The sequence below is a fragment of the Topomyia yanbarensis genome, unplaced genomic scaffold, assembly GCF_030247195.1.
Source record: "Topomyia yanbarensis strain Yona2022 unplaced genomic scaffold, ASM3024719v1 HiC_scaffold_37, whole genome shotgun sequence".
Lineage (NCBI taxonomy): Eukaryota > Metazoa > Arthropoda > Insecta > Diptera > Culicidae > Topomyia > Topomyia yanbarensis.
Genome location: NW_026683569.1, coordinates 49412 through 169541, shown reverse-complemented (window position 1 = coordinate 169541; position 120130 = coordinate 49412). Strand labels below are relative to the sequence as shown.

General features: G+C 37.7%; 2 protein-coding genes across 2 annotated transcripts; one reads left to right on the top strand and one right to left on the bottom strand.

The window, feature by feature from the left end:
- The first annotated feature begins 34977 nt into the window (after positions 1–34977).
- On the top strand, positions 34978–88733 carry LOC131695335 (uncharacterized). Its single transcript, XM_058983798.1, has 5 exons — positions 34978–36800; positions 87241–87426; positions 87492–87656; positions 87769–87927; positions 88023–88733. The coding sequence occupies exons 2-5, from the start codon at positions 87367–87369 to the stop codon at positions 88182–88184; spliced, it is 546 nt and encodes a 181-aa protein (XP_058839781.1). The 5' UTR covers positions 34978–36800; positions 87241–87366; the 3' UTR covers positions 88185–88733.
- Positions 64907–66369, bottom strand: LOC131695333 (protein mothers against dpp-like). Its single transcript, XM_058983796.1, has one exon. The coding sequence runs from the start codon at positions 66367–66369 to the stop codon at positions 64951–64953; it is 1419 nt and encodes a 472-aa protein (XP_058839779.1). The 3' UTR covers positions 64907–64950.
- Positions 88734–120130: the final 31397 nt, after the last annotated feature.

Sequence of the window (120130 nt, the reverse complement as noted above, 5' to 3'; positions counted from 1 at the left end):
TTAGTCGTTTGATTGAAACACATAGTGTGTTTTAGTTTTAAGGGATTTGCGTCAAGCCAGCGCTAATCTATTCCGACAATGTGTTAGTGTCGGTTTCTGATGAGGCGAAGTATGAATTTTTCATATTTATTCGTTATGTTGCAATATTACTGAAAATTGATAAATATTATGAATTTAGACTGTCTTTGGCTGCATTTTCCACGCAATTGGACTATTGTAAATGTTCTAGGAGAATTGTATTGAGCAGTGGATGGTAAAAATTGAACAGTTTCTAGCACTGCAATTGAAGCACCTATCTTTATGAAAAAAGGCTTTTCGCGTTTCTTGATCCCATCGTTTTCTAATAAGAATAGTTTTGAAACCTCACAAGTACTAGAAAAAAGTTGAGCATGACAGGGTTAAGTCTTTGGAAAAAATTTCGTAGTTTGTGAGGCCCTGCTTTGTGTTAAAACAACAGTTAGGGTGATTCTGACTATACCCAGATCAAAAATTAACTTTTTAATGATTCTAGATAAAGCCAAACAGCCTTCAGCGAAGTTTGCTGAGGACATGTAAGCTCTATCTATCATACTTTTCATTTTACAACAAATTTAAATCGAAGGTTATGGTGTTTCTTAGAAAAACTGTTTTATTCAAATAATTTTTGATTTAAAACTAAAGTAGTCTTCAGACAACTTTAAGATTGTCTTCAGGCAAATAATTTGTTTCATGGCACCACATATGTAACTGTTTTCGTAGAAAACTTATGAGCACTCACTAGAGTAAACAAAAAGTAAGTCTTTTTCAACTATAACTAAGGTAATGATTAGAGTTGTTTTGATGTGTTAGAAGAAAATGTGCGTCTTGAAAAACTCTGAAAGACATCTTAGGATTGGTTCGAAAAAAATTAAAACTCAAAAATTTATCTTAAACATTTAGTTTTTCGTTCATGGACTATTTGTTATATTTAAGTTACTTTCACGGTGAACAATATAAAAAATATAGCTTCGTTTTCATGATAAAATATTTCACTTTACGATACTTTTCTATCATTTTAAATAGTGAGTAGGGTGGTTCTAATTTTTTTAAACTCAGGAAATTATCTTTACAATGGTTTCGCGAAAAATTGAAGAAAATAATATTTTAAAAAACTTTGTCGAAGACACTGGAACTCGTCTACTTTTCAATCTACAAGAAATTTACCAAAAAAAATACTTTCTTAAAAAATGGTTATCTTTATATAACTATTGTAGTTTTGATTTTTCATTAATATCGCTTTAGAACTACTTTCAGCTATTTGATAAGTTGCTGGTATTCCAGCTGTGCGTTTTGATGAAAATGATTGATTTTTCGAAAAATGCAAAATTTAATATGAATTTGATAAATTATTGAAAATTCAGAAACACAAGTGGCCGAACAGATATCATTCCAGTCTACAAACAAGGAGAATTAACATGGAACAGTTTTCAAACCTCTATAGATTTTTTTTCTTGTATATTATGTCAATGAAGTCAAAGAATGCGATCTTTTGTTGTTGATGTTGCAGCTGTTCCTCGATGCACCTACGCCGAATGTAGTATCTTTCCCCACTGAACTTGATTCTGGGTCATTCGCTTCCAGTTGTACTGAACGTTGACCACCCTCAGGTCCTCCTCAACCGCACAGAGCCATCGTGTACGCGGCCTACCACAAAGTCGACAGCCTCTTTCAGGTTCCCTGTTGAATATTGTCTTCGCTTGATGCTCATTCGGCATTCCGAATGCCAGCCCGTGTCCAGCCCACCGCAGTCGGCCGTGTTGCATAAGCTTCACAATATCCGTCCCTTCATATACTTGGCATCACTCATGGTTCATGCGACGCCGCCAAATTCCATTCATGACCGTATAAGATCACCGGGAGAATCAGGGTCGTAAAGGGCAAACACGAAATTATTGCGACACATTCAAAAGGGCATAACTTTTTTACCATTGGGTAAAAATCAACCAAATTTTGCACACTTTCTCATTGATGTGTATTGTTTACATGCTGTCAAACTCGAAGTCGTGTTTTTCGATTCAACGAAAATGGAGGTGAACCAACGCGAGTCGAGAGAACAAATTCTTTCCAAACACCTGGAATTTCCTGATCTGTCGCACCGGCAGTTGGGAAAAATGTTGAACATTCACCATTCAACCGTCTCCAGAGTGTTGAAGCGGTTCCAGGAGCGGTTGACGTTGGACCACGGCAAAGGAGCTGGAAGAAACCCGGGACCGGAGAACAAAAAGACGGAGGGAAAGGTGAAGCAGATGATTAAAGCAAATTCCAACGTCTCAAGCCGTGATTTGGCTAAAAAGATCAGCATGTCGCAGAGCTACGTCCAGAATGCAAAGAAGAGAGCTGGACTACATACATACAAGGTACAGAACTTCCCAAACCGCGATGAGCGGCAACAATCGACGGCTAAAACTCGGGCACGGAAGCTCTACGAGAAGATGCTGACAAAATATGGCTGCTGTGTGATGGACGACGAAACGTATATAAAATCCGATTTTAAGCAAATTCCGGGGTTGGAGTTTTTCACCGGCAAGTGCAAGTTCTATGTGGACGACAAATTTAAGAAGAAGAAAATGTCCAAATATCTCATTTGGCAGGCCATCTGCTCTTGCGGACTGAGGAGTGAGCCTTTCGTGACAAAGGGCACAGTAAATGGCGAGATCTACAAATCTGAGTGCCTCGAGAAGCGCCTTTTGCCGTTCTTGCAGCAGCACGACAAAGCTCCGCTATTGTGGCCAGATTTGGCATCGTGCCACTATTCTAAAAGTGTCCTGGACTGGTATGAGGCCAATTCTGTCCATTTTGTTCCAAAGGACATGAATCCGCCAAACTATCCGGAGCTGCGCCCGGTGGAGCAGTGCTGGGCAATTATGTACAAAACAGCGTAAGGATGCCAGTCCATTCGAATCTCGACGGGAACTGAGACAAGGTAATGGACTCTCGTGTCTACTATTCAACATCGCTCTGGAAGGTATGATGCGACGAGCCGGACTCACGATCTTCACGAAATCCGGCCAATTTTTATGCTTCGCAGACGACATGGACATTATCGCCCGAACATTTGGAACGGTGGCAGACCTGTACACCCGCCTGCAACGCGAAGAAGCGAAGGTCGGACTGGTGGTAAATGCGTCAAAAACAAAGTATATGCTGGTAGGCGGAACCGAAAACGACAGAATCCGGCTAGGAAACAGCGTTACGATCGACGGGGATACCTTCGAGGTAGTGGAGGATTTTGGATCCTTATTAACGGCTGACAATAACGTGAGCCGTGAAATCCGAAGACGCATCATCAGTGAAAGTCGCTCCTACTATGGGCTCCAGAAGAAACAGCGGTCAAGAAAGATTCACCCCCGCACCAAATGCACCATCTACAAAACGCTTATAAAACCGGTGGTTCTCTACGGGCACGAGACTTGGACCATGCTCGAGGAGGACCTGCAAGCGCTAGGAGTTTTCGAGCGACAGGTGCTAAGGACGCTCTTCAGCGGTGTGCAGGAGAACGGTGTGTGGCGGCGAAGGATGAACCACGAGCTCGCTGCACTCTATGTCGAACCCAGTATCCAAAAGGTGGCCAAAGCTGGAAGGATACGGTGGGCAGGGCATGTTGCAAGAATGCCGGACAACAATCCTGCAAAGATGGTGTTCGCTAATGATCCGGTTGGTACAAGACGGCGAGGAGCGCAGAGAGCACGATGGGTGGACCAGGTGGAACGTGATTTGGCGAGTGCTGGGCGTAACCGACGTTGGAGAGCTGCAGCTACAAATCGAGTATTGTGGAGGCAAATTGTTGATTCAGTGTTATCATGAAATTGATGTTGAGCTAAATAAATTAAAATGTCGTTTAGTTGGTCTCTCGTGGCAATAATTCTAGAACGCTGAATTTTGTCTCCTACAAAGTTGGAATGCCCACGGATCTCAAAGATAAGGCTATGACGGTGTTTATATGACCAGTTGGAATTGCTTATCGTGAGTTCGAAGAGAAGTCGGATTCCAGAAAGGTTTTTTGGAAACCGAATGCGCCCGACTCAGCAACGATGACCTCCACTGCACAGTGGAAGAAATCCGACAAGAAAGGCAATTAATTGGAAGCCGCTGAAAAATATGACAATATATACACCAAAAGTTGCGGAATTTTTTAGGAAATAAAATGCAATCAAATTGTTCACCACACGCATTTGTGACCGAAAATTTAGGGCTTTGTAGATCCGGAACTTCACTGGTATTCATCAGATCTTAGGCCTAAGTCAGAAGCCGCTAAAAAGTTCAAAGAATTACAAATTGAACAAATTTGATTGCATCTTGATCGCTAGAGCTTTCCGCAACTTTAAAGACATAATTCGTTGTACTTTTACTGCGGCTTTTTTATTTAGACCTCAGACTTGATGAATACCGGTAATGTTCCGGATCTTCAAAGCCCCATAACTCCGGTCACAAGTGCGTGCGGTTAATAAATTTGATTGCATTTTGATCGCTAGAATTTTCCACAACTTTAAGGCTCAAGTTACCTCAAGGCTTGATAGTGTGCGTAAAAAAAATTGTGTTCAGCTTTGCCACCAGATTATCCATTTAACCCTTTTTAAAACTCTAAAAGAAGAATATCTGTCGATTTATTAGATCATCACGATTCAATTCATGCAAAATACCTGCAGGAAAAACCATCGGTTTCGCTAAATGGTGCTTTTGCAAAAGTGGCTGTGAGTTTTTCATTGCGCAGTTGTGTTGCGTACCCCAGCACGGTGTGTAGTGTGACAAAAAATCACTGCCACTTTTTTAAAAGCACCATTTAGCGAAACCGATGGTTTTTCCAGCAGGTATTTTGCATGAATTGAATTGTGATAATCTAATAAATCGACAGATTAAATGGAATAATCTGGTGGCAAAGCTGAACACAATTTTTCCTACCCATACTACCCAGCGTTCAAATCTAACACATGCTCAAAAAAGGTAACTTGAACCTTAAGAGAATAATTCCTTGAACTTTCTCAGCGGCTTCTGAATTAGGCCTCAGATTTGATGAATACCGGTAATGTTCCGGATTTTCAAAGCCCCATACCTCCGGTCACAGTTGCGTGCGGTGAACATTTTATGCATTTTATTACCTTGAAAACCTGTAACCTGATAGCTTACACTTCTAAGTTGTTTCCCGCCGTCGAAAATCGTCATCAGGTGGATGCAATTTATATCGATTTTTCAAAAGCTTTGGACAAAATACCGCACAACATCGCAATCCTGAAATTAAACGTTTAGGATTTTCCATCTGTCTGACTAACTGGTTGCAGTTCTATTTTTCCGATCGATCGACATTCGTGAGTATACAAACACGCCATCAAGCACATTCAGAATACCCACAGGAGTCCCGCAAAGCAGTCATCTGGATCCGCTTATTTTTATTTTGTTTATCAACGATATCTGAAGTCGGGTCAAGTCTGGGAAGTTTCTATACGCAGACGATTTGAAAATCTATCGTTTCGGCACTTGACGCCGTAGTGCTTCAAGAAAATATCTGTATTATTCAAGAATGGTGCACGTTTAACGGAACGGAAGTCAACGTATATAAATGCAAAGTAATTAATTTCGGACGCTTGCTTACTCTAGGACTTTATTAATGAGGAATTCCACGAAGGTCCGTCCGAAAATCTCTAAAATCGTTACCGACCATCTTTGATTCCGATAAAACTTTACATGTTCAACCGGCATGGAAGACTGAACATTTTCCACAGTCAATAAGATTATTTTGACTCAAGCGTAATTTTTTAAAAGGACGTAAACGTTTCTACGTGCATGAATTTCAATTTTTTTGTTCGATTACACTATTTATACAATAAAACTATCTGAGAACGAAATACAGGTAATGAATACTGCTGCAAAATATACACTGAACAAAATGTTGTGTAATTTTTCACAAAAGCAAAAATTTATGATAAAAATTTAAATTACAAAATACCCACTTTTTCTATTTTTTTTATATTTTGTCAACAAAAATCTAAAGAGAAAGGAAACATTTTAAATGTGGTTTCATGATGGGGAAATTATCAGCAAAAGAATTTTTCTAACAATAACTTTATACATGTTATTAAATTTCATAGTAATTGACATACAAAACTGTAATTTTATTGCAGAATATAATTCTAAGTATCATTTTAAATCAAAATGCATTTAACAAATATCATCCAAAATGCGACAGTTTTCGAGATATTTGGAATTTCGCTCCAACAAAAACATTTAATTTATGTAATTATGCCTTTTCAAAGTAATTCGCGCTACCCCATCATAAATTGTCAAAAGTCTAATGTTTATCGTTTTAAAGGCATAAAAGAAGCTTTTTCAGTTAATTTGGATTATGGAGGAACCTTTAATAAAAAAGTTTTCCTAACTACAACTTTTGACAAATTTTTATAATTCATACTATTTGCAGTCAAAAGTACAATTTTATTTTTGAATATGATTCAAAACGCCATTTCAAATCAAAAAGCTTATAACCAAAATTTTCGGGTATGTAGTAGTTCTCGAGATATTTAAAATTTTGTTTTAACAACGCAATTATTTTGTTTTACTACGACCTTTTCAGAAATTATTCGCGTTTCTCCATCGACAAAAATTAGTTTTTCTTAAGGCCCATAATATTTCCTATAACTTTCCCATTGACATCAAGGCGATATTGTAAACCATTTGAAAGCTATACAAAAAAACACCAAAATATAATTCAACTATATAGTTTAATCATCAGATCCTATGGTTGAATCATATTTTGATTGTTCTTGTATAGCTTTCAAACGGTTTACAACATCGCCTTAATAACAACGGGAAAGTTATAGGCAATGTTATGGGCCTTACTTAAAACTAATTTTTGTCGATGGAGAAACGTGAATAACTTCTGACAAAGGTCGAAATAAAACAAAATAATTGTGTTGTTAAAACAAAATTTAAAATATCTCGAAAACTACTACATTTCAGAATGTTTTTGTTATAAGCATTTTGTGGCGTTTAAAATCATATTTAAAAATAAAATTGTACTTTTGACTTTTGCATGAATTATAAAAAAAAGTTGTTTTATTAAAATGAAATTTTTATTAAAAGCTCCTCCATCATCCAAATACATTGAAAAAGCTTCTTTTATGTCTTTAAAACGAAAAACATTAGACTTTTGACAATTCATGCTGGGGTAACGCGAATAACTTTTAAAAAAGACATAATTTCATGAATTAATTGATTTTGTTGGAGCAATATTCCAAATATCTCGAAAACTATCGCATTTTGGAAGATATTTGTTAAATTCATTTTGATTTAAAATGATGCTTAGAATTAAATTCTGTAATAAAATTACAGTTTTGTATGTCAATTAGTATGAAATTTTAAAACATGTATAAAGTTATTGTTAGAAAAACTTTTTTGCTGATAATTTCTCCATCATGAAATTGCATTCAAAATGTTTCTTTTCTCTTTAAATTTTGTTTGGCATAACATAAAAAATTAGTAAAAATGGTTTTTTTGTAATTTGAATTTTTATCATAAATTTTTGTTTTTAAGAAAAATGACACAACATATTTTTCAGTGTATATTTTTTTTCGTGCAGAAGTATTCTTTACCTGTATTTCATTCTCAGATAGTTTTATTGTAAAAAATAGTGTAATAGAACAAAAAATTTTGAAATTATTGCACGTATAAACGTCTGCGCCCTTGTGAAAAATTGCTCTTGTGTCAGAATATTGAAATTGCCAGAAAAAATCATGGAGATTCATAAACCGAACACAAATGTAAAGTTTCATTCGAATCGACGATGGTCATATTTTGCGGTCGGCCGGTTTATCATGGAATCCCCCTACACGGAAGAACAATTAAATGTGTCGACTCGATCCGGAGTACTCTTCGATAGGAAGTTGAGCTTTTCCGATCATATCACCGCAACAACTGCCAAGGATTTCGGAGTGCTGGGCTTCTTAATCCCCCGGAAGTCGCGTTTATGGCCCACTGAACGAGCAGCCGCTGGTGTCCTAAGACGATTTCGCTATGTAACAAATTGTCACAAATTTCTCTATCCCCCTGCCCTATTATGTAACAGATTCAATTCAAATTCTTCAGCAAAAACGCTTTTAATCCACCTAACAGTGTGATGAGACATTTCTTATAACTCTTATCACTCTCTTCGGATATTATATCGTTTGAGAACATTTAGAACTTGATGCTTCGCGATGTTTTGCCTTTCTCATATAGAAAGGTTATGCAATCACTCTGAAAAACGTCAACCTAATCCCGGCCCGGAGGGCCGAGTGTCATATCCCATTCGACTCAGTTCGTCGAGATCGGAAAAAGTCTGTATGTGTGTATGTATGTGTGTGTATGTGTGTGTGTATGTATGTGCGTATGTGTCAAATAATGTCACTCATTTTTCTCAGAGATGGCTGGACCGATTTGCCCAAACTTAGTCTCAAATGAAAGGTGTAACCTTCCCATCGGCTGCTATTGAATTTTGGATCGATCGGAATTCTGGTTCCGGAATTACGGGTTTCAGAGTGCGGCCACACAGAAATTTCTCATAAAAACTATAGGAAAAATTAAAAATAGAATTTTTATTTTTGATGCTAAATGTATTCAAGGTGCATAAAACGTCGAGATTTGATGCAAACACGAAAAAAATTTGACGAAGATTCACTTTTTTGGATTTTGCACATTTTTGCCTTTCTCATATAGAAAGGTTATGCAATCCCTCTGAAAAACGTCAACCTAATCCCGGATGGTTTACGGAGAGGGGTTACACTCCCCCTCTACTGTTCACTCCCCTCCTTTAAAAATCTCCTTAAATCACCCCTCAGACCACCACCTCATACCTCTCCCTTTCAACCCCATCATCTTTAAACCACTACTATATTACAAAGCATACCAATTTAAGCTGGGGAGTCGTTCGTTCATGGGACTTTCGCCCTCCTCACATACCCATCCCCGCATGACAAAATGAGTTAGCAAGCAGATAACATTGATCTAATGCTGATTAGGCTAATGGAGTATGATATTTTTTTGTTTCAAGTGTTTCACCGTCGACACGTAGCTCATCAAGTTCGTGGCTGGCATGCCATTGTGTATAAGTGCAAAGTGTACTAAGAATGTAATGGACATTTCCACAATTATGTTGAACATGAAAAGCCTCCGTGCCATAGTTTAGAGAAATGAGAAAGGCATAATTGCACCGCTAGGTGGATTAAAACAGGTTTTGATAACACATACTACATGGGATTGTGGCAGGACACAGAGAATCGCTCAAATCAGCATAGGACAACATCAGTGCTAGAAATCTCAAACCAAATCAATGGGAAAGCGAAAAAGTGGCCCATAAAATAGACATACAAACGAATTATTGCTAATGCTCTGTTAATAAAATATCTAAATTCCTTAATCAATGCATTGTGGTGGGAAAACTGAATTTTCCTAAAGGGGTTATGTATATTGTACTAAGCCAAAAAATCGATTTTTTTTTTGAATCGGAATGAAGTTTATACTTTACTCAAATTTTCAACGCGACTGAGACCTAAATATCAACGCTTTTTCTGGAAAAAAGCGATACTAGCAGTGACACCATTCAAAGAAAATCAACAGTGAATATTTCCAGACTTGGTTTTATTTCCTATTTAAGAAATATTGTGTTTTTTACATCCTAGATTGCATGATTCAGTGATCGAAACCCAAAACTTCATGAAGTATTTGAAATTATTAAATTAAAATTTGTGTTTGCTATTGAAATTGACAAAATGATAGTATCGCCCCTTTGACGATTGTTTACTTTTTCGGTCCCACCTATCAGCATTGAAGTATCACCCTTACATTTTGTTTACAATACCAATTTTACAATTGGTGGGGGTTTGGTGAAAATCGATCTTACTGTCCAAACGGCATAATTCCGAAACCGTAATTTTTGAAGTTTTAAAATGATGCAGAAATAATTTTTCAAAAAATAGTAACAGAGTTCGTGTTTTTAGCGAATTTGTTGAGACTTTATTGTAGTCATGAATATTAACCTGAGAAAATTCACCATAAATACTTCTTGGACGATATACCGTCAAAATTATTTTATCAAATGATGCGCTGTTTAACGTTTGTAAAACTCATCGAAGATACTAACCCTCCGAAATTGGCGGTTTCAAAATGATGTTATCTTGACCTTAAATTACTGTTTTTGAACATTTGACCTATACATATAATTGGTCATACAACAAAAATCAAATTCTCATCAAAATCGATCAGAACCTGCTAGAGTCGAATGGAAATCGTTATTTTTCATAAATTTCTCTCTACATTCGGAAAGTGTTATCCTCGATATTAATCATATTACGTTTTCGTCTCAACTCGACGCATTCCCAAAATGAAAACCTGTTTTAATCCACCTAGTGGTGCAATTGTGCTTTTCTCATTTGTCCAGACTACGATTCCATGGCTGGTTATGTTCAATACAATGGTGGAATTAAATATTACATGTTCAGTTCGATTTGCACATACGTACAATGGATCGACAGCCACGATCTTGAGATACTGACCGCCGCTGGTTTCAAGCGATGTTTCAGTATCACATAGTAAGATCCGGGAGGTTCGGGTCCTGCCGAAAATTTTCAACTTGTAAAGAAATTTTAAACTAGTTTTAATTTTAAAGTAGCAACCACTTACTGCATACTCCCTCCGGGCCGGTATGATTGACGATTTTTAGAGTGATTGGATTACCTTTCTATATGAGAAAGGCAAAAATGTCCCAAAAAAATCAATTTTTGTCAAACATTATTTTTTTCGAGTTTACATCAAATCTCGATGTTTCATGCATTATAAAGTCATTTGGCATCAAAAATACAAAATTGATTTTGAAAATTTGTCATTTCAGTTTACATGGGAATTTGCTGTGTGATTGCACTCTTCAACTCGTAACTCCGGAACCGGAAGTCCAATCAATAAAAAAAATCAATTGCAGCCGATGGGAAGGTTGTACCTTTCATTTGAGACTAACTTTGTGCAAATCGATCCAGCCATCTCTGATTAACAGAGGTCACATTTTTTTCCACATACACACATACACACACATACATACATACACACACAGACATTTTCCGATCTCGACGAACTGAGTCGATTGGCATATGACACTCGGCCCTCCCGGTCGGGATCAGATTGACGAATTTTAGAGTGAATGAGAAAGGCAAAAACATTTTAGCAAATGTTGAAAGTTATGCATTTTTTTGGTGAGCTGTTCTATGTTTCATAGACATTAAATCAATTTTAACTTCGCTTCCTATTAAATAAAGACCCTTATTACAGTACATCTCTACAAAAACGAGCTCAATTTGAAAAGAAATCTGAGGATTATGATTGATTACAGAACTCTGGAATTTTCTATTGGAATGTTTTCAGGCAGGATTTTGATATTGATGCAATTAGACAACTGTGAAATCAAGACCAATAGATCAGTTACATATCAGGACCCCATTCCGACAATTTATCAAAAGTCCTCATGATGTTTACAACAACAGGATATCAATGTACGGATCAGATAATTGTTATTGTAATATTGAATTTAATCAGTCTGCATCAATAAATTTTCAACTTCAATCCAATATTTTTTTTGGGTGTGGTGGAGGGGGGAGGGGGGTTGTATGGTGTTAAACCCCAAAACCTTCTCTTGGCTACGCCGTTGCTTGGAGTTATTTATTTCGCTTTTCATTTTCCGATATGTTTCAGATCGATCCGATGGTCATGAGTTAGAAAAATTGCAGTCAGAAGGTTCGCACAAATGAACATTTTTGCACTGATAAGTTATCAAGTTCCTTCCAGACAACTTGGAAGTGTTCGGTGATTATTTCTACCGGTTGTAGATAGAAAAATGAAATACAAAATTCGTTTTATCGAAATAATGTTTGGCTTATTTCAATGGATTATTACTATATTGAACAATAAATAGGCGACAAAGAGTAATCCACAAACAACAAGCCATAACTTTTAAAGTATTCAAAATAGATATTTGAAGTCTTCAGTGAAGTTATTCGCAAAAGTAAGAGCTACAAATTTGCTGAAGGCATCATTTCGATATAATCACTTCCAAGAAAATTTGTGAAAATATCTCACTCATAGGGGGATTAATCAGCAAAAGCACAATACCAAAAGAAAGGGCATATTGCCTCCATTAAATTCTCCGAAGATACTATTGACCTAAAATAAGCCGTTTTGGCGTTAAAAATAGATTACTTGTTTTTGGTCATATTTCTGGCAATGGGAAATGATAAAAATCTTTCGTCCGCATTTAATGTTAAATATCTCTTTTGATAATAGTCTGATTTCAACAATCTATAGCTTGTTCGAAAGGTATTTGTTAAAGCTATCTAAAAACATATAAATTGTTAATCTATATTGTCAACTTCGGCAAATAATTCCAAGAAACTGCAAAAAACGCCATTTTTACACATTCAAACATTCATATCTTGGAAACTAAACATCAGAATAAAAAACAAATTAATAGCGTTCATACTGTTTTTTAGTTCTTTCATTTAAAATTGGTTTGGATAAGATCGGTTCAGCCATTGCTGAGAAACACGAATGAGAATTTGTCCGTTACATACACACACACACAGACATTGTCCCAAATCGTCGAGCTGAGTCGATTGGTATATAAGACTCGGCCCTCCGGGCCTCGGAAAAAATCTTGAAAGTTTGAGCGAATTCTATACATTTCTTTTATAAGAAATGTAAAACGTGTTACGTAATTTTCTAGCTTAGGGTAACCAACCTAATTTGGACCCCCACATATTTAGGACCCTGTTAATGTATTTGCCTCCTACACTGCCAAGTTTCTTTGCATTTGTTTGGTTTGATGCAGCAATTACATTCCTTGGGTTGTCTATTAAGTTTCAATATCATTAGTTCATCTCTAATTGTTTAAAAAAACAGAATGCACATCTTTCAAAAATATAAAAAAAACGTTTCATGTTTCAACGATAGCCAAGAGGAACCGGTGGAAATGATACATTTTCAAATTGGATTTAAATGTAAAATTATAATATTTTTTATCGATTTAATTAGTTTGTCTGATTTGGTATTATGCATGTTACGTGTTTGAAAAGGTTTTTTCATAATGTTTTACCTAAAAAATCTTAAATAAATGGTGTCCACAATATGTCTTAAAAAATGATATCAACTTATTTTGGACACCCCTCGATTTTCTTTCTTGACAGCTATTTGTTTACCGAGTTAGAATAATCAAAAAGTGAAAAATTTCGTAACGGTAGGTCGCCTGCTCTTTTTGGTCAAATTATTTAAAAATGTTCAAACCAATGGATGTTGAAAATCAAGCGATTGAGGAACATTTCATTGAAGATCATAATATGACCAGAAAGGAGATTTCTGAAATCCATGTTGAAAAACATTTGTAGTTCGAATTTGTTGAATTCGACGACCTATATGTTGAAAAATCTAAGAGACATATCACAGCTAAATAATGATAATGAGGCGAAATTGAAGAAAAGGAAAGTAAAGGAAGAGAAACAAAGAAAAACTGAGCTTAGAAAGAATAACAAGAAACCACCTCGTAAGCAAATGAATTGAAAATAATATTTAGTACAAGAAGATTCCTGACGAACTTTGAACCTTGATTTATCATCCACTTGATGATGTTACTCCATAATACTGCTACAGATGAATGGTTACACGAAATATATTATTGTTAACTCTATTGCATAACATTTAATGCTTCTTTGTTAAGGCTACAGTAACCTAATTGTACCGAAAGTTTTTCTATTTCTCAAAATGATAGAACTAAAAAAATACTTCATGCAGATAGCCTTCCATATAAAGATTAATGTACCATTTTTGGTTGGTTGTTCATGGAGGCCTGGTTGTCCGGTGAATGTTAGTAAATAAAAAAATAAATATATAAATAAATAAAAAACATTGCTTTGAAATACAGTACATAATTGAAATTAAACTATTTCCAGCTCTGATTAATCACTTAGAAAGTAGCATCGGCCTCAGGAACGATTTTTGCTCCACAATTTTCATAATACGGAAACGATACGTGCTATAACTTCAAATTAATTATATTGATCACAAACCCATCGCAATCTTTTCATGCGATTTCTACTGATTTTGTGGTTCACTTAGCAAATAGAAGAAAAAAAAGCTAGAATTCATTCAATTCAATCGCATTCGTATTCGAAACTACACGCAGGCAGTGGATTCGGACAGTCGGCATTATTCCCCATGCGGACCTTGTAAACCCAGTCGGCATTCCAGCAGGGAAACAAAAGACGTTTCGACCCCGGTTGGACTCGTAAGATTTGCCTTGGTTGCCGGTACTGTGGGACTTTGTGTTCGTCCAGCACAACGCTCCCGTTTGATGTATCGTTCTAGCCGTCCTAGCCTAGCCCAACGTACCAGGTTTGCAAAATGCTGATGTTGACTGTGGATCGGCCTGAAGGAAAAAGCAAAAGTCCACCTTTGTTTCGATGTTTCTTTGCCTCCTTCCCATATGGTGAACATCAAAAAGCGGGACGTTGTTCGTCCGAGGAAAAGAAACACCAGAGTCTGACCAGTGGGCCGGAATAAGTGAAAGCCGTTCGTTCAGTCCCGTACGGATCGGAACGGAACAGAACGGCGATGTCATTCATGGTGCTGGTCCTTTGTTCTATCGAGTATTGGAAAATGTTTTCGATGGCTTGGTACGAACGGAGCACCCGGGATGGCTTTTGAAGTATGAAGTTATATTGGATTAATTGATGTTTGAATTTGAAGCTTCTTTGCATTTTTTTTTGCGAAACATTCTGTCCACATCAAGTAATTTTTTCTCATTATTGTGTAAGCTACAGGAGATGATTTGGTTATTTATTGTTCCTTCGAACTTTTCAGGGTAAAATTTCCTTTTACTGGCTACAAATGTACAACCCGGTCGATGCCAAATGCCACCATTTAATCATTCAAATAACCTCCTCGCTTATACAAAGAACCATTCGTAGCTGAAGAAATCGCAATTCAACTACATATTTATTTCCTGGCAGGGTGGCTACTGCTATTCGCTAAGATGATTATTTCTCGTAACTCAAAAATCTCTGCTGTTTCACTAGTTTGCCCTATAATTAATTAACCTATTTCCACAGTAATGAATACATGTTAATTTCCGCTTCTACTAGGCTTTCCGCGGTCAATGTCTGACAACAATGCTTCACGACACAAAGAAATTTGGGATCATCAGTAGGGAGCTTTCTTTATTATTTCCGCTTAGCATATATTTCTATTTGGGGAATTTATTTCCATTTTGGTGGACAGAAAGAGAGAGAGAGAGAGAGAGAGAGAGAGAGAGAGAGAGAGAGAGAGAGAGAGAGAGAGTTTGATTAATGATGATTTATTCGCGAATGATGCGTCCATTTGACCACATATTGTTAGAGCCGTTTGATACAAAGGATGAAATACATAATAGAGCAGACGATATCCGTCTCATTGGTTAGGATGTCGCACTATTTCTTTGATAACTTGGTTTGCAGTGATTGGATTGCCCACAAATGGGGCGAAACATATTTGCGTGGTTTCTAAGAAGTAGTGCAATAAAACTCTTGCTTGGAGAATGTAATGAGAATGTTTAAGCGAATTGAAAAGTCGAGTCCAACCCGTTTTCATTCATCATACCATTTGAGCTAAGGGGACGTACACCGATGACGTAGCTTTTTTGACGATTTTCGACCCCTCCCTCCCCCCTCGCAGCATTTGGTCACAAAATTCTAACCTCCCCCTTGTAAATAACGTAGCATTTCCCTAACGCCTCCCCCCATCCGGAGCAAACGCGACCGGGAGATGAAAAAATAAAATGTTTTTCAATTCTTTTAAATACATGTCCTTACAAAATGTTTGACGACTTTTATCAACATTTTTTTTTGTAATAGCAAATTGCATACAAAACAAGCCCATTTCATGACAAATATAGTGTTAATAGTTTTGTTTAGAATTTTACATGTCATGGAGCATGAAGATAAGTTCACAGTCCTGCTGCTGCCAACGATTACAGGAAGCATAAGTTCAACTAAATTACTAAATTTGTTTGGTTAAAACCGAAAGAAAATTTAATTCAGCTACCAAACTAAGTCTACTAGTTAGCAATAATAGATAATTAATGTGACAATTTGAATCCACATGAAAAATCTTTCCTTTTTTGCGAGCCTGCAATAACTTGGGAATGGAGGAACATTAAATTGTTTTCTCTAATCGGGGGGTTTTGATGCCCGTCAAAAAATTTAAACTTAATGCTACGTCGCACAACTTCTGAGCCCCCAAAATGCTACGTTATTTATGCATGACCCCTAATACGTGGAATAGATAACAGTGCACTGCTCTAACTAATGTATTCGAAAGGGTGGCATGAATAGATGTGCTAAGATGAACAAAGGCACAGAAAACCCTATATTACATATTTTAATATAATAAAAATAATAACCTAGACCAAAGGATTTATTGAGATACTGCTGTTTTTTAGGCATGCTAATGTTGTCAAAATGTAGAACTGTATTAATTAATGTGTTTCTTTCCCATTATTTTTGCCTTTCTCATATAGAAATGTTATATGCCAACACACTGAAAATTTGCCAACCTCATAAATAAATTAATCTGTGAATGTGTGCATCTGGTGTCACTGTTAACTCTGTTTCTCAGAGATGGCAGTACCGTTTCACACAAACTTAATCTTAAATGAAAGGTGCAACCTTCCCATCAGCGCCGCAATAGAATTTTTTGTTGATCGGAGTTCCAACGGAATTATCTTGACCTTTTGACCCTCCGTGGAAAAGCGCGGATAATCCCTTTACCCCTTACCATCCCGGTGGACTTTTCTCATTTTTTTCTGACAATTTTATAGGAGAGTTTTGAATTCCAAGAAATTACGGATTATTCCAATGTGTTAGATTGCTTTGGTGTTGATTGTTAGCATATAAAAATATATTTCGATCAAACATTGTCCATACAATAATTTTTTTTATTTGTGTAAAAATATCCCACTTTTGAACAAAAAAAGTTTTTTAAATATAAATATAAAAATGTTTTTTAAATATTTTGTGTCTAAAAGACACATGCCATTCATCATAAAAAATGGAAATAACATATGAATTCTTGAATTGGGTCTTGTAACAAGTTATACAAAAAATAAAGGGAATTGACGAAATTACAGAATATTAGGTCAAATGTTTCTGAGAGCCAAATTATGCGAGGTTAATTACAAAATTGCTATTGCGATTTTCGACCATTGGGAAAAAAATTTAAAAGGAAAAAGCAAGCGTGTAAGGATGGTTCAAATTTGTTTTACATTCTAAAAACGGAAAAAAATATCGAGTCCACGTGTACAACTTTGATATCGCGTGAACTTTTGCTTAGCCTCCACCCTTCCACCCTAAACTGTCCACGTGGTACAATGGGGCAGAATGTTACTTTCGGCGCTTATAACCTCTAGCGCCCGAGGTATGTATCCTGAAGGATTAGTGTCTTCAGCAAGGTATCTTGCACGGTAGGGGAGAGTGGGTGCACTTGCCCCCCTTGTTTTTTCCCATAACTTTTCAATGAAATAAAAATTTTGTTTGCGAAATTCGCCATCTTGTAGTCAATTCGAATTGTGAGAGCTATGAACAATGTATATATCCGAATACTATGTCCTGTCAGTAATATGAACAGTTTTGAAAATCATGCCGAAACGCATGTTTTTGTAAAAACGTGTGGTAACTTGATCCCCCGCCTACTAGGGCTAAAGAAACAAAGTACACTCTGAACTATAGACACGAAAGTTCAACTAACCACCTATCCTGACAAATTAAGTAATAAGACTACCTTTTTAGATACACGACAAATTCCAACCATCAACAACTTATACGATGATTTTTCCACGGCATAAACATTTTAGATCAATTAATAGTGCCAGGTACTTTATGAAAATTATGTTTTTCTATTTCTATACATTTCGAATGCGTTTGAGAGAAATAATGATAGGGATCAAGAATACCCAGTGTTACAGAGATATGATACCCGTATGTAGATGGTACTAAATGATATTAGGGATCATCCATAAATGACGTAGCATTACATGGGAGAGGGGGAAGTTTTGTATTTTGTGATGATGTGTGACGACAGGGGAATAGGGGGTCATGTCATGCTACGTAGCTTTTTAAAGGGGAATAGGGGTTGACCCGATGTCACGACAATCTTTCCCATTTCATCTAACATCGTTTTTTATTTTTTACGGTGACAAGGGGAGGGGGAAAGTTACCGTCCAGCTACGTAATTAACAGGAGGTATTTGGAGGTTTGTGAAGAAATGATACGATGGGGGAGGGGGTGTTAAAAATCAGTCAAAAAATGCTACGTCATTTATGGATCGTCCCTTAGAAAAAATGAATTTCATTTTTTATCTTAATTCTATTTAGTTCAATCATCAGACGCAATGATTGAATAGTATTTTGCCTGTTCTCGTATAGCTTTCAAGTGGTTTACAATGTCGCCTTGATGTCAAAAAGAAAATTTCAGGAAATTTTATGGGCTTTTTGAAAAATTTACTTTTTTTTCGATTATAGAGGTTTTAACCTTAAGGTCATTCGCCTCTTCGGGCTAGAAAAATCTCTTATGAAAAATTTCTAACCCTATGTGCGGGGTCGGGAATCGAACCCAGGTGCGCTGCGTACAAGGCAATCGATTTACCAACTACGCTACGCCCACCCCCGAAAAATTTACTGTTGTTGATAGAGAAATGCGAATAACTTCTGATATGGTCATACTAAAGCAAAAGAATTGTGTTGTTAAAACGAAATTCAAAATATTTCGAGAAATACCACATCTTAGAAAATTTTGGTTATTAGCATTTTGATTTAAAATATTGTTGGGAAAACTTTTTCATTGAAAGCCTCTCCATGATCCAAATACACTGAAAAAATTTCTTTTTCGTCTTTAAAACGATAAACATTAGATTTTTGATATTTTATGATGGGGTAACAATTTAAATTTTTAACACAAATTTTTGTTTTTATGAAAAATGACAACATTTTTTTCAGTGTATATTTTTTTCGCTCAGAAATATTCATTCCCTTAAACCCGTTCTCAGAAAGCTTAGCAGTATAATATATAGTAATCTAAATAGTTTTTGAAATTAATGCACGTAAAAATGCCTACGCCCCTTTAAAAAATTGCTCTTCAATTAATACATTGCAATTGTCAAAGAAAATCAAGGAGATTCATAATCCGAACTCAACTGAAAAGTTTCGTTCGAATCGACGATGGTCATATTTTGTGGTCGGCCGGTTTCTCATGGCATCCTTCACTTGCGGCATCTCTCCCGCAATGACCTTTCTCTTTAAAAAATGTTCGTGAAAATTTGATGAATTTTCAATGTAGAATACATATAAGCTTTCAATATAGGGGTCCCGTGTCAAAATATCGGGTGTGGTACCGCGTCAGATTTTGAATGTCAATAACTTCCATCATACTTAACAGAATGACTTGATTTTAAGGCCAATTTGTCGAAAATAAGTTCCTCTATGTAGTATTAAAATTTGGAGTATGTATAACAGGCACTAATAAAGAAAAAAATGTGTTTTGAAAAATCTTTGGAAAACTACTCGGAAATGGTGAAAATTTTCAGAGCATTTGATCAGAGCCGTCAATATGGTGCACCAACCGAACACTTAAATGATGAAAAGTTTTAAATATAAGTCAGTTACAGATTTTTTTCTATTATCATTCGTATTTGGCTGCTTTTGGTGAACAGAGGACTGTACAATACCGAGAAGAAAATATGTGTGAGCTACACAAGGCTGATGGATGAATCAGTTTGGGTCATTACGTGCTACTTGCAGAGGCTATCATTTTGGAAGATAGCATACACTCACAGACACACGAAAGAACCGATTTTCAATCATCTGACCGAAGCTCGTTGGTGATTGGTTCCCGCTAATTTCATGTACCGAGGCGCAAATCTCAGAAAGAATTGTGATTTCATTCGGTTACAGCAAGTCTTGTCAAATGTCCGAAGACTGTATGTCAACAACGGGAGGGAAGGTCATTATTAAGATTCATCTTCGTGGATTAATTTGTGCAGCTCCATGCTAGTAATCAGAACCAATTGGAACAAAAATCTCCCACCTGGAGAACATTTACTTTGGGAAATAAATTAGCCCTTTTCAGCGCTATCAAACCACTCGAATGAATTAAATTTGAAAATCTTTCCTTTCGTCAACTATTATTGTGACTACGACTAACAGTTCAATATAGGTAACCCATTTTAATATTTCGAAAGAAATAGAAGGTCGGGTTTTGAAAGATTGTAACTTTCATTGTACTTAACCAAATTACACAATGTTTGCACTAATGATTCAGAAATATGACCAGGAATCTTCTATTAGATTTGTAAGTATGTATAATTTACATGAATAAAGAAAATTGATTTTCAGATATCAATTATTATCTGTTCTGTCATTGGCCAGTACTATGCCACTTGCACATGCTAACAATTCATTTCATCGTTAGCCACGCCTTTTTTTCGACGTTAAACAAAGCAATGATTATAAGACACAAGCAGTGATTCCACAAGTACAGATTTATCTAGAAAGGTACAGATTTTTGAAGCATTTTTGGTACAGATTTGGTTCGGTACAGATTACAGATTTTTGTAAAAAAGTAAAGATTGGTACAGATTTTTTACATGACAGCAAGGTAAAATAATTTAACCCTGCGATGCACCCAGTAAACAGCAGGTAAACGTTGAGTTAGGTAGCAGTTATGGCAAACATATGAAGTGGAGTTGGTACTGATTGAGCAAATAAAAGGGATGATGTCTAAGTGAAAGCCGAGCGAATCTTCTCGAAGTGCATACAGCAATGACCTGCTTCATTTGAATTCCTGCAAGCAGGTTTCTCGCATCCTATTGATATTACCAGCCCCATCTCAGCTTCTCGCCGCCACTCTGTTGGCCACCTTTGGTTACAAAGTGGCAGCGAGAATTTGAGCTGGAGCTGATATTGACATTTCCCATTCAAACTCATCCGGAATTCTAACTGGTTTCTTGCGGAATTCCAGCTCAAATAAAACAACCGAGTCAGAATGTCTGGTTTGATTTCCCCGACCGAATGAAAAATATTTACAGGTATATGTATAAGAAACATGATTTTTTTTAAAACAACCTTGTTATTGTTTAAGTACAGAACCCGGTACAGATTTTTCTATAGAAGAGGGCAGATTGAAAAGATTTTTCAACTCCCGGTACAGATTTAATTGTGGCAACACTGGATACAAGGCCTGTTTGAATTTTTCGTCATTCGTTTACTTGCGGCCGATAGCAGTAGTAGCAGGAAAGTAGAAGCAAAATAGGAGCAGCTTGAAAGTGCAGCGGCAGCAGAAAACTTACAGCTTGGAAAGTGCAGACAAGCCTAAAGTACACCCGCCGCTAACTATATGGGTAGGGTTCGTCGCGGTTGCGGTAATTACCGCAACCGCGCGGTATTTACCGCACCCGCACCGCAAAATCTGCGGTGCGGTGAGACACTTTTTCCCGCAGATGCGGTGCGGGGAAGAGCTTTTACCGCGCGGTTTTACCGCAACCGCACCGCAAAAAAATAATTGATGAAGTGATAATTTTGATTATTCTAAATTGATAAACAGACTGCTATAATGAAAGAAAATCTAGCTGTGTCCGAAATATTTTGACGCTATTATTTTTACGACATATTTTGGACTAGTTATTTTATACTTCTAAGTATAACTTCACAAACTAACCATTTCAAATACATAAAATGCAAGATCCAAATAGAGACAAAGTTATTAGATCATTTAAAAACAATAAATTTTTACTCTTAAATCCAATTTAAAAGTGCATCACTTCTCTCGATTTCTGTTGGAAATCGTGGAATTATGAATCGTTTTCGATATCAATTTTTCAACTGTGAATTTTGACCAATTTAAAGGAATTGGAGATGAACTAATTATGCTGGGACTTAAGCACAACACAAAGAATATAATTATCTTCATCAAACCAAACGAATTTGGAGTAGTTGGCAGTATAGGATACAAATGTATGAAAGCGTCCAAAATAAGGAGGTCCAAATTAGGATGACTACTCTATCATTCGTTTATCAACATTGTATTTCAATCTTCTTTGATTGCTGTGTAAATTCAATGTGAATTTTTCTGCAGTCAATTTTATTGGACTCTTTCTCAAAAAGTATGCTACATAACTTTTTTTTATTTCGATTATAGAGGTTTTAACTTTAGGGTCATTCGCCTCTTTGTCGGGTTAGAGAAACCTCTTTAGAAAAATCTCTAACCCTATGTGCGGGGTTGGGAATTGAACCCAGGTGAGCTGCGTACAAGGCAATCGATTACTACACTACACTATCTACACTATCTCCACCCCAGGTACATAACTTTTTTTCGCGTACTTCTATTCAAATTTACTATAATTTTCTACCAAATTAAGTCCTAATATTTGTAAGTTAAGACTATTTTGTAGCTTTTTTGATGCTTTTGATGCCAAATACCACATAGTTTGACTCCCGTTCATTTCAATTGAAGTTTTTGCCATTGACTCTTTGGGAAAATATTAGAGGAAAATATATTAAATGCTAGAACTTCAGAAAATTACACTTCATTCATTTTAAAAGGGAGCAATCTTAGTTTTTGAATGATAATACATCTGTTTCTTAAAGAGTGCGGAAGCTAGAGTTTTAGGATATTTTGTCCGTATTTTTAAAAATCATTTCTGTGCTACAAATCATACATTTCTTGCAGTTTTTCTAATGTTCAATAATTCTGTGCCAGTTGAGACCGGACTCCTGATTAGATGTAATGTATAGAGCATTTTTTTTCGTCAAATATGGCGTCGTTCTTATTAATGAAATACAATATGTTTTTATTTCACTGTATTGGAATATATGCGCTACTATATAGAAGTACTGGTATTTCGACTTTAATTTTTTTGTGAAATTCCTTTAAGAATGAAAGGTGGTTTACTACGTAAATGCGAAAATCATCCATTTTATTTTGATATGTCAAAAACATTGAAAATATGAAAATTTAAAGAAAAAAATATGCAACCTTATTTCTTATTACATTTTTATTCCACAATTTTCAATTAACTGAAGGGTTGCTAAAATAAAAGTTTTCCTTTTACTGCAGTAGAACGTTTTTGAATGTATAGTGTTTGCCTTAAAATGTACGGAATTTTATTAAAAGAAAACGCAAAAGTTGATTTTTTTCATAAACATTACATTTTGAGGAGTCTCTTAAAGTTAAATTTCGTGTGAATAAGAATAACATTTTATTATATATGGTTGCACAAATGTACAATTTTTCAACACTATTTTTAAAAATATAAAAATTTTACCGCATTAACCGCATTACCGCGCGGTGCGGTGCGGTAAATAAAGTGCGGTTGCGGTAAGCGGTGCGGTTTTATTATTTTATTGCGGTTGCGGTGCGGACAATCCATTTACCGCCCACATCCGCACCGCGACGAACCCTATATATGGGTGACATCGCCAGGCTGGCTTCGTTTCTCAGGCAGGAAGGATTTTAATGCGGTTACCAAAAAGGAAAAAAAATCACAGACCACGGGTACTAGCGCTTCCGGATCGTTGTAGATGACGGTCGAGGATAAGAAACCGACTGGCGATAAGAAAGCTGCAGTGAAAAAAGACCACCACGCACCTATCAATGCTGCCTCGCAGATCACCGCCAGCAAGAAGTAAATTCGCGCGTCCCAAATGTTGCCAAAACAGTCCTTTTCAGGACTAACAATATCGGGTGAAGAGTTATTAGTGCAAATTTTCTGTTAATACTATTTCTCATGTTTCTAGCAGTGTAAACCTATTAAAATTGTGATAAATACTAGAGTAAAATTTGAAATATTTCTCGCCCAAATATCCTTTTGTCCGAAAATTCCAATGATTATCAATATATTTGAAGTACGGGTTCCTTATGTATTCTACATCTCTCCGGTTATGTCGCAGACATAACCCACCCATCTTTTTTCATGACAGAAACCATTTCAAAGCATTTTAGAAACTTGTCGCAATTGATAAAAATAATTTCATCGAATATTGAATGGTTTACTTTGATGCCGGATCGATTTTTAGAAATGTGAGGCATCTCTCCCGAAACTACCCAATGCTTCAAGTTCATATTATTTTTAAAATAGAACTAGAGAGATTCCATCCTTTCAGCCCATTTGATCGATTCGGTTGATGCCCCAGAATCAGAACAACTCGAAAAGAACTCAATGGCAGTCGTCGGTGATGACTCCGTGTCACCTGGAAAGTGTGTGTGTGTGTGTGTGTGTTAAAAAGACAGTTGAGTACTTCATCTTTGTCAGGCCAAGATTCACAAATAGCAGTTTCCATTGAACTGACGTGGAAGTCTTCCGATTTCGAAAGTAACTTATTTAATCTACAAGCCTTGTTGAGACTTTTGACATTTGAGCAAACTTTTCCAGCCACTTCATTCAGAGCGGGCCAATTCAAATATCTCCGACCCGTCTTTGCGTCTGCTATTCCAAGCTCTTCTATATAACTGTTTAACTCTAGCAAAGCCGACATTCCATCAAGGTGTTCCTCTAGAAGCACACATAAATCGGAGCGGACAAGTTTCTTGGTATGCTTCTACCATGAGTGAGTTTCTTATATCCACGGCCTCATCTAAGTCACTTGGAGATTCAATCGTTAGAAAATACCCATTAGACCGGCAAATTTTTGAACTTTTTTCGGAACACTCCTAAATCAATTGGTATTTAGCTCTACAAACCATCGGCCAAATATGAGATTTTTCCTATAGCTCTAGTTCACTCACAAGATTTTAGAAGTTTCTATGGTGAAATATATGGAAAATCAGAAATTGAAAATCAAATTCCAATAAAAAAAATTCCACAGTAATTCTGCATACCTTAAAACTTACGGTGGCGTAGCTTATTTTATAACGAACAGCTTTGTTGAAGAATGCATAATGATTGGAATCCCCGACAAATTGATTTAATTTTGAAGACAAACGGAATTATTTGAAATTTCCTATTCTAAGCATGTGCGAGAAAGAGAGGCAATACATAACTTTATATGAGAATATCTTTTTACTGCAAAAAAGGGTCAATTGGCAGTCTTCGGCAATGTTGATCCTTACACCTTAAGCTATATATTTACAGATTTTGGGATGCACAAGATGATACTGTCATTTTTACTGAATTTATTGTTTCTATTGCCAATTTTTCATATATTTCCACATACAAACTTGAAAACTCTTATGAGTAAACTAGAGTTATCGGAAAAAGCTATTATTTGACAAATGGTATGTGAAGCCAATTACCGTTTGATTTAACAGTGACCGAAAAAAAAGTCAAAATTGTTGCCGGTCCAATACCCATAAAACCTAGTATCCAAGTCCATATCATAGATTTGAGATTACGATATGTGACAATAGCTAGCGAAACGATTGAAAGAACATAGACAATGTACTTATGAACAGATAATTACGCTTCGATCTCTTTAGGTTCAAACCAGTTCGCCATCTCATGTGTTATACCGTCAGAGCATAGAGTTGCATGGAACACCTTTTCCCTGCCAGATCGTGCCAATGTTGAACGATTTTCTACAGAAGTATATGGAGATTTGTACTACTTAAGAGGAGGTTTTCTTTCTTTTAAACGAAAATAATTTATTTTTTGTGGAGCTATTGAAAGGCGTAAAACGTTTCAGTTTTGATGGTTAAATACGTTTATTATTCAACACTTCGGAAAAAATAGTATCTGGGTTAAATTCAAATGGCACGAAATGTGGTCCGAAAACTGCATGCATGCAGTGTATTGTTGTAAAGTGACATAAAAATTTGTTATAACTAATTTCGTAAGGGGTTATATACCATTTTGCGAGAAAATTTTTAAGAAATTCTGGATTTATGTAAAGGTATCAAACAATTATTTTATTAGCTCACAGTTATGGTATTTCGATGGTACATTTTTCAGTAGTAAGAAACAAGCATCAGTTTATAAAAATATAATGATAAATGGCGAATTTATGGCTTTTCTAGTCTAGTCTAGTCTACACATACACAGCCAATACATGTAGGGATCCTGGAAACTTGCAGACGTTCGTCCACAATTTTTCTTGTCATTATTAATGTTTGTGGCATATATTGCATATGAAACAAGCATTAAAGCGGCCAGGCCAACTGTGCAGCGTACAAAATAAAGATGATTCAAAATTATACGGCAATCAAATTATTCATTCAATAAATAATTTAATCAACGGATTATTTTGAACCTTTAATAAGGAAGAAACGTGGACAACCGTACACAACCGTTTCAATTTGATGGGGGTTTGATAAATCGTTGGGAGTGACTTTGCTAAGAGGGTTAATGTCACTCCTTTGGTCCTAGGTTCCTGGGATGGGACAGAAGTATTTAGCCCTGCCCTGGCTAATGAGCCAGGGTTATAGCGCCCTTACTCGCTCTCTGAAACAATAGAGAAAATTGGCGAAATTGGTTAATTAGTAGTAATATAAAAAAAACATAAAAATACAAACCCACAGACAACTCATCTTTGACAAAAATCCATACAGGACTTCCATGTCCTAATTGGCAGTACAGAATCATGAAAACAGAAACCTTCCGCGTTCGTTGAGCATTGATGGAAAACACAAATAACTGTACCGTATATTTCGCAATAGACCAAACCGATACTAAAAATTGACTGAGAGGTCATTGCTATTTCCACTTGGCTCAAAACAACAAAAACACTCGCAATCAGCTAACTATAGCAATAAACTACGATTGTCAAGTTCAATTAATCGGGGCACATCGCAAAGCTACGGTACTCGAAACTAGGATCTGCTAGCTATGAACAAATAATTAACTGAGCTGAAAACTAAGTAAATATCAATTCGAACGATGCGGAGTCCAGTTGAGACACAAAACGTATACCTAGATAGCAAGGATTCTTAATTCTAGAAAATATGAAACGTTCTCACCAAAAACCGGAACGCCAAACCGGCCCAACATCCTGCGCTCCAAAAATACTTTCGATGTCACTTTTGGGGTATAGATTGAAGTTCTGTGACTTGAGTGTTGTTTCAAGGACAACCTAGTGGATTTCCTTCCTCGCTGTACAGCCGATCCGAACGCACACTTTCTGCTTGATTTTTTACTACGAATCCATCCGAGCGAAATGCGCAATTGACATTATTTTAGTATTATCGGAAACAAATACAAATATTATAAATATTTCAAATTCACTAAGGAAGCGCGAGGAAATTAAATTTTTTGACGGGAGCAAAAATTGTTTGCGTGCCATAAATGGCGAATTTATGGCTTTTTCCCCGAAACCTTTATTTTTATTTGAGAAACTTGAGGTGATCCGATAGAAGCCCAACAGAGCAACTAAATCCCAAAATTCAAAAAATTTCATTTAGTAAAGGAGTGTTCCTCGTATCCTTACGATTACTTGAACAATTACTAATTTTTTCATGCACGCGGAAGCGTTTTTCTAAAAAAAAATGATGTTTTGAGCTCTATAAATTATATTAAAAAAGAATTATTCATAAAACAAAAAGTTTTGAAAAAAATGAAGAAAATCGGTTTAATGGTTTTTCGGCAATCATGATCACAGAAAAGTCATTTTTGGAAAAACAACATTTCGAAAAAATCTAGCTTAAAATTTTGTGTTTCCATTGCTCTTGGTGTTCGTCACGCGCTTCGTAGCGCTGCAGCTTTCGATCTATTGCTCGGATCTTTATGAAAATCTGGGAAAATTCTTTCAAGAAGTTATACTATTAGATAAAGTGGTTTTTTTTTCTATTTTTTGAGAAATAGAATGGTATGTAACTGCTTAAAGGTAATGAAAACCTGTACGACTTATACCCAAAACTAGTCTCAACAATTATTTATTTATAATTTTTGAACGCGGTTCAAGAGAAAAAAAATGTGACTTACATTTAATATTATTATTCTATTGTTTATTATGTGATAAACTATTCCTCAAAATTCATTCCAGTTAGGTATAAGTCGGAAAGATTTTATAACCTTCATGAAATTATAATGATTTTTACTTTTAGTTCACTATAAGAGACTGTAGGCTCGTAGTTTTTGGAACATGTTTGACGTACAGATACTGATTTTTACAAAGTCTTGAATAATAAACGCATTTAACCTTCCGGCAGTCGCGCTAGTGCACTGAGTGCACGCTGCTTTGGAAAGGTAACGAAATCGTCTTAGAGCACCAGCGGGTGCTCGTTTAGTGAGCCATTTGCGTCACTTCCGGACGGTTAACCATAAAAACCGGCAGTTTTTACGCCTTTTAGTTGTTCCACAAAAAATTAACTAAGTTTTACTTATTTTCACCCAAAGGAAAAACTAACCTCTGTTTAGATTTCCCTAAAATCTGGTGCCTCTAAAATTGATATCTGCACTACCCAAAATTATGTGGCGGCCATTTGCATCACTGTCGATTTTAAATTAAATCAAATTCTGCCATAGTATGATCCAACACTTTTGAAATTATCAGATTATAAAGTATAAAGTAAATATGCCGAAAAATAGACGTATTTCGTGTTAGTGTTATCAACAGCGATATTGAGTGTGATAGCACAAATATCGCTAATCGGACTGTGATAGCACAAAGTTGTGAAGTCGGATATAAGACATGCATGCACGAGGCATTTGACGTGGATGTATCATGCCATTTTTATTGGAAGCTACGAAGACGGGGTCAAGTAGATTTCCAACATAGAAGATTCTTTTATGGAAATGCGGTTCTTTAACCAAATCTATGGAAGCTTTTCCTTCCTTCACAGTGTGGGAGAGATTCGCAGTTACTGTTCGTTTATGCTGAAGATTAATTTCTCTTACTATACCTATGGTCGATCACCGCCTTACACAATTCAACACTTGCAATTATTGTACAGAAACTAAAAGATACTAAATGCATTGACTTACTTTCGCCTATAGCGAACCCGGAAAAGGTTACTAGGAGCGTGACGATCATTTGAATTCCACGTTTTTCGAAGCAGTATGACACTCAGTGCGCGAGTGGCATATTCTAGTTCTGCCAGTCTTTTAGTCCTCTACTCGGAGAGTTATCTCGATTTGTATCTTGTTTTCTGTCGCCTATGACGAGATGGAGCAGAAATGGATCAATTCTTGGTTGAGTTATTTCAACCCGCCAGATGTCACACGACCTCTAGGCTGCTTATCATCCTTCTAGTGAAACACAGCCGGAGGTGACTGTTAAACTCATAATTGATATAATTTGATATTATTTGACAATGAACAGCGAAAAACTATTTTAAATTCGAAGCTTGGTTGCAAAATCATCTGAATTTTTTTCTGAAATTCGTTACATTTATTAATCAAAATTAAAAAAAAAAAAAATTTAAAAAATATTTATAAAATTTGTGTTTTGACTTCGTCTCATCAGAATTCGATACTAACTCAGTGACAGGGTTAAGCTAGAGCTGGATTGACGCTATTTTCAAAGACGAAAACACTATTTGTGTTTCTGAGTAAATCCCTAGTCTTGTATGATAATCCAAGAGAAATGGTGTTCTGATCATGTAAAACTGATGAGAATTAATGAAATCGAAATGGTTTTTCCTCCAATAAGGAGAAAACCAATTAGTTTATTAGGATTTTACATTTCGTCTCATCAGAATCCGACACTGACTCAGTGACAGAACTAAGCTTTAAAAAGTCTTTTGATAAAATAATATAACAAAAAGTATGCAGTCTGTCACAAGAGAACATCGGAAAACGTATAAAACTGTGCTATTAGTCGGCCGCCCCAAATAAAAACGAAAAGAACGACTTAAGGCCCAAGTTACCTTTTTTAAGTATGTGTTAGAATTGAACGCTTGGTAGTATGGGTAGGAAAAATTGTATTCAGCTTTGCCACCGGATTATCCATTTAAACCTTTTCAAACTCTAAAAGAAGAATATCAGTCGATTTATTAGATCACTACGATTCAAATCGTACAAAATAGATGCTGGAAAAACTATCCGCTTAGCTAAATGGTGCTTTTGGAAAAGTGGCTGTGATTTTTTGTCACACTACCACACCGTGCTGGGGTACGCAACACAAATGCGCTATGAAAAAATCACAGCTACTTTTTCAAAAGCACCATTCAGCAAAGCCGATGGTTTTTTCAGCAGCTATTTTGCATGACTTGAATCGTGGTAATCTAATTAATCGACTGATATTCTTCTTTTAGAGTTTTGAAAAGGTTTAAATGGATAATCCGGCGGCAAAGCTGAACACAATTTTTCCTACGCATAGTACCAAGCGTTCAATTCTAACACATCAAGGTAACTTGAGCCTTAAAATACACTGAAGTTTTTTTTATGCGGGGGATACGTACCGCATAAAAAAATTCGCATAAAAAACCGCATAACTTTGAAAATCCACATAAAAACCGCATAGCATTGAAAATCCGCATAAAATAAAACTTTTGAAAAAAAACTTTGAAAATCCGCATAATTTTGAAAATCCGCATAAAAAAACACATAAAGTGTGAAATATTTTTCAATATTAAGAGTCATAGGACTCAAGGAACAGCAAAGATTTGTAGTAAGAAAGTTTAGAAAAGCATGGAGTAGGGTCACATGAGCAAGCTTAGAGTTTCCCGGCTACTTAACTCGTTGTCTTCTGCAACGCAGGAGTCAGGATCTTTTGGCATTAAATGCGAACCACCTGAGTCTGCGGCATGTCCGGACAAGCGTAAAGTCAAAGTGACTCGACACCTAACCGACCAGCATCGAAATAACGATTTCGAGAGAAGTTTCAACGTCGGGAAATTTCTCCGTCGGAATAGACTATAGTCTATAAGCCCACCTCCTGGGGCTAGTTCGAGTAGATCGGGAAGTAGCACCGGCAAATAGTTGTCGGGGCGCCTGTTAACTGGAAGTCACCCGCCGCCCAGAATCGCTGGACCGACCTCGGCCTCTGCCCGGGTAGTATCGGTTTCGGAAAATCTTCCACTGCTGGGGAACTCTTCGTCGGAGTAGGAAAGATCCACCGTCGGGAACTATTCCGAGTAGTCCGTAGCGAATCGCCGGCTTGAATCGTCGGATCCGGTTGCGGGAGACATTTCTTCGTCGGGGAACTCTCCGCCGAGGTAGGTTAGCTCCACCATCGGGGACTACGCCGAGTAGCACCGAACGCGACAAACCACCAGTATAGGCTCGTAGGGGCACCAGTGAACCGGAAGCCACCTTCCAATCGGAATCGCTGGATCGACCACGGCATCTAACTGGTCAACGTAGAGAGGAGGGCATGTAGAATATCATGCCGTGCAGTACTGATATGGCGGTTATGAGACCAGAGAAATCTAGTACGACCAGCTAGACCTGGAATCAAATGAAGTGCATTAGCACGCCTCTCCCTGAAGTAGTCATTTCAAATGGAATCCGAGGGATCAGGTAAATGTCGGACTTATTGATGGAGCTTAGAGGAGTACGGTTCAGAGTTATCTGTTCAGAGTTCCTCACTCTGGCACACGATGGACGAAATGGGTAGTATGGTCTAACTACTGAACGTACACCAAGTAAAAAAATACACACTCAGAGACATTTTTTCCGATCTCGCCGAACTGAGTCGAATGGTATAAGAGATTCGGCTCTGCGGGCCTCGGTTACAAAGTCGGAATTCCGACCGATTGCATAAGTTTTATTATGAGAAAGGTAAAAAGGTATTCAGTCATTTTCTGTTTTTATTTTCACTGCATCAAGAATGCTTCTCATATCCTTAACCCAAAGACTAGTAATTTATAATCTAAAATAGAATTATGAACATTTTATGTATTTTGTTTAAGCATGTGCATTCACGAGGATCTATCTTTCGATAAAAGTCGCTTCAGGTGATGCTCTAAAAATTAAAAGGAAGCTGCATAAAAAGAATCGCATAACTTTGAAAATCCGCATAAAAAAATCGCATAAAGCATAAGCATAAGCATAAGCATAAGCATAAGCATAAGAGATCGCCCGTAGTTGCTACTCCGTTATTGACCAGAACCAAATTAGGTTGCAAAATGTTGATTGGAACAACATGCTTGGGAATAACATGATGAGCCACATTGTACAATCTATTCCGATCCCTGCATGCTGATCAATACCGACGCCGGCCACGTCCGAATGCAGATCTTCTGGGAAAGGAAGGAATGTTAGTCCGATACATGTTGCTACTAGAGACCGAGGAATCCTCTGCATCTCCACATGTATCACGGGAAGGGGAGAGTTGTTAGTAAGTGTGCCAATAGCGTTATCATGTAATAATTGCTCTGGGCAGCCGGCTGCCGAGAATTTGTGAAATTTATCATTTGTTGTATTAATACGATTAGCAAAATAAGCAACTTGAACTCCGGATAGCCGGCTATAGGAGCACTGCTTATATTTTTTAATAATATTCAATCACGCGACGAATTTATTCGTGGTTTCTATCGTGTCGGTGCTGATTTTACCCGGCGATCGTTTGAATAAAATGAGGAATCTTATACCGAAGGTTCATCAGACTCTTCCATTGGTGTCGCGGAGTTGGTGGTTTGGAAGGAAATAGGGTCTAGGATTCGCTCCAAGCAAGCGATGCGACCTATAAAGCATAGTTTATTATTAGGGATCATCTATAAATGGCGTAGCATTTTTTGAGTAATTTTTACCACCCCCTTCCCCCATCGTAGCATTTCGTCACAAACCTCTAAATACCCCCTGGTAATTACGTAGCTTGACGGTAACTCTCCCCCCCCCCCCTGTCAGCGTGATTTTTTTTAAATAAAAACCGATGTTAGTTATTCCCCTTTGAAAAAGCTACATAGCCTGACATGACCCCCCACCCCCCGTCACCACACATCATCACAAAATGCAAAACTCTCTTCTCCCCCATATAATGCTACGTCATTTATGGATGATCCCTTAGTTTGTAGTTGTTAGTTTTCGAAAACACGATCGCTCGAAAAAGATCTTGTTTAGTTTTTTTGTTCTTTTAAAATCTGGGTAGCCGGCTACCGAGAGTATTCTATGTTTTCTAAACAAAAGCAATTTCAACTCCACACAATCGATCGTGGGAGTATTGCCCAGAAAAACTAATCTTATCTGCTTAATGGGCCGGATCACTATTTATTGCGACATTATTTAGACTAACTTCGCTGTTCCTTCTCTACGATATATTTTTTGGGTTGCAAACTATCGAGTGATAACACGTGATACAGACAAAGAGTTATGATAGCTCTAGATGTTATAAATCAGCGAAAGTGTTTCCTATTTCTAATATCGGATTGTTTGTGAAATACATCTATACGAACGATTATATCGAACATTGAAGGGAAATACAAAGGATCGTTAACCTGATGGACGGGCTTGTTACCAAAAACGGAACTTGAAATTAGATTCATTAAAACAGACGCGGCGAATTTTCAGTACGTATTGATCCGCGTTCATCGATACTACTCAAATTAAAGTCTTATTAGAGCTGATTATTCACTTACCAATAGCTTTTTCAATATAATAAACTTTCCTCAAAAGTTGAACAAAATCTATTTTCACACATCGTCGAACCTCCTGTGTATTGAAAATGTCCAAAACTATTGATTGTTAACTGCCAATAACTTTCCCTTCAATATAAAACACTCCCGAAAAGTTGACAAAAAATTCGATTTTGACACATCATCGGACCCCCCCTGTGCTTAGAAAATGTCCAAACTATTGATTTTCAACTGCCAACAACATGTCCTTCAATAGTTATTTATTTCTAAACAATTGAAATTTAACCGCATCAACTTCAACTCCAATAAACGGGAAAGTAACGCAAAATGTATCGCGATAACCACCGATGAATTATCGACGATGACGATGAATCCGACGATACATTATCGTTAACGGAGTTTCAGATGACGTTGACGGGTGGTTAACGTTATCGATGATGACGATTAATTATCTATTAACAACCCTGAACCTTAAGGTCCGCCCAGGTTAACTCTTCGGTACGGAGCAATACCTCGACCTAGGAACTTCTAGCATGTTGTTAGTCGCCTCTTACGACATGGGAGCAGTTCCCAGAGGTTCTATTCTTGGCTGAAATAGTTCAAAAAGATTTCAGCCCGCCGGACACCACACGGCTTAAATCCGCATAAAAAAATCGCATAGCTTTGAAAATCCGCATAAAAAAGTCGCATAAAAAAGCGCATGAAAACGCATAAAAAAGTCTTCCGTGTATTTTCTTATGGCAGCGTGCTTTCAGTTTTGCTATAAAATTTTCAATTTAAAAGAGCTCGGAATTCAGTTATATTTTGGATAGCAACGAAATAAATTTAATTTGCCACCTAGTGACTACTAGCCAAACTATTACCATATTCTCTCTTTCGCCTGCTTTCTATCTCTGAAGCACTCATGTATTCGAAACGCAGGAAACCGTCGGCTCTCCGGTTAACTCTCCTGCTAAATGTCAACCTTCCACGCACACAGTCAGCCGGCAGTCAACACTAATCATCACGGGAATCCTGTCATGTCATGTAACATTTCCCGCTGAGAGCAGACTATCCGAGAGAAACCAAAACAACACACTTGTTGCACTCCCGCCAACCAGCCACAGTCGGTTTGCTTTCGGTACATGCTGTGACCTGATTTTCTTTTCTTCGTTCCTTCTCCTACAATATTGGACAAACGCTGAGAAATGTGACATTTTCTCTTCATGTTGCATACCACCCCACGCGACACGCCTCACGCGGGAGAGTGACACCAGGCTCTCACCCCGGAAGGGATACACGTTCGATGCTGCCGGCGCGGAGATGATTTTCGTCAGGCTCTCGCCGGAGTAAAAATTGGACTCCGGTTGCGAAACCGATCCGATTCCGTTGCTGGCACGAGGAAGTGTAGTAAGACTGTAAAAGTGTGTTACTTGTTTGCGTGCCTGATGGGTGCCCTCCTTTTGGGATGGGTCATCCACAGCAGCCGTTTAGTTCGCTGCCAGAGCATTCCGGACGTGGACGTTGTGTGCGCGGAAGACCCCAAAGCACCGGTTAGAGTTGCCTGTTGTGCGTTGTGACCATAGGTGTCAGCTTGCGGTTGTCGGTGTGGGCAGTGTTTTGACGATCTTGGGATACCCATAAAAAAGGGAATTGTGCGAGTAACCTGTCAAGCAGAATTAACACTGAGTTGGGTAAGGGCGTGCAAGTGCGGAAATAATTCGCAGCAACCGAGCAGTAGAAGGTTACGCCAGTAGCACCCTGCAGAGTGGTATCCGCCCAACAACAGTGAATCGAGGGGGCTGAAGCGTGGCTCGAATGGTTTGGGCAGGGCAGAGAGCAAAAGAGCCCTTCGGAAGCAAGACGCCGAAATAAGTCTTCGCGTCTGATGCAGTTCTGAATAATTTAGGCGACGGAAGGAGATAAACGTACATTCAAACTGACAAGTGGGTCAGAAGGAGTTCGAGGAGTGTGGGGTACGAATGTGTGGACGGCCGGACAAGGAACTGAACGTGACGCTCGCTTGGTGAAGCTGCTGTGGCTGCTACGATGGCAGTGCTACACTGATGGTGGGAAAATTTATGGAAAAAGCGTGCCCCAACTTCTGCTTTGCGGATTAGAGTGTTGCTTGTAGTCCAAATCCACACTTTGTAGTTTCATAAGCGTAGGAAAGCAAAAGTAACTTTCTTGATTAATGGTGGTAGTGGTGCAAATTTGCTCTAATTACTAATAATCGTACCGAGGTCAGAGCGCCGTGTTACATCGACCAACGTAGCAGATCCGCCCCAAAGATCATAAATCTCTAACAAAACTATTAATCATCGCTCCGGCTGGACTATCCCGTCGGAAGAAGGATTCCAATAAAATATAAATTTGCTGAAAACACCAGCCCAGTAGTGCACAAATAAAAACCCTAACACAAAACACATTGTTTGCTTTTGCTGTGCCTCCCACCCAGTGGATACCGAACTGATCCAAGAGCCAGCAAAAACAAAACAACAACAACATTCCTATAAATTCGCAAATATTCTCCAATTTCCACGTAGTTTTGCCTCCCGCCCCTCACGGGATTTGGCAGGAAAAGAGGATTATAGATTTTTTGCCGAAAACATCCAAGCTCGCTTCGAACTATGAAACAGTGAAAGCACTCTGGTGCGGGATTAAATCCTTGGTGGAAAATTTTTGCCAATATAGCAACAAATTCGGTCAAAGCAAACCTCTATCCCCAGGAGCGGTGTCACCACGAACCGAAAGGTGGTGGTGCCGGTTTTCGCGAGACCACTTTCACAGTCAGTCAGTAGTGACGGATGGAACAGTGAATGGTGGTACTGCCACCGAGCGTAGCCACACTTCTGGGGCATCCATCGGTGATTGTGTGTGAGTGTGGTGGTGGATGGTGGTGGTGTGCAGTCTGATGTGGGGTGGTGTGGTGTCGGGAATGCAGCATTCGCATGTGTGCCACTCGATAGTGTCATCCATCAAATGAAAAGTGCACCATCAATTGGAAGCTTTGTGCTCTGTCTGTGAAGTGTGCTAACCGGACACAGCTGACTGGTGGTGGGTTGTTTGCTGGTGCTGCAAATGCGAAATGACAGGTGCTTTGCTGGTTTGGGAGTGTGAAAATTGAAAATAGGCGAAAATAAAAACAACTAGTGGAGCGGATCAAGTGTTTTATTTTTAGTGCCGGGTTTTATTATCGCTGACGCGCTAACGGGGATTAAACATTTTAATACTTGATCGACAAAGTGTAAATACTGATAAAAAGTGTGGCTTGTGTGCGGTACAATTATTTTGGATTTTGATCCCCGGGTTGAGCCGGAAAGCGGTTTGAAGGTAGGTGCAAATATAGTAAACAATAGCGGATTAATTTGAGATTAGAGATCATTTTTTTGTTTACTGGGCTTAATTGACTCTAAAAGAGGTTTTGCTTACATTGAAGGTGGTGATGATAATGGTCTCACTCATATCATACTCATATAATTAAAAAACGAACTGGGTTTTTTGTGGCTGTAATCCAGTAGGAGTTTTATAGCAGTCTATTATCTTTCTCCGGACAAAACCAGCCTAGAAACCGAGTGGTATCCGGCAGTTTGAAGTATCTCAGTCAAGAATTGATTCACTGGGTTACTGCTCCCATGTCATACGAGGCGACTGAAAACATGAGTCCTCAAGTCGAAGTATTTCTCCGTGCCGGGGCTTAATGGCTGATACCGGGTCTTAACCTTGTTATGCTATGAGATTCAAATTATGGTCATGCTCCTAATACCCATTTAGCGGTTCTCTATAGGCGCTTGTAAGCCAACATGTTTGGTATCTTCCAGTTGCTGTACAATAAGTACTAATGATATAATATGTAGTACTGTGATCGAGTATGGTTAGAGTAGTACAAATTAACCGTTATGTGTCCAACAAAAAACACCTTTAACAGGCCAACGAAGGTACCCGGGTACCTACAAATTGAAATGCTCATAACTGTGGCTTCCTTTAACCGATTTGGACACTTTTAGATGTTTTGGATTCAGAAACTCATCCATTTTTTGAATCGAAACGGATGAATGGATCTGGTTCTTAGTAATCCAGATATTCCGGAGTAATGTTCCAGTACTAGGGTATGATTGGTAAACTTTAATAATTTCCTAGCAATATGAGTATCAAAACTCTTCAAAATGTCTCGGAAGTCTGTTATTTATTGTTGCGGAACCCTATGGCAATTTGAAAAATTGAATTGAAATGGAATGGCCACTCACGACCCCACGAGAACCTGCTCTGGAATGTCCGTTCCAGGGTTAAAGCACCAAATGGTTCCAAAACCACGAGATACAGCTTAATGATGCAATTCCAAGAATTCTGATACCCATATTGCAAGTATTCCATTGAAGTTCACAAATAGTATCCTATCACTGGAACATGCTTCCGAAAATCCGGATTCCCGGGAACCGAATTAAGTAACCCGATTTGTTTTTACCAAATCCAAAAGTGGATGAGTTCTTGAATCCAAAACACTAAAAAGTTTCAAAATCGGTTGGAAATTACCTTAGTTATTGGCATTTCAGTATTGTGGATACCCGGGTACCCTCGTCGGTATGTTACGTAGTAAAAAACATTCAGGAACCCCTCCCTGGTCCCCCCTTACTATATCCATAATATTATTAACCCGAAAGTTTTACTTATTGAAGTTCTAAGATGTCACAAAGTTTCAAATTTCAGCTATGGATAAACAATGGGAATTTCATCAATTGAAACCTAAAAAGGTACCCTGGTATCGCGTCGGACACATAACGGTTAATCTTCAGTATAAACGTACAGAAACTATCACGCCTTGTGCATGATGGAAAACCTTTCATAGCTTTGATTCAAGAACCATAATTCCATGAAGAAAACTTTTATGTCGGAAGGCTACTTAACCCCGTCTTTCTGGCTTTCAACAAAAATGACACGACAAATCCACCTTAACCCATTCATGCCCATTAGGGTGGGGCATTGTTATATGAAAAAATATAATCATAGCCACATCAACCGAGCACAGCACTTTTTTGGTTCCTTTTGGGGTCCCAAACAACTGTGCAAAATTTGGGGTCGATTGGTGTTGACCCGGCGTAGCGCATTGCGATTGAAATTTGTATGGAGATTAGTATGGGAAAACCTACATTTTTGCATTTTTAATTCTACAGACTACAATTCTTCCTGTAGTGTGCCAACAAATAGATAGAAGTATAGTCCAGGATATGCTGAACAACTTTGCCGAAGGATGTATGGTGTTAGAATGTCTCTAAGCGAAGTTATAGCTGTTCAAAGTGCGATACATCGAATTAAATGCCAAAACATCATTTTTATTGCCAACACTGCCGGTGTACCAATGGTATTTCATATAGCATTCCAAAATAACATTATATATTTTAGTTTTACCACATTGATATGTTTGGATGAATTATTCAAAAGCCTTAGCTCAATTTCATGAGCGTAGGTAGTTGAGCAATGTGGCGTAGTGAGGGGGGGGGGGGGGATTTTAATATGTAGAAATTCGAACTGAAATGTTGTCGAGTTGGAATGTTCAGATGGATTATTTCAAAACAATTACACAATGTCCTACGCATAATAGTAACGATGAAATAAAACATACTGTATCCCTTTGCCTTGACTTTTATCAATAGAAGTTACGTTACAGACTGAATCAATTGATGTCGAGTTGATATGTCAGAGGATTGCATTGATTATGTTTCAGTTTAATAGGCACTATGATTGATGGGATGCTCATTTCTATGCTGTTCGATCACGAGGCGTGAAGCTAATTTCTGGATTTCAACATGAAATCCACCAGATCCCTACAACAATTTTTGCTTCAGGTGATCTAACAGCATCGAAATGAGCATCCCATCAATCATAGTGCCTATTAAACTGAAACATAATCAATGCAATCCTCTGACATATCAACTCGACATCAATTGATTCAGTCTGTAACGTAACTTCTATTGATAAAAGTCAAGGCAAAGGGATACAGTATGTTTTATTTCATCGTTACTATTATGCGTAGGACATTGTGTAATTGTTTTGAAATAATCCATCTGAACATTCCAACTCGACAACATTTCAGTTCGAATTTCTACATATTAAAATCCCCCCCCCCTCACTACGCCACATTGCTCAACTACCTACGCTCATGAAATTGAGCTAAGGCTTTTGAATAATTCATCCAAACATATCAATGTGGTAAAACTAAAATATATAATGTTATTTTGGAATGCTATATGAAATACCATTGGTACACCGGCAGTGTTGGCAATAAAAATGATGTTTTGGCATTTAATTCGATGTATCGCACTTTGAACAGCTATAACTTGGCTTAGAGACATTCTAACACCATACATCCTTCGGCAAAGTTGTTCAGCATATCCTGGACTATACTTCTATCTATTTGTTGGCACACTACAGGAAGAATTGTAGTCTGTAGAATTAAAAATGCCAAAATGTAGGTTTTCTCATACTAATCTCCATACAAATTTCAATCGCAATGCGCTACGCCGGGTCAACACCAATCGACCCCAAATTTTGCACAGTTGTTTAGGACCCCAAAAGGAACCAAAAAAGTGCTGTGCTGAAAAAACGATCATTTTGCCCCACCCTAATGCCCATGTTGTTTGTGGACAACAACGTTTTTAAACAGCTATAACTTTTGATTGGGGCGAAGATTTGCTCGCAAAAATAAGTAAGGCTCATTAATGTGATTATTGCCTTTAATTTGAGTATTAATAATTACAAGGATCAGCTCTAGAACTGAAGTTATTGCAATTAGTCTGATTGGATTCCGATGGAGCAGTGCTACCAGGAACAGTTTACGTTGACGACGGAAAATGATTTTTTCATATATCTTCGTTATGGTGCAATATTATTGACAACTGATAAAACTTATCAATGTAGACTGTCGTTGGCTACGTTTTCCACGTAATTGGACTATTTTAATTATTCTAAGAGAATTGTATTGAGCATTAGAAGGTAAAAATTGACCAGCTTCTAGCACTGCCATGGCAGCACCTATCTTTATGAAAAAAGGCTTTTCGTGTTTCTTGAACCCACCGTTTTCAAGGAAAAATAGTTTTGAAACCCTACATGCACTAGAAAAAAGTTGGGCATGAAAGGGTTAAATGCACCGTTCTATTGACGCATGTCTTATATCTGACCTCACAACTCACGATATTTTCATGTCTCAGTTAATATGAATGTTGATAACGTAAACAGAAAATACGTCTGTTGTTCGGCATATTTGCCGCAAAATGATTCATCCCCTTCTGATAATTTCAATACGGTTGTATCATACTGCGGCTGAAATGGGTTTCCCTTCATAATCGGCAGTGATGCCAATACCCACAACATAATTTGCAGCAGCTAAAATATCAATTTGAGAGACACCGAATTGATAGAATACATAAGTAACACAAATCTGCATATACTTAATGTAGGAAACCACCCAACACTTGCACAAGTTAGCAGCGAAAACTTGTTCGGTGTAACTTTCTGCTCTGACGGTATTACGCATGAGTTGGCGTACTGGCTCGTACTCAACGAGCTCGATCCGTCATTATTTGATCACAGTGGCATAGCCAGATGGGGGGGGGGAGGTTTTGGGGGTTTAACCCCACCCCCTCCCCCCAAACCAAAATTAATTAGATTGAAAAAAACATTGTTGATGCTGATTAATTTAATTAAATATTCTACAAAATATTTTTGGAAGAATATCCTCTGATCATTACATTGTGTGAATCGTGTTTTACGCATCATGAGGACTATTGTAAAATTGTGGGAAGGGGATCATGCAACTTATCTCTTAGCCGAAATCCTATAGTTGTCAATTCACTTGAATGTAAAATAAAATAACTGCCTGAATTACCATGAGCTCATTTTTGGAATGATGCTGCAAAATATGGATCAGAGAAAATTTTTCGAATGGGAAGCTAAGTTTGTCTATGGAACATATAAACTTGCTCAACGAAAACTTGTATACATTACAACATTTGCTGAAAATGTGTTTTTTTACATTGCGTAGAGTTCAGACAAAAATTTAATATAGTTAATAACAAGAATAATATTTCGGAAACTAGTTGAAAGATGCTGATCAAATGACGTTTACAGTTTGTCTCTGCCAGGTTATGCTCGGTTTTTATAAGCATTTGTTTTTTGTTGTATTATCAATTATATGAATAGTCTCTAAGTAGGCTTGGTGTATTAGTGGTGTATATTTGAGTGCTGAATTGAATGGCGTACTAAAATTTCGTGTATTAGGTACTGGGACTCATTGTCAAGTTGTGAGCTTGAATAATGAAGAAAAGTAAAATAAATGCTCGATAAATTTTTAATGATCACGATCACATCCATTCGAAACTGACAAATTTCGATGTTAAGTTACATTGAAGAACTTCAAAACGTAAAACTGCCCATTTTCTAATAAAATAATTTTGGCGGGTTATCCTACAAGAAATAATTAAAGAGAATGTACTCTTCAAGGAAATTTAGGTCAAGTTTTAATGTTAAGTAAAGTTTTCGAAAATGCTATTTCAAACAACTTTGTTGAAGACATGAATATCCCATACATTCAGAGTAACGAAATATATTGGTACAAAACCTTTACAACAAGGTATTCTGATATTACTGTATTTCAAAAATCTCTTCTGTGTTTTATAAACAATAAAATTCACATTACATTGAAGGTATGACCACAGACAAACAGACGTAACAGCTCGAAGAAAATTTAAAAAAAATCATCACCCACGGTATACTAGCGACATCTGTTGAACACATTGCAGAAAATGTGATTCTTGCAACCAGGGGACAATTTTTTTTTCAACCGAAGTACTGGCAACAATGTCCACACCGCTTGTCAACTGCAAGATAGTAGATGAAAGGTAGGGGCATTGTTGCAGTTGCTAAATTTGAAAAGCGAAATAAAAAAATCGCCTGTCACGTACTTCAATTTTCCATGGCATAATTATTGCAATTGACAAATTTAAAGAATGCAGACTGCAGAGCTACGACTGCATTTTTAAAACCCAACAGAACCATTTTTTGTTACGGGAAATTAAGCAACGCCAAAATTGTTTTTCTTTTCGTGTGAAGAAATCAATTTGTGTCGTCGATTGGTCGTATGACTGATTTCTGTCTCTATTTACTCTTCTTTGTCGTCGCTCTTTTGGAATCCCGGAGACATTAGGTACTCTTAATTTTATTTAGTCTATTTTTAAAGAGTCGGCTCTATCGAGGTCATCATCGGATCAAGATCACGGAGACACAACCCCTAAAATTTCCTTGCCAATATCAGGATCAATTCGCATCAACGATTTCATTTTTAACGTTTTCCGTAAGGGAAAACTCATCATGTAGGCTATGGGAGAATTTAATTTTATAAAATTCCAAACGGATGGTTCACCACGATGATTCTGCATACGAGTACATGGCACTACTTTCCCTTTCAACGAAATCTTTGCTTCTGTCTTGAGTGCAAAGTATGTTCGATGTGTTGGTCTTCTACGGAACTGTAGCCTGACGCAATCTAAATATGTTGTGATTGTCAATCATAATAATCCAACGACTTGATAGTTTACCTCCTGTTGGGTTACGACGGATCATTAAATTAAATAAATTAAATAAATATATCTAGATTGAATATGGTCTAAGCGTATCTTCAATTTTCGTAAGTCCTGCATGCCGCCAAAGTTGAATTTCTCCGTCAGTCTCCGGGGACCAGCAAATTCGAATCCATTGCATACATCCGGTTAGATTTGTTACACCGAACCAGTTAAATTGGCAAGATCCTAAAATGTATCTGCTCACCGATCAGCATCGTGCAGGAAACTACGAAATGATTTTGAACAATTCTTACCTTGAACACTTCGACAGGAATGCATTTCACATTTCTGGACCATTTTGTTTGTTTTGGTTTGCATAAAATGAAAATGGCGGTTATGTTTTCGGGCAAGATGGTACAGGATGTCACATTGTTCCAACTATACGTACTGTTGCCATATTTCTTCGATAAAACCGATAAAACAAACGGATATGAAGAAGAAAAACATAAACAAATAACGTAGTGGGCAAAGGTTTTGATTCGGTTCAGTCATAGTTATTTTTATCGCTAGTTTCGAGATTAAAAAGTGTTCCTAAGTGTTCGAATCGGAAGATTCATGGTGAAGTTCAGCCTTTTCTCTCCTTTCATCGTACGCCAAAGAATCAGGATGCTCGTTCCGATCTTTATGTTTACTTGTTTTATGGGTCGTGGAAGCCTTGTTCAATTTGACTATAAAACTAATACACTCAAAAGTCACGAATGTTCCCACCTTTCTTTCCCTTCATCTTAGTTTTCGGGTGCTTGTTGTAACGAAGTGATACATTAGGCCATGTGTCAAAATCGCTTCACAAGCGCCACGCTCGGTGAGATGGCGCATTTTACATAATTTAAATCGACCGTTTTTTCTGTGGGCAATGAAAATTCTTCTCGTGTTACGTCTGTTTGTCTGTGGTATGAATCTCTGAACCTAACAAAAATGATATATTTAAGCGAACTAGCTTCAAAAAAAATCCCAAATTTTTAAAAGATTAAGAGTTTTTCTAGAAACACAAAGAGTGTTTCCGTTTTTTGGAGATAGCATCAATTCGGCACTAGCTTAGTCCTGTCACTAAGTTAGTATTTTGATGAGAAGCCTGTCGAAATGCAAAATCTAATAATAACTAATTTAGTTTTCAACCCGCAATGGTTTGAAACAATTTTCTTCTAAGTTCATCAAAATTAGTTTTTGCCTAAATTGTTCTCCACTAAGTATAAATATAGCATGTTGTTTATGTCTCGATATGCTGTATTCATGTAGCCTTCATATTTTCAACAAAATTGTTTAAAATGACATTATCAATAACTTTACTGAACGCGTCAAGTCTGTTGCTATTTTTGAAGAGTAACTTCTCCATAACTACCTCTATGCGAATTAATCACTAAAATGTTAATATCAAAGTGTGCGCTATTTTATGTTGGAAAACTTCTACCACGTGTCAAACCTTCATTGTTAAGGATTTTTAAACTAGGTGATCTTGAACGTTAAAATTTTTTTCGAAGATTTATCCCACTTTAAAAGATCGCATTCTTTGACATCATTGATATATTATGCAAGAAAATAATCAATAGAGGTTTGAAAACTGTTCCATGTTAATTCTCCTTGTTTGTAGCCTCGAACGACATCTGTTAGACTGCTCATGTTTCTGAATTTTCAAAAATTTATCAAACTCGTATTAAATTTTAGCATATTCCAAAAAAAATCGATTTTCATCAACCACTCCCCCCCCCCCCAAACCAAATTTCTGGCTACGCCACTGTTTGATCATAAGTACATCGTCTTTAATAATTTAAACGTCTAGATGTAGACCCTCTTGCGGTTCTCCTGTGTTCAATTTTGTATGTAGTGCAAAATTGGATTTGATTGTGCGGGCTTTGCTAGAATATAAATTCCCACTTTTTAATATCAAACCGTTGATGCGTGCAGATCATTCCCTCTTTTCCCATTTTCGACGAATCGAAAATTGAGTAAACATAACATCAGGTGTGAATACTTGCAGTTGTGGAAATCGCGCTCTTTCTAATCCCTTAAAATGCGGTTATTTGCTGAACTATAGCTTCCAAAAAATCACGGCGAATGTGAATAACCTAAATCGGTTTAAACTGAATGAAAATATATCTTCGGGAGTGTGTCTATTATACCTTTGGAAGTGAAGAATACTTCCATATTATCCATGTTCTCTGTGTCGTTATTTTCCTCATTCATAACCTTACCACTTCCTTAATCCTTCCCATAGGAGAAATAATGAAAATACATATCAAGACAAAACACACATTTCCAATCAATATGGGAAAGTGCCATTTGAGCCATTCGCTACTGATTCCTAGCACTTGGCCAAACTAGTGAACCAAGTAAAAACGAGCTGAGTATACTTGTAGAATTTGATTTTCCTGATTTGATATTGATTATTGATTGATTTGATATTTGTATTTGTATATATTTACACCAACAGGCTCCTTGGCCCCAATGATGACTCCTTATATACTAATTACATCAAATTAATTTCAACAGAATACTTCATGGTAAAACAGTTAATTTACAATCACAGTGGCAACATTACAGAAGAAATAATCATGATAATATCCACAGAAACATATTTCACATATTGCATAAATTAAACAAACAAAACATTTTTCATATTTTAATTTCACGTTGTCCGAAGCCGCAATCCATCCGAAATGTGCGGTGAAGTTTATCGTCCAGGTTTCCATGTTGTGTTAATTCGATTTTCAAATTTCCTACATCGGATGTTACGAGGCCAAGTTGTGGCTTGCAAAGCAAACGATTCCCATTTGCTGTTGAGCCTAACTCTGAATGACGCATAGTCATTGGTGTCACACGATTTCCAGATGGGCACAAGTTTTTTTACCTCAACTGTGTCACTCGCACTAAGGCCAAGACATTGTGAGACTAAAGCACTAATTTCGCCTTCACTTACATGGGGTTCAATGTTTGACAGGTACAGAGAGAATTCTATATTTTTCTCCCAAGAACGGCTCCGCGGCGTTATACATACTGAAGCTATCCGACCTCCATCGCTTGATGTGTTTTGCAAATTGACGGATGAGACTGGAGTTGAGTGATGATCACACATTTGCTTATTAGGAACTATTTGAGATAAGGATTGTCGAATCTCCTCAATTTTTGTTTTCATGAGAGATATATCCTTCTCCAAGCATGTTGATGGAAATTCCAATTCCGGTGAATCCAGCAGTGAAGCAGTTAAAGTTTTGTTAAAATATTCCAAGCAGTCATCACATAACCAAATTATATTTTTTGAAAGAGCATCGATTTTTGCCTCGTTTAATCCAACGCATTTGGCATGGAACCGTTTACTACACCTACATACATACTACATTTGATTTCGAAGCATGGAGAAATGAAATCCATCTATAACGAAACATGGAGAAACTTTTTTCACGACATTCTCAACGGTGTTCGGTGGTGCAAATGTGGCTAAACCAACTTATACCGTCTTACTTAACTGTGCATATCATCCCAATGTATTAACTACATATAAAGAATTCTTTGTATTAGACCTCTCCACATTTTGAAAAAGTTTTGAAATACACATGAGTCAGCTAAAACTTTTGTTCCAGGTGTGAATGAAAAAACTTTCTCCAAAAATGACTTAATTTGGACATGATTTAGAGGTGTCTCCAATCAAAAATCGTGTTTTTGCTATGTTTCTATAGGAAGATCACTGACGCTCTGATTTAATAGGCCCTACATGCCCAAATATTATCAAAGGCTGTTCCTTAGACCTATCTTGACATGTTTAACAGGTGAACATAGCTCTAATCGCAATAGAAAATTTGTGAACTGGGTTTTTATATAGAAAAGAATATCAAAACCAAGAAAAAATACCACTAGATTAGAGCTATGTTCACCTGTTAAAACATGTTAGGATGTGTCTAAGAAACAACCTTTGATGATTTGTGGGCATGTAGGGCCTATTAAATCAGAGCGTAAGTGATCTTCCTATGGAAATATAGCAAAAACACGATTTTTGATTGGAGACACCTCTAAATCATGTCCAAATTAAGTCATTTTTGACGAAAGTTTTTTCATTCACACCTAGAACAAAAATTTGACCTGACCCATGTGTATTCCAAAACTTTTTCAAAATATGGAGAGGTCTAATGTACATACTCTGACCAGACACGTGGGCACCAGTTCTGTAACCAGACAACACACTACGGTAAGCCATGCGCCAAAACAACCAAAAAAAAAACTCATCCGCAACCAACACTACCAAACAGTCTTCAACATCTGCTGATACACAACAGACAACTGGTCAAAAAATAAATGCCAGACAAACAATGTTCCACGGTATCCCCAAGCCAATAGTTAACCATACCTAGGGATGAAATAAACAGGAAAGAAGACGGTTATACCAAAGTCACTCGAAAACACAAAAAGCATCAAGTGTCTAACATCACCAAAGCTCCAGCAATAAAAACATGGACGCAAACACGAGCGAAGGAGAGGGCAGGTGGAATGATCAGCAAGCGACAGAAACGGTAAACGTGGCCAGTGGCGTAGCCAGAAATTTGGTTGGGAGGTAGTTTTGATGAAAATTGTTGATTTTTTGAAAATGCTGAAATTTATTAGGAGTTTCATCAGTTATTGAAAATTCAGGAACATAGATAGTCTAACAGATGCCATTCCGGTCTACAAACAAGGTGAATCAATATGGAATGTTGATCAAAGCTTTATAGAATCAGTTTGATTATTTTTGTGTTTCGAATTCATCTCGTCAGTAACTAGCATCAATTGGGTGTCTAGTTAGACGATGTATGTGAACTAAAACACAGGTAAGCACTAGTTTAACACAAAAAAAAATCCAAGCAGTTCACGCGATATATCCCGATTAGAAACACATAACAAAAAAAATTCAAAACCATATCTCACTTTGTTACTTGTTATAATTTCCTGTTATTTTAACTACTAACGAGACCAAAATTATAACGCAATATGTTACGAAAAATGCATTCTGTTATAATCTTATTTCATTCTGATCAGGATGTGAACGTCTATGCAACTGACTTATCCTGGATGGTGTCCTTGGAAGCAAAAACAGATGATCTGGGCTGCTGACGAGAAAGCGAAAACGAACTCCTGTCTTATGGCTAGGCTAGCTAGAAAATTTTAGACAATGTCAATGAAGTCAAAGAATATAAATTTCCAAAGTGAGACAAATTTTCGAAAACTTTCTCAACATAATTTCGAAGTCATCAACTTTAAACGTTTAAAAACTTCGAAGAAGTTTTCCAACATAAAACAGCGCATCTTTTGACACACAAATTCTAGTTATTAATTCTCCTAGAAGTAATTGTGGAAAATGGTAAGTGACTTTGTGCCTTCAGCAAAGTTGTTGATAGTATTATTTTAAACAATTTTGTCGAACATATGAAGGCTACCTGAATGCAGCATAAGGAGATATAAAACAATATTTAGGAAAAAATTAAGGCCAGTTCTCTTCAATATAACTTTTGTTGTAAACTGCAGAGATTCATGCCTTGAATGCAATGTGAATTTAATGGTTTGTAAACCGCAGAAGAGATTTATCAAATATAGTAATATTATAATAACTTGTTTAAAAGGTTTTCTTTTACATATAATCTACTAATTTTCGATACTCTGAATATACAAAGTATTCATGTCTTTAAAAAAGTTGTTGGAAATAGCATTTTCGAAAACTTTGTTGAAGACATTATGTCACAAGCTGAGTTTTCTTGAAGATCAAATTCTCTCTAATTGCTTCTAGAAGGATTAACCACCAAACCTATTATATCAGAAGATGTGCTGTTTTACGATGTAAAATTCTTCAATGATATTTAACATCGAAATTTGACAGTTTCGAATATAATCCGATCGCGGCCGTAAAAAGTTATCGAGCATTTATTTTACTTTTCTTCACTGTTCAAGCAAATCACCGAAGGAAGGCGTGACCTATAAGCAAACAACGCTAATCACATATCCCGGGCAGACCCTAACATGCCAATTTTGTAACCATACAGCTCACTACGGAAAAACATGCGCAAAACATGTAACTAGTCAAAAGTCGTCTACTACAGCCAATTATAACAAGCAGCCACCGACACCTTCAGATAAACCAAAAACTACAAGTGGCAGCCCTATGGCGTTGCACGAACTGTAGACGTAGGACTATACTACTTAATCTAAAAATTTTTTTCTTAGTACATTTAGAGTAATAATAAATCAAATATATTTCTTACGAATAGTTTAAGCACAACCAATCAACATCGAATGTTATATATTGAACCAAACCTTCTTGGTTATCAAGTTATTTCATTTGTTATAGGCTATCGAATCCATTTAAACTTATTTGAGATGATTTGAATGGAGACAGAAAACCGTGACCGAACTAATATCTGAAACTAAATCTTTATAGCACAAGCAGGGCCGGCGGAAAGCGTGGGTAGTATGGGTAGTACTAGCCACTCGAAAATAACCGAGTGGGTAATTACCCACTCGAAATTTTGAACTATTTAAAAAAATTTAGATGTGCAACGCATTTATCTCGCACTACACACATTTGAAAACAATTCCATTTGCATAAACGAACGTGATTTAATGTGAATGTAATGTAAGCGTGTGCATTGCGAAAAGAGAAAAAATCCGTACCAATGGGCCCCTCACCCTATGCTTTCTACCCACTCGAGCGTAAAGTGTTTCGCCGCCCCTGAGCACAAGATCAGCTTTAAAAAATTGTAAAACTTTTCGATTGTGTGTGGTAAAAAAATCCATTTGTACGTATAGAAATGTAGCGAATGCAATGGTCTTAATGATATATCTGTTCTCTCCATCGATCTGCGTAAATTTGTTGCTAAGAAAGTTTTCGTCTTTGCGCAATTAAAGCACAGATTGCTATCATGCAGGTTACGCATGTATCCGTTAACAAACAGGGATGCCACATTGAAATCTGTATTTCAGTCAAAAATATGATTTTACCAAAAAATTTGTGATAAATTTCCGAAAAATATGTGAAAAATCACAATATTTCCAAAAATCTATCAAATTTTCATCAAAATGCCAAAAATCTACCATCTATGAAAAAGAATATGTGATCAAAAATTGTGAAAAAAATCTCTGACATTACAGAAAAATCTGTGAATATAGTAACCCTGTCAACAAATTAGATATACCTACATTCGCCTCAAACATTGAACCCAAGCGCACAAAGCAAAATGAGTCAACGCTGATGATGATTGGTAGAGCGAAAGAGACAACTAGTACCACTACGCTATGTTAACCGTGTTTGCAAATGGAGCTCGAATGTACAAGCGATTTTGTGTAGGAATAACTGTGTTCGAGATTGTACATAAAAGTGTGCTGGAAACAAGCACAAAGAAAGCATAGCACTGAATAGCGTACCTCCACAAGCAGTGTAACGGACTTCTCACTCAGCTACACTGCACACCAAAAAAATATGAATTTTGTCGTTGATGTAATTTCAAACATGATACAATTTACCAAACCGTAATGCACGAAATGACGAAATATAACCCCGTTCCGTTTAATTTTACATGAAAGATGTACTTTACATGCGCAGTGCTATAAAAATATGCGTATCAACATTTAAAACAAATGCCATATGTGGAGTAAAATTGCGTGATTTACGAAATTCAATGTCATTTAAAATTAGAATCGAACGTGAAACTGTGCGATTTTCGACGCTCGTATATGTCAGGGTCAGAAGACGTAATTTTACACGATTTTTTCTAGGTGTGTGGCTGTGAAAAGACACAGCGCAGTGCACCGCCTTCCGTTCAACAGGCAACTGAGCTTGTCTTGCCAAATCCATTCTTTAAATGGTCGATGATGACGTCATTCATAGAAGCGTAGCGCGATAGGTACACAGATCTGTCGTACCGGGCTTGGGAAGCGCTATCTTCTGTGTGTAAATGTGCGATATTTTGACAAGGTTGTATATTATTTAAATTTTTATTGCCATGATATCAAAAATCTTTGGGTTTATCTATTGGAATCTATTCTTAGAAGTATTTTGGGGCGACATGCGCAAAAAAATTGAAAATTTATCGTGAGATGGCTGAATTATACGCGTTTAAAATTGGACCACTTTTAGTTACATACCATGTTTGTAGAATTTGCAAAGTGCACCCCCATATCGAAAACAAAGACGTAGTCCTACGTCAAAACAACGATCCAATCAACCAATAATGCAGGTACAACGACCACGACAACCACTCCCAAACCAATAACTAGCATCGCCAATAATGAAGCAAATACCGATGAAGACGGATTTACAACAGCGACCCGTAAGCACAAGAAACAAATAAGAACCTCTGATCGTGCACAGCAAGAAAGCAGTACCGATGATGACATGAACGGGAACGATAACGCGAGAGAAGGCAGACTGAATGACCCTCAAGCGGTTTCACCGCCAAGGAAAATGATCTCAACTCGCAGCAGCAAACTGCGTCAACAAGACATTCTTAGCATTTTTTTAAACTTATTGTCAAAAAGTCAAAAAACCCACGGCTCAGTTATGCTAACGCATTGAGCCGTTTCAAATAAAGCTTCAGATTAAAAAAAACTGAATTATAACCTAATTAAACCACGGCTAGGTTAGGTAGCTAAATCACAGATCCATCTGCTCCAGATCCGTACCTATAGTGGAAGATCATGTGAATATAGGCGAAGGAAAATTGAGAAGAGAAAGGTGACCGAGGATTACTAAACGTAAGTGTATACATGGATGAACAACACTGAACTCATAGCTGTCTTATTTCTGGAGATTTTTATTTCTTTAACCCTAGAACGTTGCACTTGCGTTTTCCACCCTAGAACGTTGCACTGGGGTACAAATCTCGATAAACATATGATTACGGCTTAAAAGCCATCTGTCAAAATTATCTTTAAAGGGGAATTCCGGACAAACCGTTACTGTCCAAACACAGTTCACTGTACTAAATGTTAGGGAAAACTTTTCTCATTTGTTTACTATCAACATCTGTGACTGGTGTGCGACCGTTTGTTCGAAATTTTCGTTCAAAGTGAATTTTGACAGTTGGCTTTTAAGCCGTAATCATATGTTTGTCGAGAAATATACCCCACGCGTTTGATCGCAATTTTCGCAGGTAAAAATGCAAACAAAAGAAATGTATAATACATCATTTTCTTCGTTTTTTATTTGTGAAAACAGCTGTGTGAGTGAAAGTACGGAATTTATTGAATCAAGGATACAAAAATTGGTTTGAACAAAAAAATAAAAATAATGTTGCTTTTTCAACAAAGATTAGTATAACTTTGCGAAATTTTAACCGATTTGAAAAAAAAATCAAATGATTCTAACGATCGAAATGGTCTAGAAACGGTTTAAATTTGAATTTCGAAATATTTGAAAAATTATTTGGAAGAGTGAAAGTTTAAAAATCGGGTTTTGGAAAATACCACGAAATGGGGTGGAAATTGATGTGAAAAAATATTTCTGATCAGTAATACATTGATAACAGGCAACGTTACTGTTACAGCAGTTTCTGTGCACAAATCATACTTGCGGGTCATTATTTAATTATTAAAAAAAAAAAAAAAACAAAACAATGAAAATAAGCAAAAATGAAAACGATTTTTTTCTATTTCAAAATTAAATTAATTTACTTTAATAAATGATTAAAAACGATTATATAATACTTATTGTAACTTACGTAGTAAAACAACCAGTATTTAAACTGATATTGTCACGAATCACATTTCAACTGACAGCACGAAACACTAACGGCAACCGTATACTGGGTACAAATGTACCCCACGCCAGCTTTGACACCTGCTTCCACGATGGCTATTAGTAAACTGACTATACTACCTTTTCCTACTCTTACTAGGAACTCTAAATTGGATTATGGTTAGTGACCTGCCCAATGCCGAATTCTCGTCTTCACACGACTCCAAAGAAGGCGTGGGGTACATTTGTACCCCAGTGCAACGTTCTAGGGTTAATAAAGTTATACGCACACAAAAAATTCTCGGTCTATTTTTTGTTAGAGCGTCAACACTTACACAATAACGACCCGGATGAACAAACTAGAAACAAACATGATTGTCCAACCGTGAACAGCAATAAAACAAGGCACCGATAACACGCAGCATGAAATTGCGTCCACAGGATGCATCAAACAAAAACAAATTTTTCATGACTTTTTTTATGTTTTGAATTATCTTATCTTTGAATCAATGAATCTAACGCAATAAGCAGTATCATAGGGCAACTGTTCGCTAATTCATCTTAACATCCGACAATCAAACATACCATATGCTTTTTATTGTTAATTTACTGAACTTTAACAAACGACTCATTGAGGCGCATAGAATTAATGAAATAAACAAAAAGCAACTAATACAGCATTCAATACATGCCAATCAGTACTTTTCTTCCTACATCTTCTATCTAAATTTCCTTGATAGTGAACGCCATCTTCAGGCACTCGGTAACTTTTTCGTCCCCTCTCGAGGTGGTGACCTCGAGGTACATTTGCCACTCGCCGGAAAATGCGTCCGGTATGTCCATTCCCAAGTCTCCCATCAGGATATTGTCGAATGTTTCAATGTGCTGTAAACAAATAGATCGATAAATGATTCAAGATCCAGCCGCTATCGTCAATTGGTGTGCCGTCTGCTACTCCAAGGACATCGAAAACGAAACAAACTTAGCACGACCCAACTTACCCCCGCCTGGTAGGGACATTCTATCCGCTGCATATTACTTGAAACCACATACCCCGTTATTCATCAGCAGGGGGCACAAGTAGGGTATATCGCGGGAGATTTCGCCATTGGTTCAAGTTCCTTGCTACAGACGCTTGGAATATACTTTCAGCTGTGGGTGAAAAAAGATTGTGAGCCTAATACTACGTTCACACTACGAGTTAAAACATGTTTTAACGCTATCTTGATGACATTTTTCTTGTTGCTAACTATTATAACGTGTTTTAACTCTGTAGTGGGAACGTAGTATAATTCGTTAAAACTTTGCCCTACTTTGATTTGAGCCATTTATTGCAGGGGGGGGGGGGGGGGGGCAAGTAATTCATTTAACAATGCCACTAGGCTCACCTCAATCGGGTCATTATATTCGGCTTCGATTTTTAATTTGCCGTTCAGCGTAGGATTTCCGTTTTCATCTTCCAGTGATGCAAGCTCACTAACATCCACAGCCGGAACCGGTTTTCCATTTTCGCAATCATGGAAGTAGTCGGTCACGTCAACCACGTTCTTTCCCTGTGATAGATACGAACAAAAAAAATGTTGTAATGCAGCAGTTAAATTATAGGCTAGCAGTTTTTCAGTAACCAGCGCACATCCCAGCAGCACCAAAAACACGACTAAATTTAGATGACGACCATGCTGCAATTCCATGATGCTTGTGACGTCCAATGCGTCCGGAGTAAGTTGACACCGTTGGATTTATATGTTTGAATTACATAAGCATTTCGTGTTTGTGATTCGAGCAGCGAGCGTGGTCATGTCAAACGGTCGTGCAGATTATCTGAAATAGAAATGTTTTCCCTCCGAACCGGTACTTGTTGGCTGGGTTCGATCTGAATTGTATTGCTACGGCATGATTTGGTGTTCATTTTTCAGATAATTTAGATACAATTACCAAGTCTCATTTTGTTGTGGAAGTCATATGTATGTCATGAATATTATTGTTGAAACATCCTTTTTGCAACTAAAAAAGCACATGTTGACTCAATTGAACACATCTGTCGGTACAAAAACATTTGTCACACCAGATGTTTTCACGTGTATGTAGATGGTTAGCTTTTTGTTTTCCCACGGTGTTATATCATAACATAAATTACTCCGGTGCAGAGTAATGTCGGAAAACAAATGCCATTAATTTCATCCGGTGGAGAAACTTCAAAGGAGAGTAGATAGAAACAGTCTTTGTATCTAAATTACAGATTCTAATCACACAATAAAGGCTGGAAGATTAAATATTCGACGACTTAAATAAAACATTTTTAACAGTGCAATTAAAAACCATCCCTTCTTTTGTGGGTATCTGCGTACGGAATGTTATCTTTATTTTTTTGCCATTTCTTATTCAGTTATTAAAATGGCATCGAAGTAAGAGAAACAGCGTGTCAATTTCTTTTTACGAGAAGCATGAGCAGCTATCCATTCTCAATGTGCGCGTTTCGACAGTTCTATACTTTAAAATGCCAATTAAATGTAATTTTCGACAATTTACACGTTATTAAAATTTTTATGAAAAGATGTCTGAGTCAGTTTCACATAGAATCTAACAGCACACGGGGGTTAATCAGTAGTCGATTTCAGCGAACTTTATTTTTCAGCTAAATAATGGCTAGGTTTAACTGAATAGTATCTGGATCATCTCTTGCCCACAACGTATGGTATTTTACTTCATAGAGGGCGCCAACACTACCTTTTATAGGAAAGGAGATAAAATAGGGACATGCTCACTCATAGAATGTACTCAAATTCTTTCAAACATTCTATTCGGCTAAACTCAATCATTATCTCGCAAAAAAATAGATTTCGTGAGAACCATGATTCTCCACCATGTGTTGTTAGGCCCTATGCACAATTGACTTAGACATCACTTCATTAAAAATTTCATAACTTCTCTCAAGGAAGTTGGGTTGATTTGCTGTCTTTGACAATGTTGTAGACAATAAATAAAAAAATCATCTTATTTTTCCTTGCAATAATTAACTGATGCATATAGTACCAGCTATCAATGAAAATGTAAGTTAGTGGACTTTGTCCGTGTAATTTTTCAAGGAATCCCGTACAAACTTCTAACGCGTTGGTCCGGTCACTAGATTTGTCCGATTTGGCTCAAAGCTGGCAGCAACTCGTGGCGGAACTATACCCAATACATTTCCGTTATGTAATCAATGCATAACATCGTTTCGTGTAGATTCCGAATTGGAATCATGCCTTCTTTGGATTTAATACCAAATATAGCTTCGGCATTATACCAACACACTTATAATTCACGATGAAACAAATTGAATGTGAATGTACCCTACGGTATAGACGAATTTCGCGCTAAATCGTATTCAGAGTTGGCAGCACCATCTCAGATTTTAGTGAAACTTTCTGTACATGACGACTTTCTCACAAAAAGCCACTTTGCAGACTTTGTTTTTCCAAAAATGATCTGACCCTTTGAAAAGGGTCAAACTTTTTTCCCATTTTTTTTTTCAAGTGGCTAAGGTCTAAAAATGACAATCCTTCAAAAAAAAAAAGTTGTAGGAGTGATTTTCGCCAAATTAGTCAAATTTTTGAATAAAAATATTCGACTCCTACACTGAGTAAAACGATTTTAAAAATTTAATGTCGATTTATTAAAAAACCCCATCTTTGATTTGTATGAAATTTTGTTCCAAGTTATGTTCCCCATCTTCCGTCAAAAATTCAAGGAAAAAAAAAATATTTCCAATAACTTTTCCTTGTCCAAACTGTGTTGTTTTTTGCAGTGTATTTTTATTGAAAACTAAGCCAATGAAATGAGTTATCCCAGTAAAGCTCAGCCGGAAATGAACTGAAATTCTGGCTGGTTCCAGCACGTATTCCGGCTCCAGTGACACAACCGATTCAAACTAGAATCGGTTGTGTCACTGGAGCCGGAATACGAACTGGAACCAGCCAGAATTCCGGTTCATATCCGGCTGAGCTTAACTGGGATGTTCCATCAATGACCATGCGGTAGACTTGGGTGCAACGCCCAACTGCTACTTAGCAGAAGGCAAAGGAGGGATTCCATGAGAAACCGACCGACCGCAAAATATGACCATCGTCGATTCGAACGAAACTTTGCAGGTGTGTTCGCTGTATGAATCTCCATGATATTCTCTGGCAATTGGAATATTTTGATACAAGAGTAATTTTTCAAAAGGGCGTAAACGTTTCTACGTGTATGAATTTCAATTTTTTTTTGTTCGATTACTGTATTTCATACAGCAAAACTATCTGAGAACAAGTTACAGGGAATGAATATTTCTGTCCGAAAAAAATATACACTGAAAAAAATGTTGTGTCACTTTTCAAAAAAACAAAAATTTATGATAAAAATTTAAATTGCGAAAAAACCCATTTTTTAATTAATTTTTTATATTTTGTTTTTTCCTTTCTTTTATTTCGACTATGTTAGTCACATTTTCTTTTTTTTACGTTTTAACGACATTTAATTAGCTAGAGATTACTGGGTAAGGAAAGTTATGAAACTTAGAGCCATAGTACTCAAGTGAGAGCAAGGATGTGAAGTAAGCAGATCGGAAAACTAGAAGTGGCAGGGTCATTAGAACAGGCTTAATATCGTACGGGCTTAATTTTTGCCTTCTGTTAATGAGGGTCGAGCTTAGGCAGAATAACTACAATATATTTTGGTTGCTTTCATGTAACTTTAAAATGTTTCACAATATCGCCTTGATGTCAAAGAGAAAGTTGCAGGAAAGTTTACGGGCCTTTTGAAAAACCTATTATTGTTGATGAAGAAACGCGACTAACTTATGAAAAGGTCGCAATAAAACAAAATAATTGTGTTGTTAAAACAAAATATCTCGAAAACTACTACATTTTAGAAAATTTTTGTTAAGAGCATTTCGATTTAAAATGGCGTTTAGAAAACTTTTTAATTGAAAGCTTCTCCAAGATCCAACTACACTAAGAAAGTTGCTTTTACGTCTTTAAAACGATAAACATTAAATTTTTTACATTTTTTGATGGGGTAACGCGAATAACTTTTAAAAAGAGCATAATTACACGAATTAATTGTTTTTGAAGGAACAAAATTTCAAATATCTCGAAAACTATCGCATTTTAAAAGATTTTTGTTAAATGCATTTTGATTTTAAATGGTGCTTAGAATTATATTCTGTAATTGTTTGGGCCTAGGGGTGGCCCTTGGTGTAGGAAATTTGCAGCTTGCTGTTGGTGGCTGGCTATGTTTACACTTGTCCGCAGACAAATAAAACTCTTGGATGGACCACTCAAAACAAACCGTAAACAACTTATGTGGACTGTATTTAGGAAAACCACTTGCAACTGGATGTGATTTATTGGAAGGAAAAACACTTTTTGCACTTCACACTTTACTCTTTTATTTTCACTCTTCACTTGTACTTCACACTTTACTTGTTGGAATAATACTGACTGCTGCGATGCGCAGAACGCGCGTATTTATATTACAAGCCACACGTTCTAGAAACGCGTGGCTCATCCGCGATGCTTGTCGATGCCATGCCACACATCAATTGTTCTTCGTCTCCTTTCCGCATCGGGCGATTGTATATTTGGCTCATTCACGCTTGTTGAGAATGATGCATTGCCGCGCGTATCGCTGCTGTTGCTATTGTTGTTGCTACTGCTGTGTGTGAGATGATCGTGCGCGAAAGGAATATTTGGCGTTCATTCGAGAATGTTCTTGCTAGTTAAAGATGTTTCTCGATAATAATGAAATGGTGTGGACAATTTTATTTGGCAGTGATTAGCGCTGAACAGAGGCGCGAACATACTCCCCCGGGCTGGGATGGATTCCCAGAATTATTAGGATGTTCATACTTAGAAAACCGGTTGTCCTCAATCGGAAGGATTGATAGCTTCGAGCTGGGGTGTCTCAAATATGAATTTCCTATATCTCCAGCGACTACCCATCCGAAATGAGTCTCTCGAAGATCCGGAAGGTCATTAGCCATTTGGAAGAATCCCGATTTTAGCAAACGGAAGAACTTGGATACACCGATGAGTATGTCAACATGGTTGGGCGTATGGAACTGCGGATCCGCCATTTTAAAACCTGCTGGTATCGGCCAATTGGATATATCGATCTTTGTTGTGGGAATCACTTCCGTTACTTTGGAAACGACCAAGCATTCTATCTCCATGCTAAAATTGCTGATTCTGGATCGAACTTCTGCGAGGATGATGTCTTTAGCATACGTTTTTGATTCTCCTATGCCAGTAATAGGGATGCATACTGGTTTTCTTTCCAGACCTAAACGGTTCGCCATTGATTCAGAAATTAGGTTTACTGTGGAACCGTTGTCCAGCAAGGCGCGGCAAGAAATAACTCCTCCTTTGCAATCTCGCACATTGACGACGGCCGTAAGAAGCATAGGAGTTTTCTGTAACTGGGAGCGGTTGTGCGAAGATGGCTCATTACCAAATCGTTCACTGCTGATCGATTCACGTGCTATCGACGAGTTTGTTGGTTGACTCACAAAACTTCCCTGTGACGCAACATTCTGCAACGGAGTTTCATAGTGCAACATGGTATGATGTTTCTTTTTGCATTTGAAGCATGCCTTAGTGGAGTGGCATTGTATCGATCGGTGTCCAACTCGGAGGCAGTTAAAACAAATATGTTTCCTCCTCACCATTGCGAAACGCTGGCTGATCGATAAGTTTCTGAATGACGGACACTTGAAATTAAAGTGATTGCACCCACAGAAGTCACACTGAGGTCCTTGTTTTGGCTGTGTTGTAGCTGCGTAGGCTCTATGGAATGATGTCTTGGTGGTTTGTGGTACGGGATTGACATGCTGTGGCTTGATGGAAAATTCGTTGCGTTGTGGTTGGTTTTGGCATCGCTCTAGTACGTAGACACGGTTTTTCAGGAAAGGAATGGTTTCGTCATAGGTAGGCAGTTCCCCACGCTTGATTGTTGACTCCCAGTGTATCTTGGTTTCGTCATCCAGCGCTCTAGCCAGTATATAAATGAGCATCTGCTCTGAAACTCCAGTGAAATCCTGGCCAAGAAATTTGAGATTCTCCACATGGCTGACAAAAGACTCGACGAGAGTTCGTAATTCATCGTAGCTCCCCTTGGACAACTTCTTCGTGTTAATGAGACCTCCAATGTGTAGATGAACTATGCGTCTTTTATCTTCGAAGCGTTCCTCGAGCAGCTGCCATGCCCGCTCATAATTTCCATCGCTGATAGTTTTTGCGTCTATTATACCTGCAGCGTCTCCGATGAGTGATTTTTCAAGATGATACAGTTTGATGCGGTTGGATTCGTTGGATTGATCCACCACATCCCGGAACATCACTTTAAATTTTTCCCAGTGCTCATACCTGCCATCAAATGTAGGAATTGCACGAGGAAGAGACTGTTGGACTAGCAACGGTGGTTGGGTTGCTGGTGCATCCAACTGGTGCTGAGTTGTTGGTGGGGCGAAATTCTGGAGCCAGGATTCCAGAAAAATTGAAACTTCTTCATGAAGATCGACGAACTGCATGAAACACTCATCTTGTTCATCACGTTCACTTGTTGGGATTTGGGCTACGATCTCTTGGTGATGCTTAGTGAACTCGACATATGCACCTTCAACACTTTTCTGGTACACTTTTATCTGAGCTGGTGTTAGCTCTGTTTGCTCGGTTTCAGCTTTCTGCAGGATGTTTCTGATTCTGCTGATGATCCGTTGCGCCATTCCACGGTTGTGGATCAACGCATTCACAGGTTGCTCTTCGGCTTTTTCACCTTCCGATGGGGTAGCCTTCTTTGCTGGCGTTCTTTTCGTCATTTTGCACTTTTTTCACTCACTAATCACACCAGAAGTCACGGTGGCAATAGGAACGATGGACCTAATATCCGGCTCGAAGGACCAATGTTTGGGCCTAGGGGTGGCCCTTGGTGTAGGAAATTTGCAGCTTGCTGTTGGTGGCTGGCTATGTTTACACTTGTCCGCAGACAAATAAAACTCTTGGATGGACCACTCAAAACAAACCGCAAACAACTTATGTGGACTGTATTTAGGAAAACCACTTGCAACTGGATGTGATTTATTGGAAGGAAAAACACTTTTTGCACTTCACACTTTACTCTTTTATTTTCACTCTTCACTTGTACTTCACACTTTACTTGTTGGAATAATACTGACTGCTGCGATGCGCAGAACGCGCGTATTTATATTACAAGCCACACGTTCTAGAAACGCGTGGCTCATCCGCGATGCTTGTCGATGCCATACCACACATCAATTGTTCTTCGTCTCCTTTCCGCATCGGGCGATTGTATATTTGGCTCATTCACGCTTGTTGAGAATGATGCATTGCCGCGCGTATCGCTGCTGTTGCTATTGTTGTTGCTACTGCTGTGTGTGAGATGATCGTGCGCGAAAGGAATATTTGGCGTTCATTCGAGAATGTTCTTGCTAGTTAAAGATGTTTCTCGATAATAATGAAATGGTGTGGACAATTTTATTTGGCAGTGATTAGCGCTGAACAGAGGCGCGAACAGTAATAGAATTATAATTTTGTACGTCTATTAGTATGAAATTTAAAAACATGTGCGAAGTTATTGTTAGGAAATCTTTTTTACCGATTTTTTCTCCATCATGCAATCACATTCAAAATGTTTCTTTTCTCTTTATGTTTTTGGTAACAAAATATGAAAAATTTTAAAAATGGGTTTTTTCGCAATTTAAATTTTTATCATAAATTTTTGTTTTTTTTTTTTGAAAAATGATACAACATTTTTTTCAGTGTATATTTTTTTCAGACAGAAGTATTCATTCCCTGTAACTTGTTCTCAGATAGTTTTGCTGTATAAAATACAGTAATCGAACAAAAAAAATGAAATTCATACACGTAGAAACGTTTACGCCCTTTTGAAAAGTCGCTCTTGAGTCAAAATAATCTTATTACCTGTGGAAAATATTTAGTCTTGCATGACGGTGAAACGTGTAAAGTTTCTTTGGAATCTAAGATGGTCGGTCACGATTTTAAAGATTTTCGGACGGATCTTCGTGGAATTCCCCAAAGGACTCTTCACATTTCCTTTCGATCATGTCTATATGAGCCTGCCTAGTTCTAGTTTTCCGTTCTAAGTTTATAACTGATTCACTCTAGAATACCTATCCGTCTTTCAATTTCTTTGCTTTCGTTGTCTCTTAGTCTTAAATTTGCCGAAAATAACCAACAAAATCGATACAGTAGAACCTTGCGGCAATTGAAACATAGTAACATAAGCCAATGAAAGTCATAATCATCTCAGAATCCAATAAAACTCAGTTTTTGAGAAGATATTGTCTAAATTAGCAACTGAGTATATTTTTATACCAATATTCCTACACTGGTCAAGTTACGGTTGAGATATTGATCATGTAAAAAACTGTAGCAACGTGTCATGGTTTGAAAGCTTTTACTAAAAATGGTAAATCTCAGCCCCCGACCGAATTTTCACAATATTGGTTCATAAAAATTTTTGTAATAAATTCTACTTTTTAAGCAATGGTTTAATGAAAGAATATTATTGATATTTGTTTTGTTTGAATTTTCTTCAAAATCGACCAAAAAAATTTTTTTTGTCATGATTAAGAGGTTCTATCATTGTTATAAGCACTTTTTGCAAATAACTACTTTTAAATGGAATTTGATCTTTAAGGTCCACAGAAAAATAATAAAATGTTCTAAAAATAATTGGGCTTTGAAAAAGTTGCGAAAACACCTTATATGCGACAATTTCTCTCAAAAATGACCGTTTTTCATAAATCGTATTTGCGGGACTTCTAGATGATTTTTAGAAAACTGATTTGTTGTACAAACGTGCTTAAAATATGATAATCTTTCATTATAGGATTGAGCAGCATGATTTTTCGAGCATCGATTTTTTTTGGGCAGCCTAATATACATGGCGTTACGTTAGAATGTTTGGTTAGGGTACTGTTGTTGTTTAGTTTTTGTTGTGATTCTAGCTCATGATTCGTGATTTCTCATTACGTTTTTGTGCTATCTTATTGATGAGTTTACTATCGTTTTTCTGTCAGACTAGCGGGATTAAAATTCATGATTTCAGGATCTTAGTCACGATTTTTGTAACTTCTATTCACGTTATCTAGATATTTTAGTTATGAGTAGAGTGATTCATGTTCATGATTTCAGAATCTTAGTCACGATTTTAGATATTTTTGTCACGAGTTGTGTGATTTGTGCTCATGATCTCGGGATCTAAGTCACGTCTTTTGTAACTACTGTTCAGGTTATCTTAATATATTAATCATAAATAGAGTAATTCATGTTCGTAACTTCTGGATCTTAGTCATGATTTTCGTAATTTCTGTTCATGTTATCGTAACATTTTATTTTATAACTTACTTCCAACTTTGACACGAAGAGTAATATGACTAATGCTCATGATATCAGCAGTTTTATCGTGGTATTCGGAATTTCTCTTCGCCTAATTGTGATCTATTATTTTTTGGTCACTATAGGTTTTTTTTTATTCGGAATAACGTGACAATATGAACTGAATCATGAAAATGTGACTGATTCGCGATATCTTGTATTGTGAATTATATCAAGCACACTATTTGGGATTCTCGGCGCAGTTTTCGTTTTTTATCCAGAACCATGAACCTTATCAAACGATGTTCGAGGTCCTAATAGATTTTTTATATCTATTACTATGGTCGCTTGCTGCTTGGCATTTCACAAAACAGTTCATGGAATAAAAAATGATTCCATGAATAATTCTCCAAATTTTGTGAGAGTTCCCGAAAAAATGTCGTTATCATGTTGCATGTAAATGATTGTAAATGATTAGCGATGTCTTTTGAATATCACCAGCACGCAAACTAGATTGTAAATCTTGTACTAGCAATCATGAACCAGTTCACAAACACATGAATAATATTTTATTTTTTCGTGAACTCTTTCACAGAAATGAACGCGAGTTGTGACTTGTACTAGGTATCATGAGTTCACGAATACACGAATACGATTTCGTGAACTATTTCACGAGCTCGGACTTTGGATCGTGACATATCATAGGAATCATGAACCAGTTCACGAATACATGAATAATATTTGATGATTTTGTAAACTATTTCACGAGTACCACGGATATTGGATCGTACCTAATATATTAGGGATCATGAATTAGCTCACGAGAATTGAATGGATTCATGAATAAAATTTTGAATTTGGTGAAATAGTTCACGAGAACATATCCAGAATATTTTGATTTTGTGAACTAAGGCTCCTATATCTATGAAAATCATTATGAGTCAACCTTTGGTTTTATGAATAATGTTCAAGTTGTAAACTAGTTCACGTACTGAAAATCGCACTAGAAATGACTTGGCGGAAACCGCGACTGAAGTACACAAAACAAAAACAAATTGTTCTACTAAAATAAGCGTTATGTGGGCATTACTGAAGGGAAATTGAGCATAATTATAAATCACATGATTTTTGTTCATGGTCCTGTTTCCATAACGTAAAAACGTGATTGTTCCAGGATTAATGGTACTTTCTTCACGATTTTTTAAATAGTTTTTTTGTGTAGTTTGGATAAATGAGAAAGGCACAATTACACCAGTAGGTGGATTAAAACAGGTTTTTTTTTATAATGAAATGTTTATTTCTGTACTAGTAATACATTTTATTTCTTCTCCAAATTAATTTTACTTTTTCTCTAAAAGATATGATACATCAAATTTCTAACCATATTATCAACATAATTCAAATATAAAAGGTATGTTTTGAGTATACCACCACAATGATAATAATATGCTACATATCTCTCTAACAGCTCTTTTCTCCCAATAAAAGTTGATTTAAAAGAACTGAGTAATTTATATAACACAAGGGAATTCGTAATCAATAAGAGCTTTCTGAAACATTAGTAAAGAAATTGTTCTGCTTGATTTTTATAACAAGTCTTCCATCTGTAGACTTCATATGTCAGTAAAATACGAATCGATCTCAGACAAGAAATAAATTAATGAGTATAATGCTGTAGATTTGAAGGTGTATTAAACAATGTTGTAATAGGTACCATACCCCCTCATGCTAAAACCTCACTCACTGCCTTGGCCATGATCTAGCAAATTATAGCCCAGTAGGGACTCGTCCCAACCCCTTCATTACGACACCGAACTGATTGCATTGTGGGGTGAACCCATCTGAATGAGCACCTTGTCCAGCCACTGCAGCGGTCCGTGCAGATGGATCTCGATCCAGCAGGGCGTCGAAGTGACATCCTGCCGGTGATACTCCGCACCCCAGCCCTTCACAAAGCTCATCCGTATCGTACACATCTTGGTCAGCTCATACACGGCCTCGAACCCGTGATTTACCGACTGCGAAAGCAGCTGAGCAAATTCCTGATTGTTGAAGATCTTCAGCGAGCAACCGGGTGGAATTTTACACACCGTACTCGGATGGAATCCGTGGTGATGGTTGCAGTTACGGCTCTGCACGAAAATAGCTGAATCCGATAGGCATTCGGCGTACACCTCGCCACCGACGTAATAAAGATGCACTCCCTTGCCGATGTGACGGCGTGTGTTTTCGATTGTACTATTCCGGTTGACGTTACTCAGCTGCCCGAGACAGAAGCGATCCGAGTTATTGGATGGATTGGTAAAACCGTCCACGATGATGGAGGTAGCGTTGCAATGGAACACTTCGCCAACACGACAGTTCAGCTCGTAGTAGGCTATGCTGGCCCAGTATGGAGGTTCCTGATAGCTGACTGGAGCCACTTCGCCATGCATTTGATTGGTATCCATTTGATTGCTATCCGGTCCGGTGGCGTTGCTTCCATCCTCCGATGGACTATAGGCAGGCGGAGGTGTTTCTGGCAATGAACCGTAGGGGCTTTGCGGGTTCGAGTTGATTGGTCCGGGGCTAGACACCGTCGAGATGGGACTGTTTGGACTCATGTGAGAGGAAACGGGTGAGTTTGGTCCACCACTTCCAATGTGTGGGTTGTTGAAACCTGAATTGGTATAGCTCACGTTATGTGGCATGTTAGACTCGCTCATCTGATGGAATGGCAACAACGAATGGCCGGGTGCAAATTCGGAGTGACGAGGGACCAGTACCGGAGGTAGAATCGGACTTTCAACTCGCTTGTAATGGTATGGGTTAATACAAACTTCTTTCTGCTTGGCGGTGAATGGAAACTGGCACGATTCGATCGGCTTTAGCTCGTGGTGACTCTGCAGATCCGGCCAACGCCACACCCGACAGTAGATGACGTGTGGAAGACCTTTGCGATGGGAAACCTGCAATCGTCCGTCCAGTGATCTTGGAATTGTAACACACTTGGACGGCTGACCGGGACAGGACAGGGCACGTTCCAGATCCTCGATGGCACCTTTCTGCTTTTTGAGTTTCTTCACCAAACTGTCGACGGCTTTCTCGGCCCATTTCTCCTCCTCGTCACCCTGCTTCCAGCCGAGTAGTTTCTTCACCGCCGGACTGGTGAACGAGAAAAAACTGTTCAAGGTAGCCAGCGTACTGCTACTGCTCGAAGATTCCACATCGTCTGTATCCATGCTAGCATCTACTGATGTTCCGTCTTTAAATCAATTTTGTGAAACTGATCTTTTGAACACAATATTCACTTTCAATGTATTTCTCACTAGTTTAGTTTGACATTATTAAGTGAAAGCGCTTTCTCGTCTTCATTTCGTCGCACCGCGACCGATACTAAATAACGAATTAGAACGCGTTGTAGTGGAACCTTCCGAAATACTGAAATTGTTTGCATTTCAAAAATGTTGACCGAGAGATGGAGATCCGTTGGAAATAACGGGTAAGTGTGAGCGAGATGGCATTTGACATTAGCAAAGAGCACCTGTAAGCACAGATGGATTCGCCCTAGCGTCAGTATGTCTGGAATTTTTTTTTTGGGAATGCCCAATTAGAAGCAATACAAGCTAAGGTGACGAAATTTTTCTACCTCGAAATACAAATAACGCATCACGTATAAGTCTCACTGAACTTCCCATAAAGGTTAGTTTGGGGCGTATCACAAAAAACCAGTTAGCTTCGCTTACCTGTAACAATAGCCAATTGAAAAGGAATATAATATAAGGATAAAACATAATATTTGGTAAATGCTATAGAATGCCTGATTCCTTAGTTACCTGCCAAACTTGACAATAAAGACGTAAATGTTTTGGGGCGTTTTCGTTTTTGAATACACTAAGTAGTAGTTAGGCAAATACTTCAAGCAAAAAAAATATTTTTTCCCAATCAGTTCCAACCAACCAATCCCCTGAGCATGTTTGTATTAGAAATAGATCTCTAAGGGCAAGACGGAGTAAGAACAAGCAACAGATTAAGATATAAATGATCAGGCTTTCAGGAAAAATGGAATTTCCAAATCTGTTGACACGATTCAGTTCTATAGCTCATAAACTCTCACTAGGTCTGAATTGAACCAGTTCTTCCTATTTTTTCTGAAATAACTTGTATTCATATAGAGTGAGAGATAACATTTCGCAGAAGATCAGTTAGAATACTGCCTAGATTCCTTCAAGTTCTTCTCAAATCATCATGGAAGTCAGTAGCGGCGCTATGCTTTTTGCCGCTCGGGGCAAAAAGTTAAATTTGCCGCCTCTTACTTATTTCTGACTAACCAAACTATCTCATCAATACAGTTTTCCGCGCATGTTGATGAAAATTGTTACAAAATAGTTAACAACAAGGATTACTTTGCAATATATCTAGTTTTTTTTTACACTGAATGTATTCGTTTTATAAAAACTAGTTAAACAAAAACGAGATTTGCTCGAAACATTACTTGATGCTAGGATTCTTTGAAACTTGGTAGCGTCGCACAGAGGAGTAACTAGAACAAATTCTTGGCCAATAACCAAAATATTTTTTTTTTCGATTTTTAAATTAGTTATATTTTTTTTACATACCTAAAAGCATACTGCATAATGTGGCAAAATAAAGAGTATGTCAAAAATTGTTAAAGAATTTTTGCATGGATGCAAAATAGTGATATTTTAAGGGGTTTTTAATCATTTTTACATTTCTTACAAAAGAAATGTATAGGATTCGCTCAAACTTTGACAACTTTTTCCGAGGCCCGGAGGGCCGAGTCTCATATACCAATCGACTCAGCTCGACAAATTGAGACAATGTCTGTATGTGTGTGTGTGTGTGTGTGTATGTGTGTATGTACATGTACAAAATGTCATGTAATTATCTCAGCAATGGCTGCACCGATCTTAATGAAATTAGTTTCAAATGAAAGGCCTAACGTTGCCATTTGACACTATTATTTTTGATTTTCGATATGTTGTTTACTTTTTGAGATATGGGCGATTTTGTCAAAACACAGTAGGTTTTTTGCAAATAACTTTCGAACAATACAATATTGTCCAACAAACTGCACACAAATAGAAAGCTTGTAAAAATACCTTTCTAACAAGCTATAGATTGTCTAAATCCGGGCACGAGCGGCGGAGATATTAGACATTTTGTATTTTTAGTCCTCGCTTACCAATTTCCACTAACTAAAAACGAGATTGTTTCATACAGAGTATTGCTTTACTGGTGTTTTAGAGGCAAAACTAAACCGATTTTGAATATCGGGGTATGAAAACACATCTACGTGATTCAAGGAATTCGATGTTGAGAACATTTTGTGAATTACCTTTATAATAAATGAACTATTTCTCAAAAATTAATATATAAGTTCACTTCAAAGACAAAATAATGCGTAATAAAGAAACAGTGAGTTCCAGTATTTATTCCTTGGATTAGGCATTGCGTTCAATCATGAGGTAAATGTTGGATGGTATATCAATACACAGATCAACAAGTAATTCACCTAGTAGTGAAATAAAAGATTTCTAATATAGTTATACTTGTGGCGTCACCGAAAGCAACTGTATGTTTGAAGCCCAAAAATCTAGCGAAAATTTAGCTCTTTTGCAAGATTTAGATTATACTGGTTATGGAGCAAAAATTACTACTTACATTATTTATGATAAGAATGTAATAATCAATATATCATAATAATATACCTATAAAAATAATGTCACTGCATTAACCATCATTTGCCATTCCTCACACGCCCCCCCCATCTCTCTCTCTCTCTCTCTCGCTTTCTCTCTGTCTCTCTTCTATCGCATCTATCTAGCTATTTCTGTTTGCATTTCTAAGTTGTGTGATAAGATCTTCTGCCAATCTGAAATATTTATTAATTGTAATTGCGAAGGTTTGAGAAAACAAAACTATTTTTGTCTGCTGCTACATCAACTCAACTTTAATTCAATTGTATTCAAAGCCTGTATCTACACAATAATTCGACATAGATTTTTCATTAGGGCTTAAATCGCAAATGTAAACAAACTGCGTTTTCGCTATTCCGACATTATGCAACAAAAATACTACAAGATTGAGGTGAAAATTAGTTAAAATGGTTTTTAGTTCGATGTATAATTAAAGAAAACAAAACGGCGAAACATGCATTTTCTTCGAGATTTCGACTTAGGCCCTTCTTCTCATATGGAATATAAAGGCCAAACTTACATTTTTAGACAGAAGCGGGCGTACGGTTATTATTCACAAATAAAAGAATAAACGGCGGTTCTGTTATATAAATGATAAGCAATATCTACTATGATCATGTCTACTCGATAGTTGTTGCACATAAACATTCGAATATTTCGATATTTTCATGAAATTTGAAGAAAAGATTCACGCGCCCTTTCTTTTACATTGGGTTTCTATGCGCCCATTTACTGAGCCCTATTAAAAAGTATACTGTCAAGCTCGCCCATTTACCCAGCCCTACCCAGCAAGACAGAGTCAGTTTAGCCCATTTACCGCGCCCTTCTGAAAATTATGTACACGGTTTTGCCCTTCCGCAAATGGTGGTTGCTCAAGGGCGCAATCACGACTGGGATGCAAATTGGGCGTAAGCATTTTTTTAGTTTCTACCCACTAAAAGCACATAGGAATTAAATTCTTTGTTATATTGTCATAAGGTTTAACGAAAAATGCTTCCGGAAAAACACGGTCATAAAGTAATTTATACCTACAATAAAAACTACATTTAGAAAACCTTCGCCGAATACTGAAACTGATTTTTCTCCATTTGAGTACATTACGACTTAGGCCCTAATGAAAGATCTGTGTCGAATTAAGGAAATTCATGGCTATATCAAAAAAATATTTGGCTTAACTGGGTAATATGAAAGTTTGACGATGGAAATTTTCAAAAGAGACATTCCACGTGCGATATTTAAACTATTCGTATCTCTATTGAATTTTGAATTAAATATATGCTCAAAGACTGAAAGCTGAAGCCAGGATTTTGCAGACAAAATACATGAGAGGAAGAGGTTCTAGAGACGACAATGTGAACCTCCCACCCGAGTTCGGATTGACGGTGACGAAATCGAGATGATCGACGAATTCATGTATTTGGGCTCACTGGTAACCGACGACAATGATAACAGCAGAGAAATTCAGAGACGGATCATAGCGGGAAATCGTACCTACTTTGGACTCCAGAGGACGCTTCGGTCGAACAAAATTCGCCGCCGCACGAAGTTGATTATCTTCAAGACGCTGATTAGATCGGTGGTCCTCTACGGCCACGAGACCTGGACTATGCTCGTGGAGGACCTACGCGCCCTTGGAGTTTTCGAACGAAAAGTGTTGCGTACCATCTATGGTGGCGGGCAGATGGAAGACGGAACGTGGCGCAGGCGAATGAACCATGAGTTGTATCAGCTGCACATTCGTTGTATTGGTACGAACTTTCATGAAAAATAACGGATCAAAGACCAAAAATATCCACAAATTAGATCCAGGAAAAGAAGTCCCCAAAGTACCCACTCTCGATGGGGGATGCAACTACAATGTGTTTTCTAACTTATCGTCGTCCATATTTGGATATACTGAGTAGTTTGAACCATTTCTTTTTCACTATATTGGTCTGTATAGGACTTATTTATCCATATTTCCTGCACGAGAATTCCGAACGAAACAATACAACCGCGGCTTTTATGCAATCGATCGGGATGCAACTACAATGTGTCTTCTAACTTATCGTCGTCCATATTTGGATATACTGAGTAGTTTGAACCATTTCTTTTTCACTATATTGGTCTGTATAGGACTTATTTATCCATATTTCCTGCACGAGAATTCCGAACGAAACAATACAACCGCGGCTTTTATGCAATCGACATAGCCTAGACATTTCACACTATTTACTTCAATGCAAATAAAAACTTTGAAATATCTACCTGTCTCATTCACGAATCGCATTCTCCCTCTGTCGTTCTCTATTCAAGGGGCTTGAAAGCACATGTGACCTTGTCTCGATTTACTATATTCAATTGCGCGTTAAAATACTGGACCAGTAAATTCTGTTCTGCACATAAATCTTTTTTCGGGAATATGTGACCAAAAAGTAAACTTTGAATTCGTCAAGTAAAGAAGCATGAAAACAAAAAGAATAAAACCAAAAAAAGATGGAAGCCCTAGAAAGTCCATTGCATATTTATTAGCCTTTTCTCAGAAGATGGGATTTTCAAAAACATTTCAAAACTTTCTGATGCAATGGTTTTCAAATTCGTACAATCCGGTTTATTCATTTTCTTTATTCAAAAATGTGTTTGGCTTCAAATATATGACCATTTCATTTTAATTAATTATTTCATTCCGCATCTTTTTATTCGTTTTGTTCATCTGCGTTCATTTTACTTATTTTATTCGTTTCATTCTTTGGATTCACTCTGATCAGTTTATTCTTTTTGTGCATTTTACTCATATCATTCATTGTTTTCATTGTATGCATTTTATTAATTTTTTCCAGTTTATTCATTTTGTTCATTTTCTTCATTTTAATAATCTGACTACTTTTTCAGTTTTAATCATTTCATCCAAATAATTTATTTGATTCAATTTATTTCTTTATATTATTATATAACCTTTTACTGTTGTTCAATTTTTCATTTTAATCAATGCATTTAATTCTGCTCATTTTCATCTATTTATTCATTTTATCACTTCAGCTCATTTTGTTTATTTGATTCGTTTGTTTTATTTATGCATTTCATTTATTTTTTACTTTATTCATTTTGTTCATTCAATTCATTTGATCCATTTCATTAATTTGATTCATTGTATTCACTGGATGAATTAAATCAATTTGATTCATTTAATTCATTTCATTCATGTGATTCATGTGATTCATTTGATTCATTTGATTCATTTGATTCATTTGATTCATTTGATTTATTTGATTGATTTAATTCATTTGATTCATTGGATTCATTTGATTTATTTGATTCATTTGATTCATTTGATTCATTTGATTCATTTGATTCATTTGATTCATTTGATTCATTTGATTCATTTGATTCATTTGATTCATTTGATTCATTTGATTCATTTGATTCATTTGATTCATTTGATTCATTTGATTCATTTGATTCATTTGATTCATTTGATTCATTTGATTCATTTGATTTATTTGATTGATTTAATTCATTTGATTCATTGGATTCATTTGATTTATTTGATTCATTTGATTCATTTGATTCATTTGATTCATTTGATTCATTTGATTCATTTGATTCATTTGATTCATTTGATTCATTTGATTCATTTGATTCATTTGATTCATTTGATTCATTTGATTCATTTGATTCATTTGATTCATTTGATTCATTTGATTCATTTGATTCATTTGATTTATTTGATTCATTTGATTCCTTTGGTTCATTTGATTCATTTGATTCATTTGATTCATTTGATTCATTTGATTCATTTGATTCATTTGATTCATTTGATTCATTTGATTCATTTGATTCATTTGATTCATTTGATTCATTTGATTCATTTGAATCATTTGAATCATTTGAATCATTTGAATCATTTGAATCATTTGATTCATTTGATTCATTTGATTCATTTGATTCATTTGATTCATTTGATTCATTTGATTCATTTGATTCATTTGATTCATTTGATTCATTTGATTCATTTGATTCATTTGATTCATTTGATTCATTTGATTCATTTGATTCATTTGATTCATTTGATTCATTTGATTCATTTGATTCATTTGATTCATTTGATTCATTTGATTCATTTGATTTATTTGATTGATTTAATTCATTTGATTCATTGGATTCATTTGATTTATTTGATTCATTTGATTCAATTGATTCAATTGATTCATTTGATTCATTTGAATCATTTGAATCATTTGAATCATTTGAATCATTTGATTCATTTGATTCATTTGATTCATTTGATTCATTTGATTCATTTGATTCATTTGATTCATTTGATTCATTTGATTCATTTGATTTATCTGATTCATTTTATTCGTATCTTTAATTTTATGCATTTCATGTTCAGTCATTCGTTTTATTTCAATCAATTTGTTAGTATGAGTCAATTTATTCTATTAATCTTATAACTATTTCTAAATATAATCTTAATTTTTATGTAATAACCTAATCTAATTTGATTCGTGTATTTGGATCAAAATTATAATGATTTCCATTAATTTTTCTACTCATTTTATAAATTTAAAAACCTATTGTTTCATTTTTTGCTTTACTTTTTTATTTCGGTCGTTTTGTTGATTTCTATAATTTATTTAGTTTATTCGAGATTTTATTCGTGCAAGACTAGAAACTGTTTTCATCCCACCTCTAATTGGGTGCCTACTTTTCGTGAGCTCTGCAAACTAATCCAATGGTGAAATGTGTAAGAAATGTCTCATCTCACTGCTAGGTGGATTAAATAGGTTTTTGTTATGTATCCAGCAAAATCGCTTTCATATGATGATGACTGTGTTAAATAAGACAATATTATAACAAACATAGTTGAACATAACTATTTGTATAACCTCAGCTTAAAAATAACTGAAAAAAACAGTGTTGCTGTATATTGGACCAGCTTGAAAAAAACCCATTTTTTAACATTTTATTCCAAATTTGAATGTGAAAAAAGTTACATGATACGGCACGATCCGGCAATGTTGCTGAAACAATATTACAAAACAAGATTCTGGCTATCTAAAAACATTAAATCTCTTCCGATCTTGTCCGATCCACAAATTCCAAGCGATTTGAAAATATTGATATTTATACTAATTTGAGGTACGCCGAAATGCTGTATGGCCAAATACTATGTTTGGCAAAATGTATCTCTATGAATATGTGCACAGGCATCCCTTTTCTTCTTGCTTTTCCACTGACCAATTGCTCATGCAACGGGAAAACAAATGTATTCACAAGGATCACCTCAAAAATACTAGTATTCGGAAGGATATAGAAAATTTAGCCCTGCACTGGTAGGTGAATATATGCCAAATTCTCCCAAAAACTAGTTATTGTCTATTTTTAGTTCATATTAAGGTAAAATAACAGCAATAGCCGCAATAAATAGTTTTGGCCAGGATTCGACCCCTGTTGCTCCTCTGTGCGTCGCTATGAATTTCATTTTTGGCAGATTTTTCATAAACATATAATCTTGCCATTTTCTCGATAAAACGTATATTGCACCTAAAAATAATTTATTGGATTTTTTTTATTGAAAAAGAAATGGATATATAGTATAAAAGCCCGGACCAAATTAAAAGGGCGGAATTCCTTTTGATTTTTATCGATTTGGAATCAATAGAATAAAACACATTCAAACATGACCAAGAAGCCTCGCATCAGCGCACAGGAGGAGGAGTAATTGGGGTCGAATCCTGGCCAAAATTATTTGCTGCTGAAATTGTTGTTATTATGCCTTAATATGAACTAAAAATAGACAATTACTAGTTTTTGGAACAATTTGGCATCTACCCACCTACCAGTGCAGAGGCCAATTTTCTATATCCTTTCAAATACTAGTAATTTCTAGGTGATCTTTGTGAATACATTTATTTTTCCAGTTGCATAAGCATTTGATCAGTGGGTAAGGGAGAAGAAAAGGGACGCCTGTGCATATTTTCATAGATATACATGTTGGCAAACATAATATTTGGCCCTACAGCATTTCGGTGTACCTCAAATTAGCAAAAATTTCAATATTTTCAAATCGCTTGGGATTGGTGGATCGGACAAGATCGGAAGAGTTCGAATATTTTTTGTATAGCTGAAATCTTGTATTGTAATACTGCTTCAGCAAGTTTGCCGGATCTAGCCGTATAATGTAACTTTTTTATAATTCAAATTTGGAATAAAATGTTAAAACAAGGTATTTTTTAAAGTTGGTGCAATACACAGCAAGTTTACTTTTTTTATTTAGTTTTAAGCTGAAGTTAAACAAACGGTTGTGTTGAACTACGTTTGTCATAATATTATCTTATTTAATACAGTCATCATCACTAGAAAGCGATTTTGCTGAATATAGAACGAAAACGATTAAAATATCCCTTAATATATCACCATTGGGCATACATGCAAAAATTCTTTCACAATTTTTGATATACTCCTAATTTTGCCACGTTATACAGTAGGTTCTTAGGTATGTCAAAAAATATAACGAAACAAAAAAATCGAAAAAAAAAAATATTTTGGTTTTTGGCCAAGAATTTGTTCTAGTTACTCCTCTGTGCGACGGTTCTCTCGCTCGATTTTGGGCACTTCAGTGTTGTCCACGTAAAATTGGTGGATGAGATTAGCGGTAGGGTTTTGCTGGATTTGGGGAGGGATTTGGGATATGCTCTGTTGTATTAGTTTCAAACAGGAGCAATCTGCGGGAGGGATATCGGATTGGGGTTATTTTGACGGATAAACGACTTGTAAAACGGCATAGAGTCTATCTCTGTCAAATGTCTGTTTATCAGCAGTGATTTGCATTTCAAAGCTGGTAAGTGCAGTTTTAATCCACCTTGTGCAAAATTTCGTGATAGCTGTTGGATAGGTACACGGGCTGGAATGCCATGCCAGAGAAAGTTTCCCATCGTTGTGGTCAGTTTTGCGGTATGCATGTTGGACGGCGGGAGGATAGAGGCAAGGTACCAGATTTTGGCCGTCGCAAAAGTATTCAATAGCGTCACTTTTTGTAGAACGGTTAGCGATCGCATCGAGTGTAGCCATATCAACCGACTAAATTTTCCCAGTATCTCATCCCAATTCTGCTTGCACATTAAGCGAATAGAATTGCTAAAGATTATACCCAAAAATTTTACAGTCTTTTCCATGCGCAGCCATGGTACGTTGAGAGGATTTCCATTGATGAAACCACTATCGAATGCTGTTGTTTTACTCAGATTTAGTTTCGCTCCCGAAACACGAGAGAAACGGATAAACAGTTCGTGCATTGCCATGATTCTGGGTACGGTTGTTGCTATCACACTTATATCATCGGCGTATGCAACGACGAGATCATTGTCGCATTCTTGCTCGATCTTCGTTAGGAGTGGTTGTAAGTAGATGCTAAACAGACAGTTTGAAATCGGACTCCCTTGCGGTACCGATCGTTGTATGGGAAAGGCGGCGGAAAGATGCCCGTTAATGAGTAAGCGAGACGACGACATCTCGGCGAGTCGAGAGAGTAAAGAGACTAACCAGCGGTTGAATCCCAGCGAGCACATGTTGCCGAACAGGAATCTTTGGTCGACACGATCGAAAGCATGGTCCAGATCGAATGATATCAGCTTGGCTCTCTGTTTACGGTGGATTAGTTGAGCAATTCTATCTTTTAGCAATAGGGTGGCCTAAAATATGTTGCGTTCGTTTTTTTTTTTTTTTTCCTTCGACTTTATTTGGTTGGCTCGGGAGCCTTTCGGTGTTAATGAGCCGGAGTATCATTACAATATATTATGAAATATAAGAAATAATATAGTTGCTGGTCTGTGGGTCATGACGTGTATCTAGGTGGCGCGTCCGCTTATCGAATCGTCCGCTTTTCTTCCTGGCAGGTGTGGCAGCAACCGGTGGTCCATTACGCTGATTGGTGGTCCTTGGGATGGATCGCTCGTTGGGTGGTATGGCGCAACTCCCTCGTGCGCGCCGACGTCGAATCTCGTGACGGATGGTGTATCTGCAACAAGGAAATCCCAGTTCTCGTTACAGTCAAAATGTCTGTAACGAGAACTGGGGAGAAGGGGTACTTGATGTAGATATCTGCTGATGAATTGTGATGCATTGCTAAGTATAACTAGTATAAGAAAAACAAAACATTATAGATTCACATTAATCGACTTGAGGAAGAGATATATGGGTAAAAGGGTTTGGGGGTCTCGAGTTGCCAGGGCGTCCCGAATTGGCATATCGGGCGGCCTTCCTTGCGCTTGTAGAACTCTATTGAGTTTTTCTCTGGCTTCACGATGGTCGGAGCCAGGCTCTGAGCACGACCAGACGATATGGTCAATATCTTGGTAGCCTTTACCACAATCACAAAGGGCGCTCTCGGCAAGTCCTATACGTGAGTGGTGAGTATTACTATTGTAGTGATTTGACATTAGTCTTGACGCGAAACGAATAAAGTCTCTTGGTAGATCGAAACTTTTAAACCAAGGTTTAGTTGAAACCTTTGGGACAATAGAATACAACCACCGCCCTTTATCGCCCATTGTCCATCTCGTTTGCCAGGCAGCAAGGGCCTTTTGCCGAGGGAAGTTGAGGTATTCGCTGTACGTGATAGGCCTTTCGAGGACATTGCCTTCGGTTGCACCTTTTTTGGCGAGTTCGTCTGCTTTTTCATTGCCCTGTATTGAGCAATGGGCCGGGACCCACACAAATGTCACGTGGAATGACTGGTCGACCAAAGCACGAAGACTCCTTCGTATTTCCAACAGAAAATGCGAAGGGTACTTGGTCGGTTTCATTGATTGGAGAGCTTCAATAGAGCTGAGGCTGTCCGAAAAAATAAAGTATTTGGCAGAAGGCAGAACCTCTACTAGGCCAAGAGCACAATGTATTGCTGCCAGCTCTGCAACATACACACTACATGGCTCTTCCAATTTGCGAAAAACACTATGATTCACGTTGAATACTCCGAAACCTGTTGATCCATCAATACTTGATCCATCGGTGAAGAATTGTTTGTCTTGATCGATATGATTATAGTTAGCCGAAAAAATAGCTGGTATAATCGACGGTCGCAGGTGATCAGGGATACCTTGTGTGAAATGTTTCATGGTTAGATCAAAAGTAATCTGTGGGTTGTTAAAATGCAGTGGGATATTTTCAGCAGGATTTATTTTTGATGGACTAGGTAGCGTTAAGTAGTCGTAATAAGGGAACATGCGCTTTGTATGCACTTCTAAACTGTGCAGCGCTTCGAAATTGTTGATTACGAGCGGATTCATTACTTCACTGCGTATCAGAAGTCGAAGTGAGAGCTCATAGAACCGTTCGGCAAGAGGTAGCACTCCAGCTATTACCTCAAGGCTCATCGTATGAGTAGAATGCATGCAGCCCAAAGCTACACGTAAACACCGATACTGAATTCTTTCTAACTGAAGGATGTGTGTTTTGGCAGCGGATCTGAAACAAAAGCTTCCGTACTCAATCACCGATAAGATAGTTGTTTTATACAATCTGATCAAATCGAGAGGATGAGCACCCCACCAAGTTCCAGTAATCGAGCGAAGAAAATTTACTCGCTGCTGGCACTTTTGTTTCAGGTAACCAATATGTTTACCCCATGTGCCTTTGGAATCGAAAAAGATCCCTAGGTATTTGAAAAACATCGAATGGGTAATTGGTTTGCCATCTAGCAGAAGCTGGAATTTAGCGGGATCGCGTTTTTTCGAGAAAATAACCATCTCTGTCTTTTCCACCGAAAATTCAATGCCCAGGTCGTTAGCCCAGACAGATAAATTGTCTAGGGTGTCTTGCAGAGGCTTTTGCATATCTTTGCCGTTCGTGCCTACTACCGACACTACGCCATCGTCTGCAAGCTGCCTCAATGTGCAATTACATGTCAGGCAATCATCAATACTGCTGACATAAATATTGTACAGAAGTGGGCTAAGGCATGAACCCTGGGGGAGACCCGAGTAGCTAAATCTCAACGTCGACGAAGAACCGTGCGCAAAACTCATGTGTTTTTCACGTAGCAAGTTGGTTAAGAAATTGTTCAGCTTGGGTGAAAGACCACTACGGTGAAGTTTCTCTGACAGGACATCGATGGAAACTGAATCAAACGCTCCTTTAATGTCCAGAAAAACCGAGGTCATCTGTTGACGTTTGGCGAAAGCGATGTCCACCTCCGTTGTGAGCAGCGCTAGACAGTCGTTTGTTCCTTTGCCTCGGCGAAAACCGAACTGTGTTTCTGAGAGCAACTGGTTTGCTTCGGCCCAGTTATCAAGATGACGAAGGATCATTTTCTCGAGCAACTTTCGTATGCAGGACAACATAGAAATTGGTCGATACGAATGATGGTCTGAAGCTGGTTTACCAGGCTTCTGGATAGCGACGACTTTAACTTGTCTCCACTCGCGCGGAACAATGTTTTGTTCGAGGAAACAGTTGAATAAATTCAACAAGCGTTTCTTAGCCGAGTCAGGCAAGTTTTTGAGCAGGGCAAACTTGATGTTATCCGGCCCCGGGGCATTATTGTTACACGATAGTAGAGCTATTGAAAAGTCCACCATCGAGAAAGAAAGCTCGGTGTGATTTGAAGTATCTCGGGAGAATTCTTGTGCGGGGACCGAATCTGGACATACCTTTTTAGCAAAGTCAAAGATCCAGCGGTCTGAATATCCAACATCCTCATTTGTCGTTGACCGATTACGCATGTTTCTGGCTGTCTTCCAAAGAGTACTCATTGAAGTCTCTTTTGATAAGCCTTCCACAAAATGACGCCAAAAACCTCTCTTTTTTGCTTTAATAAGGTTTTTCAGCCTACGCTCAAGTGAGGTATATTCGGCACGAAGCTCTTGCTTGCCTTCTCGACGCCATTTGTAGTATGCATTAGATTTTTTTTCATACAATTCCGAGCATTCTTTGTCCCACCATCGGTTTGGGGGGCGTGTATGAAAGGTGTTTTCACGGAAGTGCTTAGTTTGAGCTTTAACTGCACTGTCGTAAAATAGGCTGACGAGGAAGTTATATTCGTCCAATGGTGACATAACTGCAGTAGACTCAATTGTCCTTGCTACCGATTCCGCATATTTCTTCCAGTCAATATTACGTGTAAGGTCATACGAAATACCTACTGGCTCCGCTGGATTGGGTCCATTGGAAATATAAATAGCGATCGGCAAATGGTCGCTGCCGTGAGGGTCTTGAATAACTTTCCAAGTACAATCAAGCGACAGTGAGTTCGAGCATAGAGAGAGGTCCAACCTACTTGCTCGAGCTGGAGGGGCTGGGACTCTTGTGGCTTCCTTAGTATTCAGGATGGCCATGCTGAACTCATCACAAAGGTCAGAGATGAGAGGGGCACGATTATCATCGTAAGACTCCCCCCAAGCGAGACCATGTGAATTGAAGTCCCCTAAGATTAAGCGGGGCGCAGGGAGAGCTTCAGTTATAGCTTTGAGCTGCTGGAAGTTTATCGGGGCTCTAGGTGGGATATAAACTGATGCAACGCATAGGTCTCTTCCGTTGATCTGTATTTGACAGGCCACCACTTCAATACCTGTGAAGGCAGGAGGGTTGACTCTATAAAAGGAGTAACATTTTCGTATTCCCAAAAGTACTCCTCCATGATGATCGTCCCTATCTAGTCTAATAATATTGAAGTCACGAAAGTTTAAAGTATAATCGGGCCGAAGCCATGTTTCAGAAATTGCAAAAATGTCACAATGTGTGTGGTGCAGAAGTTGCTTGAATGTGTCTAATTTTGGGATGAGGCTTCTACTGTTCCATTGTATTATGACGGTATTCTTAATACTGTTCGACGTATTAGCCATCGAAACTGATTAGTGAAGACAGGAGGGGCCATTTAGCGACTAGTTGCTTAGCAAAATCACTAATAGTTGGAAGCCAGGCAGAAATAATACTCTTGAATTGCGTCGGAATATCAAAAACATTGAAAATCCATTCTACAATTGTTTTGAAGGAGATGAGACCTGTGTCAGTCTTTTTCTCCTGCTGTGGTCGAGCGCTGCGATTTTTATTTTCAGTTGGAAGACTCGGAAAGTCCTTGCCTTGAATTTGGAAACCAGGGGCTGCTAGTTTATTTGTCGATGGCTTTTTTGAGGTAGATGACTTGGCCGGTGTCCGCCCTTTTTTGCGTGGGAGCTTCTGGGAGAAGGCAGCACTTCTCTTCCTTTTGGCACCGACAGTAGGTACATAATCGGTGTCCCCTTCCGAGCTACATCCATCATCGTCAGATAAATCTGAGAATGTGTTTTGCAACGGTATGGGGTTCGGATTCGATGCTTTTAGAATTTCCGCAAAAGTGCGTTTGGATCGCTCTTTCGTGGAACGCTTAAGCTTATCAGAACGTAGTTTGTATGTCGGACAATCATGTGTAGAGTGAGGGATGCCACCACAAAGAAGGCATTTTTCAGCCTCCTTTGTACATGTGTCATCGTTGTGTGCTTCTCCGCACTTTGAACACTTCACTTTGTTGCAACAGTAGGTATTTGTGTGTCCCAGCTGTTTACAATTAGTGCAGCTCATTATTTTGGGTACATACATGCGGACTGGAAGTCGTAGCTTGTCCAAAAGTACGTAGTTTGGTAGTGCAGCCCCTTCAAATGTCAGTCGAAATGATCTCGAAGGAGTGTAAACTTTTGTATCGCCTGTGCCTGATACTGAGTACAACTGTTTAACTTCTAGTATCTTAACCTGCAGAAGGGTTTGGGCTCTAAAAATTCCCACACCATTCATTAGGTCGGCGCAAGTTAATGATTCTTCCGTTACAACGCCATCTATTTCGACTACGTTGGCCGGAATGTACACGCGATATTCAATATTAAAGCGTGGATCATTAACTATTGTGTTGGCCTGTTTCCGATCTGAGAGCACGACACGAAGTTTATTCGCGTTGACTTTAATAATTTCGCGCACGCTAGAGAAATTGGCAGTCAAGCTCTTACTAATTTGGGAGACCCTCAGAGGTTTTCCTTTTGGCCGGAAATAGACCACGAATCGATCGCCTGGACGGTCATTATATTGTCGAACGCGCGGAGCATGGTTAGGGACGATGTTATTGTAACTGGTACCACCAGTACCACTACCCGAACCCGTACCTAAACCCGTTCCAGAACCAGTACCCAAACCCAAGGGAATCAGGGGAGGTAGGGGGAAAGAAGAGTTTTGGTTAGAGTTTTGGATTTTCGGTATTGCACCGGTTGGGTTAATCAGGAGAGCGACGCCCATGTCGTCCTCGTCAGACATTGGGACGGCAGGTGTTACCGTCACAAAGAAAATTTATTAAGAAAATCAGATACAAGCAAAGATGAGGAGATAATAAAATAAAAGATAAAAACTTAACTTTTCTGCTGCTCAATGAAGCGCCTGCTGAATGGCGCGAAAAGTCAAGACGCCCAACGCAGTCCAATCAGCCTACGCTGCAACACCGCTGCTGACTTCTACTGCTTTGCTTACTGGCTCCCGCCAGAAATGTGTAGCGTCACCACCACAAGCAAAATAACGCCGCGCCGCCTATCGATGTCTCCACAGCACAACCAAGCTGCCGCCGAAACACTATCGCTGACGGAAAGCGAAGACGCCGTCTCCACCCACCGCCCGCCACAAAACTCACACAACCAGCACTGTGCACTAACGGTCTTGCCGAACCGACGCGTTACAACCACGCAAACGAATTGCGCGGGAGAAAACCAACGCGATGCCAACACCACTACCGCTCAAAACTGTCCCGAAAGGGCAACGTACCACGAACCAAACTCACAACGAGCAGACGATAGCAGAAAACACGTCTATCTCTCTCGAAGGTAGCCGAAGCAATGATGTTGCGTTCGTTGTTAGAGCATGTTTGCACGTCGCTCAGGATTCGGTGGATTCGCATAACATTCTCTATTCTTGCTTTGATGATTCGTGAGAGGAGCTTGAAGTCGTAGTTTAGAAGCGATATTGGTCTGTAGGAGCGAGTAGTGTCATCTGTCCCCTTCTTTTTCACGAGAACGATCACACTCTCAACGTACTCGGCAGGGAAATTTGACGCCAGAGTCTCGTTCATAACGAGGTTGAGTTCTCGGTGGATAACGTCGAAAGCTCGGAGATAAAATTCCTTCGTGATTCCGTCGGGTCCTGGAGATTTTCTAGATGCGCTTGTTTTGATTGCCGCGTGTATTTCGGCGGTTGTTATTTCACTCATGCAGGCCTCGTTCGCTTCGTCGTTTTCGGGAATTACTCTCTCGCAGCTGAAATCGTCATTTGTAGCATCGACCGTTTCATCCCTCGCGTATAGGGTCTGGTAGTATTGTAGAAAATGTTGCTCGATGTCTTCGGAACGGTCAAGACTTTCATTCCGCTCGTTTTGCAGATGTGTTATCGTAGTTCTTTTTCTCCTTCTCTCTCCCAACTGGAACGTCGACAGTGGCTCGCCGGCGATGCGTGTTTCGTTGATGCGCACAAACATGTGCGTGAATTCTCGTTGTTGTGTCAACATCTCTTGAGCGTTTTTTCAAAACGTCATATCTGCAATCTTTGTTTACTTTCCCTTCTGTTAATAATTCGGTCACTTTAACATTTATCCCTCAGCTCTTTGCATAATATGCTAGTTAAAACCACCGTCTTTCGATCTGTACTGTAAAATAAGTGAAAAGTGTTATAGTGACGCCGTAAAAATCGAAAGAGAAAGTATAAACAGAGAGTAACTCATTGCAGATATGACGTTTTGAAAAAACGCTCAAGATCTCTGCTTTCAAGCGGTTGATAGTCGACAACATTATTGGGTCGTGAAAGTAGCTATCGTACGCCTGTCGCAATTGTGAATATAGTTGTTGGTATTTGCGATGGAAATCGTTGTAGGCCAAACTTGATTTCCACCGGAAGAATGATTTTATTTTGGGTTTGGCGCACGATAGCCACCAGCGTATCCATGACGGGAAGTTGCGTCGTTGGCGAGTCCAATACTGCCAACTGGTTCGTAGTTGGTCAATGTTCTCTGCAGTAAGGAGATGTGGACGGAGAGACCAAAACCCCCTGCCGGGTTCTCTTCCAAGGTAGGGAAGGCATATTCGGACGGTGACGGCTTTGTGGTTCGTGAAGGGGCAGACGTGAGTGTTCGCATTTCGTAGTTGGTCGCAAAGGCCTGGGCTCACATAGATGCGATCCAGTCTAGACATCGAGTTGTGCGTTATGTATGTGTGGCCGGGTGTCTGAGGGTTCAGTTTAGGCCACACATCACGGAGTTGCATTTGTTGGGTGATTGCTTGAAGAGACGGACTCGAGTTATTTCCTGTTGCATCGCACTGTCGTAGCACGCAGTTAAAATCACCTACCAAAATAACATTCTCGGTTCTGTGGCGGAGGTAGTATGGCAGTGTATTTTTGTAAAACCTCTCCCGCTCGGCTCTCATTGCGGTGCCGGAAGAGGCATACACATTACACAGAGTGGTGTTAGATATTCGTAGGGCGACAAGCCGACCATCCAGGCTTTTTTCTACGTGTGAAAAGCAAATGTGTTCTTTTAGTGCGATTGCCGTGCCCCTTCTCGTGTGATCCACATTGCAAATCACGTTATAGCCGGGAAAAGACAGCTGTTCGTTCTCTACTTCTTGCATGAAAACGATATCCAGCTCCATTGTACGAACGAAGGTTCGGAGGGCGTTCAACTTTGTTGTGTTCGTGATGTTGTTAATATTGATGGTTGCAATGTTATAGCTGGCGTACTCCATTACAAGGCGAGATTTTCCTCCTGCGAATCGTTGCCGTCCCATTGACGTTGTTTTTCGCCCGGTGGACGGCGTAAAGATCGTCGGCTGTTCGTTGAAGTTGAGGATCGGTCTGTATCGTCCCCATCGTTTTTCATTTGGCACAGGCCTGCGAGTTGCGTCTCCTACGCTGGTGAATTTGGAAGGCATTTTGAAGATGTCGTCGGTGGGTTGCCGAACTAGAGGTTCGGGTTCGGGATTTCGTTGTGATGGATTATTTGTGCTCGGTGATGGTACAGGGAACGTCTCAGTTTGCTGAGAGGGTACAACAGGCTTTGTTGCCGACGACGGTTTAGAACCCGAAGGCTTGTTGGTCGGTTGTTTTCCTTGTGTTGGTTTTTGCTGAGCTGTCTTAGGTCGAGCCGATTTTTTTACGACCTTTGCGTACGACGTGTTTGCCTGGTCCGCGGCAAGCTTCTGGACCAGAAGTTTTTTGTTTTGGATGCATGAGATCCCGCTATGAACAAATTCGTTGCAATGTCGGCACGTTTGGTGTTGGCCGTAATACGATACGGCTGTCATTTCGCCGTCGGTGGTGACAAATGATGGAATATTTGCTTTTACCATCATCTTTACCACTCGAACACCAGTGGGGATGCCACCGAAAGCGTATTTCTCGTCCCACATGATCTCATGGATTGAGAGTACGTCCCCGTACTCTTCGAGAAAGCCGATGATATCATCATTCGTTACGTCTTCAGAGAGATCGTAAAGTTTAACTTCCACAGCTCCGTCCTCCAACGTGATCCGAAGTTTGTAGGTCTTACCGTCTATCTCTGTCTCGTGTACATTGTCATGGTTTTCGACGATTGCTTGTGCCACAGCGAGTTCGTTGACTTTCACATACGCACAACCAAGGCTTCGGCTTGGTCGAATTCGCACCACTTGATTTTTCTGCAACTCGAGAACGCTATTAACGAAATAGTGAAGCTCTTCATAGGACGGCTTCCTTGGTAGATGCGCATAATCAATGCGAAACGTGTTTTTGCGACGTCTCATTTTGACACTGATCGCGATTAATTCTCTCGAGAAACGGGCCGGCGATGCCCTATTGCCGGTGAGTGAAGACAAGCTCAAAAATAATAGCTCGTGCACGGCTTCCGATGACCAGCGATACTAAACGCGTCTGCTCGACTCGGAGGTTGAGCGCTAACTGTGACCACTTCACCACACGCATCACCTAATCGAAACGGTAACAACACCTCCGATCTCAACTATGTAAACCGACATGCTGTCAGTCCGTCTTAAAGTTTCCTGAAAAAATGCTCCAGCACTCAACAACAAGCACCTAACCTCAAAAAACAAATCTGCAGTGAAATTATTTTTAAAATGGCTTCAAACTTTAGTGATCTATTGGTATTCTATATTGATGGTTTCGATTTTCCACGTTACTTTCAAAGGATTTTCTAAAAAATAGTTATCATTCTTTTTTTAAAAGTCTGCATACTTCGATATCATAATTTACTTTATAAACTAAGTGCAGATAAGTCATAAAGTAAGTCACGATAAGTGTGCCATTTTCAATTACACCCTTAATTATTGTTCGAAATTCGAACAGAAAAGGGTGCCAGAAGAACGCGACGTATCCTTGGTGTTTTCGAACGTAAGGTGTTGCGAACAATCCAAGGTCCGGTTCAGTTCGAAGCCAGCATGTAGAGACGACGTATAAAATACGAATTGCAACAGCAAAATATGCGAGGCTGTGGTGAGTTGGGCACGTCGTGGCGGACGACAACCCGGTAAAAATGGTACAAAATATTTAAAGGAATTAGTGCCAAGATTCGCCTAAAACCAATTGCAATTGTAAGTGTTGGAAATTCCCAAAAGTTTGAAAAGGTTTGTGAGACATAAACTGAACTTTTACCTTTATTTTTCCTTTTGTTAACTTAGGGCCATTACAGAGTTTTTTTTCTCAAAACTAGTTAATTTATTAATAAACGATTTTTTAAACAATTTCCGTTTGCATTTGCTAAGATCGTTACGTTTGCGGTTCAGGTTCAGATATATATTGTTTTGTTCCGTTAGATGCGTCGTACTTATGATCATTAATTCTCTTTCTTCTACACACGCCACACGCGCCTAACGTTTATCGCGATTAATGAACAATGATAATCTTTAATAAATAATTAAATTATGTTGAGCAGCGTATGCCGCTCCCAAATTTTGCCGCTCGGGGTGGCTGCCCTCTTCGCCACCCCTTAGCGCCGCCATGAATTGGCTTACATGAATTTTAAAATGAATAAGCCGGAATCGAAAAACAATAAAGTTTAGGATTTTCGCTTAATTTTTTTTCTTTTGCTCTTCCTTTGGAACAAGTTCTAATTTTTTGTTCATCCTACTAGTAGTGCATCAGAGATACATCCATTCCATGCTGGACGAGCTAGATAATATTTAGAAGAGCACAGCGAAATAATCGCCATGAGTCGGATTTTTGAAGTGTAAGGGTAGGTGTGTAAGTAGTCCAAGTTCAAACGAATACATTATTTTAGTGGCTTTCATAACCAGTATGAGACTTTGTAATAGAATTAAAATTATCTGAAAAATAAAGACCGAATCATGTTGCAGCAATAGATTTCAGTTCTAAGCGTCAGCCTTTATCTACTGACCATTCGGAGAGAAAACATTTCTATTTCAGATAATCTGCACGACCGTTTTGACATGACAACGCTACTCAAATCACGAACACCAAGTGCTTATATAATTCAAACGTATAAATCCAACAGTTTTGCTCACTCCGAACGCATTGGAGGTCACAACCATCATGCAACGTGGTCGTCATTTAAATTTAGTTCTGTTGTTGGCGGTGTTGGGATGTGCACAGGTTACTTCAAAACGGCAAGCCCATAATTTAACTGCATTACAGCGTTTTTTCCGCATCTATCGCAGGGAAAGAACGTGGTTGACATCACCGACTACTTCCAGGATTGTGAAAATGGGAAGCCACTACCGGCTATTGATGTGAGTGAGCTTGAATCACTGGAGGATGACAACGGAAATCCAACGCTGAACGGCAAATTTAAAATCGAAGGCAACTATAACGATCCAATTAAGGTGAGCCAAGTGGCATTGTTGGATTGCAGGGTTGGTCCTGCGATAATTGGTTCAAATTATAGTAGAACAAGGTTTTAAACGAATTAGCCTCACAATCTCTCTCCACCAACAGCTGAAAGTATATTCCAAACGTTTGAAGCAAGGAACTTGGACCAATGGCGAGATCTCCCGCGATATACCCAACTTGTGTCTCCTGCTGACGAGTAACTGGGAGCCCTGGTATCCGATGTCTAGTAAGATGCAGCGGAAAAAATGTCCCTACAAGGCGGGGGTAAGTTGTTTCGTTTTCGAGGTGCTCGGAGTAGCACTCGCCAATTAATGATAGCGGCTGGATTTTGAATTGTTTACCGATCTGTTTGTTTACAGCACGTTGAAACGTTCGACAATATCCTGATGGGAGACATGGGAATGGACATACCGGATGCATTTTCCGGCGAGTGGCAGATGTATATCGAGGCAACCACCTCGAGAGGAGGCGAGAAGGTTACCGAGTGCGTGAGGCTGGCGTTCACCATCAAGGAAATTTAGGAATGTTCAAGAAGCAGAAAGAAGAGTACCAGTTGATATGTATTTCAAGTTGCTTATTCTTTAGTAGGGGAGAGGGGGTAACAATGAAACACATTTTTTATACGATTTAATTTTGATGATAATACATGTTATTTGTGTACCCAAAAGTGATACATAGTTTCACTCTGTTGTTAACTAATACATATATTTTTTCCAGCTGGTAAAATTCACGGAAAATAACTTTTTTTGGGTAATACACAGTCGGTGGTAAAATGTACCAGTGAGCCCCATGGGTAGGAACTATGAAACACGACGTCGTCTACAGTGAAATATTCTACTTGCAAATTTCATTCTTTTGTTTTGACGAATAAAGATCCTAAAGCTTCCTATTAAAGTTATTTTGAGACGCAAATCGTTTGTTTACGCAAGATATCACTATATCATCGCGTAATATCGGACCACCATATATGCATATAAGATGCAATTCTGAAAGAAGCGATAATTTCTACAAAACTTGCCTAAATTGACAAACTTTCCATTTAATGAGTTGTATTTATTGTGGAAAATCGGAACCCATTCACATTTTAATATGAATCACAAAAACAAAAAAAAATCACTGTTACCCATATATCATCGTTTCACAGTTAACCAATGGGTCTATTTATAAAGATTGTCAAACTACACAGAACCATGACAAGTTACCAAAAAACTTTGTTCGCGGCAAATGTTGAGCATAAAATTTGCTACAAATAACAGTAGAATAAACATTTATCTGGTGAACGGTAACTCATTAAAATGGAATAATGATTTTTATTGCAAATTTACTCTGACTGTTATAAAACAAACAAATATCCATTAAAAGAGATAGAGTTATCTGAAGTCTTCCAAAATATAGTAACACGTGTAAAGAATTAGAAACCATGAAATATGAGGGAATGAGACGATTATGTTCATGCATTATGATTTTATTGCGATTGTTTCATAGTTCCTGCTGATCCACCGTTACCCTCTCTCCCCTACATTAATTTTATACATCGTACTGCGCGAGTTTAACGAGTAAATGGTTCTATTATGGATGTTTAGTGAATTAACAATAAAAATAAATGGGTATAAGAAATTGGCAGATTCGGCTTGGAAATTTGTTTGACACGGCTCAATGCGCTGGCTTCACTTAACCATGGGTATTTTATGTTTTTATAAAACGTTAAAAAATTATTTCTGTCCGTTGAATCCTGTGGACGCAGTTTGCTGCTGCGTGTTGGGATTCTTGACGACACAGTTTCCATACAATAATGCAATATTAAAATAACGTTTTCTCCAATTTTCACTGCGAAATGTTAAAAATTGGACGAGTTGCAGAGCATTTCCGGAAACACCTCGATGAAACGTGGTGTATATCATAACTCAAATCTAATGGACAAATCGTTTTGAATTTTGGCAAAGCTTTTTTATATTGTTTCCCAGGTGAAGCTATTTTCAAAATTATTACTGTTTTTATTTTGACAATAACGTTTTGGCTGACTTTTTTTTGGCGAAAATCGGATTTTTGACGTCCTAGTGAGAAATTTTGGTGTTTACCCAATTTTTCTCCTTAGGGTGAAATATAGCGTAGTGCTTTCGCATAGGCCTGCTAGCCAAAACAAGTTTCGGCTTCACTGTGTCTTATCGGCATAAACAGAACTTCTGCTCGGACGGGACATCACGTTTGACCAGTCGTTCGATTGAAACACAAAGTGTGTTCTAGTTTTTGGGATTTGTGTCAAATCGGCGCTAATCTATTCCGACAAAAAGTTAGTATCGGTTTAAGAGACGAAGTCGAAACGCACCCGTGTAGCTTAAATTTACCCCGCATAATTCACCCTCATCATTAGTCAAATTTACCCCTAGGGTTGAAAATCACTGGTCTAACTAGTGCCAGCTTTGGTGCTAGTTTAGATTTATTATCTAACTAGCCCAAAGTCTGGTGCTGGTTACTGATGCTAAGAATCCGAAACGCAAAACATTTCAACCATAACCAAAGTCGCTTTGACCACATTAGCCACCTACGACGGTTCTTGATTCCATATAAGCAGGAACTGAAAAATGCTCAAATGATGAAAAATCAAACTTGTATTTTTGATGCCAAAGGCTCGGTTTTAGGTCAGACCGGACTAAGTCGCAAAACTTAAATGAGAAAATGATAGCACTAGATAAAACATTTCTTCGGCTCCATTTGACTTTTACCAGATTTGAAGTATGTTACAATAAGCACAAATCTTTGGAAAAATTTATTTAAAATTATAACGTAGAGGATGCTGCGATTCAAACTTTAAACTCGTTTTTTTCAAAATCAATATAACGTCTGACTTAACACTGACCAAATGCATAAAACGTCGAGATTTGAAATAATGTTAAAAAAGTTGACGAGAATTAAGGGATTATATATGTTGAGGTCGGCCAAAAAATAAAATTATCCTATCATAAATTTCAGGCTGTTAAGAATGTTATCTAAAATTTTTATAGAGGTCGGAGCAGTAGACGCAAAGTTATAGCGTTTTTCATTTTGCTCCCTTACAGAAGTGTGACATATACTTGAAACTTTAAACGCGATTATTTCGAAATCATATTTTCCCAAAAACGTTTCGCGGTGACTACGATTACCGAAATAGTTTTCAACCGATTTCAAAACTTTTTTTTTGGTTTGCCGTGTCCTTGAACTATTCCATTTTTTCGTTAATTTTTTTATATTAATGTTATGAATTTTTTGATAATTTTTTTCGGGTGAAAATAGTTTTTTTTTTTGGAAAAATCGTCCCCGTTTCCAAAAAGAAGAATTTTTTTTAATCAATCTTTCAAGGACACCTCAGGTGCATATACTAATGATTTTTTTTAGTTTGATGCTTTCAGTTGAGCTGTTGGACTGGAATCGTAGTCATGACAAACCTCTGAAAAAATTACGGAAATTGCTATAATTTCGACAATTATTGATAATTTTTTTATGTTCTCAAGTGGATTTTGCAAATTGAACATTGTACTACGCTAGACGTATAACAAGTATTTCATAAAAATATGGCTACATACCTTTACAAAAATTCAAACTTTTCCATTTTTTCCATATATAAACCCTTAACTTTTTTGGACTTTGGGACATTTTTGCCTTTCTCATAAAGAAAGGTTATCCAATCACTCTGAACATGTCCTACTTAATCCCGGTCCTTTTTTGACTAAGATAAGTTTTCTGTATTTAACACCCACATTACACACAATCCTTTCCCCACCAAGTAGATTCACCGATGGGGACTACTGGAGTAGATTGCCGCAAGACAAGGAGCTAAATGGCTCAGAGGAACAAACCGAGGTGGATGCTGAATCGCTTAACGATTGTAAAGGAGTCTAGGGGCCAAAGAAAGAAGGGGTGCGTGTACACAATTTCTCACAAAGTAATACCCAAAAGTAGTCCCATGAGGACGAGAATAGGGAGGGTTCAAGAGTTCACCCTGCTCTGAAAATCTAGCGAAATCGTCTTAGCGCACCAGCGGCTGCTCGTTCAGTGGGCCATTTGCGCGACTTCCGGAGGATTAAGGTTTAGTCGGTAGGCGTACTGGAGAAAGAATAGTATGAATCCGATAGTACCACGTGCCAAGTCGGCACATTTGAAGATCGCCCCTCGATAAAAAAAAACATGCTCAAATATGGGTCGCGAAGTGATCAAGGAACGTGTAATCGACCTTCACGGATTTAAACCAAATTTGGAGGAATTATTCATCTAGGGCCAATATATAAAAACCCAAATTTTTGTGTCAATTGGAGCACCCCCCGTTTTGACACATTGCTAAAACCCTTGACTTTCTTTTAATCATATCTCCGGTTCGAATTGCTCTAAAATCAAACCGCAAGATGATTTTTAAATAGGAGTCTAGAAAAAATATACGGCGGCAGTGCTGCCACAAATGCGATTTTTTCAGTTAAATATTTAAAATTAATTTTTCTTTCAATATGTTAATTTTAATTTTGAAAATTGCAATGCCATCGAGTTCTTCAGACATTTTTACCTAAAGACGCTTATAATCTCAATATAATTTGACCCTATCCTGAGATACTCTGTTTTGAAGAAAATAAATCGCAATTTCCCGTATAATATCGGAAGGTCACAACGATAAAAAAAACAACTTAAGTATTCTAAATTTACACATAATTTATAGTGAAGTAGACAAGAAATGATGGAAAACTACATTTTTTGTATGTTTCTAGCAGATCAGGGTCAATTTTCATGACCGTTTGAAGTTTTTCAATAAAAATGGATTTTTGAATGATAAAACTTCAAAACAGTGTATCTCAGGATGCGCTCAAATTATATTGAGATTATAAGTGATTTTGGTGTAAAAATGTGTGAGGAACACGTTGGCATTAAAAATTTTAAAACTGAAATATATGTATTGAGAAAAATATTAATTTTTAATATTTAACTGAAAAAATCGCATAGTTGGCAGTTCCGCCAAAAGTTAATATTTTTTCAAGACTCCTTGGGCAATTTTCTTCAACAGTCATCTTGCGGCTTAATTCCAGAATAGAACGGCTTAATTCCAAAATAGAACCAGAGATATAATCAAAAGAAAATCAAGGGTTTTGACAATTTGTCAAAACGGAGGGTGCTCCCATGATCCGAGGGATGGTTTTTGGGTTTTTGTATGTTGGCCATAGATGAAAAATTCCTCCAAATTTGGTTCTAATCCGTGAAGTTTGCGTCTTTTTTTGATCACTTCGCGCGGAATAACCCATATATTTTCCGATCTCGACGATCTGAGTCGACGGGTATGTGGCGCCGGTAGCCTTTCTTTTTATGAGTTAGACGAAAATAACAAAATACACTGTAGCCAGTTTTATGCGGTTTCTTTGTGCTGATTTTTTTGACGCGTATCCCCCACGTAAAAAACCTAAATTTAAAACAATGTTATATGTATTGGGATTTTAAACATATCGGTCTAGCTTATACGATTCTTTTTCGAATTTCCCCAAATTACTAAAAAGCAACTATTTAAAACGTGCCTCATAATCAAAATTTTCTCTAAACGGGATGTTAAGATCTATGGTAGGTAGATTTGAGAAATTTGAAAACATAAAATGACAAATATTGCTACACAAGGCGATGATTAGGGCCTCAATCAAAAAAATCCACGAACTCTTCTAAGCATTGAAATTGCCGTATATAGGCATAGAAAGCTGTAGATTATGTTTACTTTTAATCACTGGTACTAAACGGCTACAGATCTGTTCTATTAATACTAAGCTACCTTGAACATTATTACCTTGTATCATCAGATTTAAGTATTCGCCTTGTTCATGTGTGAAATTAACACTCCACCCTCCCCATCAGCGGCTCATTCCATCGCAACCGAAACCATTACAAAACCCGGCTAACCCCGGATGGGACGGCCATGGGAACCCATTACCATCAAAATCAACGACATCACCCCTCGAGAAAGACGGATTAATATAATCCGACGTAGCTTTCGCTTTGAAAAGGGTTTGATTCCGGCTCGAAATCAGTCCTTTCAGAGGTGTTTTTCTCGTTTTTTTTTTCTCCCGCTTCCTTCCTTTCAATACATCCTAAGCTGTCTTTTATTGCAAAGCGGAGTTAGCCGACAAATAAAAACAGGATTATTCCGGCTTCTTGAAGTGGAATGAAGGCGGTCGGATGGCGTAATGTCGTGGGTACGTGCACTGGTAGGAGTAATTGAAACCGCTTTTCTTCAACCCCTTCTGCGGGATCTGCACGCCCAACCTTCAGTAAGTCCCTCTTCAACCATTCAACCAGCGAATGCTGCCTGCTGGTGTTACCTGTCGCTGTTGGTTGTCACAACACCGGAATGACATGCTCTGCTGCGAACGGAGGTGAACCATCCGGACAACAAATGAATTTGTTTTTCTTCACGCTTCCCCTGTGTGTGATGACACAACAATGGGGCGCGCTCTGAACGAGGGGGTTGGGGATTCACTTTTTTTATTGCCGAGACATCTGGTGAGGTAGTCGTGCATTGCGATTTTGAATCAACACGGTGGGGGTGTGTGTGTATAGGTGGTGAATTCATTCGAATGCTACGAAACCACAAATTAGTGTTCTTCGTTTTCGCTCGATTCGTTGGATCTGTTTGCGTTGTGCCTTGGTAAAGTTGTTTGGTGGGAATTGCACATGTTCTGAAATATAGCAGAGCCTACTGAAGGGGAAATAGATTGTTTAATCTTCTCAAAGGCACGTAGTCAGAGGGGGGCTAAGAGGCTAACACTTTTAACACATATGTATCCTGTTTGTTTTAGCAAATTGACGAGGAAATTGTACAGAAGATTGCCATTTCAAACCACCAAATACAGTGGTCACGATACTCATTGCGTCTTTTGCTTCTACCGGAGCTAGTGTAAGGCGAGTGACAAAACAATTAGTTTTATATTGTGTATCAAGTCTGAGGAACAAAAGTAACATCTTGTCGTGGTGATCTGTAAAATTCAGTGAGACGCAGAAATAAGACGCGTTGCTCTGGGCAAATACGGTGGCTATTGACTTCCGGTATTTTCGCATACGACCGAACATCAGCGATGTGAAACATTTGTTGAAAGTGAAAATGTAGCTTAGGCTTACCGAAGTCTCTTAATCGAGTTCCACCATGTTGGGCATTCAGTGCTGATGTCGTTCGACAAGTTGGCCCAAGCAAAAAAAAACAATTTCGCATTACAACCGTAAAACACGTGGTTGTTTGTGATAACGCTATAATAAAGATGTCAATATGGGAAAATCGAGGATCGGCTACTTACTTGCACTGTGACCATTGAATTATTCTTGTTACTTTTTTACATTTCAACGACATTCAATTAACTAGAGTAGGGAATGTTATGAAAATTTAGAGCCAAGTGAGAGCAAGGATGTGAAGTATACAGGTCGGAAAACTGGAAGTGGCAGGGTCACTGGAAACAGACTGAATATCGTACAGGCTTAACTTTTGTCTTCTGTGGGTGGGGGTCGAGCTCAGGCAGAATAACTGCGAACCACTCAGGTTCACCAACATGGTTCCTGATAAAAACAGACTTGTCCCTCTTTACCGTGAGAACCGGAAGGCCTGGCTGAACTTATAAGTTACTAAGGTGGATTAACGTTTCGATTTGATGCCTTTAGTATGGGACAGTGTCTCGTTTTTATTCGTTATGGAGAACAAGATATCAGATCAGAAATCGGACAGATAAGAGATGACCAAAGAATCAACCAATTGAAATCGGCTCAACTGTGTTTCTTTTCATTTTTTATACACTCAACCCGAGTGCCTAAGGAATTGCGCTTTAATCCTCTCATTTTGTTGTGTATAAAACGACATTTTCGAAGGCACCTTACGTCTTCGCTGTTTGAACGACATTGGAGAATTAGGTGCAATAACTTTAACTGAAACTGTTTCCCAAATTATTATAAATCAGTTTTAATGAATTTGTAAATATTTTCATTTCTATTAAATATTTTTGGGTTTTTAATTCCCTCACTGAAAAGCGATAAAAAGAGACTTATTTTCACTGGGTCTTGAAGTCGATGCTTCTTGAAGTCACAATTTTAACTTACCTTCATCGAGCGTTTATTGAATATTAAAACTACTTGATCGAGAAACTCTCCTGAACTGTAAAAATTAGTTTAGTCATATGAAAAGTATATCAATTTCATTAAAAATTAAGAATCTATGGAAAGATCTGAATATTTAAAAACCAACTTTTAACTTAAAGGATGATGTAACAGAACTTGTAAGAGTGGCTAGACGCCAGATCAAGAAAGTACGAGTTGAACAGTTTCTCCACATCTACAAATTGCCTGCCACAACACATTCTCTTCTCACGAATATTCTCAGGGACGGTTAACTTGGACGTGTCGCTGATATAGTCCTATCCATAGATATATCCTCAACGCATCCTCCATCACAGTGGAACATGATTTGGTGGACAACTACGGGTGAAATTTCATAAGACAGGTTTTTTTGCATTGAGTGCACGCTCCTCTGAAAATGTAGCTAAATCGTCTAAGGGCACCAGCGGCTGCTCCTTCAGTGAAGCATATGCGCGACTTCTGGAAGATTGAATAGTTTTGGGCCTTCTTAGGTTCCGCTTGACGATGAACCAATATTCCTCGATTGGGCCGAGCTATAGTGTGTTGGGGGTTTTTGTCCTTGGGCGCCACTTGGTTGCGCGACGTTAGGCATAAATACGTTAGGCATAAGTACGTTAGGCATAATGGATGTTAGGCATAATGGACGGTTGGCATAATGTACGTTAGGCATAATGGACGGTAGGCATAATTCACAAAAATATAAGAGTAATCGCAAACCTTCCATTATTGAAGGATTCTCAACCTTACACTCGTTTCTGTCGGCTTAGAAAACACTACGCTTGCTATACCATTCCTTTTACGAGAGACAGCAAAATACCGGCGGTTTTCATGGTAAAGAGAGAAAGTCTGCATTTGCAAGAGATATGTTGGTAGACTTGAGCGATTTGTAGTAATGCTGCCTAAGCTCGACTCCTGCCAGCAGAAGACAAAAGATTAGTCCGTAAGATTTTAAGCCACTTCTAATTTTCCGATCTGTATATTTCACATCCTTGCTCTCACTTGAGTACTATGGCTCTAAATTTTCATAACTCTCCCTACTTAGTAATCTGTAGCTAATTGAAGGTCGTTCAAGGTCGAAAAAAAGAAACTGTGACTACATATTAGTCGAAATAAAAAGGCTATTAATACAATTGTATCAAAATATTGAAATTTTGAGAAAAACAAATGACTGTTGGCGGGGTTATGTTCAGCTTCCAGTCTTTTAAGTATTTAACAAACGAAATATTTACTTTTCATCCGACATTTCGGCGGCATGTATTGCGCCTTTTTCAAGGATTTATGCTAGTTACCGTGTTATCGTCAAGCACACCTTCGTATATTGGTGCAATAGTCATATTCAGCTATTTTTGCGTATTGCCACTGACTCACCAACGTTGCGGTTTAGTGATTATTTAAAAACGGTCCGTAACGAAAAAAGCTATTTTATGTTCTTTGATGGCTTCTGAAATATAATCATTGATCTGAATAATATAGGAGATAATCAATATAGAAGTTGTAATATTCGTATATTAGTTTAATAAATAATAAAATTCATCATTCTTTCTTTCATGAGCTGTTCTTCAAGGCATATTTTTTTCGTTGACTTTTGCGCTATTCATGTATGTAAGAGCTATTCCAAGTTAATGTACGTTATTCATACCTTACCTGTTTATGCTCATGTTGTATATAAACATTGCGTATTGAAATTAATCTGAATGGATTCCAATGAATCATTGCTGCCAGGGACAGTTTAAGTTGACGACGAAAAATTAAATTTTAATATATCTTCGTTATTTTGCTATATTATTAAAACCTAATAAAATCTGTCAATTTAGACTATCTTCAATTACGTTTTACATGTACTTTGACTATTGTATTTATTCTAGCAGAATGGTATTGAGCAGAAGGTAAAATTTGAACGGCTTCCAGCAATGCGAGGGAAGCAACTATCATTATGAAAAAAGGTTTTTCGTGTTTCTTGATCCCTCCCTTTTCAAAGTAAAATAATTTTGGAGCAAGCATTCGGTATGCTTTAATTTGAGCAAAGATTTCTTCAAGTATATACAGCAGAATAAAATGTTGACCGAGGTTGATCAGTTTCCAGTTTAATTCTTCAACATCAAAAAAGTTCAAATATTAATACTCTTACCACCCGAGGCCATCATCGCAAAAAAAAATCCTTTAAATGAGACTTCAACATGATAATTTATGCCTAACGTCCATTATGCCTAACGTCTTTATGCATTATGTCCATTATGCCTAACGTACGTATGCCAAACGACCGTATGCCTAACGTATTTATGCCTAATGGGGCACACCCGCGCCACTTGAACCTTGTAGGCGTTCCGAAATGGCAGAATTCAAAATCCGGTCAGGATAGCGTGGAACTATCATGTTGATTCATAAAAGGTAGCAGACGTTTTTTCATGCACTCATTCGCGTAATTTTCCTTGTTGGCAGGCTCGGTCGCAATGAAAATGTTGTTTTTCAAACCACAGGTACAGGAAGCCTGCCAAACCAGATATTTCTGTGTGGACTTCGATCTTTGTATGGTTTCACTTAGAATTCGTTAAAGTCGGCCAAGTCGGTGCTCTACAATATCGCCAGCTTCTGAAAATACAGCATCTCATTTGTTCGATAGTGTTGATGGTATTTTTGTGGCTTAGAGGAAAACTGAATCAAGTGATCGTTCGTCTATATATTTAGTACAATATTATTGAAAAACTCATAATAAAAACCTTGTACAAATTTCGAAAATAGTAGCAAAATGGTAGTGCAAATAATTAAAAAAAAAACAAAAGAATCATTCAAAAATTTGAATAGAGCAAAACAAAAAAGGAACGTACGAGAAAAAGCAATGAATAGAAAAACAAAACAAAACAAGAAAGCTAAAAAATGACATATAAAATAATGGAAAAATGATTTATAATATGCAAACAGTCAAAAACCTACCAATATAAAAAATAGAAAAAAATCCAAAGCGGAAAAACAACAGAAAATGGACAAAATTAAGACAATGGAAAGTTAAAATTTGAAAGTATGTAAACAATTTGAAGAAATAGCAATATAAAACAGTTTGAACAAATGAAACAATCAAATGAAATGAAGGAGATGGAAGAAGAAATTAAACAAAATTGAAGAAATAGTAAAATATTGTAAAATGGTTAAAATAGTGAAAAACAGGTAAATATCAAAATTGAAAAAAATATCATGATCATTGAAAACAAGAAACACGGCAAAAGAAATAAAAATGAATGCAAAAAAAAATATAAAAAAAAACCTGTTTTAATTCACCTAGCGGTGCAATTGTGCCTTTCTCATTTCTCTAAACTATGGCACGGAGGCTTTTTATGTTCAACATATATGTGGAAATGTCCATTATATTCTTAGTACACTTTGCACTTATACACAATGGCATGCCAGCCACGAACTTGATGAGCTACGTGTCGACGGTGAAACACTTGAAACAAAAAAAATATCATACTCCATTAGCCTAATCAGCATTAGATCAATGTTATCTGCTTGCTAACTCATTTTGTCATGCGGGGGTGGGTATGTGAGGAGGACGAAAGTCCCATGAACGAACGACTCCCCAGCTTAAATTGGTATGCTTTGTGATATAGTAGTGGTTTAAAGATGATGGGGTTGAAAGGGTGGGGTATGAGGGCTGGATGGGTTGGTGGTCTGAGGGGTGATTTAAGAAGATTTTTAAGAGAGGGGAGTGAACAGTAGAGGGGGGGTGCAACCACTCTCCGTAAACCATTAACTACGCCCCTGTTAAAATCCAGAAACCTTATGCGAGTCAAAAAAAATAGGCCGGAATTAGGTTGACGTTTTTCAGAGTGATTGCATAACCTTTCTATATGAGAAAGGCAAAAATGTGCCAAAATCCAAAAAAGTGAATCGCCGTCAAATTTTTTTTCGAGTTTGCATCAAATCTCGACGTTTCGTGCACCTTGAACACATTTAGCATCAAAAATAAAAATTCTATTTTTAATTTTTCCTATAGTTTATATGAGAAATTTCTGTGTGGCCGCACTCTGAAACCCGTAATTCCGGAACCAGAATTCCGATCGATCCAAAATTCAATAGCAACCGATGGGAAGGTTGCACCTTTCATTTGAGCTTGGGCAAATCGGTCCAGCCATCTCTGAGCAAAATGAGTGACATTATTTGACACACACATACAGATTTTTTCCGATCTCGACGAACTGAGTCGAACGGGATATGACACTCGGCCCTCCGGGCCGGGATTAGATTGACGTTTTTCAGAGTGATTGCATAACCTTTCTATATGAGAAAGGCAAAAACGAAACAAAACAAGAAAGCTTAAAAATGACATATAAAATAATAGAAAAAGATTAATAATATGCAAACAGTCAAAATCCTACCAATATGAAAAAATAGAATAAAATCCACAGCGGAAAACAACAGAAAACGGACCATATTAAGACAATTGAAAGTTAAAATTTGAAAGTATGTAATCAATTTGAAGAAATAGCAATATAAAACAGATTGAACAAATGAAACAATCAAATGAAATGAAGGAGATGGAAAAAGAAATTAGACAAAATTGAAGAAATAGAAAAATATTGTAAAATGGTTAAATTAGTGAAAAACGGGTAAATGTCAAAACTAAAAAATATCATGATCATTGAAAACAGGAAACCCGGAAAAAGAAATAAAAATGAATGCAACCAAAAATATAAAAAAACAAGCGCTTTCAACCGAGAATGAATTCAGTTCCAGAAGTAAATTAGACTATTATAGGGCGTGAAATATGCGGGACAAATTTTAACTTGTCATTCCATTTCTTTATATATTGTTTCAGTGTATCAAGAATAGTGATGCTTACTGATAGTGCTCAGGAAGAGGTTTCCAAATGTAAAATTATGGTTTTCATCCAATCGAAAATTATTTTTTCTGACAGGGTAATGATGGTAAACAATTTTCAGAACGGGGTACATTATGGGTATCAGTTTTCCTAAAAGAGTACATGGAACGAAAAAGGTTGAAAACCACTTAGTTAGACAAATATAAAAATTAGCAATGAAATAAAAAATGAAAACAGGAAAATGGGGAAATACCAAAAATGCTCCATAATAGAAGAAATGATAATGAACAAGAATGGAATAAAATAAATAAAAATAAAATATCTAAGAAAAAAGTGGACAAATTATTTTTTTAAACGAACACAGAATTGAATAAGTGCAATGGAATAAAAAAAACCTATTTTAATCCACCTAGCGGCGCAATTGTGCCTTTCTCAATCATGAATCACGAGAATGTGTGCGTTGTTTATATTCATTAAAAGAGTTCGAGTTCTAAAATTTTGAAAAAAAACAGCCACGGTAATATTGAACTGAAAAAAGGTGCGAAATCGGCAAAGTCCCAAAAAGTCGATCTTTACAAAAAAAAAATTTTTTCGAGATAACATAAAATCTCGACGTTTCATGCATTTTTAAGATGTTTGGCATCAAAAATACGAATTCGATTTCTGAAATTTCATGGGGTCCCCCCTTTGAAAAAAAAATTTGAGTTCTGGCTTATATGGGAATTTCATATGTGACCGGACGATTTAGTCTATATTTCCGGACCCATATAAGCGATCCGTACGAAATTTTATAGACATCTGTGGGGATATTATAGCTATCATTTGGAACTAAGTTTGTGAAAATCGGCCCAACCATTTCAGGGAGACTGATGTGAGTTCGTAAATTTTGAAAGATGGCCGCTTTTCCCGGGCACTTCCGGAACCGTCTATGGTGGTCAATGTAGTCAACGAAAGTTTGGTTGGCCGTCGGTGACCTAGAACAGCAAATTTAAGTTGTTTGAGAGACATTTTAGCGAAATTTTTACCTTTTTTGCTTTCATCGGAGTATCGGTTTGAATCACAATTTGCTATGTGATCGCACGCCACAACCTGTAACTCCGGAACCGGAAGTCGGATCGGCATGAAATTAAATAGCCATTTACGGGGACGCAATACCTTTCATTTGAGGCCAAGTTTAGTCGAATCGGTCTAGCTATCTCCGAGAAACCGATGTGACTGTTATTCTGAATTTAGATACGACCGCCGGGGCTTCCGGAACCGAGGATGGTGGCCAATGTGGCCAAATAGACTTTGAATGGAGGTTAGTGACCTAATACTACAAATCGAAGCAGTTGTGGTCATATTTTGGAAAATTTTTCACCTTTATACATTCATTGCAGAATTTATTAAAATCGACATTTTCTGCGTGTTCGTACTTATCACCCTGTAATTCCGGAACCGGAAGTCGGATCCATTAGAAATTCAATAGCAGCCTATGGGAATGTTGCACCTTTCATTTGAGACTAAGTTTGTCAAAATCGGTTCAGCCATCTATGAGAAAAATGAGTGACATTTTTGGTCACATACACACATACATACACACACACAGACATTTGCCGAACTCGACGAACTGAATCGAATGGTATATGTCACTCGGCCCTCCGGGCCTCCGTTAAAAAGTCGGTTTTCAGAGCAATTGCAATACCTTTCTATTGAGAAAGGCAAAAAATAGAAACAATTGGACGGAATAGATAAAAGAAAAAATTGAAAACAGGAAAAGTCGAAATAGCCCAAAACAGATAAAAGAGAAATCATAGCAAATATTTAAAATCAAAATGGTTCAAATGGATAAAAATGAATTGCCAGAAGAAATGGGAAAAAATAGGAATATTACATTACAGAAAAATTAGACAAAATTGAAAAAATAAATGGTCGGAATAATAAATGTAAAGTTAAAGTGGGAAAAAATTAAATTGGATGAAATGGAAAACAGAAAACATTCACAAAACGCAAAAAGATCAAAACAAAATTATGAGAAAATTGCTTACATGAAAAAATTCACAAAATAGAAAATTTGGAATTCAAAATTGTTTAAATATGTAAAAAAAATGTTTAAAGCAATGAATCATAACAATAAAGAAAAATGGATGAATATTGGAACAGAAAAATTCACAACACGAAAAAAGTTAAACTAAAAAAATGATTTTTTAAGCAAATGAGACAAACCTAAAATGAAAAATACGGAAAAGGTCGCATGGAGAAATACTAAAATAGGTTTATTGCAAAATATTAAAAAAGTGCAAAAAATATAGAAAACAATGAAATAAACTAAACAAATTTAATATTGATTGATCAAACGGATGCAAAAGAAACAAATTAAAAGATAGATAAAATGAAAAACATGAAAAAAGAAACAAATTGAGAAAATGGGACAAATACTAAATTTAAAAAGAAGCAAAAATGGTTAAAATAGAAAAGGAAAATTTGGGGCAAAATATGCAAAAAAAATGTAAAATAAGATTAAATGGAGAAAATAGAAAGATTGAAAAACCTGGATGAACTGGAAAAAGAATCAAAACAGCAAATATAAAACATTGGAAAGAAAAACAGTTGGATACAACAGAAACTCTAGATTAAATGAAGTGTTTGATTCATGGTTAGGAAACTCTCGAGGGTTGATTGACTGTCATATTTGGAAAAAAATCATTCTACACCTACCATCAAATCTCAATGTTCATTGTCCGAGCCCCCTCCACAAATCAGAGCCCAGGAGGAAACACACCGTCCCCCTATCCCTCTCGGCTGCTCTGTTAAGTAGCCTTTCTTTTAACTGGGAAATCAGTTTCTACTGTCATAGGTTTGCAATTGCTTTCACTGACAATTTTCAAAATTTCGCTCAGTTTTTAGTGATTAACTCAAGTCATCCAAGGTAAATGTATTAACTGCATTATACTTTTAAGCCTCTCCCGAATCAAAATCCTAGCTACGGGCCTGCGGTAGTCGCAATAATATACGGAGCACATACCGCTTTGAAAATCTAGAGAAATCCTTTTTGAGCAGTTGTGGCTGTTCGTTCAATAAGTCATTTACGCAATGGATTAAGCATCCATTAGGCAGGATGAAGGGAGAAAAAATGAAGCAGCATGAATCATTATCATACAACTAATTCTACCAAACTCTAAAGAAACATTGCTGCTGAACAGTGCATTATTCTGACAATTAACAGTTAATCCCTCGTCAGCTTTTATCACTTGCACCCATTTCACACCCTTGTCTACATCCGAAAAGAAAACTTTGACGTCAATGCTTTTCAGTACGAGAAAGTACACAAAAGCATGAGAGTGAAACATTTCAAGTCCATTAGGAAAATCGATAACCTTCGGAGAACATCCGGTAAACAGTAACAACCGTTGACTTTAAACTACTAAAGTCTGTAGTAGTTGCACCTATACTAGTGGTAGTGGTAGCAGTATTAAACAAGCATTATAAACAGAAGACTGTTGTATTCAATTTTCGAAGCACGCCCTGTAAGTTAATGAAAATAAATTAAACCCCAAGGGCAGCTTTCGTCTGTGCGGTGATGAACTTGTTCTGCGCTGTATAATGCAGGCAGAGCCTTGAAGACAACATAAAACCTATAGCAGGGAAGTTTTCTGCTGCCAGTAGATCATCATCGTCATCATTTTATGTCATCATCAGCGGTAGTGATGGCGATGATAATGGTTGACTATACCTTATCTAGGGTTCGTCGCGGTTGCGGTAATTACCGCAACCGCGCGGTATTTACCGCACCCGCACCGCAAAATCTGCGGTGCGGTGAGACACTTTTTCCCGCAGATGCGGTGCGGGAAAGAGCTTTTACCGCGCGGTTTTACCGCAACCGCATCGCAAAAAAAATTGATAAAGTGATAATTTTGATTATTCCAAATTGATAAACAGACTGCTATTACGAAAAAAAATCTAGCTGTGTCCGAAATATTTTGACACTATTATTTTTACGACATATTTTGGACTAGTTATTTTATACTTCTAAGCAAAACTTCACAAACTAACCATTTCAAATACATAAAATGCAAGATCCAAATAGAGACAAAATTATTAGATCATTTAAAAACAATAAATTTTTACTCTTAAATCCAATTTAAAAGTGCATCACTTCTCTCGATTTCTGTTGGAAATCGTGGAATTATGAATCGTTTTCGATATCAATTTTTCAACTGTGAATTTTGACTAATTTAAATGAATTAGAGATGAACTAATTATGCTGGGACTTAAACACAACCCAAAGAATATAATTATCTTCATCAAACCAAACGAATTTGGAGTAATTGGCAGTATAATGTACAAATGTATGAAAGCGTCCAAAATAAGGAGGTCCAAATTAGGATGAATATTCTATCATTCGTTCATCGACATTGTATTTCTATCTTCTTTGATTGCTATGTAAATTCAATCTGAATTTTTCTGCAGTCAATTTTATTGGACTCTTTCTCAAAAAGTATGTTACATAACTTTTTTTCGCGTACTTCCATTCAAATTTACTATAATTTTCTACCAAATTAAGTCCTAATATTTTTCAGTTAAGACTATTTTGTAGCTTTTTTGAAGCTTTTTTTTGCCAAATACCACATAGTTTGACTCCCGTTCACTTCAATTGAAGTTTTTGCCATTGGCTCTTTGGGAAAATATTAGGGGAAAATACATTAAATGCTAGAACTTTCCATTTTTAAAGGGAGCAATCTTAGTTTTTGAATGAGAATACATCTGTTTCTTGAAGAATTCGGAAGTTGGAGTTTTGGGATATTTTGTCTGTAAAATCCCCTATTTACATTTCTTATAAAAGAAATGTATAGAATTCGCTCAAACTTTCAAGATTTTTTCCGAGGCCCGGAGGGCCGAGTCTTATATACCAATCGACTCAGCTCGACGATTTGGGACAATGTCTGTGTGTGTGTGTGTGTGTGTGTCTGTGTGTGTGTGTATGTAACGGACAAATTCTCATTCGTGTTTCTCAGCAATGGCTGAACCGATCTTATCCAAACCAATTTTAAATGAAAGAACTAAAAAACAGTATGAACGCTATTAATTTGTTTTTGATTCTGATGTTTAGTTTCCAAGATATGAATGTTTGAATGTGTAAAAATGGCGTTTTTTGCAGTTTTTTTAAATTATCTGCCGAAATTGACAACATAGATTAACACTTTATATGTTTTTAGACAGCTTCAACGAATACCTTTCAAACAAGCTATAGATTGTTGAAATCGGACCATTATCAAAAGAGATATTTAACATTGAATGCGGACGAAAGATTTTTATCATTTCCCATTGCCAGAAATATGACCAAAAACATGTAATCTATTATTAACGCCAAAACGGCTTATTTTAGGTCAATAGTATCTTCGGAGAATATAATGGAGGCAATACTCCCTTTCTTTTGGTATTGTGCTTTTACTGATTAATCTCCCTATGAGTGAGATATTATCACAAATTTTCTTGGAAGTGGTTATATCGAAATGATGCCTTCAGCAAATTTGTAGCTCTTACTTTTGCGAATAACTTTACTGAAGACATAAAATATCTATTTTGAATACTTTAAAAGTTATGGCTTGTTGTTTGTGGATTACCTTTTGTCGCCCATTTATTGTTCAATATAGTAATAATCCATTGAAATAAGCCAAACATTATTATGATAAAAAGAATTTTGTATTTCATTTTTCTATCTACAACCGCTAGAAATAATCACCGAACACTTCCAAGTTGTCTGGAAGGAACTTGATACCTTATCAGTGCAAAAATGTTCATTTGTACGAACCGTCTGACTGCAATTTTTCTAACTTATAACCAACGGATCGATCGGAAACATATCGGAAAATGAAAGTGAAGTAAATAACTCCAAGCAACGGCGTAGCCAAGAGAAGGTTTTGGGGTTTAACAACTTCCCTCCCTACCACACCCAAAAAATATATTGGATTGCAATTGAAAATTTATTGATGCAGACTGATTTAATTCAGTATTACAATAACAATTATCTGATCCGTACATTGATAACCTGTTGTTGAAAACATCATGAGGACTTTGGATAAATTGTCAGAATGGGGTCCTGATATGTAATTGATCTATTGGTCTTGATTTCACAGTTGCCTAATATCATCAATATCAAATTCCTGCCTGAAATCATTCCAATAGAAAATTCCAGAGTTCTGTAATCAATCATAATCCTCAGATTTCTTTTCAAATTGAGCTCGCTTTTGTAGAGATGTACTGTAATGAGGGTCTTTATTTAATAGAAAGCGAAGTAAAAATTGATTTAATGTCTATGAAACATTTGCTAAAAATGTTTTTGCCTTTCTCATTCACTCTAAAATTCGTCAATCTAATCCCGACCAGGAGGGCCGAGTGTCATATGCCAATCGACTCAGTTCGTCGAGATAGGAGAATGTATGTGTGTATGTATGCATGTGTGTGTATGTGTGTATGTGGAAAAAAAATATGACCTCTGTTAATCAGAGATGGCTGGATCGATTTGCACAAAGTTAGTCTCAAATGAAAGGTACAACCTTCCCATCGGCTGCAATTGATTTTTTTATTGATTGGACTTCCGGTTCCGGAGTTAGGAGTTGAAGAGTGCAATCACACAGCAAATTCCCATATAAACTGAAATGAAAAATTTTCAAAATCAAATTTGTATTTTTGATGCCAAATGACTTTATAATGCATGAACCATTGAGATTTGATATAAACTCGAAAAAATAATGTTTGAAAAAAATTGATTTTTTGGACTTTTTTGCCTTTCTCATATAGAAAGGTTATGCAATCACTCTAAAAATCGTCAATCATACCGGCCCGGAGGGAGTATGCAGTGAGGGGTTACTGTTTTAAAATTAAAACTAGTTTAAAATTTCTTAACAAGTTGAAAATTTTCGGCAGGACCCGGACCTCCCGGATCTTACTATGTGATACTGAAACATCGCTTGAAACCAGCGGCGGTCAAGCGATGTTTCAGTATCACATAGTATCTCAAGATCGTGGCTGTCGATCCATTGTTTGTATGTGCAAATCGTACTGAACATGTAATATTCATTTCCACCATAGTATTGAACATAACCAGCCATGGAATCGTAGTCTGGACAAATGAGAAAAGCCCAATTGCACCACTAGGTGGATCAAAATAGGTTTTTATTTTGGGAATGCGTCGAGTTGAGACGAAAACGTAATATGATTAATAACGAGGATAACACTTTCCGAATGTAGAGAGAAATTTATGAAAAATGACGACTTCCATTCGACTCTAGCAGGTCCTGATCGATTTTGATGAGAATTTGATTTTTGTTGTATGACCAATTATATGTATAGGTCAAATGTTCCAAAACAATAATTTAAGGTCAAGATAGCATCATTTCGGAGGTTTAGTATCTTCGATGAGTTTTACTAACGAACAGCGCATCATTTGATAAAGTAATTTTGACGGTATATCGTCCAAGAAGTATTTATGGTGAATTTTCTCAGGTTAATATTCATGACTACAATAAAGTCTCAACAAATTTGCTAAAGACACGAACTCTGTTACTATTATCTGAAAAATTAATTCTGCATAATTTTAAAACTTCAAAAATTACGGTTTCGGAATTATGCCGTTTGGATAGTAAGATCGATTTTCACCAAACTCCCACAAATTGTTAAATTGGTATTGTAAAAAAACGTAAGGGCGATACTTCAATGCTGATAGGTGGGACCGAAAAATTAACCAACGCCAAAGGGACTATATTCTATATATACTATCATTTTGTCAATTTCAATAGCAAACACAAATTTTAATTTAATAATTTCAAATACTTTATGTAGTTTTGGGTTTCGATCACTGAATCATGCAATCTAGGATGTAAAAAACACAATAGTTCTTAAATAGGAAATAAAACCAAGTCTGGAAATATTCACTGTTGATTTTCTTTGAATGGTATCACTGCTAGTATCGCCCTTTTCAAGAAAAAGTGTTGATTTCTTAGTTCTCAGTCGCGTTGGAAATTTAAGTAAATTATAAACTTCAAATCGATTCAAAAAAAATTCGATTTTTTGGCTCAGTACATAATCCCTTTAGGAAAACTCAGTTTGCCCACCACAATTTAGATATTTTATTAACAGAGCATTAGCAATAATTCGTTTGTATGTCTATTTTATTGGCCATTTTTTCGCTTTCCCATTGATTTGGTTTGAGATTTCTAGCACTGATGTTGTCCTATGCTGATTTGAGCGATTCTCTGAGTCCTGCCACTATCCCATGTAGTATGTGTTATCAAAAACATCGCGAAGCATCAAGTTCTAAAAGTTCTCAAACGATATAATATCCGAAGAGAGTGATAAGAGTTATAAGAAATGTCTCATCACACTGTTAGGTGGATTAAAAGCGTTTTTTAAAAATCATTTCTGTTGTATGCTACCAATCATACATTTTTTGCAGTTTTTCTAATGTTCAATAATTCTGTACCGGTTGAGACTGGACTCCTGATTAGATGTAATGTATAGAGCAATTTTTTTTTTCGTCAAATATGGCGTCGTTCTTATTGATGAAATACAATATGTTTTATTTCACTGTATTGTATATGCGCTACTATATAGAAGTACTGGTATTTCGACTTTAATTTTTTTTGGTGGAATTCCTTTAAGAATGAAAGGTGGTTTTTACTACGTAAATGCGAAAATCATCCATTTCATTTTCATATGTCAAAAATATTGAAAAATGAAAATTTAAAGAAAAAAATATGCAACTTTATTTCTTATTACATACATACATTCCACTTTTTCAATTAACTGAAGGGTTGCTAAAATAAAAGTTTTCCTATTACTGCAGTAGAACGTTTTTGAATGTATAATGTTTGCCTTAAAATGAACGGAATAGAAAATGCAAAAGTTGATTTTTTTTATAAACATTACATTCTGAGGAGTCTCTTAAAGTTAAATTTCGTGTGAATAAGAATAACATTTTATGGTTACACAAATGTACAATTTTTCAACACTATTTTTAAAAATATAAAAATTTTACCGCATTTACCGCATTACCGCGCGGTGCGGTGCGGTAAATAAAGTGCGGTTGCGGTAAGCGGTGCGGTTATATTATTTTTTTGCGGTTGCGGTGCGGACAATCCATTTACCGCCCACATCCGTACCGCGACGAACCCTAACCTTATCTACTTTTGCCGGTGAACGTGGTTCTTTATCTCTTTCAAAAAGTCATAACAAAAGGGATAAAAGCCGATGGCCGTGATTCGGCCCGCTCGGTCGGTAGTGAAGAAATCCATCCAGATGTTGTGATGGATTTACTCGTCTGCACATTGAAAGTGTAGGTATGCTTCTGGTTTCCGGACAAAGGGCTCAATAACAACCACGCCAGTTTTATGGGTTTAATACATGAGATGATCCGTTATGCATAGTCTGCTTCAATAGGGTGAGGATGAAGCATATTGGATGTAAATCTGTCGTTCACTTATCGAAGTGGGGTAGTGCAATAACTATCACGAATGTTAGATTCGAACTAACACACGCTTGAATAAAATAAAATAAAACAAGAATCTCATTCCTCTTTTATTTGAAGTATGTACCTCCGATGCGGGAAAGCTCGATTCTAACCGTAAATATCACTTCTATATATACATTGATGGCTGCGTAAACCTTCGGTTCTGGGCTAAACATCGATGGTCTTGTAAAAGTACCAATTCACTTCCACCGCAACATCTTGGTACACTTACTAGCGCCGGAGTATTTAGAACACATAATGCCGTCAGTAAACAAGATCTCGCAAATCAAACACACTTCGAACTAAGAAAGGACCAAGCGAAAGCGGAACACTCTGCTCCGTTGACGATAGCATGAAGATAATGTAGGAAAACCATTAAATCGGATTATTTTACAATAAAACTTTCCCATCTCCGTGCACTTTGGTGAAAGGAAAACTCAATTCCTTAAGATCAAAGCCCTGTCGACAAAAGGATTGCCCTAATTCCATTCACCCGCCATACGGTACCGCAGCAGGGTTTCCATCCGTTGTTGGCAAAGTCCGTGATCCTTTCCCGCCCGACGACGCCAACGACAACCGGAACGACAAAGACGGTGGCGGCGGCAGCGGTGACGACGAAGACGACGACGGTGACGACTTTTCAGAAAGGTAAGATTTATGATGTTCAATTTATCATCGCCCCTGGCTTCGATACATTAGATCGCTCATTAATTATTCCACAGTCTCGGCGAGCTTTCCGGTGACGACGGCAGGCAACTGCTGCCGTGCTATTCCTACATACCTCCCAACGGTTACGATTACGATAAAGTTGGATGTCGAGCAAACGAGCAATGGCTGACCGGAGGGAGAAAAACAGCAAGCGGATTGTAAAGATAAACCCTTGTTGGGGAAGAGCTGATCCAAGGGAAAGCAATAATGTGCGGAAGCCACGGAATTGACCGGAATGGAGGAAAATCTTACGTTACGGAAAGATGTTCGGCCGTCGTCAGCAAGAAACTTTCGGTGGAATGATTTTTCGATTTGTATCCTTTGATGGCATTAAGCCAATGCGCTGATGGAAGGATTATTCAAATTAAGTTTACCAACGGCCCCGGGTTACAGTGTACCGATAAGCTTGCGACCATTATTAATGTTTGTTGTTTTGCCAGGAGTGCGAATTATTTGTTGATAGAATAATTTTTTTTATGAATATAAAAAAAGCATGTTAAAAAGATTATGCACTTTAGTTTAGTCATCCTTCCGACTTTCGAAGTGCACGACCAAACAACTGTTACATTTCCAGTGGAATTTTATCATCAATATCAGATCCTACCAATTGTGGTTATATACAAACATAACGCAAAGGAACTGGCTTTGTTAGACACAGTATTTAGAATTACATTGACTGGTCATCCGTGATCCAGTCCTGAAAATTCAAGAAAATCGATTCTCATTTAGTGCCTTCTAGGCAGGGGAATTATGGTTAAAAGATTTACTCTTTTTCTGAGTTCCCACAAAACCAATAAAATTATGGTTTTTGCATAAGGCCATTACAAATCTTTTTTAAAAATTTTGTGCAAGTACAATTTTTTTTCTGAAGGGCAAACAAAAAATAAATATTTATTTTAATAAACACATTTTTTTTCTTTTTGCATTTTCTTTCGATTGTTCTCGTGGACGTTTCCGCAGGGTGATTTCGTATAGCGGGGTTGAGCTATTTGTTTTACTAGAAAAATTCAAGCAAACATTACTGAATCAATCAAAAGTTCACATAGGAAAGGGATGCTAAAGTTTTCGTTTTAAATAATTTTCCCAATAGTGCAATTTTTAAATTCCCAATAAAAGCTTGAAAGTTCTTTAAGAACTTAATGTAAACATTTAAGAGTACTTTAAGGTATTAACTTTTGGTTGCTTGAATAGTTTTCGTTCCGTCGTGGCGGCACATGGACCGGTCTTTACACACAAGGCATGAAAATCGGTCAAAGATGACCCTACTTGATAACAATGTACAGAAACAGGATTGCAACATTTCACTTATGGACTTTTGGAAAACATTCTGGAATGAATCCAAAGGTAAAGTGTGCGTCAATGGAATTATTCATCTCAGATATGGTTTTCTCTGATATTTTTTCTTTTGCGTATTTCATATACAGTAGCCTGGCGAACGTACATCCTGTGCATACTATACTTTTTCGAACTCTAGTGGAAACATCAGCTTTGGTTTATCGCTTGTGCTTGAAGACTTGTAGATTTGTTTGTTTGGTACATGATAGTAATTCGGCTCGGTTCCGTGTACATCTTCGAAATCTTTGCAATTTTCTCCATCTTGTTGCCACATCAGATAAATTCATTTGATAGTCGTACGGATTTATGAAATGTATAGCAATCATCAGTTCATTTTTTGCCTTTTTCATATAAGGAAGACTGTGCAATCACTCTGAAATTCGACTTTTTAAGCTACACCCGGAGTATCGAGTGTCATATACCACTAGATTCAGTTCGTCGATATCTGAAAATGTCTGTATGTTTTATAGTATGGTTAAATAGCTTCAAAAGTGCATTGGCTCTAGGTGGGATTCACTTTTGTGCGTAACCGCTACTAATAGTCCTTACTTCTCTTCCTTCCTTTTGTTCCACGAGACTGCATCGAAGTGTTATATCGTGGAGAGGCTGATTCAGTCTTAAGACAAAATGATACATTAGAGCGATTTAGCTCCGAACACATATCCGGCTAATCGCAGTGGTGAACTTCCGTTAGCCATTTGGCTCCCGTTTCTGTGAACCATTTAGTTCCTGTTTTCGCGAGCCATCTCAATTCCTCGTCGGAAGTTCTCCCGATACCGATGCCTGTTGCCTAAGTCATTTAGCTCCCAGTTTTGTCACAATCTTCTCGCATAGTCCATAAATCCTACTCAAAGGGCCAACCAGTACTTGGCGAGGACGGTTCGGCGATACTGGATGGAGCGTAGCTTCTGGTTCGCTGCTTCCGGTTCGTTGAAAACTCGACGACCCACCGCTGGTGCTTCACTCGACCTACTCGATCTTGTCCCTGACGGTGAAACTAGTCTGCTCACATGCTTCGGTCCGGCGATTCCAGCTGGTTCGTGGCGCCCAGTACACTGGCGCCTCAAGCAAAGCTGTGGTTGCTCTCACAGCCTTCCCCTTAACATAATCATCGTAACTTTAAAAGTTCAAATCGATGATATATTTTCCGACCGCGCTGTCTTTCGGCTGCTAGTCATCACCAACTCTGTTTTATGATGGGCTCCGTGTCGAGTGTCTCCTCTTCTAGCGATTGTCCGATGACTTGGAACACCACATCATCCGTGAAGCCGAAAATCGTTATATCTCTGGGAAGGTTCAGCTTCAATACTCCATCGTACACTGCGTTCCACAGCGTCGAGTCGAGGAACGTCAGTTGTAGTTGTGATTCTCCCTTGTCTGTCTCGTAGATCAGTGTTCGGTACTGAAAGTAGCTCTATAATATCCTGCAGAGTTACTCATGCTGTACAGCGAATGGGCGATTGCTTCCCAGCTAGTACTATTGAAGCATTCTTCACGTCTAAGGGAACCACCACGCAAAAACGATATCCTTATCTCTGCTGTCTCCAAAGCTCCCACAAACGTTTGGATGGATTTCACTGTAGACCTGCGTATAAGGAAGCCGAATTACATGAGATGCCGTTCTCACGGTCCGCGTACTTCGTTAGCTTGTTCAGGATTACTCCTTCTCTCTAACATTACCAAGGGATATATTGACTACGCTGAAAGATCTCCATGTTGTCCCGGTATCGGAAGCAACATCAGCTTTTGTCGCTTCCAATTATCGGATCGTTTTGAACATATCCGGGCTCTCATGTATCACTTCACTTTTATGGCTTTCGCCATCTCGATTTTGTTGGTAAATAGATATTCATCTTTGTGATCATCCTCCTCACTGTACGGCGAAAATAGAATGTTGTGGGGAAAACCTTTCGATGGTGACCTCCATCTTTTCCGGGCACCTTTCAGGTGGTGCAGCTGAGCCTTTTATCTTTGTTATGCCAACTTTGTAGGTCTCTCCTAAGGAAATTCGCGTTGGCTTTGTGGCAAGGCTTTCTTATACAGCTTGACTGCTTTGTTAAGAGCGGTTCTTGCAGCTCGCTTCCCTTGAGCTTTCTGATTTCTGTTTTAATTTTAAATATATTTGACACGGCTCAATGCGTTAGCACAACTGAGCCGTGGAGCGCACCTTGGGGGTCATTTGGTCCGTCTTCTCTCGCGTTTTCGTTTACGTCCATGTCATCATCGGTACTGCATTCATCTTGCTCATCGTCTGATGTTCTTATTTGTTGTTTGTGCTTACGGGTCGCTATTGTAAATCCTTCTTCATCGGTATTAGATACCTTATTGGTGGTGTTGGTTGTTGGTTTGGAAACATTTGCTGTAATCGTTGTTACTTCGATGTTGGTAATGGCAGTTGGTTTAGTAGTACTGGGGCCGATCGTTGTTGAGCTGGTGCTTGTGAATGCCCGGTCTGCAGTCGTTGGTTTACCAACTGGTTGTGGTTTAACATACGATGATTGTATACCGGCTTTGGTCGTATCAGGTGGAATTTCTTTGGCATTCTCTGCGCAAGGTTTCCCGTGGTGTAGCGGATGATCACAATATTGACAGGTAGGAATCTGTCCTGGGTGCGTGACTAGTGTTCGTTGAGAATATTCAACACCATGAGGTGATTTGCATGTGAAAGTCAAGTAAGAGGGAATAGGTTTTGTCGGACGCATTCTCACCACACGAACGCCGTTGCGGAGTCTTGGGAAGAAGTTCCTCCAAGTATCTTCCTTAACACTATTCACCTCTCCGTATTTTGACAGGATTTGCTTGATAGCGAAGGAACTAGTACGTGGTGCCAGGTCATGTATCTTTATTTCAATACTGTCAACATCTATATACGTTGGGATACTGTATAAAATGTCATTACATTCGATGACGTGTTTCATGTTGTTCTGGGAAGCGAATGATTCTGCTTGACTAATGTTTTAACATATTCAGTACCGCATGACGTAAATGGTGGAATTGCACTGCATAAAGTACCGCAAGCTACGTTGAACTTCAAGTTCACCTTCAACATTTGCTCCCCTTCATGAATTGATGGTATTGCCGGATATTTCGTGTAGTCAACAGCAACACAGTTTGCCCGCATCGTGATATACTTTTGCTTTGCATTGTCACTCATTGTTTGTTCACGTTTCACACACTAGGCAGAAGGAATCAATTTTTGCCTTTGCAAATAGACCAAGCGTCGCGCGGGTAAATTTGATTATTTGCCCTGGTATTGCAGCGGAGCGATTTCTAGCTTCTGAACTGAGCGAGATGAGAAACCGAAGTGATCTCCGACTTCTTCTCCAAGCTCGGAGGCAACTTATACGTAGATCGATAATCGTCGTATTGCACCCGGCTACCGTTTCTCGGTTTCCCATCCCTTGGTATGGTCGCATTACACGCCCTTGTTAGTAGAGCCGTGAACTCGTTCGCATTTAGGTTGAAGAGGATACCCTCAAATTCAAGTTCATCGACGGACACATTCCTGTGAAAAATCGCTGTTTTCCATCTTCACTCGTTTATATATCTCCCACATATTCATATTCATGTGTAGTTCATAGTCCTGTTATCAATGCGGTACCATATCGCTTGGTGGTCGCTGTGGATATATCCTCGCACACTTTTCAGTCCATCTTTCCGGTCACTCCAAGGCTACAAAAATTGACATCGATAATGGATTGCCGGTTCCCCCTGCGGTAAGTGCCGATGATACCATTATTTGTAAGATCTATATTTAGCTTTGCTAGAGCATTCTTGATCGCTGATGGCCAGACAAAGTTCTTTTCATTCCAGCGTCTATCTCGAAAACTTCGCATGTTTCTGGTTCTTGAAATATTTCAGTCTCTTTGGCTTCTTGGAAAACGACTTATTCGATTTTCACAAGCTTAGCCTTAAATGGAAGGTTTGGTAGCAGATTTTGATCTGATCAAGTTCATAAGAATCGCACATATGGCTGCGGAAATACGGTATGAATACTACGATCCCATATGAAATCTTTAAATGTCAAAAACCTTTCGGTAAAGCTCATGTATATTGAATATTGAACCACATATAAATCTCCAGGAGTCTGATTTGAATTCAGATTGTTTCCTTATCGAAATTATTTTCGAATGCAACGATCGATTATGTCTCTATCGATTGTTGCGTTTAAAATGGAATCGATTCAGAAGTCGGTCTGTATTAGCCTTTCCATGAGATTTTCGTTTGATAATACACAGATGGGTCCTTCCTTCCGCGACCAGCAAACGTTTCATTTGATGTTGAACTGGATCGATGATCTCATTTAAAATTCACATTTACCCGAGAATGGTCAAAATAAAAATTATCATGGGATGGTAATTTCTAAAACTACCATAATAGTTTTCAGTTACGAAAAGCAAAACTCTATGGAAGCTATTGTTGCTCTATAAAACGTGACAATTTTTTGAATTTTGATTATTTTAAAAAAAATTATTTTCCCCCTGATTTTTTTCAGCGATTTTGAAGGGGGGGGGGGGGGGGTGACATAATTTTTAAAAAAGATTTGCAATGGCCTAATTGTTCTTTATAACATTCTTAACAAGGTCTAATTTTGTCAGCGCTTCGAAAATTTAATTTCATTTAAAAATATTTGTTGCAAAACAAGGACATGCTAGCGTTCCACATTCCGCTAATAGGATTCATGCACTTATAAGTGACATACTCTTCGCAGTAAAGCTATTTTATTCAGACTTTGATATTGCGGGACTCTGATCAACAACGACCCAACTATGTATACAAAGATCATTGTCTCACTCACTGGCATAAAGTTTATCTCGGACAAACCAACAACACTAGAAATTTAGCTTAACGCAGCTGTGGGCCACTAGGAGGTTGATAACAGTATATTATCTTTTTCCTGACTAAAACAGCCTAGAGGTCGTGTGGCATCCGGCAGGTTGAAGTATCTCAGCCAAGAATTGATCCACTGGGTTCCAAATCCCATGGCGTAAGAGGCGACTGAAAACAGGAGTCCTCGAGTCGAAGTGTTTCTCCATGCCGAGAACTGAATGGCTGGCATGATTAAAATATGCCAGTCGCGCACGGAGGAGTGTTGTGGGTATTGTCCTTGCTGTGTTAGGCGAATCTCTTACACAGTGGACGTTTGTTTCTTCGCAAATCGTGAGATTCAAATGATGGTCAAATCATTTGGGTTCGCTATAGGTGATTGTAAGCCAACGTGTTTGGTGGCTCCTAGTAGCTGTACAATAAGCGCCGTTGATGAATTGAGCAATGCTCTGATCGACCATGGTTCGAGTGGCCCAAATTAATTTCCAGCATAGACGTACAGCAATTATCAATCTATCCTGCCTCTTGCACGAAGCAAAAGCTTTATAGGTTCAAGAACCGTATTTCCATGAAGGAAACTTCTAAGCTGGAAAGCTACTTAACCCCGTCTTCGTAGCTTACAACAAAACGGCATGACGAATCCACGCTGAATGTGTCGTGCATGTGAACTTGTGAATAGTGTTTTATCCGACCTCAAACTCGTAATATTTGTGCAGTCACAGTCAATGTGAACTGTTGATAACATAAACAGGAAATACGTCTATTGTTCTGAATATTCGCCGCATAATGAATAATCACCTTCTGATTATTTCATTATTTGTATCATTCTGTGGAAGAAATGGATTTCAACACAGTGATGGAAATACCCACCACATAATTTGAGACAGCTCAGATATCAATTTGAGCGGCACCGAACTGATGTTTAAGCAGCACAAATTTGCATATACTTAATGTAGCAAATCACCCAACATTTGCACGATCTGGCAGAGAAGAGGTGTTAGATGTAACTCTCTGCTCTGACAGTATTACGCAAGAGTTGGTAAACTGGCTCGTACCCGACGAGCTCGAATCGTCGTTATCTTATCATAAGTACAGATCACCTAGATATAGCAACCTCTTGCGGTTCTACTGTGTCATAATTCAATTTTGAATAAGTGGTAGAAAAAAATTGGATTTAATTGTGTGGACTTTGCTAGATTGTAAATTCCCACTCGTTTCGATCAAACCATTGATGCGTGGATCCTTTTTGAATTTTCGGGGAATCGAGTCACTTCCCACAACATCAGGTGTGAAAACAGGTACTTGCGAGAAACGTGCTGCATCTAGATCCTAAAAAAAGGGAAACAAATTGATCAAAATTAAAGAAAAGAAACACAACCGTAAAAGGGCTCTTTTCAACAATACTTCGGCTCATTTTATAGAGTCTTCGAGTCTCAATACTTATCTAGTGCAAGCAAGGTCACTAGACTGCCCAGAAAAATAGTGAATTTTTGAAAACTCAATCGCCCCACTCCTGATTCGACTAAAAGTTCCACTAGGAACACTTGCACCAGATTTGAAGCAAATCGGACAAGTCTAGCTACCGGACCAACGTGTCTGAAGTTTGTATGGGATTTTTCGATAGTTTACATGGAGAAAACCCACTAACTCGCATTTTTGCCGCTAGATGACACTGTATGCATCGTATTATCACTGTGAGTAAAAATAAGAAAGATAATTTAATTGTCTACAACTTTGTCGAAGACTGCTTGTCAATCCGGCTTTCTTAAAAGAAGTTATTAAACTTTTAACGAAGTGATGTCTGAGCCAGTTTTCCATGGGGCCTAGTTGTGCATGGTTGTGTATCAGTATTCAATTCCCATGAACTATACATTTTTGTGAAATAACCATTAGATTTAGCTCAATAGTATGTTCAGAAGAATTGTAGTAAATAATACGAGTCATATTTTGGTTGGAAAATTTTAGTTCCAGCTGTGACCGCATAGAGGGTGCCAGCATTAACTTTTCATAGAAGAGAGATAGAATATCGAAATGTTCGGAAGAATTATTGAAAAATGCCTGTTCTACAACTTTGTAGAAGACACCTAATATCTATCTCTTTCCGTTGAAAAGTTAGTGTTGGCACCGTCTATGCGGTACAATGCGGAACTAAAATTTTCTAACCAAAACATGACTCGTATTATTTACTATAACTCTTCTGAATATTCTATTGAGTTAAATCTAACGGTTATTTCACAAAAAAATGTTTAGTTCGTGGGAATCGAGTACATACTGACACACAACCATGCACTGCTAGGCCCCATGGAAAACTGACTCAGACTTCACTTCGTTAAAAGTTTAATAACTTCTTTTAACAAAGCCGGATTGACTAGCAGTCTTCGACAAAGTTGTAGACAATTAAATTATTTTTCTTATTTTCACTTACAGTGATTTTACGGTGCATACAGTGCTACCTAGCGGCAAAAAGGCGAGTTAGTTGGTTTTCTTCATAAAAATTGCCGAAAAATCTCATACAAAATACAGGCACGTTGGTCCGAGACTTGTCCGATTCGCTTCAAATTTGGAACAAGTACTCCTGGTGGAACTAGGAATCGACTCAGGGGTGGGCCGATAGGGGTCATATTTTTCCTGATGCTCTAATGGTCACTTTTCGATTGCGCCGAAGGATTTTCACGGGTGTCTTCTTTCAATTCCTTCTAACTCATTTATCCCCAGTTTCAGTGAGCTTGTCTATCTAGGTATAGTATTGTTTGGTTCTCTCCGGATAACGAACAAAGCTGTACCTGGTTGAAATTGAGATTGGAGTGGACAAGTGAGAGGGTTGGGGACTTCTGTTTTATTGTCGAACTATATAGCCTTCACTAGAATAAGGTACACCTTTACATTCCTTGGAATCCCACGGAATGTTTGAAGAGTACTGATGTTTGGATGAGTCTACATTTCCATAATCCTGGTTTGTGGGCAGTTGGCTGGGAAGTTCTGAGAACCAATTCGCTTACGGAGAAAATACAGCAGGATTTTTGCAGTATCGACGACCGTCCTCTGGAATTTCTAGCAAAGAAGGGTTATAAACTTAACTATACCTTTCAAATGTCACGACGATAGTTTATAAACCTACATCGGTTTAAGCCAAATTTGAATGACACTATCTCTTCGGGGGTGTTGTCGTTCTGTTATCTCAATAT

Coding starts and splice junctions, on each gene's coding strand:
- LOC131695333 (XM_058983796.1), bottom strand. CDS start 66,369: ATGGATACAGACGATGTGGAATCTTCGAGCAGTAGCAGTACGCTGGCT.
- LOC131695335 (XM_058983798.1), top strand. CDS start 87,367: ATGCAACGTGGTCGTCATTTAAATTTAGTTCTGTTGTTGGCGGTGTTG. Junction 87,657..87,768: donor ACTATAACGATCCAATTAAG/GTGAGCCAAGTG, acceptor CTCCACCAACAG/CTGAAAGTATATTCCAAACG. Junction 87,928..88,022: donor AATGTCCCTACAAGGCGGGG/GTAAGTTGTTTC, acceptor GTTTGTTTACAG/CACGTTGAAACGTTCGACAA.